The sequence below is a fragment of the Gigantopelta aegis genome, chromosome 14 (genome assembly GCF_016097555.1).
Source record: "Gigantopelta aegis isolate Gae_Host chromosome 14, Gae_host_genome, whole genome shotgun sequence".
In the NCBI taxonomy this organism is placed as follows: Eukaryota; Metazoa; Mollusca; class Gastropoda; order Neomphalida; family Peltospiridae; genus Gigantopelta; species Gigantopelta aegis.
The window spans coordinates 25795971-25940149 of NC_054712.1; the positions used below are offsets into that span (position 1 = coordinate 25795971).

The 144179-nt window shown below is 37.2% G+C and overlaps 5 protein-coding genes across 9 annotated transcripts in view; 3 read left to right on the top strand and 2 right to left on the bottom strand.

Annotated features, from left to right (window-relative positions):
- The first annotated feature begins 3790 nt into the window (after positions 1-3790).
- Positions 3791-31198, top strand: LOC121388945. Of its 2 annotated transcripts, none has more exons than XM_041520491.1 (3): positions 3791-4273; positions 24758-25508; positions 28931-31198. In XM_041520491.1, the coding sequence occupies exons 1-3, from the start codon at positions 4006-4008 to the stop codon at positions 29157-29159; spliced, it is 1248 nt and encodes a 415-aa protein (XP_041376425.1). In that variant the 5' UTR covers positions 3791-4005; the 3' UTR covers positions 29160-31198. The 2 variants fall into 2 exon arrangements, with proteins under 2 accessions (XP_041376425.1, XP_041376426.1); XM_041520492.1 differs by having other exon boundaries at positions 3870-4273; positions 24758-25344; positions 28931-29073.
- Positions 31199-31881: 683 nt separating this feature from the next.
- Positions 31882-35293, top strand: LOC121389156. Its single transcript, XM_041520765.1, has 2 exons — positions 31882-31981; positions 34959-35293. Exons 1-2 carry the CDS (start codon positions 31882-31884, stop codon positions 35291-35293), a joined length of 435 nt encoding a protein of 144 aa, XP_041376699.1.
- A 9440-nt stretch (positions 35294-44733) lies between these two features.
- Positions 44734-61857, top strand: LOC121388988 (NADH dehydrogenase (ubiquinone) complex I, assembly factor 6-like). Of its 3 annotated transcripts, none has more exons than XM_041520570.1 (10): positions 44734-44851; positions 46913-47012; positions 50236-50316; positions 51184-51225; positions 52279-52335; positions 55647-55749; positions 58514-58647; positions 60290-60391; positions 61101-61157; positions 61728-61857. In XM_041520570.1, exons 1-10 carry the CDS (start codon positions 44823-44825, stop codon positions 61854-61856), a joined length of 834 nt encoding a protein of 277 aa, XP_041376504.1. In that variant the 5' UTR covers positions 44734-44822; the 3' UTR covers position 61857. The 3 variants fall into 3 exon arrangements, with proteins under 3 accessions (XP_041376504.1, XP_041376503.1, XP_041376502.1); XM_041520569.1 differs by having other exon boundaries at positions 44775-45051; XM_041520568.1 differs by having other exon boundaries at positions 44775-44994.
- A 25025-nt stretch (positions 61858-86882) lies between these two features.
- Positions 86883-87989, bottom strand: LOC121389158. The gene has a single exon (XM_041520766.1). It carries the CDS (start codon positions 87987-87989, stop codon positions 86883-86885), a length of 1107 nt encoding a protein of 368 aa, XP_041376700.1.
- A 15582-nt stretch (positions 87990-103571) lies between these two features.
- LOC121388863 (nudC domain-containing protein 1-like) overlaps positions 103572-144179 on the bottom strand; it is a 41642-nt gene continuing 1034 nt past the window's right edge. The window contains exons 2-10 of one of the 2 annotated variants that reach the window (XR_005960015.1): positions 133439-133593; positions 131691-131879; positions 129608-129800; positions 123617-123799; positions 119127-119346; positions 112237-112378; positions 108347-108472; positions 105268-106877; positions 103572-105188 (exon numbers count right to left, since the gene is read on the bottom strand). Coding sequence is in view for 1 of the 2 variants with exons in the window: in XM_041520383.1 (XP_041376317.1) it covers positions 106416-106877; positions 108347-108472; positions 112237-112378; positions 119127-119346; positions 123617-123799; positions 129608-129800; positions 131691-131879; positions 133439-133593 (1670 nt within the window). In the remaining variant the exon portion in view is untranslated. Of the gene's footprint in view, positions 106878-108346; positions 108473-112236; positions 112379-119126; positions 119347-123616; positions 123800-129607; positions 129801-131690; positions 131880-133438; positions 133594-144179 lie in introns of both variants that reach the window. The other variant, XM_041520383.1, reaches the window with a different exon arrangement.

Consider the following 144179-nt stretch of genomic DNA (forward strand, 5'->3'; position numbering starts at 1 on the left):
ATTGTTTAAAGCCGCACACCAGAGGTTCCATCCAGCGAAAATAAATTATAATTTGGTTAATCTACAAACCTGTAACACACTTAGATCACGTTTTTATCAAATGGAGTGAAAAAGCAGGTTTTATATCGATAAATACCATGGGAATCCCCATGTCCCAATTGCTTGAAATAATTTTGAAAGTTAGTATTCTGATGTCACCGGTAGATGTCGCTCGAAGCACAACAATGCCTACGTCACGACAAATTTCACAGACTTGGGGTGCGTTCGTTTCACCTCTCCTGGACATGTTCCAACTTCTGTCCTGGTTGTATCCCCTCACCAGATATCGTAAGACTTAGAAAAATTATTGGTTTTAAGGGTTTGTAACGTTTTGTATTGAGACACTTACTTGTCTGAACTTTATTGTTACTGAAAATGTTCACGAACTGTGAAGAAAAATCTCACAAATGACCAACAACAAATCGGATGTTGATTGCGCGAACCGTGCACGAGAAAACAAACCGAACCAAAATGATAACGGTCACGTGATATACCAACGTCTGTGACATTAAAAATAGATTGGACCTCGCTTGCTTAACGGTTTTTTCTCGACAACACGTTTTGTGAAAAAATGCAAAAAATGCATTTCGTGGTTTTACAAACATCAGGATTACCAAAAAGCACTTCAGGTGAATGGAAATGTGTATTCTAAATAATAAAATGTAAGTAAAGTGCAATTTTATTTGTGAAAAATGGGTTTTAATAGCGAAAAACAACGCCGTAATGGTTAACAAATAAACGTAACTAGGGTGTGTCCCTTTAAAAAGCTGACTTGTCACTATTTCTATGGAACATGCTCGCCAACTGCACACATTAACTGTGATATAGATTTAACCGTGGTTCATGAGTAAAGATAAAGATATGACGACTAAAAACTTGTTTCGTGATGGATTTGTATTTTCAATCTGTTTTAGAAACTTCTGAAAAAGGTTACTTCAACATATTTAATTATAGTTAAAATTGAAGAAATTGTAATAAATTTATAAATTTGACACGCATTTTACTCCGTAGCTGGACCATTATTATATAAAACGATCGGTAAGAAATGTTCAAAATAACAACAGGAATATTTATTTGTTTATAAAATTACCTTTCTTTTGATATATGTGATCATTAAAAACTAGTTTTCTTCGTGATGAAGCTTTGGCATGTGGGCGATCTGTATGTACTTTTAACTTCTCAACAGACTCAATAAGTTTGTCAACAACAGTTTTCCTTCGTTTCGGCGTCGGACCAGTGTTGTGTTTTAAAATTTTGGAATTTAATAATTTTATGTACACATCTGTCACATATTCTGTAACTGTCAGTAGGTTTAAAGCCTAATGTGTCTGTTATATTTTGTATTATATCATTCTCGCGTATTCTCTTCGATGCATTTGTTGTTGTATGTAGTTGTCTATTCACTGAAGCATAGAATGAGCAATTATATTCCATGGCCATGTTTTGATCATGTGACTGAAAAAAGTTCCGTCCAAAATGGTGACGCATTGTGTCCGAGTTTATATTTCGTAGAAATGTACGAGGAATTCCGATTGTCTCTCTCTATATATATATATAAGTTGAATAGCGGTAGTGTTTTTGCCAGAAAGAAATTTTTGGGTATGGCGCTATGGAATTGAATGCAACCACAGTATGGGGGGCCTCCCCCAGAAAGAAAATGGATTAAGTTTAGGGTTAGGGTTAAGAAAATCACACATTAATGATACGAGTAATTCATTTTGTCAGAGGTTAACTTTAAAAATCAAATTTGCTAAAAAATCTGGGTACATGGCGCCATACCCGTTTTACCCTCTGGCAGAAAGCCTGAGCAGGGAAACCTATGCATCGCAGAATATTAAAAGTTTAAACAAAACCGGTTTTAATATGATGTGAATGTATCGATGGTAAAATGTTCAGTGCGATATAATGTTCTAACTTACTTGTAAAATGGCGTATGATACATGTAATGTCAAAAAATGCTATACCAATGAGAACCTAATCGACATCTTTTACACACACTAAAAACCTTTCCACAGCCCATATAGTATTTTTTCCCCGGGTGAATTTCAGTTCCTTAATTTTTCGAGTGTTATACATTTGTGCCTGCAACATATCGAAATATTATTTTCCCCAAATAGAAAAAAAATAAAAATAATAATGAATAAATAATTCCCTAACTAGACAGTCCAATATTGAATAATCCATTGGGTTAGGTCGATCGGGAGTGCTTTGTCATACCTATAGCCATTGAATCTTCAGGTATGCCTCCCCCAGATCCATTTCTGGCTATTATTTTCCCTCTATTTAACCTCTATAAGAGGGACGTTACGTTTTTTTTTTTTTAAATTGTTTGTTGGTTTTTGTGTGTGTGTTTGTGCTTGTTTTAATCACCCGATATGTAATGTAATGAAGCTTCCTAAATTTAAGGTTTATGTTGTAAGTGAGCCAAGCAAGTGTTATATTGATAGTAGTTGGTTATGACCGAATCCCAGTGAGAGAACTTACTACGAGCAAGACTTATATTATTACTTATCCACTTGCTGGAATGTCAAAGAAGTCAGTACTAAAACAATGCGTAATAGTCGTGTGCACCACAGAGCCAAAATAACTAATTCTTCTTCACAAGAAGCCATGAAAGTCTGGTCTCTACATCCTACGACGATCGTAAAATCTATAAGGTAGTTTGAAAATACCGTTAAATTCAAATTAATTCATAAAAATGGAGGGGAGGGGAAAGAAATAGAAGCGATAATTCACTGGACGAAATTTAAAGTTTGTTTTATTTAACGACACCATCAGAGCACATTGGTATATTAATCATCGGGTATTGGATGTCAAACATTTGGTACATTTTTATTCATAGGAAACCAAACACATTTTTTTCATTAGCAGCAAGAGATTTATTATGTGCACTTTCCTACGGACAAGGCAGCACACACCACGGTCTTTGATATACCAGTTGTTGTGCATTCCGTAGGAAGGTGCCAAAAAGTGTAGGGGGGGGGGGGCACATACACACACACACACACATACATATATATATACACACACATACATGTATAAATATATACCCCTCCCCCGCGTCCTACGCCAGTGCTGGTTGGGACGGGTGAAAAACAATTGGAGAAGGGGTCCTCTGATGTGGTTCGATTCTAGACCTATTTTATACTGATATAATATTATGTTCAAAAGCCATTGAACATATGACATAAATATAAAATAGGCAAATCATTAAAAAATAAATATAAAACATGAAATAAAGCTTTACAGAGACAGAAATATTCGATCTAGTTCGATCCTAAAAGATAAATACATCAGGCGAGCGCTCTGTCGACTGAGCTAGATCCCGAACCAGTCGTTAACGAAGTGAAGGGTCAGTACAACAGCTTGTTCTGAATGTGCACGTAAAACCCTATGACATGACATGACAAGGGTCAGTGAGCAAACTTGTGAAACTAAGACATGTGAAAACTGGTGAATCACCTAGCTGTTCTCCTGTGCGTGCTGCCCTACATTTGCAATTAAAATATGTTCAGTTATAAAATGCTTTAACTCATTTTAGACTCGGATCCGACTACCTGTATATGTTTAAATTTAGACACAACAAAAGATGCACTACATGGCTACAGGCTTTTTTTTTTTTTTTTAAATGTGCACCTTTCCACAAACAAAATATTTAGACCACAATTTTTAAATTCAATCATGGTATTCAGTGGTTGGAACGGGACAACCGCACGGCTTTAACCGTGGGATCTGTTTTGCAACCTATGTGATGGCATGTATCTTTTTAATAAACTGCGTCGGAAATGAGTAAATTGGGGAAAACGGTCCATGTATATAATTTCATGAGTAACAAATTGTGAGAACACCGGAAGACTTTCATAAGTCAATCACCACTTTTTAAGACTAGTGACGCCACCAGCTCGTTGTTTTAAAAGATTGTATTTTTCGATAATATTCAGATGTAAAACATCATCGTCGTTGACAATGTCGCGATATATGTGTGGAACGACGTCCAAGCTCATGACGTGTCTTTCACGACCACAGTCGATAAGCAACACTAGAGGTTTCGTGGCCTGCTTAACGGACATTTGTTATGTAGACCGAACGGGTGGTCGGAAAAATTCGATTGAAGATGGAATTGGTTCTACTAAACACAGACCCGCGACATATGCTTCTCCAGCTGACGCCGGACGGATGCTACAGACACTGTTTACAAGTGTACGTGATGTATTTCTCCAACAGAAAGGTCAAGGTAATGTTTCTTTTTCTTTGTTAGCCTACATCCGAATTAGTGCAACTTTGTCAGTTTTCTCCAAAGCTTATACCGGTAATTTATCAATCTGTTAATCATTAAAATAACTTAATATTTTTTTTCAAATGTAGTAAGTTTAATAGTATGTCCTGTATGGATGCCACCGACATCCCTTCCCTCAAGATCAAAAGATTTTTTTTTTTTTTTTTATATTATTATTTATTATTATTATTATTTTAAAACAAAAACCATACATAAAAACCCCAATAATTAACTTGGAAAAACAAGTGGCACAATGATCAATTATCCATTCCTTCCCCACAAAAACCCCAAAAACAAAAACAAAAATAAACCAACAAAATACAAAATAAAAGCAACAACAAAAACGAACAACCAAACATGCTACAAAGAGGGGTGGGGTAGGGTAAAACGGGTATGGCGCCATACCCATATTTAATTTAATTTTTTCAAGTTAACTTTTTGACAAAATTAATAACTTATCATTCCCTGTATGGTTTTCTTAACCCTAGCCCTAAACGTAACCCAATTTCTTTGGGAGCCCCCCCCCCCTCCCCCTCCCCCATCCCCCTCCCCCATCCCATACCCCAAGTCGACTGTGGTTGCATTCAATTTCATAGCGCCAAACTCAAACATTTCTTTCTGGCAGAAAGACTGATATATTATTATTATTATTATTATTATTATTTGGGGAAAACAAAAAGCGAAACAATCACAGCATTTATTACTTGGCGAGTTAGGCCAGAGGATAGTTTTGAAATGGGTTGCAATGGAAGATCCTAGTTAATCTGTGGGGTACATTTAAGGACAGATGTACTTGGGTGTGTTCTTTATGAAGGTGAAGGGCGGGGAGTAGCTCACTAGTAGAGCACGTGCCCGAGGTGCGATGGGTTGAAGGATTTACTGTCCTCGATGGATTAAGTTTTCCTCCCGTCCCAACCAGTGTTCCATGACTGGTACATCCAAGGCCGTGGTCAGTGTTGTCCATGGTGAAATGCAAATAAAAGATACCTTTAAGGGGGTGTTTCAACTTTTTAGAAGTAATCCATACACGTTTACACCAAGTAGCCGTACTTCAAAATTTTGGTGTGGTGTCGTTCAATTTTTCTTTGAAGGTGTTTTTTTGTGTGGTGTTTTTTTGTTTGTTTGTTTAATAGTTTTATTATAATTATTATTATCATTATTATTATTTTATTAATAACGCTCTCTCTCTCTCTCTCTCTCTCTCTCTCTCTCTCTCTCTCTCTCTCTCTCTCTCTCTGTGCGTGTGCGCGCGTTCGTGCACTGTTTCTGATCCTTTTCCAAATTAAATGATAAATGATGTGAACGTAACAATATGATTCTGGGTGGATCCCCGCTCCCCAAACACATAACTTCCAGTGGCACTGCGAGTTCAATTCTTTCTTCAGAGACTTGACACACTGACCTTAGTTGATATAATACGTATTACCGACTAATGCACAATCTAATGCAGTTGTTATTCTGACCCGGTGAACATAGCAATGCAGTACCACACAAACCTTAAGAGAGGGGTATACCTGACCGTCTTCACGCATTGGTCTTAAGACGTGCACTGGTTATTTGCATTAAAAGAAAAGAATGCTTGTTTAACAGAACTTGCGCAAATTGTTAATCATTGACGGTTGGGTGTCAAACACCTGTAGGTTAACGTAGTCTTTACTGAGTCTGCTGGTCCCCGTTCCACGAAGCGATCTAAGATAACCTTAAGTGCATGTCCACCTTATACACTTATGAAGATCTTAGCGCTAAGATCGCTTCGTGGAATGGGGCCCTGGAGTACAAACCCATTGCTGCTACGTAGGTTGACCCTACTCTTACAGTTTAAATATATATATGCATAGCACCGAATGTGTTAAACACGCCCGCCATGGGAACACTGTTTGATTTTTGACTATCTAAGACAGGATACGGGGCAGCCCTCCTTTGCTTTTAAACATCCCCCTCCCTCGATCAAAGTTGTGTTGTTTATCCCGTTGCCTTTATATATTCATAGATATTCATATATATATATATATATATATATATATATATATATATATATATATATATATGGGCAATTCCACGGTTACTCGCGTTACATTTTTACCATACTAATTCTTTTGATTTGCTCAGGATTAATAATTATACATTCAACACTTGTTTTCTTTATTACATTTTATTAGTTAAATAATCAATGTATATTATTAAAAAAAAGAAAAAGGATATATATTAATTAGTTTTCATACTGTGAATGCGTAAACATCGATTACTCGCGTTACAAAAAAAGGACATGACAAAAAATGAACCCACAGAGAAAATAAGTGAGCTGTCATTCTGTTGAAATGGTTTGTGTTATGAAAATAAAAATATAAAATGACGCAGCATTTTAAAAAAATGTTTGAAAATATCACTCGGAATTAGTTTAAACAATATTTATTATCCCCACTTTTGTGGTTTTCAAATCGGCTAACAGGTGTATGCCTATGATATTAAAGTCTTTCTAAATACAAATGTTTCATTATACGGCGAAGATGACAAATATAATTGATATGTAAATTAAATTAATGAATATTCATGGCCAGGCATAGAGCTATGATACGAAAGGGTAGACGATATAGTTACGCCAAACGTATATACTTAATTAAATATTAATCAATTATTGATCGGTTGGTGCAGACTAACGATCAGTCGGTCACAAAATCCCATCCGATTTCCAACACTAGGGTAAACTGACTTCTTTTAATAAGACACTTCAGTGTTCTGCCATTTTAAGGTATTTTCGACGAACAAATCTTTATTACTAAACAAATATATTTTAATTCTTATTTAGAATATCAGTGTCTCTATCCAGGCCCTGTGATCCGGGTGGGTGAGGACGAAAATGTACGGTTTGTTTATCCTACTAATATAAATGAAGTTTCAAGTTCTTTATTGCGTTAAGTTTACAGCTTAATGACATAAAAACAGTATTGAACATATAAATTAATATATACCTGTACATGTATATACAATAGTGCAGTGCAATGGTGGAGAGTTACTTAAACATGTACACAGGTAAAACTATGATTTATACCCCCACCACCCCTCCACTAGAGGTTGTGAACCACTCACTAGAAATTCTTCCCCTCCAGATAACCTTCCTACGAAGCTTGGTACCTGTTATGTGATTCTGGTCATTCTGGTGTTTGTAGTAGCTGAAAATGTTCCATTAGTAGCAATAGATCTTCTGTATGCACCATCCCACAGACAGGGTAGCACATACCACTGCCTTTGAGGCCAGTCAGTCGTGGTGCACTGGCTGTCAACGAGTGACTACAACCACAATCTTCACCCATAGTCATGAAGTCGACTGTGTTACTGGCAGTTAGTCCCATACTACTGACAGTCAATCCATATCGCATCTTTGTATTTTATACAAACACTACGAAGCTACCAGTAGGTTTTCTGCCAGAATGTACGGAGGGTAAAATTACGTACCCTAAAATCTGGCACATTAATTGATACATTTTATGATTTTTATAGAGATTGTAGAGCAGCTATTTGGTTTGTCAATTTACATGAAATGCAGTCCAATTTCAAAAGAATTCAAAGCCATAACCACCTTGTAGGAGCACTTATGATCTGGGTTCCCCCCCTCCCCCATTACGTACCCTTAAATTATTTTCTGACAGAAAACCTGGCATGCAATTAGGTACATTTTCAAAAGATTTCAAACCCATAACCACCTTGGTCCAACTAGAGGCACTTTTGGTCTGTTTTGTTTTTATTACGTACCCTTAAATTATTTTCTGGCAGAAAGCCTAACTAGTAGTGAATTAATATTTTTGTTTCCAGTACAAAGTGTACCCTTCTTTCTTTCTCTCAGTATATGTAATATGTAATTTTAGTTATTTAAAATGCCCTAGAAGTTACAATGGCAGCACAACTCAGGACTTGTCTCTTTTACCAGCCACCTGCATTTAACAAATCTGACGCACCATGGGATAGTCGCTCGACTAAACATGAATGTACTGTTACCGCGAACACACGGCACAGATATGAATATATTAAATTGGCTCTTACCAGCGGGTACAGAATAGGTCAGTGTCCTCATGTTTATTATGGCTTGTTTGAAATCGTCATCGGGCCCGAAGACGGAGGTGGGGTGGGTGGGTCTTGAGGAGCATTGGGGGGCATGATCGACAGTTGTCATGAGCGTCGTGAGTAGCTTCGTAGGAGCTGTGAATCTCTAGCGACTAACGTACATATTTCGTATAAGATGTTAAAATGGCTGCGAAAAACGGTCTACTAAAGTTTACATCGGAATGGTTTAAGACCAAAAGCAGTGAAACATTAACTTAGATGAAGTCTCTGGAGCCGCCTGTCAAGGGTATTTTAACAATGCAAAATTAAAAGATTCATACAATAAAATTAACTTTTTTTTTTACTTTTAACAATTAGAATTATAGTTAAATACTCCCGCGGATTTCCAGTGATGTTTAATTCTCCACATGTATCAGTATTTAAAATTTAATAAAATATGCCTCCCCATCCCCTTAAAAAACCCTAACAAAACCCCTAACTCACATAGACCTTTATCACAGCTCTATTTTCCCCTTATCGTTTCATTAAAAAAAGACAATCGTAAAACTACTAATCAGTGTTACATGTCTCCACAAATTATTTATGTATTTATTTACTTATTTATTTATTTATTTATCTTATTTTATTTATTATTTTATTTTCACTATCATTTATATCAGATACATACAACTTCACTTGATATAATATCTGATATTTATGAAGTTTTAAAACATATACTCTTCAAAAAAAGAAACGCAAAAGGGTACAAATGGTTTATAACTCCGATTTTATGTTTCCTACCGGTTCATGCTTTGTGAATATAAGGTCATTGCATGTCCCAAACACATTCCCACGGTTACATTCGATAAAACGCAGCTACTGTACAATAAAGTTCCAAAATGTGAATATTCGCAAAAACGCAGCCACGTGCAAACCATGTCACCACTGCACGTGCGTTGTCTGCACGTGCAACATGAACACCGACAGTATAAAAGTGCAGGGTGTTCGCTTGCCTGGCCTCTGTATCTGGCCGACAGTTGACAATCCAGGACATGCCACGTCTCAGTGAACCGCAGAGAAACAATGCCATCGGCCGACTAGACGCAGGCGAATCCAGAACGGCCGTTGCCAGGGCATTCCATGCGTCCCCAAGCACCATCTCCAGACTGTGGGACCGTTACCAGCAACATGGATCAACACGTGACCTCCCTAGATCCGGTCGACCACGGGTCACTACCCCCGGGCAGGACCGCTACATCCGGGTACGCCACCTTCGGGAACGATTGACTACTGCCACCTCCACAGCCGCAGCAATACCAGGTTTGCGCAGGATATCCGACCAGACCGTACGGAACCGCCTACGTGAGGTAGGAATTCGTGCCAGACGTCCAGTTCGAGGTGTCATCTTAACACCACAACACCGTCGACTCCGACTGCAGTGGTGCCAGATTCATCGACAATGGCCTCAACTGCGATGGAGACAGGTGTGGTTCAGTGACGAGTCCCGATTTCTGCTCCGACGTCATGATGGAAGATGTCGCGTGTATAGGCGTCGTGGTGAACGTTATGCGGCAAACTGCGTGCAGGAAGTGGACAGATTCGGCGGGGGTAGTGGCATGGTGTGGGCAGCCATCTCACACACTGGCAGAACTAACCTGGTCCACGTGCAGGGCAACCTGAATGCACAGGGCTACATTGACCAGATCCTCCGGCCACACATCGTTCCAGTTATGGCCAACGCCAACGCAGTGTTCCAACATGACAACGCCAGACCTCACACAGCACGTCTCACAACGGCTTTCCTACAGAACAACAACATTAATGTCCTTCCTTGGCCATCGATATCACCGGATTTGAACCCAATTGAGCATCTATGGGACGAGTTGGACCGACGCCTCCGACAGCGACAACCACAGCCCCAGACCCTGCCCGAGCTGGCAGCAGCCTTGCAGGCCGAGTGGGCCACCATCCCCCGGGACGTCATCCGTACTCTGGTTGCTTCAATGGGCAGGCGGTGCCAGGCAGTTGTCAACACACGCGGAGGCCACACCCGGTATTGACTCCAGATGACCTTGACCTTGGTGGTGTGTCCTATCACTTACTCACAATGGACTAGAGTGAATTGTGAACAATCCTGCAACATTTGGTAATTATCGGACTCACCATTCAATAATTAAATCAATTCTCCAAATGTTACGACAATGTGGTTTTGCGTTTCTTCTTTTGAAGAGTATATATGAGCTCTCACGCAAAAACTTACAACCACGCATATGACGTCAGAAACCGAGTAAACGCGGATCAATGTTTGACATCACATGTAAACGCGGAAGTAAAGGTTGACATGCTGTTTGCGTTGTTTGTTTTGAAGAATTTAGAAGATGACATCTTCTTCTTTACATGAAGATCAGTTTGAAGTAAACATATATCTGTATGTACAATAGTGTTTGGTTACTATTTTGTATTTTGTACCTGAGAACATTGGTCGAGATCGTTAGCGATACCATCAGCACTTTGATACACATTTACAAGTAGGCCTATAGTCCGGTGACTTAGCAAAAAAATCGTGATACGCTGGTCCAAAGCACCAAATTTGGTATACTTGACAGTTAGGCTATACAAAAACATAATTCGATGAGGTGCCCGACCTACGACCCACGGATTAGTATTTTTCAAGATGGCCGCCATCACCATTATCAGAAATAGGTTTTGTCACCATAACTTTTAAACTGCAGTACTTAAAGAAGTGGAACCAGTGTCTATATCTACTACTTGAATGGTGTTATTGGTTCCATAGTGATTAAAATCATATTTATCGATATTCCAAGATGGCCGCCACCGCCATTATAAAAAATCACCCTTTTCAACATAACTTTTAAATTATTAACCGTATAAATGTGGAACCAATGTCTATACCTATTATTTCAGGGTCAATCTGTGTGTTAATACTGATTTTAAATAGGCTGATATTATAGTTGATCATATTCCAAATGGCTGCCTCCGCCATTATTAAAAATTACCCGTTTCACTGTAACTTCAACACTATACTAAAAGTTTGACATACAAACAAAATATATACCTATTATTACATAATATGTGATAGTAATAGATTTACTGTGATTAAAATCATATTTGTCCATATTCCAAGATGGCCACCCATGGAATGAACAGTAAGACGCAAAATGTTCTTCAAATGTGAAGGATATAGGAAACTATTGTCTGAAACTTATAATTCAATGTCATTTCGTGAGATATTCATATTATTGGTTATTTGAATCAGCACTTATATTACTTCAGTCAGTACAAAGTCCTCTGCAGTGGCACAATGCGGTGCATTTGAGTCCTGCTGTTCTGCAAACACATTTCCTTTTACAAATAGGTTCTGCCTTGCATCCACACTTGATCAGCTGCTTGTAAATGTTTAATACTTCTAGTTGTGTGATCCAAATTGGCTCCCAATGGCTGTTCTTTTTAACCCAACCAAACCTCTCTGGACTAGGAAGGTTCTGCTCAGATTCCAAGCATCTTAACCAGATACTAGCCTGATACACACTTCGATTTATGTGTTCGGTCAAAGAAGCCTGAGTTGGTGGCATTTACAGTTCTTATGCGTGATGAACTATCATACAAAATGCATGTAAAGTTCTCTATGACTTCAAAGTGTCGAGAAATGATACTCATTGGATCAAATGGGTTCACATTAGGATAAGTGAATGCCTCTGTCACAGGTGGAAATGACATCCAAGCTTCCCAGCATCTTTTCTTGGCCTTTCCAAAACACTGAGAGGTCGTATCAGATCCAGTAAAGGCATGGAAGAATGGAAGAGCACAGCATCGGTGTTTTCCAAGCTCAGAGCAAATGGAATTGATATGAAAGTAGTGGAAGTTCTTGCTTTGCCAAATGTTACCCAAAATTGAATATCAGGGTGCAACTTTTGCCAGTTGGAAATAAATGCCAATAAGAATAACGACCACATCTGTGTCTACAGTGCTGACCATAATAATTCTTTCTCCGTTTTGTGCAGCATCTGCAACATGTAGACATATTCTGGTATCTGCCTCTTCCTGGTCAGATTCTGGCATCGGCTCACTGCTGCCCTTTGTCACAACTGAGTGACCAGAGGTAACACAGACTGCTTTGTCTGGTGGAAAATCAGTGGCGCCTATATCTTCAGTGAGTAGAGCAAACAATTCTTCTTTATTGGTTGAGTTATGTAGAAAAGCACCAAAGTCCTTTGGTAGCTTTGTCTGTGCAGAAACCTTCTTCTGGACACCCTTGCCTCTTTTTTCACGTGTGGCCTCCTTTAGACTGTCGGTCTTGTAGACATCCCATACAACATCAATACGCTTACAGTTATGAAGTTGACGATAGGCCCAGTGTCTGAAGATCCCCTTGCTGTACTGGCCAAATGTTGAAGCATCTCCAAATGAAAGTGAATGCACCACTGCTGGGCCGTCAGATACTTTGACATCAAAGCTAGACGGAGCTTTCGGCCTTTTGGAGTACAAAAGATCCAGTAGGTTGGAGTTGCAACTTGGTAATCGAAGTTTGCCATGGTCGCTTAGAGATGGAGGCCATGGGTGGTTTTCATGCATAGAGAACTCTTCCAAGTTTCCATCACACACTTGACAGGAAATGAACTACTGGCTGAAGAGGCTATAGTCACTCTTAATGTCTTCCATTTGTTGTTTGGTCTTTGCTTTTCTTTTAGCAGTGGGTTTCTTGAAGATCAGGATGTTATTTCTTTTAATTGGTTCGTGGATGGATTGATTTCTTTAAACCAAAACCTTCTTAACAAACTTTGTACTTTTCGTTTCCAAGGTTTTCCATGTTGTGGAAGGTGCTTACTACAGTCCACACAGTCATAACTATCAAGAGACATGACCACCTGTGATTTCTCGGTAAAAGGATTATCCAATAAAACCAGTAACACCATTCAAATAGTAGATATAGACAGTGGTTCCACTTCTTTAAGACCTTTAATTTCAAAGTTATGGTGAAAAGGGTTATTTCTGATAATGTTGATGGCGGCCATCTTGAAAAATACTGTTCCGGGGGTCGTAAGTCGGGCACCTCATCAAATAATGTTTTTGTATGACCTAACTGACAAGTATACCAAATTTGGTGCTTTGGACCAGCGTGTCACGATTTCATCAAAATTTGGAGCTAAGCCACTCCACTAGTAGGGAGAAGTCCTATATTTTGATACGGCCCCGTGCTTATAAACCTTAAAATCTAGACTTTAACGTCATGTATATGGAACTGATGAACCCGTTACGGGTGAAAGGCGCTTATTCCATTAAAACGTGAAATTCTATCTTTTTATATATTTATCCAATACATTTCATTCTAATAACTTTTATATATACTAGTATATATAGAACCCCTTGCCAAACAATGAGATGGCACCGGTTACACTCGAGAATAATACACGAACTTTTGTTGCGAAATATACGTTAACAAGTTGCATAAGTTATGGCATGCATGTAAAATGGCCTGGTCACAGAGCCACGACAAGAAACCGTTTGTTTTCAGTCGTACCAATGTATTTATAATAAATGATACATGACATACTTCTCACATCCCACAAACAGGATAGCATACACGACGTCCTTTGATGGATCATTGGTTGGGACGGGAAATAATCAAACGGGCCCACTGAGGAGAATCGAACTTTCAGCAAATGGAACCTCAGACAGACGTTCTTGTTACGTTATCCCGGTCATTTGGGGACAAGAACTTTTATATGTAAAATCCGATTTTTTTTTTCCATTTGAGCTGAACTCTCAATCCTGTGTGTAGGGATCGTTTTCTGCTGGGGTGGGGTGGTGGGGTGGGGTGGGGGAAGCACACAGAGAAGTTGTGGTCGCGGATCGACAAAGCAGACGACAGAAGTACTCAAGTAGGATAACTCTTACACGTCAGTGTGTGTTAAATGGAGGTTGGGGGGGGGGGGGGGGGGAGCAGCGATGTTTTTTATACACCCCCACCCCACTTTTTGGCACCTTCTTACGCCGTGCCCTGGACTCAATCACTGGCGTTGTTAGAGACTGGACCCAGACTGGACCCAGACTAGACATGCCTGGACGTTGAATGGATATGAGCATAACTAATTTGTTTGAAATTGGAATCATTAACCAGTGTTCTACGTTGCGACCAAAATGGTCGCCAATGCGACCAAAATGTTGGCGTGGCGACCGATTGAATTTATTATCGTCGCCATCTGGCGACTGACTCCAAAAACGTCCAAGTATTAAATTATTTGCCTAGCAGTGAAAACAAATGAAATTTGTTGACATCATTGTGCAGTCGGAACATTTCACTATTTACGAAGTTGTCCGATTGATCACTGTGAATTCCGTATTAATTGTCGGTACAATTCGGAACTCATCGTTGATTTTAGTAATTTGGCGAAAACAATCCATACTTACAATACATTCATAAATGATACAAAATGAGTAGTGTCGCACTGTGGCGAGTAACATTTTAAGCTTGGCTAGTAAATTTTGTTTGTCCACTAGCCAAAGAAGAGTAAATTATAAAACCGAGTGTAGAACACTGTTAATAACACGTGCTCTTATTAGGTACCACGGTAATTGGTGACACACGAGATCGCATGACAGTACGGTAACGTGTGTGGCGATTAAACGGCTTTTATTACAAACTGCTAAATACTGTAGGCCTATAGAGGAAAATATATCGTATTATTGTAACTCCAGTCATCTCATACATTGTAGGTTTATTTTCCAAAAACAACAACATGCGATCTCAACAAAACACCACATGCACAGACTACAAGTCGTTGCGTTTTTTCCACATGCAAAGGTGAAGGTCATTTGAAGAAGACGTGGTACAATTTTCGTTGTTGGCTACTGCTTAGGCCTAGTACCCAGAATTTGTTAATATACACGGGTGTAGCCTGTAGGAAGATATCAAAAAGTGGGGTGGGTGGGCACACAGACACACGTATAAAATTAATATATAAACCATCGATGCCACTTCCTATGCAAATGATGTAGATAGGCCTATCAACTGCTGAGCATGGGTAATAATTAAATAAATGGAATATTCAAGAATAACCACAAACATTAAACAGTTCACATTTATTTCAGTGTTTCAGTTAATTGGGAATACATTAATTTGAGTGATTTTAGCATGGGTCCGTTCAATAGGCTAATAAACATTAAAACTATAAGTCCGTCCCACAGGGAACGCCTTAGCCCGAGTACTCTGACTGTAAGAGAACTAGACGGACATTTGAACATAAACACGCTCTCATTATTTATGTCCAAATGTCCGTCTAGATCTATTACAGTCTGAGTACTCGGGCTAGGAACGCCTTTTTTATTACTATGAAATTTACTACAAGTTATTACTTTCTAAGCTGATTGATTTGTAAATTGCACACAAAATTAGTATTGTTTTGTTATTTCCAATACAAGTTGGACAAATCTGTGAAGTTTTTGTGCAGTCATCTACTGACTGGATAAATCTGTGAACTTTTTGTGCAAACATCTATTGACCAACTTGGACAAATTTGTGCAGTCATCCTCTGACAAAACTGGACAAAGCTGTGAAGTTTCTGTGCAGTCATCTACTGACTTTTATTGGTGAAAGGAATAGTTTGAACTTTTTTTGTTTTCCTGTCTTTTGAAAATGGCATGTGAAACTTAAAACTGACATTGACAGTGAGATTGTTTTTATTTCTCTCTGGCTGCAGAGTAAACTAAGATTTTTCAGACACTTGCCTTCATGTCTTTCATCTTGAGACTGAGTTTTTCTCTGGCAAACACATTTAAGGTAGGGTAACCTTTCTATGCACTAAAAAAAAAAAATAAGAAAAGAAATCCTACCTACCTACCCTACTTTTTTTGGCCATGTTACCTGAAACAAACTTTTTTTTTTTTTTTGCCTTATGACTGCGCATAATAAACCCTCATGAGTTTATAATAAAGATACCATCCTGAGTTTGTAGCTATATTATCAAACTGTCGGCTAGTCTAATCTTTCTTATGTTAAATAATCTTGCTTCGAATTTAAATAGCTGTATATGCAATACAGTTACATTTCTGACCATTCTCAGGTCGGTAGCAACCAAGAGGTCGGAGGGTTGGGGGGAGACTATAGCCCCACTTTTATAAACCCGGTTTAAAATATGGTCCCTCCACTACAGATTGTGCCCCCTCCCCTCCCCCAACTCCAGATATCGATCCTACGGGCCTGATTCTAATGTTTTATACCATAGCTCAACTTTCATATGTATCATTTAATTTTATTCCAAATACCGAACACAATTTTAAATAACTTGGTGAAAAGAAATCCCGACAAGAATCCTGAATGTATTTATCTGTATAATACTTTATAAATATTTAAATGGTTAAATACAATAAATATCTGCATACATACACGCGCGCACACATTAATATTATTTCAGCCTATATGCGATATTTATTGCGTACGAATCCGAACCGATGGTTTGTCGGACGTTAACAACAAAATATTTTTTATTTCGTGATTAGCAATAATTCAGAAATTCCTCCAATAAGTCTTGTTGGATGTCAACACAATTTTCGGGTTCCTTACTGATAGAATAATTAATCATAGAGATATTCACATTCCTATTCAGTGGCCTCCCATTATCTATGCCCCCCCCCCCCCCCCCCCCCCCCCCCCCCAACTTGTCCACAGGTCTATTTTTGCGAGATCTCGCGTGAGTTCGCGGTTTGCATCCTCGAGTTACCCCGCAACGGGCACATGCGCAGTGGAATGTGAAAGAGGTCTATTCCATAGCGCCATACCCAAAACTTTCTTTCTGGCAGAAACAGTTTTATTTAACGACGCACTCAACACATTTTATTAACGGTTATATGGTTAAGGCCATACAGACAAGTAGAGAGTAAAACGGCTACCGCCACTGTAACTCTTTTTGATTAACAGCAAAGGATCTTTTGTATTATAATTTAGCGAATTTGGTTAGAAAATCGTTCGCCAAAACAATTTCAGTTATCCAAATATAATGTAAACATTTTGTGCCCTGTCACACGCGCGCACGCACACAAACACACGCGCGCACACACATACATACACAACACACACACACACACACACACGTAATTTTAGTATTAGTAATAACAAACAAAAACAACCCAAAACAATCCCCCTAAAACCCCTCGAATATTCCTGCTAACTGGAGGCAGCCATCTTATGACTGTGGTTGATTTTGCTCACGTAAGCTTGCCCGAAAGTGACATAAAGACTAATATTGCGTTAACTACCACTGTCTGCTCGGATTAAAAAAGAAGTTTGTTTGTTTAACGACACCACTAGAACACATTGCTTAATTATTCATCGGCTATTGGATTCAAACAGATTAAACAAATGTGGTACACGCGGTGTGTTGTGAAGCTAATACATTATGATGGGTTCCGACTGGGAACAGGAAACGGAGAGTGAGAAAGTTCATTAAAGACGCAAAGCTTATTAGGAATATAACCATTCTAGTTTGAACTAGTTACACTACTGCTTAAAGGGACGGTCAACTCAAACAAGAACCTTATGTGTTGGAAAGATGCATACCCGGACCACCAACTCATACTGACACTTTAACAAATGAAAAACATGTAATTTTAGAGTTAATAAAAAAACATGATTATTCCTGCTAACTGGGGGCAGCCATTTTGTTTCATTTATGTGACGTCCGGTGGTATATCTTGGGGCGAAGTGACGTCAACTCCGTCCAACTCCTCACCGTGGTGCAGGGGTGTAACATTTTCTTTGAGAATGGCCAATACAGCACAAATTGAAATTTTTAGTAAAAGTCAGTATCTATCTGTGATATTTGTATTTTTGCACAGTTCTTTACACTGTTTTTATTTAAATCTTGAATTTTTTTGTTGATGTTGATCATCACCTTATTTGTTTGCATTACCATAGTTTGACACCGAATAGCCGATGTATTTTTGTGCTGGGGTGTCGTTAAACATTCATTCATTCATTCATTTTCTAGGGAAAAGAGGTTACGTTTAAAACAGGCACCTGCAGTATTCAACGAGTCGGAAGTTTGTTTTGCTTAACGACACCACTAGAGCACATTGATTTATTAATGATCGGCTACTGGATGTTATATATTTGGTAATTTTTGACAGTCTTATAGAGGAAAGCCATTGAGCTTTGCTACTATCAAAAAATATAGCGGGTTTCCTCTCCAAGTCTATATGTCATAATTATCAAATGTTTGACATCCAATAGTAGATGATTAATAAATCAATGTGCTCTAGTGGTATCGTTAAAGAAAAGAAACTTTAACTTTAGTTCAACAGGTTTAACGAAAATCGTTACTTTCATTCTCCAAAAGTAGTACATGTACAATGAAACCTGTCTAAACCGGATCACGCGATCGGACTAATATCTATCCGATGTAGACCAGATCCAGTGTTTAGAGGGTCGCCTTATTTTGGCACCATGAAGCTTAGACGGCTTTGGCAGGATTTCGGTTTGTTCAGGGTCCGTTTTAGACAGGTTTCACTGTGTATATACAAGGATAATATATATTGCGAAGTATTTCCGTGCGAGATCGGATTGGTATGCGTTTTGTTCCTGTCTGTTGTGTAAGCTAGTCATTCGTGCGATAATAGCGCAAGTAGTACGAGTTGTGATTCATACGCAGACAATACCCCTCTGCATTCGCCACTCCACGCCTCCGATTCAGAGTTTACTTGGTTCAAACCTACACACATCAGTTTATTTATTATCTCGCCCGAGAATAAACCTTGCGACAGACATGGAGTTTTGGGGGTGAACTGGTGCAGACCGATGAATGATCTGCATAATTTATGCAAGTCATAATTGATAACCCTGGAATAAAAAGCATAAAAATGTGTCAGTATTATCTTGACCTGTTATGGTATTCAGACAACCGATACCTAAAATGACAATAAATGACCTGTTATAGATAGAAATATGAGATTTATTTACAATTTTACTGCAAAACATATGTAATATGAAACAGACTATAACACCAAGTTTGATATTGAACACACCTGAGACCACCTCTCTGCTTAGCTTAATACTTGTGATTTCACCAGTCGGTGAAGGATCCAGGAAATCCATTTAGAAGGTGCTCCAATGACATGTAGTCCAAGGCCACAAACGTTGCCGAAGGGATTCCTCGAATTATCCAACGTAAAAAATGATTTGGTTTAAAAAAATATATAATATAACTTGTCGCAAAATTTAGTGGGGGTCGGGGGGGGGGGGGGGGGGGGGGGTCAGGTGAGGGCCAATGGGACCTCCCTTAGACCCGCCACAGTTACTTATATCTCCTCCAATTAAGGTTTAAGCAAGCTGACCGGAGGCATGTTTAGGAAGGTGAACGGTTGCAGTGGATCGCTAGACTGGTTTTTGCGCCTAAATTTAAATGGATTTATGTGATTGAAGACGATTGTACCATTCACATTGTTCGCAAGTGCTGGGTCTCTTGAACACGTCACGGGGCATATGCCTCAGCTACCGGGCTTTGTCTGACTTTGCACCTGTTCACTGTGCTCTGCACACATTTTGAATTAAAAAGAGAATTAAGCTACAAATCAAGTTCGTTCCAAACTTAACCACTATACTATGAATGCTTATTATCCACCGCTGATTACCCCCCCCCCCCCCCCCCCCCGTTCCCATTGGCGTAGACGTGACATAGACCAGTGGTAAAACGCTCGCCCGATGTGCGGTCGGTCTAGTATCGACCCCCGTCAGTGAGCCCATTGGGCTATTTTTCGTTCTAACCAGTGCTCCACAACCTGTGTAACAAAGGCCGTAGCATGCACTATCCTGTCTATGGGATGCTGCATATAAAAGACCCCTTGCTGCTAATCGGAAAGAGTAGCTCATTACGTGGCGTTGGTAGATTTCCTCTCTCATTTTCTGTGGTTCATAACCATATGTTTGACGCCATATTACCCTAATTAAAATGTGTTTAGTGCGTCGTTATAAAGCCTGTCATGGATAGAACTCTCTAGCGAAGTCCGAGGTTGTGCCCACGACAGGTATGCTTAAACAGGTCTTTGATGGCAGCATACCACAAATTACCCACACCCACATCGTTATAAAAAATTCCTTCATTCATTCCCGTAGGTGTAACTTAAGGAAGCCATCTCCCCAATCGCACCTCTGTTTTCCCCACCTTAATATATTTGCTTGACGCCCCATAACACATCTCACAGACTGAGACAGTGTTGTGCCCTCACCCAATATAAAATCCTGGCTATTTTTATTTTTTATTTTTTTATTTTTTTGCCCACCCCAGCATTTCTTAACCAAACCACTAGTTCAAAAACCCTGATGAAATGCTCTCTTGGACTAAACAAATAAAGCAAGACTTGTCAACATGAATTGAAACCAGCTGGTTGTGAAAGCGAACAAAACTAGTTGTACTAGTTTCAACCACAGCTGTTCGAGATTGTCAGAAAAAATATAAATACACGGAAATAAAATGAGCTCAAAATAGTACAATTGAGTGTCATATTAATGCAGATTGGTCTCTGAGTGTCTAACACTAAAACTTTCAAAAGCCTCCAGCTATAGGAAATGTTATTACTGACTACAGAAAGACAGATTTTATTTTGTTAAATGTCTAAACCACATAATCGTGTGATTAATTGAGTCCATAATACGTAGGACAGTGAGACTTTGCGACTTTAATCTGTAAACCTAGACGGGTGATTTTTGTCGACAGACGCATGTCATCTTCACACGAGACGTACTTTATTACTTCCCCTTTTCCCATTTCATCCTGATCAATATCACGTCAAAAATCCATTTATTTTATTCTCGTAATTTGTTTTCAGTCGTGTACAAGTAGGTCGTAGATTGATAAATGCAAAAGGTAATTGGACAGAATGAGGACATACGGTAGTTGAAAAAAGGGAACGGACGTACTTTACACAATATTGATTAAATGAGGTTTAACTTCATAAAGCAGCTTAGCCGATATTTAGCAACACACGTCTGTTTACATGAAGCTTTGCAGATATCTTGTAAACGACAGTATAGTTACAGTGGGTTAGAGTAAAACGTCACTGGTGTAGGCATGTGCCCCCCACTTTTCAGATATATTGCTTTATATTTGCCTTATAATAGTGTAGAAGTGTGTAAATATAAAAGTGTGTCCCCCAATTTTTGGCACCTTCCTACGCCACTGTGTGTATATGTATGTATGTATGTATGTATGTATGTATATATGTATATATATGTTGAAGCTCATTTGGTAAAATAGTTGCATTAGGTCTAATGACCCTTGAGCACATACTATATACATTCCGGTATATATGCTAACGAAAAAAAAGTTCCTGTGCATCATTAAAATCTCAGTAATACTTATATTTTAAAATAAATCAAAAACTTTTGTTTGCAATACATGAATCTATTAAACGTACCGTACGGTGAACCAGTCATGACGTCTTAACCTAAAATGTAGTCTACACCATCCTTGGCCCGTCATCGATGACATAACAGGGCAAGTTTAAAACTTTGTATTGTGTAATGACACCACTAGAACACATTGATTTATTAATCATCGGCTATTGGATGTCAAACATTTGGTAATTCCGACATATAATCTTAGAGAAGAAACCTGTTACATTTTTTTTTATAAGTAGTAAGTGATCTTTTATATGTAACATTCCACAGACAGGATAGCACATACAACGGCCTTTAATATACCAGTTGTGGTGCACTGGCTGGAACGAGAACTAGCCCATTGGGCCCACCAACAGGGATCGACCCTAAACCGACGGCGCTTCAGACAAGCGCTTTACCACTGGGCTACATTCTGCCCGATCAGGACAACCTATTGTAACAGTGGCGCACGAATGTTGTGATCATGTACCCAATTGCGTACAGTTCTTCCAGTAACCGGTCTTATTTCAGGGATGTTTCGGGAGTTGTCGTTATCAAATGATTCCGTAGGTGTACTAGCTTGGTGATAGTTTGAAGTTTATTTTGTTTAACGACACCACTAGAGCACATTAATTAATTAATAATCGACTATTGGATGTCAAACATTTGGTAATTCTGACAGATAGTCTTAGAGAGGAAACCCACTATGATTTTTTCCATTAGTAGCAAGGGATCTTTTATATGCACTTTCCCACAGACAGGAAAGCACATACCACGGTCTTTGACCAGTTGAAATGCACTGATTGGAACGAGAAAACCCCCAGTTAGTTGAATGGATCAACCGAGGTGGTTCAATCCTGCGAAGCACTTCGGGCGAGACAGATTGATAGATATAATACATTTTATTCATTGGAACACTAACAGCCACCACAACAACACGTGCTTGTCTTTTGTTAAATGGTATTTAAAAATGTATAGGTCACAGGAGGTCAGTCGTCTGATTGGTTGTAATGAAACTGACGTACATAGACTAGTCGGCATACTGTGACATTATCTCATCCTGCAACTCTTCCGTGTAACTGACAAAGCGCTATTAACCAGCAGTTCAAGAACGCCGAATGTGAGCTGCAATATCCGATTATAGTGATAGTATGAACAATCGATAACCGTCACAGTTTTGATATTTGTATTTTATCAAACAGAATCAGGGTATGTTATGTACAAATATCTCTGGTTATGAATACAGTGGTACATTATTTTCATTTATGAAAACGTGAACGAATGACGTTAATAGAAATAGTTGTATGAACATGATTTTGAAAAGGCTTTAATGTACCACCCCTACAGCCCATAGTGTCGCATTAAACCATATATACTGTAAATACTTTATATTCGCGGGAACTTAATTTTCGCGCTATACGCGCAAAGACATTTAGCGTGAATTTTAGAATCCTGTAGTAGACGATTGAACATTATGAAGAAGGAAGGAAAGAAATGTTTTAACGACGCACACAACACATTTTATATACGGTTATATGACGTCAGAAACAGATATTGAGAGAGGAAACCCGCTGTCGCCACTTCATGGGCAACTCTTTTCGATTAGCAGATTATATGCACCATCCCACAGACATACCACGGCCTTTGTTACACTAGTTGTGGAGCACTGGCTGAAACGAGAAATAGCCCAATGGGTCCACCGACGGGGGTCGATCCTAGACCGACCGCGTATCAAGCGAACGCTTTACCACTGGGCTATGTCTCACCCCATTATGAAGAATGTCTGTTCAAAGTATGAATACTAGTAACTTGAAGTATCCCGTGCAACACAATTATACAGTTTCTGTACTCCATAGATCAGCAGTCCTGTACCTCTCTGTAAATCGCAGATGTACACCGCACCTTTAAATCATGTACATGTATCATAGCTAAAAATAAAATAAATGTACGTTGAATTTAAGTAATGGTGTATATAGGGAATATATAGGTTACTGTCTTAAGATATCGGCTTTATCCTGCTACGGTTAGAATGGCGAATGCAGCATCCATCTTCCTGTAAAAGGAAAATCCTTTGACGTTCCTGGAAATTTTAACATTTTAGTACTATCCAAAAACTCCCTGGTCTTGCTCTTTGATGAAATTGGGTGCGGGATGTAGCGCAGTGGTAAAACACTCGCTTGATGAGCGTTCAGTCTATGATTGATCCCCATCGGTGGGCTCATTGGATTAATTGTAGTTAAAACCAGTGCATCACGTCAGGTTTACCGTATATCAAAAGTCTTGATATGTACTATCCTGTCTGTGGGATGGTGCATACAAAAGAACCCTTGCTACTAATGAAAATATGTTTGACATCCATTAGCCGGTGATTAATAAATCAAACAAACTTTAACTTTTGATTAAATTCTTTCAAGAATCCCCCAAAAGTGTTCCTTACTGAGCTCTCTCTATTATTAAGAGCCTGCTTAGTTTTCTGGATTTATTTTGCTTACGGTGATTTTAATTTCAGTTCTGTTTCGCAAATACACGCAAATACACAAAACAAAATATATGAATGATGATCATAAAACTTACATTATAAACCCATTTTTGGACTACACATGAGTATGGTATAGTATCAAAATAGCAGTCAAAGCGACAAGCTGAATGTCTTTTGTTTTCCTTTATAAGACATGTTGAAAATGTTAACCGTGGTGTGTAGTTCCTTTTTCACTTTTATCACACACACACACACACACACACACACACACACACACACACACACACACACACACACACACACACACACACACATGAACCCCAAACCTCCCCCCCCCCCAAAAAAAAAGAAAAAAAAAAGAAGAAAAACAAAAAGAGAAATGTTTTATAATAATTATTTTTACATGGCCGTAACAATGAATTACATATAGGCAATTAATTTTCAACTATAATATATTTGAAAACAATGACATCCAGTATCTAAATTATTTCTTTTTTATGTTTTAAACTTGTGGGTTTTGTTTTGTGTTTTTTAACAGGTATTGCGAGATGGAATTTGGTGCCGATCCGGGGCATTGCGACCCAGCCACGGGATCACGAAATAGGATCTGGTCCGTCTCCCCAAGGTGTGCAGGGCGAGGACTGCGCCGTGTTCCTGTCATGGATCGAGAAGTGTCGCAAGTACGGCTTGGAGAACTGCGAGGACCAGCTGCAGGGCCTCCAGTCTGGGCGGAAGACTCTGAAGCAGGTGCTGGAGGAGCAAGAGAATCTGATCGTTGAGATCACCAAGAAGTACAAGGAAGCGGTGGCGCACCACACTGACGCCGAGGGACACTACATCAAGGGCGTCGACGAAGACGACTACATGCTCGACTTCCACTCGCCGTGCACGCAGGGCATCCAGGGCAGCGACTGCGACCAGTTCAAGCTGTGGCTGGAGAAGTGCCACGAGTTCGGCCTGATGGAATGCATCGACGAGCTGCAGGGCATCCAGAGTGGGAAGAAGTCGCTGCAGGACATGTTCGCCGAGCATGACATGCTCCTCCGGAAGGTCTTCAAGGAGCACGGGCAGAAGAGGGATTTCTCCACTTCGGCTCGATCCCGGAGGTCGTCGCAAGACCCAAAGGTGCGTACCAAGCACACTGATGATACTCACAACACACAAGACACTCAGCTCACTCAAACACAGAAGTTGAAACGAGCTGTTAAAGAGTACGGAGCGACGGTCATTGTTTTTCATGTTGGTTTGTCGCTGGCGTCGTTAGGAGGGTTCTATTTGGCCGTCTCAAGGTATTACTAGCTCGTCGTTTCAACGCCTGTACACGTTCTGGTGGTGTGTTTTGTTTTTTTTTGTTGTTTTTTGGGTTGTTGCAATATTGATTCTTCAGCGTCTTATGGTTCGCTATTGCATGTTACGTTCGTGTTTTTGTTGTATATGTCCAACTTGCCCAACTTGTATTCTGGTTATGCAGTTACTTTATATTTGCTCAGGGGCTTCCATCTGAATTTAACTGGTGACAACATTTGGGTGATGTACTCTGTTCCTGTTAAATTCTGCTGTCGATGCTAATCGGTGCAGTAGGTTCTAACTTCATCAATATAGATTTTGAATGCATCACAATCCAAGTTGCAATTCATTAATTGCTGAATACTAAATATTTCATTGTCTTTAAACGTAGTTTTTGACAGTCTTAAGTAAAGTTAATTAAACATTCATTTTTGATGCAATAGGTTCGAATTCAGCAAGTATACAATGTTTTTTATTCTGCCAATAGGGACGTCAACATGATTTTCTTTATAGATATTTATGTATAAAACACTGAATATTGGGGCCCCATTGTGGAGTGAGGTGTTCGCACCTCTTGGATCCGAGTCTGGTGATCTTATTGATGGAATCGGAACTGACTGAACTTCGCCTTGTGAGTGATTGTATATATGTTACATAAATCCTTCACTTTCTGGGTCACAGGTTTAGATACTGGGTATGATATAGGTGGACTTGGCAGTTGGTTGTTTAGTCAGGATTTATATATTATGTCTTAAGATTTATTCGTTGTTTATATTAAAGGGACACACCCTAGTTACGTTTATTTGTTAACCATTACGGCGTTGTTTTTCGCTATTAAACCCCATTTTTCACAAATAAAATTGCACTTTACTTACATTTTATTATTTAGAATACACATTTCCATTCACCTGAAGTGCTTTTTGGTAATCCTGATGTTTGTAAAACCACGAAATGCATTTTTTGCATTTTTTCACAAAACGTGTTGTCGAGAAAAAACCGTTAAGCAAGCGAGGTCCAATCTATTTTTAATGTCACAGACGTTGGTATATCACGTGACCGTTATCATTTTGGTTCGGTTTGTTTTCTCGTGCACGGTTCGCGCAATCAACATCCGATTTGTTGTTGTTCATTTGTGAGATTTTTCTTCACAGTTCGTGAACATTTTCAGTAACAATAAAGTTCAGACAAGTAAGTGTCTCAATACAAAACGTTACAAACCCTTAAAACCAATAATTTTGCTAAGTCTTACAATATCTGGAGAGGGGATACAATCAGGACAGAACAGTTGGAACATGTCCAGGAGAGGTGAAACGAACGCACCCCAAGTCTGTGAAATTTGTCGTGACGTAGGCATTGTTGTGCTTCTACCGGTGACATCAGAATACTAACTTTCAAAATTATTTCAAGCAATTGGAACATGGGGATTCCCATGGTATTTATCGATATAAAACCTGCTTTTTCACTCCATTTGATAAAAACGTGATCTAAGTGTGTTACAGGTTTGTAGATTAACCAAATTATAATTTATTTTCGCTGGATGGAACTAGGGTGTGCGGCTTTAAGGATTTGCCAGGACATTGTTGCGTTATGATTTATAAATACAATAGTTATGTTATCCGTGTGTTAGGTGACATTGTTGCGTTATGATTTATAAATACAATAGTTATGTTATCCGTGTGTTAGGTTTGGTTGCAGATTTATATAGTCCATAATTTCATTGAATTTAATACATGATCGAAAATTAGTACTACTACTTGCTAAATGAGATGTATTAGATTTGGTTGCTGATTAATATACTGAAAAAAAAAGTGTTTCTTATTTTGTCTGAATATAGCGATTGGATTTTACAATATTCGATCCATAATTCTATTGCGTTCAGTGCACGATTTATATAGACCTGTTGATTTATGGAGGATTTGTAAATACATTATTTAAATGACACGGCGTGCCATAAATCCCAGCGTGTTTGTAGCCGCTCTTGGCAGGGTCAGTGTCCAGTGAATGTGTTACAATAAATAATAGCAAGTGGTGCAATTCTTACTGGAGGTCTGATAATAAGGTTAGCACGTTTTAGAGTCCCATGATATGAAGTGCTGATGTAGATTAGTGTAAGGTGTGTCGGCCGCCCACGTTTAATCAATACTGGGGACGATACTTGCTAATGAGGGCACTTTGTAGAACAACCACCTGTTTATAAAACGTACTTCTGAACATAAGTACACGTATTGATCTCAATAAAAAGGACACCTCATGAAGGTCAATTTGTAAAGATATTATTGACCTTTGTAGACCGATATGGTCGTACTTGATTCGTTGCACTAAATTCCAAGGATCCAGCTGTCCAAATGTTATTTACCAAGATCAAATGTTAAATTAAAACGACTAGTAATCGAAGACATATTATGTTGAAACTTGATTTTGAACAACCCAAGGTAACCATTAACCCACAAAAAAAAAGCAAAAAAAAAAGCAAAAAAACAAATCCCTGTTTTTTTTTTATGCAAATACACTTGCTCTACAGTTATACAACACGTTAAACTTAGCATGTTCTTAAATACAGTAACTTCTGTCGTGTATGTAATAGGACAACAGTAAGAAGTTAAGAATTACCATTTTAAAAACCCAACCAAATATTACATGTTAATATGAGTCATAATTAAAATATATATATATATATATATATATATATATATATATAACTGTATAGTGTAACTTCTGCTATTATACTGCAACTATTTTTTTTCTGTTTCTGTGTTTTTGGTACTGTCACTGTAGTATGTTTCCTGTACATTATTGCTGTATTTGCATGGCACGGCGTACACTATTCATGCAATTGTACAGCAACTAAATAGAGCTTTACTGCTATTATTACTATTGCTCCTACTATTACTATTGCTCTTACTATTATATAACTACTCATCTACTACTACTACTACTACTACTGCTGCTGCTTCTGCTGCTAAAACAACAACTACTACTACAACTACTATATAATTACTCGCCCACCACAACCACTACTACTACTAAGTCATATACTACTACTACTGCTAATGTTACTACAACTACTACTAGAACAACAGCTGCTGCTGCTACTACCAGTAGTAGTAGTAACACCACCACAACTACTGCTACCATCACCACTACTACTACCACTACTACAACCACTATCACCACCACCACTACTACTACTACTAAGTTACTACTACTGCAATTGTTGCTCTGCTCCTAATATCATTACTAGTTACACTGTTATTAGTTTTACGACTACTACTTTCACCACCACCACCACTACTACTACTACTCCTACTACTACTATAATAATAACAGCAACAACAACAACAACTACTACTACTACTAATGCTACATCTATGTTGCATTCTTATCTTATTATTTATCATGTTTTCTTCTTTTCTCTATCTTTCAGTGGGCTTGATGTTGTTGGGGCGATGCAGAAACTGGGCGTAGCCGAATCGTTTCTGCAGTCCAGTTTAGCAGCCGGTGCCGGGACCTTCGTAGTGGCCTATGCAGTTCACAAAGTTTTTGCTCCTGTCCGAATTGGCATCACACTGACGGCTACCCCTTTCATTGTTAGATATCTTCGCAAAGTCGGATTTTTGAAAGTGCCTAAAAATGTGCGTGACTCTTCAGTTTAGCGGCTCAGTATGAGTAACCATAAAAATGTATATATATATATATATATATATATATATATATATATATATATATATATATACACCAGTATGTTCCTTTAATGGCAGTCTTATCTTACTATCCTCTCTCCCGTGTTTTTTCGTTAGTACGAGTAAGGTGGGATGTTTCTCAGTAGTAGAGCACTTTGTCTGTGATGCGATGAGTCAGATGACTGAATGCTCTTTGTGGACGCCAGATATTTTCTTTCTTGTAACTAGTGCTCTACGACTGGTGCATTCAAGTCCATGGTAAGTGCTGTAATTATGGGGTGGGGGTGCATATAAAAAGATCCCTTGCTGCTATTTTGTTGGGAGTGGCCTGTATGAGTGCAACAGGGTTTTTTGTCGCTAACTCTCTTATATTATGTCATAATAAGTGTGTTAAACATCAAATTATAGTTGTAGTTCAAAATGCTTGAGATGTAAAAAAATTGTTTTATTTCATTTCATTTCTAATATCTGCAACTAGCCAACGCCATTTTGTGTCGAGATGGGCCTTCTGTGACCGAAGGCTTACGGTAGATTTGTGCGTGAAGTCGTTTGATTAGTTGAAAGGAAGGTCGTCTAGACACAAAATTACGTTGGATTTGCTCAGGTCCACTAATAAAAATATGGCAGAGCAGACAGTAAGATCTGATCTGAAACCTATTTATTCAATGCTAGGTTTTCGTCTGTTAACCTTTTTTCATGGGACATGACGCCCAGACAGTTGAATGAGTGTGTGGGTGTGGGTGGTAGTGCGCGCAGAGAACGGTGGAAGTAAACAAAACACAATTTAATTTCTTCTATGTTGTTGCCAATGTTGGTATTTTCTTTTGTTAGGACATCTTCATAGCTTGTACTAACGCCAGGCGTACTTAAAAAAAAGTATGTTACTTTAGCATGTTGAAAGTATTGTTTTTATTCACGACGAAGGTCTTTAATTAATAAAAAAAAAAATGTGTGTGAGAAGACAATGGTGGAGGTATATATTTAAAAACAAAAAGAAAAGTATTTTCGTGATATTGACATTTTCTTTGTCAGGACAGATCTTCGGATCTTGTCTACAACAGGCGTGCTTGGAAAGTTAGATAACACAAGCACGTTAAATGTACCGTATGTGTAGTTTTATTCATGATGTGCGCGTGTGTGTGTGTGTGTAGGGGGGGGATATGTTCGGGTTTTCGTTTTTGGTGGGTGGGTAAGAACACGTACCTAGCCGAATTTTTTTTAAATTATTATTTTAATGTTTATAAATTCATGACTGGCAACAACGTTTTAAGGTAAATGTGTTTGTAATTTATTTGTCAATAACCACTCAACTTGTATTTTGTATGGGTGGGGTTTTTTTTTTTGGGGGGGGGGGGGTTCTTTTTTTTTTTTTTTTTTTTTTTTTGGGGGGGGGGGGGGGTTAGAGGGCGTCTGGGTTGGAGGGATAAAAACGAGTAACATGAAACCACAAAAATTCGTTCACTATCGTGTTTAAAAAATCCAGATCCCTATAGGGTTCACCGAGTATTTCCCATTGCCCCAATATTTTAGATTAGAAATTTAAAGAAACCCGAACCCAGCCTTGAAGTCACTGACCCTAGTTCCCTTTTTCGATTTAAATAAAATGTGTATCTACTACAAACACCAAGACGACCAAAAAACCATAATTGATAATATAAGTAAGAAGTTCTAAGCAACGGTTAAAAAAATAACTAAATAAAATAAATTAAAAAACAACACCCCCCCCCCCCCCCAAAAAAAAACAACCCCCAAAACCCCAAAAGCAGAAATTATATTGCACTAGGGACGGTTTCTTTAAACACAGGCCTACACTCGTAAACACTGTTAAATTCTTACGCTAGGCATTCTGGGAAAGGTTGTTTTACCTGACAACAAAATGATTGTACGGCATCATTAGGTAGATCATGTGTTATTTTTAAAATTACTTAATTGTAGATGTGGTGGGGTGTTTTGAAAATGTACAGTACATGTATGTGAATTATTCTTCAGTAAAATAAAATTTTACAACCCTTTGACAGTTTTCTCTTTCATAATCAATATTCTTGTTTTTTCTATAATTTTCTCCTCCCTCCCTCTCTCCCCCCCCCCCCCCCCCCCCTCTTTCTCTCATTTTATTTCTTGATCTATCCCCAGTTTGCACATGTTCCCGTTCTGGTTCATTAGTCGTGGTATGTGCTGTGCTGTCCTGTCCTGTTCTGTTATTTGCTCATATTGATTTGGTGGAGGGGCAGCCAACAGTGATGTATTGTTGACCTTAATATTAATCTAGCGTGGGGTTCGATGGAGGGAGAGTGAATGGGTAATACGAAGGGGACGAGGGTTTCTTGTCTGAGTTAATGTATTTTAACTTATTTATTACTAGATATTTGATATTCACAATTATTATGGTATTAAACGTTTTTTCATTTCATGTCAAATTTGTCTCTAATGAATAATGTTTTTATTACCACGAGCTTTAAGGGCCGGTTACAATTGTCACCTTTATCACGAACCTTACACACTGTATGCGGGGTGGGGTGGGGGGGGGGGGGGGGGGTGTTAATATAATGTACGCTTTTATTTTTAAAATAATAATAATAATAATAATAATAATAATAAATTGATATAAAAGTAATTTTTTAATTTTCACTTTTAGGTAAGAGGAGTGGCTACTAAAAGCGATTAGACCTATAATTTATAGTTCGCTCGTGAACGTATGCCAAATGATCTCTCGGGGAATATAGCAGAGGTCGTTTCCCTGGTGGATTTCGTGTCGTCACTGTCCTTAAAGTTAATGGTGTGTAACACATTCATGTGTACTTCTTTTGTGACGTATTTGGTCTCTGACGTGTTCTGCTGTGATATAATTATTATGTATTATGTGTTGTGTTAAAGCTATACTAGTCGCAAGAAGTTAAGGGCTACATTAATCCTGCATCTGGAGCGAGGTCGCCCATTCGCTCTGTTTGTGGTACAGAAACTCTGTTGCAGCCGATGGATGACGGAATTGCTCACTTGAAGGTGTCTCGCTACTTGTCTCATGATTATGACATCATACCAGGGCTTAGCCACAGTCCAGAACTATCAGTTTTCGTCTTGGTGCCATAGTTATCCAAAACCAGATTGTAAAGAAATGTATACCCTGCCCATCATATAACACTCTGAGACAAGAAACCATGCGACGTCCCTTCTACGGACAGCAGACTTCCTGATGAGCACAGGACTAGAAGTCTGAGGTCTCACTACACAGATCACTTCCGGGTGAGAGTTCACTGATCACGGTCCACTATAGTTCCCAATTGTGACACATGTTATGGTTCACATATTCACTTCTAGGAAATGGTGAAGAATTAAAACAATATGTATGTTTAATGGCAAGCCTTCTGGCTGTATTTTGCCCATGTTATTTTGTAATATTGTGCATCGACCTTTTGGGACATGGATGTATAGCGTAAGAGACGGCCGGGGTGAATCGGGTAATGAACCACCTTTTCGGACCGGTAGTATAGCCAGATGCGGTTATATAGCAAAAAACAGACGGAAATGTTCTCAATTTTGGAGTGAAAATAAATGCTTATATAATGTATGTTCGCAATGGTGTATGTTGTTAGTGCCAACGAGAACCCGTTCTATTGGCAATCTTCGTTTGAAGTTGGGCAATTTAACATGGATTTCAATGGCAGCTGACATCTGTGTAGTGAGACCTGAGCATGGCTTTGGAATTGCAGAAGAAGAATACCCTCCCAACCCTAATAAGACATGAAAAGGAATTTTATGTGCACCATGTTTTTTGTTTTTTCAGGAAGGTGCATTGTTTGACCAAAAAAAACACAAAAAAAGTTAAACAATTTTAGATTTTGTTTGTACATTTACCACACGCTTTCTACCGGAAACCAAACAAGTTGTAAGTAGAAGGCTGGTGTACATACAAGTTGCAATGATTTAACCACGTCTGTAACCTACTTTTTATTATCTGTCGCTACCTCTAATTGTTTTTTGAAAAAAAGTAAGATCAAATTTGATACTGGCTCTTACGTTGTGATTAGTATACATGGTTCCCTTGTAAGGTATCCCTGTCTAATATTCTTTCTTTTGTCGTATGAAAATTGAAATCTATTTCTGAGATTAGAATCACTTACAAATTCACCTGGCATTTAACAACATACATTTTCACTTTCTTAACCTGAAAATGTGTTAATGCACATGTTCGTAATCAGTTCGCAATATATACGCATCGTGAACATTCACCTGGATGTGACCATTCACGAAAACGTAAAAAAACAACCCCACCCCAACAACAAACAAGCAAACATACGCTATCATCTAAAATAAAACCCTGAAAAATAACAACAACCAAACACAGTGTGATAAATGTATTAAAAAAAACCCTACACCCTAACGAACAACCACCAAACAAATAGAGAACACAAACATCACCAAAAGTCTGGTGTGCACCAGCAGGATTTAGCGAATGTATTTCATAATTAATTCTGACAAAAAAAAGTGAGGAAAGAAAAAGCTAGTTTGAAAACCGCATGACTTGTAGATATACCGCCATATTAACGGTTCGGTAAGACGGTTATATGATATTTGAACTTGGCTACAGATGCTCTGAACAAATTCGACAAATTGTTTACATGTCTAATTTTCTGGGTCCAGATTAAACCCTGATATAGTACAAGAACACACTGGGAGTACAGAAATTAATGCTTTAAGCAAGACCGTACAAGCTTCAACGAAAAGTACTGTTCGGAGTTTTCGAAAAATAGTACTTTTAAGATGAATTTCATTGTACCTTTTGTAATTTTATTCTTAAAAAAAAAAAAAAAACCCAGAAGAAAAACATTATTACATCATTGTACAGCGCTTACGTTTTGGCGATACTCTCCAATGGTTTGTAAGAATGTACGTGTCAAGATATGTTTTGAATACCTCGTGTACATTTACTAAGAATTGGCTACAAGTGATATCTGATTGAATATGAATATAATTAAATACCATTGTGTTTGTATTCGTGTTTACAATGTTGAACGCAATATCTTGTAGGTTCTTAACTTGGGAGTTGTTTTTAACTATTTATTTACTCCGTACAAATACTATCTAATTGTGCTGGGGTGTCGTTAAACATTCAGCCATTCCATATAAATATAAATAATTAGTTAATGATATACGCCACTGTTTTTATTCTATAGATTATATATGCTTAATAAAATTAATTGAATATTTGATTATAAAATATGCATATTAAATACCTTTGTGTTTGTATTTGTGTATACAATGTTGAACGTAATATCTTGTAGATTCTTAACTTGAGAGTTGTTTTTACTTTATTTGTTTATTACGTACAAATATCCAATAGCCGATGTATTGTTGCGCTGAGGTGTCGTTAAACATCCATCCATTCCGTATAAATATAAATACTTAATGATATAAGCCACTGTTTTTATTCTATTGATTATATATGTTTAATAAAATCAATTGAAACCCATTTAGTACATTGTTGAGGTGTTTTCGGATCGACTGTCCATGCGATATGTTTATTACTAACATAACCTTTTTGAAGACTAACATTACATATAAAGTATTTTATTTCCCACACTGTCTCACTCTATGTCGCTCCATGTGTCTGTCTCGTTCTCCCCCCTCCGTGTGTGTGTGTGTGTGTGTGTGTGTGTGTGTGTGTATCCGTGTGTGCGTGTGTTATTTTTTTAGTGGATAAGTGAAAACGTTTCTCATGAAACCCATCCACCCAAATACACACGCACACAATTTTCCTGTAATTCCTTTTCACAGATGTCAAAAGGATTCTGAATATCTTCTGGCCTAACATCATAACCAACGAAGAACTCCATAAACAAACCTCCACACAGTCATTGGTATCGGAGATCAAGTGCCGAAGATGGCGCTGGATTAGCCATGTTATCAGAATGCCTCAAACAGCCCTACCAAGAATGGCACTCCGATGGTCCCCTCCTGGAAAAAGGAAACGAGGAAGACCGAAAGAAACATGGAGGAGGACAGTAGAGAAGGAAATTCGAGAGGGCAGTCTGAGCTGGGGGCTGCTGAAGAAGCTGGCAAAAGACGAGCAGCAGTGGCGATCTCTGGTTACAGCCTTATGTGCTTCTTAGCACGAAGGGGATTAAGTAAGTAAGATGTCAAAAGATGCCAGTTGCTGGGATATATATATATGTGTGTGTATATGGGGCGATTACTTGACAAAAGTAATCGATTATATATATATACTAAAAGGCAGACGTTATTGTGACATGGATTGTTTGGAGTAATAAATTTGTGAATGGATTTATAGATGTAAACCAGAGAAAATGTGTATGAAACAGCCCGAAGAAATGTAACCAAGCAGTTGTTGCAGCGAGTAAATGCTTTGTGCAAAACACTTGGAATATTCAAGAGAAATCCTGTCCAGTGTTCACCATAAAAGGCCAGACATTCAGTGGCAAATCATTGCCACTCTGTGCAGCCTTCAGAAGTCCAGAAGTAAGAAAAACACCATTAGTGAACTGTTTGATGCAATTTCGGCATGCCACGCCTCAGTGAAAATGACAGCTGACGAGTCATAGGGATGCTTGAATCTGGGACCTCGCAGCGTGACGTCGCACGTCAATTCAACGTCCACAGAAACACCATATGATACTTATGGCAACGATATCAACAAAACAACCAGGTCAGGTACCGTCCCCGTAGCGGCCGACCACCCGTGACAACACCTCGCCAAGACACATGGATCCGAACCACGCATCTGAGAAATGGCATTCCTAGGAACTTTCTCCAGCGTTTAGTGGCCTCAATGAGACGACAATGCCAGGCCTGTATCAATGCTCAAGGTGGACACACTCGTTACTGACTGTGTGGACTTCGCTCTGGACCCCCTCTAGTGATGTGGCTCATTTGCATATGGCAGGTGCACCCTTTTCATGGACTATTGCTCGTTCCCATATCTTCGGACATATCTCTTTCCATGTTATAACGTTTCATACACGGCAGTAAAAACTTATCATCAATTATCTTTGTATTTTGTGTGTCACAATAACTTTGACATTTAGTATATATATATATATATTGGTTTATATATACATGTACATGTGTATATATTAATTCCTCTTTTCTACAGGGGGAATGCACAATCGTCTTATGTGGGAGGGCCAGTGACCCATACATACACCCTGCCAACCCAACTCCACCCCGTATTATAGGTCCAGCGCCAGCCTGGATAAAGGCCACTAGACAAACTTGATACTGTTCTGTAAACAAGATAAAAGTACACGTACACTGCTTGTAGTATTATCATTGTGTCTGTGACCGGAAATATTAATTGATACACGTGTTGGCTACTCGCGTCCTTCAAATGACCTTATTTACTGACACGTACACCTAAGGGCCGTTCAAAAAGGTATACCGGGTGAGGGCTATCAAATACCCGTATCATTTTAATAAATGATTACACTTTTTTTTTATTACAGCAGAAATGTGAGTTTGACGGGGTTGGGAGGTTATCAGTCTGATAACCACACTCTCCACACGTCAGAGAATTTACTTTAAAAAAATGTTTTGTGAATCAATATTTTGGTTATAATACTTTCTCTAAATAATGGAACAGTGAGTCAAGATGAAGTGTTCTGATAATAAACATAAAACTACTTCACGAAGGATGATATTTCTTCTACAACAACCCCAATCCCTACGACTTAAAACATTTTCCAGCACAAAGATTATATCTTTAAGGGCAGATTCTGCTGACACGTATATTTTTTTTGTTTTGTTTCTTTTTATTATTGTTTTGTTTGTTTTAACTATTTCTCGGTGCAACCAGTGCATCACGACTAGTGTATCAAAGGCCGCGGTACGTACTATCCAGTCTTTGAGATGGTGTACATAAAAGATCCCTTTCTACTATATATCAAAATTACAAAATGTTTGACATCCAGTAGCCGATGATTAATAAATCATTGTGCTCTAGTGGTGTCGTTAAACAAACAAAATTTAACTTTTTGTTTGTTTTGAGTTATGAGTGCTTGAGCAAGTTAAATGTTTTGTTTCTATACATGCGTTAGGTTTCTTTAACCTTCGTGTTATTGTATGCTACAGGCTTATACTGCGGAAATCATTGAATCTTTTAAAACGTTCAAGGCAAATCCTTCTGCACCGCCCCCACCTGTAAAATAACACCCCTTTCACCTTTACACTACCGTCATTATGCGTCATATCCCTGCTACCGTGTCACCTTGATAGCAAAGTCAATTGAAAATATTCTGTTCAAGTGTTTATAACCGATCCATAAATTCACGAAAAAGTCCACTCAATAGACGTTAGAGATTAAGTGTGGTTTCCTTGATAAAATTGACAGAAAAGTCCAGTCTTTTGAGTTAGGCATTATCAGGCATTATCATTTTATTTTTTCCAAGTAATTTATTTGGCGGTTACTTCGTACATTTGTCTAGCCGTGTCACCGTATGTACATTATATATAAAGGCAGGAAATTATGCAGTTGGGGAGGGTCTAGACTGGGGGGGGGGGGGGGGGGGGGGGGGGACCCAGACACCGCGAGAGCGAAACAACACCAGGTGGGAGTGTTTTTTCAAATATTAACAGTCTTCAGGAACAGTGAATGTAAGTGTACATTGGGGGTGGGGTGTGTGTGTGTGTGTGTGTGTGTGTGTGTGTGTGTGTGTGTGTGTGTGTGTGTGATCGAGTGACTGAGATGTCCTGCAAAGCAAGTTCCTAGTAAAATGTCATCATAACAGCTGCTGGTAAATGCAACACTTTTAAATGCATTTTTCACGTGTATACACTCTTCAAAAAAAGTAGGGGAACTCTAATAAGAATTTACAATTGCCAAAATTGTAAGGTATATTAGCTGTGGGGAATGGTTATATGATAATAGTGAATTAATTGGACAAACATTACAACCGGTAGTTCAGTATTACAGTAGGTTTTATGACCACCAAAGATCTTAAAGGACGACTGGGGTCAGAAGTGAAATTTGAAAGTTGACGTTTTTTTTATCAGTAAATCGTAAATTCAAACAGCGAAAATGACTAAAAACAAAACAATAACAAATGTATGATCAACAGAATGAAAAAGATTGACAGAAATAATGTTACACAGTGATTAATGGACCTTCCTGGAAATTGTCAAAATCGAGAGTGACACCCCACTCACGTGTACGGGGCAACTGCGTGATGCATGTGCAAACTATGGAATGTGTTTCGGTGTGTTGATAAACAGACCTGAACGTTCTTTACTAGGATGTCTGTGGTCTAATAGTTGATATTAAAGGGACATTCCTGAGTTTGCTGCATTGTAAGATGTTTCCGACTATTACAATATTTCTACGATTAAACTTACATATTAAATATATTTTCTTGTTTAGAAAGAAAGAAATGTTTTATTTAACGACGCACTCAACACATTTTATTTACGGTTACATGGCGTCAGACATATGGTTAAGGACCACACAGATTTTGAGAGGAAACCCGCTGTCGCCACTACATGGGCTACTCTTTCCGATTAGCAGCAAGGGATCTTTATTTGCGCTTCCCACAGGCAGGATAGCACAAACCATGGCCTTTGTTGAACCAGTTATGGATCACTGTGTGTCGGTGCCAGTGGTTTACACCTACCCATTGAGCCTTGCGGAGCACTCACTCAGGGTTTGGAGTCGGTATCTGGATTAAAAATCCCATGCCTCGACTGGGATCCGAACCCAGTACCTACCAGCCTGTAGACCAATGGCCTAACCACGACGCCACCGAGTCCGGTTTTCTTGTTTAGAATATCAGTGTTTGTGTATTCAATGTGTTTTTGGTCATCTTAATATTTGTAAGAAGCCCAGACTGGATTTTGTCTTCAAATAATTTCGTACGTACGAAAAAAAAATATTTACGAAATAAAATGAAATTTAACCTCATACAAATATTAGAACAATCAGAAACACGTTTAATATACAGCCACTAATATGTTATGCATAAAAAATATATTTGATATGTAATTACAATCGTTAAAAAGTCTCTGTTAGTCGATAACATCTTAAAAATTGCAGCAAACTCAGGAATGTCCCTTTAATATTTCAGGTTCCCCTACTGTTTTTTGAAGAGTATATATATATAAACACGACAGGTCATATACAAATTGTTGGATCAAATAAAATGATTACTTACAAGTAGCTGTACAAGCCAATCAAGTAATTCGTTACAATTACAATCGCAAACATGTATATTAGTTTTTAAAAAATCGATTATTCATTATTTTAAAGTGATTGTAGGACTTTACATTTAAAACTGGCTGAACTAGTATGACTCTCTTTATAACGAGTTTACGTCAGTTCTAGAAGGGTTTGGAAAATTCTAAAAAAGAAAAAAAAGAAGAAAACAAAATAGAAGAAGATATCCTAAAATTCAATAGAAAAATGGCAAATCACAAATTCTAAAAATTACAACATCAATATTCACAACTTTCAAAATCACTCCCATATCACTGTGATTGAATCTAGAGGAGTTGTTTATCACTCTCGTGATAAGTCTGTTCTCCCAGAAGGTGAGCCTATCATGCACATGAGTGGCAAGCGCCAAACGACCAGCTTGTTCCTGTGGTATTATGCTCCAAAGACAAAGAAAACCAAACATTCGAAAATGGATTATTTCATTGGGTTTGGTGATAGTTATTTCATATATTTTATTGTTCTTAACTATTAAATCAAAATGTGTTTTTAAATGATTTTATTTTGTCTACTATTTGGGGTTTTTAGTAGTGTATCATAATCAGCTAGTTGGGATCGATCCCAATCGGCTATTTCTCGCTCCAGCCAGTGCACCACGACTGGTAGATCAAAGACCGTGATATGTGCTATCCTGTTTATGGGATGGTGCATATAAAAGATCCGTGGCTGCTAATTGAAAAGAGTAGCCCATGAAGTGGCCACAGCGGGTTTTCTCCCTCAATATCTGTGTGGTCCTTAACCATATGTCCGACACCATATAACTGTAAATAAAAAGTGTTGAATGCGTCGTTATGTAAAACATTTCATTAATCAGCTAGAGGCCTCTAAAACTGAAGATGACCATGCGAGCCTATCTGTAACATCTATCAAGCCACAAACTATTATGGTCAAGTTTAGGTTTATATTTTAAAATATTTAAAATTATTTTTGGAGAAGATTTTTAGTAGTAGTTGTAGTAGTAGTAGTATAGTAGTAGTAGCTCATTAAAATAAACCTCGAACATAACGTCGCGTTATGCCAGATTTATTTTAATGAACTGCAGCAGCAGCAGCAGCAGTAACAGTAGCAGTTAGTCCAGGTGTAGGTGGAGGGGGTGTCACCTGAAAGGGGAATTTATGGGACTACTATTTTTGTTTAGCTGACACCTTCCTGTAGTATGATCTGCCTGTTGATAGCACCAACTCTGGGGCAAAATACTAGTTTGACCCCGTTCTTTGATGTTACCTGGCCTATTTTACGACTTTAGTTTTCGCTATCGATGTGAAGGTTTATAGGCATTTACTCCATCTCCAAATAAGTTATATTAATAACCTTGGTACCATTGGATAGCTGGATCCAATAGCTTTCCAACGAATATAAACATTGAATCAACAATGCATGGCGTATATACGAATACACTCGAAAAGAAACCCTACCCTTCAATTGTTTGGCATTTTTTTTTTGAAAACATCACATTTCGAATGATATAATTATAAAAGTTTGGTGTCTTTTTCAATAATTTTATGTTTATTACCAAGGCAATTATGTTAGCAATAAAATGCATATACATGTATAGTGTGGAAATATCTTTGATTTTAGAACGCCATTTACATTTTTAAAAAAACCTAAAGTATACCTCTAATCTCAGAATTTGGTTATTTGGACACTCTGTGAAGTATGTAGCCATATATTTTCATTAAAACCAAAGCAAAGATTTGCTAAAGTGGTCTCAGATACACTGCAGATATATAGCTATCAAAACCAGGGGAGGTTACACAATTTCAGATTAGAGGGGTGGGTGGCGGGGGGCGGGGTGGTGGTTATAGATAATTATTGGGGTGGGGGGGGGCTAAACTACAAAAAAAACCTCATTAACATTTACGTTTTAGAGGTGAGTCCCCATATACCACCCCAAAAAGGTGTCACAAAGGGACTAACACAGAGAGGTCCTAACACTGTTCTGTTTCAGCCACATGAAAAAAATATGTATAATTTTAGCTGCAAATGTTTCAGTGGAAAAACTTGGCATTTGTAACTCAGTTCATTTTTCGTTAAATCACTCATGGCTCAGTATGATTTAGATGTATTCATCATCATCCGAGTAGTCGATTATATCATCTTGTGATTCTTCTGTATCTAGTGCAGCACAATCAGATTCCTCACCTTCACAACAGAGAAATGACATTATGTCATCCGGGAAAGGAGTTTTTGTCTACTGAATAGACATGTCGTCTGTCCAACCATACAACGTTGGGTTTGAAGCATCGAAATCTGCAACAGACGATAATCTCCATATGCGGCACACATAGTTGGCTCTCTGGATGTGTAAGGTTAAGCTCTCCTTGCAGGGTGGTAACAGAGACAGGTCAACTATTCGTCCGTCTTTGTTGTATTTTCCCCAGAATATTTGGTGTCGTGATGTATTGACACTCTCGATGCGCTTTCTATCATATAACTTGCAAACATAGTCTTCCAATATGCCCAATATTCTGTCATCCAAATTCCAGTCACTTCCAAGCTCAGCAAAAGATTCAATGTACTTGGTATCCTTTTGTAGGAGTGTGAAGCACATCTTCTTTCCTTTTCGAAAAAAGGCAGATACATAATCATTTCCTGTGAATGAGTGTAGTCCAATCAAAGCCTTCTTGACAGGAACAGACAGTTAACAGCTGGATATATTATATATCTTTCTGCTGTTGCCATGGCCATTATCCAGGTATATGCCATATTTAGCATCATGAGACAGTGCCAGTAGAATAATTGGTATGTCAGTGTCTCCAGATGGTGATCGGATAATTCGGAATGTTTTCAAATTATTTTTAAATCACTGGCAGGATTCTGCAAGTAAGGTTTTGATTGGTGGACATGAGCTCCAACTGGCTGGTGTTAGATCCACATGTAATAGTGGAGCTAATTTTAATTAGATTGATATCTGCATGGCCAATTATTCAAACGTCTATGGAATTTGCGTAATAGCTCTCAACGTTGCCATCAAGTCACTGGTATAAGCAGAGACAGATTCCTTTGCTGGCAGTTTGGCTGGGTCCAAAACCTGGCAGTTCTCACTGAAGATATCTTGTAGCTTACTTTTCATTGTTGTACTTCTTGTTCCATCTGGATGTGTCAAACACAGAGAAACAGGACCAAGACAGTAGAATAAAACTTAGTCGATGTCCACCAGAGCGTTGCACTTAATTGATTAAACTTAACACGTCAAGGTCAGTGCTGAAAGGATTGATAAATTCGTTGACCAGGACATTCAGTATTGCTTGCACCCACTGTTCCAATTTGTTAATTTCAGATGGCCTGCATGTCTTTTGGGGATTCTCTGATGAACTTTGAAGGACAGTTATTTTCAACAGAGCATCTTTAAAATTGGCAAGGTGTGGACGATTTAACATCGATTTCTTATAGGCCCCTTGGTTACTATTTTATTCTGCCTGGAACTTTTGCACTTTGATTGTAAGTTTGCTCCCCAGCTTGATCAATGGCTTGTCGATAAGGCTATTCAGTTTGTCATCAGGAGCACCTGTTGCAACCGAAATTGAAGAAAGTCTCACTAGTTTGATGGACTGAGGAAAATGACTAGATGAAACCTTTGCCAAAGATAGGTTAGAAGAAACCAAAACCAAGTTCTTCATGCCAATTGTAAAAGCACCTATTTGAACATTCAAGGATGCAAACAAAAGGGTGAAGCTATGTGTTAAAGGCAAAGTTAAAGAACTGACAATTGAAAGAGACATTCTGGGTAGACTTGTGGCGCTTTCAAATAAGCACAACGCTCCGGTGGACACAAACAAAGTTTTGTCCTACTGTCTTGGTCCTATTCCTCGGTGTTTGGCACACCCAGATGGAACAAGAAGAACAACAATAAAAACGTAAGCTACTAGCTATCTTCAGTGAGACCTGCCAAGTTTTGGACCCAGCCAAACTGCCAGCAAAAGAATCTGTCTCTGCTTATACAAATGTATCATTGACCTGATGGCAACAATGAGGGCTATTACGCAAATTCCCGAAATTTTTTAATAATTGTCCATGAAGATATCCAACCTTCTTCCTGTTGGATACAAGAGAATTGGCATTGTTGTTGATACATACAGAGGCAAGTCCATCAAGGAGACAGAAAGAAGTCACAGGGGATGTAGTGACCATTACATCATTAAAGGCCCAAAGACGAAAGTACCAAGAAACTTCAGTCATTTCCTTTCCATCGGCTCGAACAAGGAACGACTGATTGATCTGATCATGCAGGTTTGGGGAGATAATTGTTCTCGATTGGTGGATGATCAAACTATTTACTTCTCTAAGACTGACAACTGTTACCTGGTCACAAACGAAGCTGATTTAACGAGTTACAAATGCCAAGTTTTGCCACTGAAACATTTGCAGCTAAAATTATACATATTGTTTTCATGTGGCTGAAACAGAACAGTGTTAGGACCTCTCTGCGTTAATCCCTTTGTGACACCTTTTTGTGGTGGTATATGGGGACTCACCTCTAAAACCTAAATGTTACTGAGTCTTTTTGTAGTTTAGCCCCCCCCCCCCCAAATAATTATATCTAACCACCACCCCGCCCCCCTCCCCCCCCCCCCGCCACTCACGCCTCGAATCTGAAATTGTGTAACCTCCCCTTGTTTTGATAGCTATATATCTGCAGTGCATCTGAGACCACTTTAGCAAATCTTTGCTTTGGTTTTAATGAAAATATATGGCTACATACTTCACAGTGTCCAAATAACCCAATTCTAAGATGAGGGGTATACTTTGGTTTTTGATGTTAGCAGCATTCTAAATTCAAGGATATTTCCACACTATATATGCATTTTATTGCTAAAATACTGGCCTTGGTAATAAACATAAAATTATTGACAAAGACTCCAAACTTTTATAATTATATAATTCGAAATGTGATTTTTTCCATAAAAATGCAAAACAAATTGAGGGGTAGGGTTTCTTTTCGAGTGTATTCATATATACATCATGCATTGTTGATTAAATGTTTATATTCGTTAGAAAGCTATTGTATCCAGCTATCCAATGGTACCAAGGTTATTAATATAACTTATTTAGAGATGGAGTAAATGCCTATAAACCTTCACATCGATAGTGAAAACAAAAGTCGTAAAATAGGCCAGGTAACATCAAAGAAAGGGGTCAAACTAGTATTTTGCCCCAGAGTTGGTGCGATCAACAGGCAGATCATACTACAGGAAGGTGTCAGCTAAACAAAAATACTAGTCCCATAAATTCCCCTTTCCATCTACACCTGGACTAAGTAGCAGTAGCAGTAATATAAACTTCTTGCCTAACTGCAAGATTGCTAGATTGAAACTATTTATGTGAACCCCCAGTTGGAATGGAGGAAAATACTATAGTATAACCAAACTAGACTGTTCACGGAAAGCAGCACCGCCACCAGCTGAATATTATGTTATTGGTGTATGGAGTCATGTCTGTCACTTGGGCTCGAGTACGAACTTTTTATCAGTGTCAGAGACGTTCGTCGTCTGTTTTGTCCGCAAGAAAATCTAAACATAATGTGAAAAGACTTCTTAAATCCAACATGAGCACCAAATCACTCACCAATGCTGAATATTGTGTTAATTTAGTAAAGTAAGCGAAATATAACATGCTATATTTCCCTAGAAATTGGGCATGGCATCCCGGCAGGTACGGTAGACCAAACACTTTTGGGGCATTTTCACCATTTTCGGGGCACTTGTTTTTCATTAAAAATAAAAATAAAATTAATGAAAGTAAACATTAATGTAATTTATGTGCTTGCTTTAATAAATGAATGGCAAAAGATATAAAAGGCATATTTTATTAATTAATAATATACTCCTTCAGTCCTTGCTCACGATATCGCGGCATTTACATTTTTGCGGTTTAGCACGCGCAACGTCCCCTGGTGGCATGTTTATTATTAAAAATGTGATTACAGACAACACATTGTTTTGCCCGTTAACAAATTTGAAGAAATGTCAAACATTTAAGTAAGTATTCATAGTTTTACTGTTAGGTCATAAAATAACTGAGAGTGTGATTTTACTGACACCCTCATGCTTATAAATAGCCCCAGTACTTAACATACACGCATACAATTCTGCTCTGACAGCTATCCGACTGTCTGGTTGTTGACAACCAAAATGAGGCTATTTACGGTCACAGTGTTACTACATTTAGAATGCACGACCTCTAGAAAGGTATGGAAACATTTAAGGGCCATACCTATATTTATTGACAATTTAAACAAAACACATAACTTTTAATATGTTCTATTCTTGGTTTCAGTCGATAAATATTGATTATATAACTGTTGAATTTTACTAATATTATGAACAATTTAAAAAATGCCCACACTGTCTTGCAGAATAATAATTATTATTACCGACTTTTCCATTGGAAAATGTAAATATTTCACTACAATTGAAAAACGAAATGTTTTAAGTTGACTTTTCTTTGTTCTTGTGTTGAAGTTTGTTTACTAGACATTACTACAAATGTGTGTACAAAAAGAGCCATTTTTGACCCATTGCGGTCCACCGTATTGTAACGTTTGCGACTTACCGCGATATCGTGGTAACCTTCCTTGAATGGAAGTTATAGTGTACTTCCATCAACTGTTTTAATGTTAGAACTGCATTTATTTGTCAAAGCAATGTCATGGACATGATGCAGATGGTCAATTTTCACTGTTCCATAAATTAATAGGTGTGTAACACTGTATGCTGGAACACCCCCCATACACACCCACACACTGCAAATTTGCAAGTGGTAAAAAAGTAAAAGCGGAATGTTTCAGTGGTAGACCACTTACGTAATGAAATATGGCCAGCTACTTTTTGACTTGGTAAGATGATTCGGACGGTGTGGCTGCAAACAAACTTCATTCTGTCAAGCCAGTCCTGGGAGAGTGGCAGTCCTCCTACAGGTGGTGCAGGAAGGATGAAATAGTCTTTTGTCGTATAGACCATACGTGTTTGACGCATTTGTTTTTTTTTAAAAGAAGGACCCTCATCATTGACCATTGTCAGTGTACACAGACTGCCACATTTTGGTTGAGTGACACTGTGTTATATCCTGAAGCTGACAAGAAATTATATATTTGGCAACAGAATTGTTTTGGAATCTTTTAAATTTCACCTAGAATTAATTTTAAAGTTTTTAAGACACTTTGATTTCTGTACAAAATTTCAAAATATACTAACCTTAATTTATGTATTGTATTATACTTTCCTCCACACTGTGGTTTTATATAAATAATATTTTCATATACTTACCAAATGGTGACACCCAATAGCCGATGTGTATTTTTTTGCTGGGGTGTCGTTAAACATTCTTTCATTCATTCATTCATTCCTCATTGGAACAATTTTGGACAAGTGGAACATGTTTTTCCCCCATTCCAACCAGTGCCTAACAACTGATCTATCAAAGACTGATTAACATTTAATGTGAAATAATGTCAATGTCTTAAAATATGGTATTGTTTTGATAAATTTATTTTAAATATTTTATTTTATTTTAGGAAGAATGACCATGAGAATTTCCTGTGTTGTTTGCTTTTATCAGGAGCTGTCCAAAGAGCTGCATTTGCTCTGCGAGCCTTCAACATCGAGTTAGCCCAGGTGTGCTGTTAGGCTTTTTGTGTCTCTTCTTGCTAGAGTCTGATAACTACAATCTGCTGAATATTAGCAGAATTCCCCAAGGGAATCCCCAAGCTAAAAGTAAGGGTTGTTCCAGCTCAGTTGGTAGAGTGTTCGACTGAGGTGCTTTGTCTTAGAATTCAACCCACTTGATTATCTCATTCTCTGATTCTGTTTTTCCCCCAATGTCGCCAGTACTTCAAGACTGATATATCAAAAACTGTGGTATGTTCTGTCATGTCTGGGAAAATGAATGTAAACGATCCCTTGATGTCAATGGGAAAATTTTGCAGATTTCCTCAGAAGATTACATGTCATAATTCAAATATATTTGTCATCCAACAGTTGATTATTAATAAATCAACCTGCTCAAGTGGTGTCATTAACAAACCAAAATGTAACTTATTACTGGTAGTGCATAGTTCAGCACTTCTCTCCTAGGCATACATGGGTTATAGGGATGCTTGCGCAAGGCTTTTGGACTGAAATTAGTCTTAGAACCGAAGAAACAAAACGTACCTGATTTTTGTGGATGCATCACAATGTTCTGTAATAATATCCATCCCAGTAAGCCAGCAATAAGTATATATTATTTTTCAGTACAAAGTAAACCACCATTGTCAAAGTGTCGAAATAACTGTATTATGTTTTGTCCATAAATTAACCCACATACTGACATAATAATCAGAGTGTTTTCTTAGTTAATTGGTATTTTCTTTTCGTGGCCTGTACCTGTGGTTCCTGATTGGCAGGTGTATATTTAGATGGTTCCCAGTCAATGTGTCTAAAACACACTAAAACTATGTGCCTCTTTTCTTAAGATCACAGGGTATTTGTGATAACCACGTGGACACCCCTAAAATCGTAATGGACATTATCAGCTGTCCTGCTTTATTACTGTAAATAATTATGTAAAACCCTTGATTAAGTTTCCCATCTAAAATAACAAAACTGATCAATTACGTAGTTTCAAAGAAAAGAAAATTATCACTTGGGTATCGTGAGTGGTCCTTTTTGCTCCAACATACTCTACCAATAGGCCTAATAATATGCATTTTTTCTTAGTTTTTTTTAAGAGAGAAAAATACTATAACTCCATTTCGTTCTATTGATGCAAATTGAAATATATTTAGTTAAATAGTTTATTATACTATCAGTCATTTATGTTGTTTTACAAGTCAGGTTGATGAAAGCGAAGCCCCTTGTCGTAAATTAGAGCGTTTACACTGTTCATACAGGAGTTGGTCGGAGCTGATGTCACTTTGCCCCAAGCTATAGCACCGGACGCCACACAAACAAAATAAAGTGGCTGCCCCCAGTTAGCAGGAATAATAATGTTTTTTTAGTAACTGTAAAATTATGCGTTTTTTATTTGTTAAAGTGTCAGTATGTTTTGGTGGTCCGGGTATGCATCTTTCCAACACATAAGGCTCTTGTTTGAGTTGACTGTCCCTTTAAATAAAATTGCTTTAAAGGAAGGGACAATTAAGGCATTTGGCCTGGTATGCATATTCAACGATATATAATGCACATTACTGCTTAATATCAACAAGTATAATTGTATAGTTAATTAATAAAACAGTTAAATGTGACGGCTATTATATATAACGGATGCAGCCATTTTGTACCATCTCAGTGAGTACGCCCTCTGGCAAGCTGGTGGTTACGTAATACTTAACGCGTAATGTCAGGAATGAGCCTTAGAACTAGAGAAACACAATCTACCTGGTTTTTGCGGGATGATAAATAATCATACATTGCAATATTCTGTAATAATACACATCCCAGTAAGCCAGCAATAAGTATATCCAGCACTATATATATTATTAAGTGGCTACACAACAAGTCGAAATAATTAACAATGTTTTGTCCATGCATTAACCTACGTACTGAAATGATACACGGAGTGTTTTCTTAGTTAATTGGTCTATGCTGTTAGTTGCTTTTACCTGTGATTCCTGATTGGCAGGTGTGTATTTGATTGGTAACCAGACGAGCCGAGCCAATTAATTGATGCTGTCTAGACACAATAATACATACAGGTATTGTGGAATATTACCTGTCGCCCCTAAAATGGTAATGGACATGGTTTATTAGTGTAAATAGTTATGTAAAACTATTGATTAAGTAGACTTTTCCATCGAAAACCACAGAACTGACCAATTAAGTAGTCCCAAAGAAAAGAAAATTATCACTTGGGTATCGTGGGTTGTCGTTTTTGCTCCAACCTAGCATATCAATAGGCCTAATAGTGTACATTTTTCCTTTGGATTATTTAACAGAGAAAAATACTATAACCCCATTTTGTTCCGTTAATGCAACTTGAAATATATTTAGTTAAATAGTTTATTATATTATTACGTCATTTATGCTGTTTTACAAGTCAGGTTGATCAAAGAGAAGCGCCTTGTCGAAAATTACTGCTTTTGTTTACACTGTACATACAGGAGATGGTCAGGAGCTGACGTCACTTCGCCCCAAGCTATCCCACAGGACATCACAAAAACGAAACAAAATGGCTGCCCCCAGTTAGCAGGAATAATCATGGGTTTTTTTATTAACTCTAAAATTACGCGTTTTTCATTTGCTAAAGTGTCAGTATGTGTTGGTGGTCCGGGTATGCATCTTTCCAACACATAAGGCTCTTGTTTGAGTTGACCCTACCTTTAATGTTATGATGTGATGAATATGTAAACAAATTTCCACCCATATCTTCAAGTGATAAATTGTGTACCAATTTTTAAGTAAATGGTTCAGAGTTTCATTTTTTATATAGAACAAAAAAGGTAATCTTTCAAATTCATGCTTAGAAGTTATTTGGAAAATCTCCAAGTTTATGTGACAATATGGAAGAGTTCAATACCATTGGGCATGATGTCAAATTTAAATAGAACTTCACAGGCATTTTAAAGAAAAAAAATGGAGTTATAAGGGGCTTATTTATACAATAAAGAAAACAGTATAATAATTTTGTTTGGAGTAGTGGGCAGGGAGAAAGCAGCCCTATTAAGCTTTTGAATTGTAGATGTACTTAATATTAATTTCCTTCTTATTATCTAAACATTGAGGTCAGAAAAGGATTGCGTGGGGTGGTAGTGGCATAGCTGTCTAAGCCCACTCCATCTCTAACAGCAACAGCCTTGAATTACATACATGTACTATGAAAATTATTTCAATTTAAAATTTATAATGTTTTTTAAAACAGGTTAGAGATACAGTGACTGATGGAAACCGAGGATTGATGAAAATGCAGTTTTGGAAAGACGGCATTGAACAAATATACAGGGTAATGCTCACATACACAAATTGTACAAGGATGAATGCAGCATTTTTCATGGGAGGGAGGCAGTTAACGTGGGTATGAATAGCCTGTAGATTTCCCCACAATTTTAAATTTTAGTGCTACTCAAAAGCTATTCCTATCTGTGTGCTGTGATGAAGAGGTCAGAATAATCCCCAAATTTTCAAGACCCTGATAAATTTCAGAATGTTTTGGCAAGGTATCATATTCATGACTAATTAAAAACAGACACTTGCAAATTTTTATAAACTGAATTACATTTCTTTTTTCTTCTCTTCAGTTCTGATTTTCAAATATTATTTATTATTTACTGTGACCTAGAAAACTTGCAAGAATCACTGTTCTTTTTTATTTTCAGGACCATAATTTAAATTAAAGATATAAAAAGCTGCCTGTCAACTGCAACAAAATAAAATGTTTAGACAACACATGAATACCCAATAAATGTCGTTCTGTGCAAGATGTTAATTTATCAAATGTGTCAAAAATGGTCTATTAATATCAGTCACATTGTTTAGTGTTGGATTGTTTTTCTACGATATGTTAAGGTACCTGTTTGTAAACATGATCTTTTGCTGTCCCAAGCTAAATGGTTTTCACATTTACTGGGATTTCCTCTAGACATATTTTTATTAATTGGATTTAACCCTGAATTATATACTGCCTGCAGGGTTTGTACGGATCATGAATATCCACAAAAGTCATGGAATTTGCAGTGATTTTCCAGGCCTGGAAAGTCCGAGTTAATTGTTCATATTTAAAAAAAAATTTTTTTAGGAAACCACTAAACTTCATGTTTGGGGGAATTGTTTTCCTAGAGTTTACAAATGTTTTTGAAATTTTCTTTGGCAGAAAACACCACCACAGACCCCTGTTGCCATAGAACTTGCTGGGGTAAGATATAATGTATATAAATTTATGTCTAGCTTGTCTACTGAGGCCACCCAGGTAATCTACTGTAGATTGATCCTGCAAGCCATCACACCCCAGGAGAGCTCTTTATACGAATGATTTAGGGTTTTATTTGTAAAACATGCATTGTAAATCACTTTATTCCACTTTGCTTGGAAACTGAAAAAGTGATATAAATATATTGGGAGTTAATCTAGATATATGATGTGATGCTTTAATAGCAATGTTTTTCTGAATGTTACAGATAATGATGGGTGTTGCAGACATCATTCTGTTATATATCCATTAATTCATAGGGCAGGATGTAGCCCAGTGGTAAAGCACTCACTTGATGCCTGGTCAGTCTAGGATCGACTGGCCTCGGTGGCGTTGTGGCAGGCCATCGGTCTACAGGCTGGTAGGTACTGGGTTCGGATCCCAGTCGAGGCATGGGATTTTTAATCCAGATACGGACTCTAAACCCTGATTGAGTGCTCCGCAAGGCTCAATGGGTAGGTGTAAACCACTTGCACCGACCAGTGATCCATAACTGGTTCAACAACGGCCATGGTTGTGCTATCCTGCCTGTGGGAAGCGCAAATAAAAGATCCCTTGCTGCTAATCGGAAGAGTAGCCCATGCAGTGGCGACAACGGGTTTCTTCTCAAAATCTGTATGGTCCTTAACCATATGTCTGACGCCATATAACCGTAAATAAAATGTGTTGAGTGCGTCGTTAAATGAAACATTTCTTTGTCTAGGATCGATCTCCATCAGTGGGCCCCTTGGGCTATTTCATGTTCCAGACAGTGCACCACAGCTGGTATATCAAAGCCGTGGTATGTGCTATCATGTCTGTGGGATGGTACATATAAAAAATTCCTTGCAACTAAAAGAAAAATGTAGTGGGTTTTCTCTCTAAGACTATACATCAAATTACCAAATGTTTGACATCCAATAACCGATGATTAATAAATCCATGTTCTCTAGTGATGATGTTAAATCAATCAGAATTTTAGCTTTCATTCATTCTTTATATCCATCTTGTTTATTACAGGCTGTGCAATTCTTCAAACTGTCAAAGAGATGGTTGACTCGAATTATCACAGAACGAGTGAGTCCTGCTAAAATGTCAACTCTTATACACAAAACATAAACCATTTACAATTCATTTTGTGGGAATGCAGGGGGTCGTTAGGAACGCCCTTGGCAGTTATAGTCCATCCCACAGGGGACATGTTTTTTCATACTATGGCATTTACTACAATTTCTTTATTTGTGAGCCGAATGTTTTCTAAATTGTACATAAAAATAGTGGGGTTTTTTTTTTTTTTTTTTTCCAAAACACTTACGTCAAACCAAACTGAAATTATTTACAAAAAAACATTTTTGTAGGAGGATGGGGACGTACTATAGATATGTTTTGTTTTCCATTCCAAAACCATGGTATGTGCGGTCTTGTCTGGGGAAAATGCTACCAATTGGTACAAAGGTAATATGTTTCATCTCTCTTTAGATCTTGTGCCACAAATACCATAAGCTAAACCAAATAACTCCAAAATGTGTTAGGTATAAATATTAATTTCCTTCCATTCTCTAACCTTACATTGTTGCTATGGTACCGGCCTCTGTGGTGTTGTAGTTAAGCCATCAGACATAAGACTGGTAGGTACAGGATTCGCAGCCCAGTACCGGCTTTCACCCAGAGCGAATTTACACCCTCTTATCACTCACTAACCACTAACAACTAACCTACAGCCCAGATAGCTGAGGTGTGTGCCCAGGTCAGCATGCTTGAACCTTAATTGAATATAAGCATGAAAATAAGTTGAAATAAATGAATGTTGCTATGGTAACTAGGGATGGGATGGTTCATTTTTTTTAATTTTCGGTTTGGTTTTTGGTCCATGGTTCGATTTATATGCGATACTTTTCACAAGTAGTACAAGTACGCCAATTATCATACATACCTTTTTATAAATTATTTTAAGAGAAAGACATTTAATTCTTAATGGTCATTTGTAAAATAATTGTAAATATAAAATTATATTTTGACTAGAAAACAAAAATTGCATTTTTACCATGTCATGTTAGCGTGTTGGGTCTGGGATACTTGGGCCCAGGATTTGAGTTCAGAGGTTTGGCAAAATAATTTTGGGGTGAGAATGCTAGTGGGTCCGGGGATAGTCTTTCTGGTATTTTTTATTATTATTCACTTATCTTTAGATGCATTCTGGAGTACATAATATATGGGTGTCATGTACACATTATAGAAGTTTAAAAGAAAGATATATGCCAAGACATATTTCTGTAATGTTTATTATTATTTTGATAATGTCAAATCTTTGATGAGAAGTATACATTTTTTTTAAAGTATGGATTACTCAATATAAGCACAAATACATAATATATACCATAGACCTGCTGTTGTTTATTTAACTCAACACATTTTACATAAAAAGGTATCACTGATTAAAAAAAAGAACATAAGCAAGCACAAGTACATGCACATAATATATAATAGCAAATGATTTAAATAGTTATTGTCATTTTTTTGTTTTTCTCTTGTACTGAAAGTGAATATTTTTTTTGCAAAGATTTATTTAAAGAAATAAAGAGTGAAGTAGTTTGCGTATGTCATAGTTCTGGAATTGTGGACAATTTCGTCCCGATAATTAGTGATGTTGAATCGTTTTAAATTAATATGACGGAAATTGGGCGCCATTTTATAATTCTTGAAGTTGAGACATCTTTACCTTTTTCAATTTTGACAACTGGGACAAAACATACTTAAAATGTTTATTCTCTCAATGAATTAATCTCTGACGTAAGTCCCTTTTTTTTTTAATATATATTATTTTTTGTAATAAATAAAAAGTTATTGTCCCAGTGTCAGGGTTGGGAGCCCTGAATCACTGCTTTACATATATATCCATGTTCTAAGGTGGGTCCCTATTTTGGGAGGTTACAGTTTTTACGGTCCCGGCAAGAAATTTGTGGGTTCTGTGTAGGATCTGAACGGCATCTATCACCCATTCAAACATGTTTGATTTATGGGAATCGAATGCTGTGATTGGCCGAAATACTGTACGGGTCATTGGGATTATCAGCAAGGTGCGGATACGTACCATTTAAAAAAAAAATTGAAATGAGCCGCGGTTCACAAATTGAGAAACAGTGCACCGAACCGTGGGCCTAAAACCGTGGTTTTCGGTAAGATCGAATAATCGTCCCATCCCTAATGGTAACAAAATTAAGTAATTCTAATAATTAACAAATCATTTGTTTCCTTATATTTCTATGAAAACATGGGGTTTTTTTTCTCTTGTAGTGTGACCTAGGGAGGGTTCTAATACATTTAAGTTACATGTTGAAAATAGTTTGGGGTAGATGTGTTAAAGAAAAAAATCACTCTTGTTTACTGTTTTTGTCCTGTATGTTATATAGACCCTTTTGGTTTTACCCTCCTGTCCCGGAATTGGTCACTGGTGAAGTCGGAGGTTAAGTCTGGGATGGGTGTGCCTGAACCTTTATTGGATATGGGCACGTTAATAGAGTTCCCAGTTTTGGTCTTACAATACTCAGTGGGAATGAATTACATTTCTTTTGCATTAAAAATGTATTTTAAAAATAGTTGTGATTATGTAAAACAATTGTCCGATTTTTAATTACATAACTGCTGAATGGACCGCTAGATAAAAAGTTAAAATATAAACTTATCTTCTGTATGACATTTTAGTGTTTTCCCTAAAAATTTGGCAAGGCATGGTTGACTAAACACTTTGGGGGCATTTTTACCATTTTAAAGGCACTTTTTTTCAAAAAGACAAAAAATTAATTGAAATAAAAATAAATGTAATTAATGTGCTTGCTTTAATAAATGAATGACAAAATATATAAAAGCAGGGTTTCTGCTAGAGGGTAAAACGGGTATGGCGCCATACCCAAATTTGTTTGCAGATTTGTTTTGAAGTTAACCTTTTGACAAAATTAATTACTCTTATAATTACTGTATGATTTTCTTAACCCTAACCCTAAATTTAACCCATTTTCTTTCTGGAGGAGGCCCCCCCCCCCAATACCCCCTGTTGACTGTGGTTGCATTCAGTTCCATAGCACCATACCCAAATATTTCTTTCTGGCAGAAACACTGAAAAGTGATATTTTATTAATTAATAATGCATTTTATGAGTATTTTATAAAAGCAGTTTTATAATTTTTATTAAAAAAGGTTTTCTTAAATTTATAGCAGCATGGAGCTGTTTAAGGCACGATAACACTAAGACTATTGATGCATGGTGCCACACCATGCTAAACACACTAGGAAAAACTACATTCTTAGTCACTGACAATAGTAGCTATTAGTTCATTACAGTTGAGAGACAGCAGAGTATTATTATAGTGTTTTGATATGTTTTCTTGTAGGCCGATCACTTGCATGATAAACCATTCAGAGATCTCAAACATGTTGAAGAGTATGGTGAAAACACTAACAGTTCACTGAACTACCTTTTACTTCAGTGTCAAGGTTTGTGGATACTACCTGCTAATTACATACTTCACTGGTAAACACCAATTAAAACATGGGCATCAGGAACGAGGAGGTCAGACGAGCACTGGCTCCCCACACTGAAGATAATGCATTGACACCCCCTCAGTTGAAAGGCAAATTAATATAGCTGGTCCCTTCAGTTACTGGCATCCTGTATAAAAAAAACCCCAACAAAAACAATGTTGCAAAGAAAACAAAACCCTTGATATTTCATCTGTATATATATATATATATATATTACTAACTTCTCAAGAGTATAAGGGAAGCAGAAATATCACAGATATAAAAGGACAATTGTAATGAGTGTGCTTTGCACATTTTTATAAATGAAACCCATTTCTTTTCATGGGTGGATACCTGATGGTATGAGTCGCCTACCAGTTCAGTCAGAGTGGACTATAGGTTTTGTCCCTGTCTGTGTGTGCCGCATATGGTTTTACAAACGTTTGTAATACCTTAACATGATGAGTGTGACTTTGTGTTTAGCTTTATCAGGTAGCTCTAGTCACAGATCAAGTTTTATGGAGATTTGCCCATTTATGAGAGAGTTATGGCCATTTGTTTTGATCTGTTTTCCTCTCATACAATTTTGTTTTTATTTTTTGTTTCTTGAATGGAGTATCCATCTAAGATGAACTGGGTTGGAGAAAAACCCTTAGTGGACCCAGTGGGCCGATTTCATATGTCTAGGTTATCGGTGGGTTTTGGAAACCTAGGTTAAACCCTGGGTCATGTTTACTGTGCATTTCACATGTCTGGTTTTCAGTAATCCTAGTTTAACACTGGATTACAATTGTATTGCTTGTTTAAACCTGCCCTTGAGGTGGTTTTTCGCTGGATTTGCTCAATGTAATTTTTCTTCATGGATAATTTCGGCAGCAAAATTGTGTTTTACGTCAGTATTGCAGAGCCATGAAATGTGAACATATTTTAGAGATCATTTGAAGCCACTACAGAAGCGAATACAGGGTGGGGGGGAGGGTAGGGGGGTTTGAACCCCCTCCCCCTTTAGACAAGATGCCCTTTTGCCTTTTTTTTTAGCACGACTGTACAATTAGGTCCACCCCTTCACCATGTTCGAGGCAAATGAACAACAAAGCGCCTGAGATATATAGAGGATAATAAATGACAAATAATTTTAGTTGCCGCGAGTGACAAATGAAAAGTATTTCAATCGGAACATAAATTTGATAACAACTGGTACCGAGTTTGCTATTCTATTTATTACCCCAGCTATGTTTTCTCTAAATGCCTTTATTTTACGTACATGTAGGCTATAGAAACAATGTAAACCACTTTACACACTGTTCTGGGTATTGCTATAACTTTGCATTTTAATCACGTTCACAGATAATTTTCAAAAACAAAAAATATAAATAATGATTTGCGTTAAAATGACATTTTGTTATAAGTTTAACATTAAAACAGTTGTGAACACAAACTCTTCAAAGTACATGACGTCATTATGTGTGTTTACCAAATCGTGATGATGTTATATTTAGTACCGACTAAATCATTGGTTTGTAAGCGTCAAATCATCCAGTATTATTGTATGTCACACCACTGCAGAATATTTCTCATTGAGAAAATATGGAAAATATTTTCCCTGTTATGAGTGGTCACTGGAGTAATAAATATAGTTATTTACTAAATTAGTAAAAATAAACATTTTCTTCATTGTGTATGAACTGCACGAAAATGTACTAGCATTGGAAGTTGATCGGTTACCACCGGTATCAAAGCAATAAACGTCTATCATAGACTGCAGTCTTATAATGACATACTTTCGTGTTTGTCTCGTGTTAATAAAGGGGGAACAAGGCGATAAAGGCCGCAGTTTTGAAAAATTGACCAAACGTCTTGGTGCTCTCAGATGTACGCGTCCCATCTTTTTTTAATTTATATTATGTTACAATTAAAGGTAAATGCCAATAACAAAACATTTACATGGTGAAATGTTTTCAGGCCAGCTCATTTTGCCCAAATATGTCCATCATTTTTGACAGAATGTGAAGGTTTGCTCCACATTTTTTTTTGGGGGGGGGGAGGAGGATGTAGCTAATCCCCTATCTCGAATGCGAATGCTAATAATACACCGGTAACGAGTTTCAGCTACAAAGTGATGAAGTGTAAGCTATCTCTCGCTTGTGTCCCTTTCCAAATTTGCGGGTAACCCATGTAAAAAGTGTGGTTTTGTAAACATGGGCAAAACACACACACGTGAAATGCACTACATGGGTATGTCTTGGTCAAGTTTTTCAGCATTTTACATAAACCAGTGTTAAACCTAGGTTTTGATATAACCCGGTTTTTCGAAACCCAGACATATGAAATCGGCCCAGTGAGTTTTTCACCATTACAACCAGTCCCCTGGTATTTCAGGGACCATTATATGTGCTGTCATATATTATTTTTGTGACAGCAGAGTATTTCATGTTTTGTTTCTAAAACTCAAAACCAGGGGCCTGTTTCACAGCTTTTTTCGCATGTCTTTTTGCATTACACAGCAAGATTGCACAGTTGCAAGTGTTTAGTAAATTAGACCCCAGATTTACAATTTACATAAATTAAACACCTGATAGTCACTTATTAAACAATGTGTAAGGTGTTGCTAAGCAATAATTTTTGTTCATTAAAACTGTACTCTGGTACTTGTTTTGGAATCTTATACATTATGATAATAAAAAAGGAAGGAAAAATATTCAGCTCTGTTTCATGTTGATGCCATTTTAATTTTCAGGCATTCAAAACGTACATGCAGACCATGCTGGAAGCCATATTGGAAAGACTCAAGGGCTGGTAACTCTTTTAAGATCAACTCCATACCATGCCAGCAAGCAGCGTGTACATCTTCCAATAGAGTTATTGCTTAAGGTATGTTTTGTTTCCATGTATCCAGTGCACCACAACTGGTCAAAGGCCGTGGTATGTGCTTTCCTGTCTGTGGGAAAGTCCATATAAAAGATCCCTTACTGCATTTTAAGAAAATGTAGCACGTTTCCTCTGATGACTGTCAGAATGACCAAATGTTTGAAACTCAGTAGCTGATGATTAATTAATCAATGTGCTCTAGTGGTGTCATTAAACAAACCAAACATGTTTATTCATTTTTCTTGTGAAATGTAAACATTATACCTTAAATTCATTCCTTTAAAAAATTACATCCAAGTAATTTCATTTACTACTGTTTTATAAATATTATTGCAAAATCCTAAAAGTGTGACACACTGGTTAAAATGTTTGAATTTAAATTACGACTGCATGTTGACAAATAACTGGCTACTATTTTAATGCACATATGATGAATATTTTTTATTATGTTCTTTATATTTTTTTTACCAAGGTTTCTAGAAGAAACCAGTTTACTCCAAGTAGCAGCACTTTACAATTTTTATATTCTTTAGTTAATTATACAATACAATATATAATATATATGGCATCGATATATTTCTAGTTATTTATCACAGATATATGTAAAATATAAAAATACGACACTTCTAACTTTTAATGGTGCATTTTTAGATAAATATTTTAGCGAAAATAATAGTACATGTATTTAAATGCTGTGGACTAGTATCAAAGATTGTGTGTTTGTAGGTTAGGAGGCTCTTTTTATATGCCTATCTATGATGAGTCGTATTATGAAAGTTGTCCGTCCATACGTCCGTCCGTCTGTCAACTTTTTCTTATCCGGACCATATCTTGCATACAGATGCATACAGGAACATCAAACCTCACATGTAGGAACAACCTGAGATGGCGGTGTGTCACGTACTATTACTAGGTCACTTTCACCTACTTTTCACGGTCTACTACACATAACAGTAAATCCTTGTCGGACCATATCTTGCATACAGATGCATACAGAACCATCAACCTCACATGTAGGAACAACTTGGGATGGTGGTGTGTCACATATAATTACTAGGTCATAATTAGACTTGAATAATACTCTGGGCAGGACGTAGCCCAGTGGTAAAGCATTCGCTTCATGTGCAGTTGGTCTAGGATCGATCCCTGTTGGTGGACCTATTGGGATATTTCTCATTCCAGCCAGTGCTTCGCAACTGGTGTAACAAAGGTCGTGGTATGTACTATCCTGTCTGTGGGATGGTACATATAAAGATCCCTTGCTGCTAATAGAAAAGAGTAGCTCATGAAGTGGCGACAGTGGGTTTCCTCTCTCAATATCTATCTTGTCTTTAACCATATGTCTGATGCCATATAACTGTAAATAAAATGTGTTGAGTGTGTCATTAAATCAAACATTTCCTTCCTTTGAATCATACCCGTAACATATTCATTAATATCTATGGTTTTCTATCAAATTCCTGACAGGCGTATCATGTAGCTCACCGGTACTCTTATTTGTATTTAGAAATGTGGTGAGAGAAGTATCCTTTAAGTACATAGCCCTTTGTGTTGCCATTAATAAACAAGATATGGGGTTACTTGTGGTGATGTAATCACCTGATTTACTTGATAATTCATCTGATGCTTCTTGTTTCGTTTTCAGCACAAAGTTTCACAAGAGGACGTGATACGAAAACAGAATTTGACACAGTTACAAGATGTGGTGTATGATGTCGCCTGTACAGCCCAAAAACACCTGCAGACAGTGAGGAAACATTTCTTGTTTTATTTTAACTACGAGAAAGCACTTCTAGTCGTCTTCTTGAATGGTAAAGTACTTGCTTGATGAGTGGTTGGTCTAGGATTGATCCCCATCAGTTGGCCCAATGGGCTATTTCTTATTCTATCCAGTGCACCATGACTGGTATATCAAAGGCCATGGTATGTGCTATTATGTCTGTGGGATGGTGCATATAAAAGATACCTTATACTAATGGAAAATTTAATGGGTTTCCTCTGTAAGACTATATATCAAAATTACCAAATGTTTAATATCCAATAGCCGACGATTAATAAATAAATGTGCTCTAGTGATGTTGTTAAACAAAACAAACTTTTAACTTCTAGTCTTCTTTGACAAATATGTAAATAAGATTTTACTTTTTATTTAAGCATTTGCATTGCAGTAAGTTGCCTCAGCAAAACTGAACACTGAGGCAAAAGTAGTTAACTTAAGCTAAACTACACTTTGACTTGGCATGTATATTTTAAAAATGTATTCTAATATTTCTCAACTGAAGTTGCAAAAAAAAATGCTAACATTAATTGATTTTACTTACTCTTTTACATCAGCTTTGCATAATTCTGACGTCAGTTGCAAGGACTGTTTTGTTTGAAGATGTTTATCTTCTAAAATTTCTAACTAAGCATGGATACCAGTATTTGTTTTGAAAACTGTTCTTGATTTCTTTCAGGCAAGATCTTTGAAGAAAGACGTTCCAAAAGATGCTTACCTGGTCTTTTTAAGTACAGTATGTAATATAAGTTATTTAAAAAAACCCACCTATAACACTAGCATGATGTATTTTGAGGTTGATTGACAACAGTGAACATTGAGGCGTTCATTTTTTTAAAGTAGGAGACTGACTGAGTAAAGTAGGCAGCTATATTTACAGTCGGTGCAGTGAGGTGTATTATTGAAATTGCGTCACAAGTAATTGGTGAAAATTGCCACCCAATGTCTACTAATGAACACTGTATAATGAAAGCAATTTAGATTAAAGTTGGTACTTGTAATTTGCTATTATTAAAATAAACTAAATTAATTATAATGGTGTAAAATTTGTAATTTGTAAAGCAGGTTGTCAGTACTATTAAGTTAAACGAAATTGATTATAATGGTGTTTACGAATCATTTAATCATATTAATGATTTCTGATTATTAAATGATTGATGTTCAGTCCACAACCATCTGTAGAAACCTTTGATTCCAACAGGGGAAAGAACTCCAAGGTTTTACACCTCTGAAAAATTTAGATAAAAAAGAAAACATTTACCTGTAGTAATTGTTTTGATTTTCATGTTTTAATAACATGTTGCAGGTGATATGTGATTGGTATTTGAAGAAACTGGAGCAAGTTGGCTTTGACGTCTTTCATGTTAAGCTTCAACATAAAAACAGCATGCTGCCATACCATCTGTGGTTACAGAAAATTAAAAAAACATATTAGTCACGTGGGTTTGTTATTTTTCAAATTATGGATTTCAGTAATGCTGGTCTTTAAAAATTGCATGAAGGAAAATTTTATTTTTGTTAAGTTAAGTATGATTTAAATGGTCATAACTGGTTACACAAACTGAAATGGATTACTGTAAATGAAATTTGTGTTTATGTAAACCATAAATGACTTACCGGTTTGCTAATTTAAATTTTTTTGAGGCCTGATGATGTGTTAGGAGGATTCAACCATTGTAAATTTTTCAGTATGTTTGTTTTAAAAACCTATGTCTTAAGGTACAAATAGCCACAACAGACCGGTACATCTGCAGGATTTCATTCAGGGTGTGTCGAAAGTATAGGTTGGTAATTGTTGGATAAAATGGACCTTCAATAGCAAACAGTTTTATTTTCTTCTTTTTAAAAAATTTATTTATATTATTTAAAGATGTACCTAACAGTAATATGGTGCTTTTGCCAGTGATATACCCCATGGGGTGTACATATGCTCACACATACATATATACACCTCTGGGTAGACCAGCATCTATTTTAACTAGGGAGACAAGGTCTGGAATGTGAAATGTGGTACAAAAGAAGTTAAAAAGCAAGGTGATGTCATGACCAAAACAACAAAGAAAGAAAGATGGGCATCAGAAGTGATTTCCGGCCTCCAGATTGCACTTAAACGATCATTATTGATAGTATGTTGTAAAAATCTGTTGCCCATAAACGATCATCATTGGTAGTGTGTATAATGTAACATAACTGATAATGACCATGATCACTGTAAAACAGTTTCTGATAGGTTCCCATAATCAGAGGACATGGAATCGGGAAAAATGTTTTATTACACATTTTTATATCTTGTGGCCTGTATTAAATAAACCATCAAATGTTGGTTTTATTGCTGAAAAAAAATCTGTTTAAATCTATGGCTACAAACTAACACTCGCTTCCTTCACCAAACGATTAGAAATTGCTGTGGATGAGTACACCAAGTCTTTTAAAGATAATTAAATCTATGGCTACAAACTAACACTCGCTTCCTTCACCAAACGATTAGAAATTGCTGTGGATGAGTACACCAAGTCTTTTAAAGATAATTAAATCTATGGCTACAAACTAACACTCGCTTCCTTCACCAAACGATTAGAAATTGCTGTGGATGAGTAAACCAAGTCTTTTAAAGATAATTAAATCTATGGCTACAAACTAACACTCGCTTCCTTCACCAAACGATTAGAAATTGCTGTGGATGAGTACACCAAGTCTTTTAAAGATAATTAAATCTATGGCTACAAACTAACACTCGCTTCCTTCACCAAACGATTAGAAATTGCTGTGGATGAGTAAACCAAGTCTTTTAAAGATAATTAAATCTATGGCTACAAACTAACACTCGCTTCCTTCACCAAACGATTAGAAATTGCTGTGGATGAGTACACCAAGTCTTTTAAAGATAATTAAATCTATGGCTACAAACTAACACTCGCTTCCTTCACCAAACGATTAGAAATTGCTGTGGATGAGTACACCAAGTCTTTTAAAGATAATTAAATCTATGGCTACAAACTAACACTCGCTTCCTTCACCAAACGATTAGAAATTGCTGTGGATGAGTACACCAAGTCTTTTAAAGATAATTAAATCTATGGCTACAAACTAACACTCGCTTCCTTCACCAAACGATTAGAAATTGCTGTGGATGAGTAAACCAAGTCTTTTAAAGATAATTAAATCTATGGCTACAAACTAACACTCGCTTCCTTCACCAAACGATTAGAAATTGCTGTGGATGAGTACACCAAGTCTTTTAAAGATAATTAAATCTATGGCTACAAACTAACACTCGCTTCCTTCACCAAACGATTAGAAATTGCTGTGGATGAGTAAACCAAGTCTTTTAAAGATAATTAAATCTATGGCTACAAACTAACACTCGCTTCCTTCACCAAACGATTAGAAATTGCTGTGGATGAGTACACCAAGTCTTTTAAAGATAATTAAATCTATGGCTACAAACTAACACTCGCTTCCTTCACCAAACGATTAGAAATTGCTGTGGATGAGTAAACCAAGTCTTTTAAAGATAATTAAATCTATGGCTACAAACTAACACTCGCTTCCTTCACCAAACGATTAGAAATTGCTGTGGATGAGTACACCAAGTCTTTTAAAGATAATTAAATCTATGGCTACAAACTAACACTCGCTTCCTTCACCAAACGATTAGAAATTGCTGTGGATGAGTAAACCAAGTCTTTTAAAGATAATTAAATCTATGGTTACAAACTAACACTGGCTTCCTTCACCAAACGACTAGAAATTGCTGTGGATGAGTACACCAAGTCTTTTAAAGATAATTAAATCTATGGCTACAAACTAACACTGGCTTCCTTCACCAAACGATTAGAAATTGCTGTGGATGAGTACACCAAGTCTTTTAAAGATAATTAAATGCTTTTTTATTTAATGCATGACACATTTTTATTTATGGTTAAGGACCACATTGATAATTAGAAAAAACCTGCTGCCATCACACAATGGGATAATCTTTTCGATTAGCAGCAAGGTATCCACATCGATGAGCCAATTGGGCTATTTCTTGTTCCGGCCAATGCACTATGACTGGTATATCAAAGGCCATGGTATGCACTATCCTGTCTGTGGAATGGTGCATATAAAAGATCCCTTGCTATTAATGGGAAAAATGTAGCGGGTTTCCTCTGAGACTATATGTCCAATTGACCAAATATTTTACATCCAATAGCTGATAATTTATAAATCAATATGCTGTAGTATTGTGAAACAAAACAAACTTTAAGGCGCACACACACTAAAGAGAGTGATGAAATCGCCTTACTTCGTATATGGATTATGACTATTTAAAACTCCCCAGCTTCAAGGAACAGAAACTAAACGGTCGGTGAAAGAGCAGACTCGATCTAGTAGATAGGTGGCTTAGTACAATTACCAATACTTTGTGGATAAAAGGACGAAATTGGCCTTGGAGTTTTCTTTATAAAATATGGTTAGGAGCTGTCCTGGATTATTTCCAATATTTATGTAAAACACCTAAATCCAAGATGGAAGCCAAATTATATAAGAAGAGTTCACTGCTATAACTCCTCTCAAACTAGTTCAAGGAGAGTAATTTATTTAGCTTCCCTTAGCAATTGACTTTTACGCACGCAAACACGTATATATTTTACTACAAAAGGATTAAATATCGATACTCAGTATGGTAATAACTTAAATGGCTCTCCATAATTTAAGTTAGTGGAACAATTAATCACTCCCCTTGTATTTTTCAGGGTGAGGTTTGTAAAAGGTAACTTGAAACGTTTTATGAATTAGAAGGCCACGTTTGTTGCAAAATATAGATTTTTCATGTCGCAGACTCTGAATATGAACAATAAATTCAACCAATACCATTATTAATAGCGCAAGTACGTCTTGTGAATAACTGAATCATAAAACGACTTCAGAATATTACAATTTTTTACACACCCGTTGGTGAGAACACCATGCGTTATTTTTGGTTACACATAGTAGGGTCCTGGTAGGTATGTTTTTGAAAAAAAAAAAAACTAAACTTTTCAGGCCCTGGAGTCGAGCCTTTACGTTTACCAAAAGCATTGAATGGTTCCTGGAGTTTAAATGGTACATTATAAGCACTGTCCTCTTTCAGGGATTTAGCTTCCTGGGGGCCTGGACTGCTTTTTTCTATACTAAAAGGCAAAAGCTATTGTGACATGGATTATTTGGAGTAATAAATTTGTTGATGGATTTATGGATGTAAACCAGAGAAAATGTGCATGAAACAGCTCGAAGAAATGCATGCTTTGTGCAAGAAACATGGAATATTGGGGAGGGGGGGGGGGGGGGGATCCTGTCTAGTTTCACCATAAAAGGCCAGACATTCAGTCGGAAATCATTGCCACTCTGTGCAGCAAGTCCAGAAGTCAGAAAAACACCATTAGTGAACTGTTTGATGCAATTTGGTCATGCCACGTCTCAGTGGAAATGACGGATGTCGAGTCATAGGGATGCTTGAATCTGGGACCTCGCAGTGTGACGTCGCACGTCAATTCGACGTTCACAGAAACAACATATGGCACTTATGGCAACGGTATCAACAAAACAACCAGGCCAGAACCCGTCCCCGTAGCGGATAACAATCCCTCTCCAAGACACATGGATCTGAACCACGCCTCTGCAAAACAGGTTCCAGCCAGCAACCCTCATGGCCCGTACCATCCCTGGCAACAGAGGTGTATCAGCGAGGACAGTCCGACGACATCTACGTATCTAAGGTATCCGTGAAAGATGCCCAGCCCAATCATGACGCCAGAACATCGACGTCGACGTCTCCAGTGGTGCAGACAACACCTGCGATGGACAGCATGTGATTGGAGTGCCATGTATGCAAATGAGCTAAGTCACATGACCTGGGCGTGGCCTCTTCTGATTGGCTGACCTCAAAGCGTAGGGTGTGACGTCAAGGCGTGGGGACGCTAACCTTGACCTACTTCGAGTACATAGACCTAACTGGGTTAATGACTTGGACAGCTGTGGGATGGACGTGGGAACCTGACCTTTGTATCAGGAAGCACTGGATGTCGGCCAGATTTATGGGTGTGTCAGGGGTCTATACAAGAAACAGATTGTGCGGAAGTTGTTAGTGGCTATCAGATGGCAAGATAGTGTGGGTTTAATGGGTTTATTAGCTGTTGGGGGGTCTATACAGGAAACAGATGGTGCAGAAGTTGTTAATGGCTATCAGATGGCAAGATAGTGTGGGATTAATGGGTTTATTAGCTGTTGGGGGGGGGGGGGGGGAGGTGTCTATACAGGAAACGGATGGCGCGGAAGCCGTTAATGACCGATCAGGTGGTAAGATAGCGTAGGTTTAATCGTTTTGACATGTGTGCATAATAATAACCAGATGTGAGTCTTGGTAACGGGCAGTGGAAAATTCCACGGTATTTGAAACATGCACATAGACGGCGATGGCCATGAGTCATCACAGAACGTGTTCAAACACGTCTTGACATCGAGATAGCATGGGGACGCTACCTTGGGACCAATAAACCCCCCAGATTTAGAGAGCTTGCCATCGCCCAGCGACACTGCTAGAAAGAAGCCGTACACTTGATGATCTTGACGATATATAATATTACATATAAAATGGCATCGGGATATAACAGAAGCACTATACTACGGAAGGCACTGGAAACGAAACGAAGGGGGACATCGCCATTTATGTTCGTCAGTTCGACGAAAACCACGGAAAACCGTTTCCCACCAAGAAAGGCATTTCTCTGACAACGAAACGGTGGTTGGAACTAGCCACCTTCAAAGGGGACACATCACAACATCTCGGTGGGAACGTCTACGTCGAGACCATTTACAAAGGTGTGGATATTCGTCAGTGGTGGTATTGTGATCAAGAACTGAAACCCTCCCATCGCGGCGTTCGACTGACTGCCGAACAGTGGAAAGAGCTCAAGAAATGCTTTGACACTATCTACGACTTCGTACCAAAGCTCAGAGACGTCATACCGTGTCACCAAGATCATCAGAATCTGATGGGTGCCATAGAGTGTTCGGAATGCAATCCGATATATTTGACGTGTTCAGACATGCTCGGTGACGTCAGGGGGGAAACCCAGGACGCGTTCAAATATGCTCAGACATTGTGTATATAAACCTTAGATTTAGAACTGGTCGTCATTCGTCAGTCGAAAGTGCTAGAGTGAAGACGTGCGCTCCAGAGATGGCATCGGGATATTCTAGAATGGACAGCAGCAGTTTTATCAGCGGTGACGACGTCTTGGTATGCAAATGTTCTAAAAGACTCGCAATCAAATGCAAAAGAGTGGCTACCAAACTAGAAGAAAATGAAATGGATGAAGAACCCACGGATACCCGTGAATTCGTTGAAATCGTGGATGAAGAATCCATGACGGATGCTGCTCGAGAATATAAAATGGACATGGCTCCCTACGATGATGTCTACGACGCCGATGATGAATGGGATGGTCTTCCCAAAATGAGAGCATTCTACAAACGACTCGACACATTTGGTCAGCCCCTGCACATGCTGTAACCTCACCGTGGTGCAGGGGTGTAACATTCTCTTTGAGAATGGCCAATACAGCACGACTCCTCTTTTGGGGCACCTTGTTGGCTGTGAGGTGCATCCCGTAATGGATGATGATGGGATCCTGGTGGTTGAGTTAGAGGCATATCTGTGGGTATGTTTTCTGGCAACACACCACTTTGGCCTGGAGTTCAGCCAGACGGGTGGTCAGGGAGGCCAAGCTCGAGAGCATGCAACATTTGTTTTGTTTATATTAGCCAATAACAAACATTGTATGTTGCTCTTGGGGCGGTGTCTAGGGTCAATCAGGTGCTTGATTATTTTATTGCATGAATATATTAACCATGTATCCCTGACATGGGTGTCTGGCGGTCATCCGCAGCTCCATGTCCCCATGTTGGACTTTGTGGTGGGTTGGGAGCATGGTTGATGAATCATATCCATTACATTATGGCTTCAAACCATTCTCAAATTCTTGATGGGACCCTGAAAAGGGTCCACACCGAGGTTTCAGATTCTTCATCATCAGATGAAGAATCTATGACATTGATTACAAAGAAATCTAAAGTGATTTCTTCAAAAACCTGGCCAAGGTTTGTCATCGGGTCTTCTGATAATGATTCCTTGCAGAAATTGTCGCCTTTAGCCGGCGAGCCAAAAGTGTTAAGAAATTAAGGAGTGGCTCATTGTTGGTCGAATGCTCAACAGAGAGTCATTCCAGAAATCTTCTTAAATCAAAACAACTATGTAACATTTCCATCAAAGTTGGTCCTCACGCCAGCCTTAATTCCTCTAAAGGAGTAGTTCGGTCTAAGGATTTGGAAGGAGTCTGTGAGGATGAGATTTGCAAAAATATCTCCTTACAAGGTGTCACATTAGTCAAGTGGATTAAGGTCTGTCGGAACAATGAACTGGTTTTGACGAACACCTTAATCCTCACATTCAATATGCCAACTCTTCTAGGTTCTGTCAAAGGTTATTTGAATATACTTGTCGTGCCGTATATTTACAACCCTTTACGATGTTTCAAATGTCAAAGATTTGTACATGGACAAAATACATGCTGTAACAGATTGACATGTGCTCGTTGTGGTCAATTTGACCATGACAGCAAGGCATGTCAAAATGATATGGCATGTACCAATTGTAAAGGGAAACACTTTACGTACTACCGAGAGTGCCCAAGATGGAAAGTGGAAAAAGAGGGACAGCATGTGAAAGTTGAAAAACAACTCTTTCGCAGAGGCTAGAAAGGTTGTGGAAGCATCAACACCCCCAGCAGCTGGTAAATCGTATGCTGCTGTTGTGAAGGTATCTACAACCAGTATAGCCATTCAGAATGACCTTACATGGCCTAATGGCGAGGATAAATTTAAGAAGATTTCTGACATTGAAAAAGTTAAAAAGCAAAATACAAAAGCTGTTAATAAACAAGTTTCCAAATCATCTTAGGTGTCTGGATTTTACAAATTCATCAAGAGGCTCATCTTCTGTGGAGCCAGGTCCCAGTAAGCCTCCGCCACGAAAAGACTTAAAAAACAATAAGGATTCTTCTTCAGGATGATTGAAGAAATACGAAAAACAGTTGGTTCCGACCACCAATCCGTTTGAAGCTTTGGCTGATGTGGATGATCAAATGAATATAGTGCCAGATGATTGTCCACATTCACAAAGATCCCGTAAGCCAAAGATAACTCCTGTACTTCCCCCTACTGACTAATTCAGTTATTAGGCCCAATTTTGATGAATTAAGTCTTTTAATTCAAAAATATAATCCTCTTGCAGTGTGTCTTCAGGAAACTTTCTTGAAGGACACTGATCATATTACCATGAGAGGATTTAACCTCTATCATAAATTTCAAGAAACTGAAAATAGAGCATCTGGGGTTGTTTCCATTCTTGTTAATGAAAACATTCCTCAGAGTATAGTAACATTAAATACCAATTTACAAGCTGTAAAAGTCACGGCTCATAAAACTATTACTCTATGTTGAGTTTGTTTACCTCCTCAAAACCATTTTAATTTTAATCCAAGGGATCTTCAATATCTTATTAACCAGCTCCCAACTCCCGTTATTATTATGGAAGATTTTAATGGTCACCACATTTTGTGGGGATGTGAGGATGCAAATATTACAGGTAAACAATTGGAAAACTTAATTCTCAAAAATTACTTTTATTTAATGATAAAAGTCATACATATTTTCATTCTGCAAGTGTTTTTTTTCACTTCTATAGACTTGACCCTTTGTAGTTTTTCACTTTTTCTTGGATTTCTTCTGGAAAGTTGGTTAATACCCTTGTGGTAGTGATCACTTTCCCATTATTTTGGAGAATGATGAACCTCCATCGCTTGAAAGGGTTCAAAGGTGGAAGTTGGCGAAGGCAAATTGGGGTAAGTTTTAGCATCTCTGCAGCACTCGACTGCAACCATTTGCCATTACTGAATGAATGAATGTTTAACGACACCCCAGCATCAAAAATACATCGGCTATTGGGTGTCAAACTGTGGTAATGGAAAAACAATGTGACGATCAACATCAATATAAAAATTCAAGTGTCAAATAAAACAGCCTAAAGAACTGTGCAAAAATACAATTATCAGAGATGGATAATAAAATTTACAATAAAAATCAGTATCACGTAAAGACAGTAAAATAAGTTCATGGTCCAAATATATCTTTTCGAGTTTCTTTAAGATGTTTACACTCCACCAAAATGTGGCGCACCGTCAGAGTACACTGACAGTGCTCACACTGAGGTGGAGGATCTTTCTTTAAGATAAATCGATGGGTCAAATATGTATGACCAATGTGAGCACAACACAAGACTATTTCATCTTCCTGCACTATCTATAGGAGGACTGCCACTCCCAAGACTGGCTTGATAGAATGAAGCTTGTTCACAATCGCACCGTCCCAATCATGTTGCCAAGTCGAAAAGATAAATTAATTGATATTATGTTTAAAATCAGTATACGGCACACCAACCCTGGCATGAGGCAAATCCAAAGTAGACTTGGCAGATGAATCTGTCTTTTCATTACCGCTGATGCCAACATGGCTGGGCACCCAACACAATACAATAACTTTATTGGCAATGGATAAAAAGACTGATTATTTTGGGAGAGCTTGGCTTCCGTCAACGTTTTTTGTTTTTTTCGTTTTTTGTTTTGTTGTCTGTGTCTGCAAACCATGTCGTATGCCTTTTCAATGTCCACAAATACTCCCGCCACCGTGTGCCCATTCCTAAACACTTGTTTAATTTCGGACTGAAGGCGCACAAGATGATCAGTAGTACAGTGGTGTTTCCTAAAACCACTCTGGTAGACGGCCAATAAACTGTTTATCTCCAGAAAGTGGATACGGCGATTGTTTACCATGCACTCCATGGTCTTGTAGACGCTAGATGTTAAAGATATTGGTCAATAATTTGTTGGGATGGATGAGTCCTTATCCGCCTTCGGAAGTCCAAAGACTTCAGCATGTTTCCATGCACGGGGAAGGTACCCCTCCACTCAAACCAAATTAAAAAACTCCAGGAATAGTTCAAGGGTCTTGGTTGGCATATTTTTGAAAAAGATATAACTAAAATTATCTGGGCCAGGAGCAGAGCCTTTGCGTTTCCCAAAAGCCTTGATAATTTCCTGGATTTTAAAAGATGCATTATAAGGATTGTCAGATCTCTGAGTTTTGGTTTCTCGGGGAATCGGACTAGCTTTTTCTACTTTTAATTTTTCTTATTTAATTTTTTTTAGAATAATTTGATGTAGCTAAATTTTTCTCAAAAATAGCTCCTAGTACATTTACTTTTTGTTTATCTGTTCTAAAGATTTTACTATTTTTAAGAATGCCAATACTAGATGTAGATTTCCCTTGAACTCTTTTGATCTTCGACCATACTTTGATGTTAGAATTCTTTTTTAGTGAGCTGCAAAACTGAAACCATGAGGCTGACTTAGCTTTAGAAATGCTAATTTTTAATTTATATTTACTGTCTTTAAATTTTTGTATATTTTCTTTAGTATTAAATTTCTTTAAAAGTTTTATGTTTTTGTTCCTAGTCTTTTTTTTTAGCTCAGTTAGTTCCTCGGTCCACCAAGGGACCGAGCTAAATCTTCCTTTGCCTCCAAAGACTGGGACAGTTTTATTAGCAATATTAATAGTTGCATCAACCAAATTATTATTAAAAACATCTATGTCATGATTCCTAATCCGCTCATGATCCAATGAGGCACACAGCCGCTCAAATTCAACCCAATTAGCTCTATCAAAATTCCACTTGCGTTTATAATTACTTTTATTGTCCTCGAGGTTCGAAGTATTAAAAGTAGTTTTAGCTGGGAGGTGGTCACTACCCAAGTCATCCAGGACGCACCACTCGCATCTAGACGCTATACTACTTGATACTAGCGCCACATCCAAGCAGGACCAAGTATTGAAGGAGTCAGAATAAAAAGTATAACTACCATCATTAAGACAGGCTAAGTTTAATTTATCCATTAAATTTTCAATAATACGGCCTGTCCTATTACTAGTATTAGTAACCTTTGAACCCCAAAGTATATTTTTACTGTTTAAATCACCTACAATAATTAATTTTTATGTATGGTTACCAATAATAGTAAAAAAAATCATCACTATTAATATGTCGACTAGTTGCTGCTTTCCTAGAAGTATTAGGATGAATATAAAAATTAAACATATTTACAGTTTTACACCACCAGAGTTAGTATGAATAGACACCCCCAATGACTCAATACAGGTGTGGCCACCAATGGCTGCTATCCGAGAGTGGGCTAGTCCCTTCCTAACAAAGGTAGCTATGCCTCCCTTAGAATTATTGCTATTCATAGAAAAGAGTCCTGTAAATCCAGCAATTTTGAATTCTGTAAATAATTTATTTTTATTTTCCTTATCTGTGTAGTTTGGAAGCATGGACTCTTGAATAGCAATAACGTCAATATTTGTATTTCAGTCCAAATGTTTTTTTTTAGCTCCGGTCCGTTGGCTCTAAGGCCTCTGGCATTCTACTGGAATATTACCAACCCTTTTAGTTTATTACTAGCTGTTTTATTAGTAACTATATTAAATTTATTATTCTTAATATTAGTATTACTATTATTATTAATATTATCTTAAATAACTTTATTAGTGTGTAAATCCATAATGGGTGATTAGGCAACTCTAATTAGATATAGCTATAAAGTTAATCCACGCTAGTGTTGGCTCTATCATCAAGGCAGATCAAATGTTTAGCTCTATACCACACAATACTGCGCATTTCGATGACATTTGAGTCAACTTTGATCGCCAAGTTATGGCTAAGAACCTCACAGGCAGTGACTATCTCATCTACAGTAAATTTTTCAAACGGGACCTTTTCTATGGCTCTGGTCAAAAGAAAGCCTGAAATCACCCTAACTAATCGAGTGCTGTTATTTGACGATCCGAATTCAATTGATTGGTCCCTGAAGTTGCACTGGTGTATCATAAGTGGTCGAATAAACACAGTTTTTATTAAATAACGAATGGGTACCACTTACACAGTGTGCCGTGCACCCTTTAAACATGAGAACCCATTCAGAAGTTGTATATATGAGGTAAAAACCTCAATACAAGACCGAACTATAGTGGTGAAAACATTAATATTTGTGTTCTGACATTCATATCAACATCCCGTCCAAATACAAGATTAACATGTAAACAAAAATGCATGTATCGTATGTATTCACTCTGTGGGCGAATCATAGGCACATTTATTTTATTCCTTGGCCCAAATATATGGTAAAAAATTGAAAGCAATTTTGAGAGGCCGAATTCTCCCAGAATGATTTAGACATAAGTGTTCCATTAAACACAGTTTAAAAAAAATTAAATAACGAATGGGCACCTCTCACAGAGTGTGCCGTGCACCCTTTAAACATGAGAACCTATTCGGAAGTCAGTATATATGAGGTAAAAACCTCAATACAAGACCGCACTATGGTGGTGAAAACATTGATATTTGTGTTCTGACATCCATATCCAACAACCCGTCCAAATACAAGATGTACATGTAAACACAAATACATGTAGGCCTATAGTATGTATTCACTGCGTGGGCGAATCACAGGCATGTGTTTATGATTAAATAACAAATAGGTACCAGTCACACTGTGTGCCATGAACCCTTTAGACATGAGAACCCATTCGGAAATGTAAACACAAACGCATGTATTCACTGTGTGGACGGATCATAGACATGCGTTTATGATTAAATAACAAATAGGTACCAGTCACACTGTGTGCCATGAACCCTTTAGACATAAGAACCCATTCGGAAATGTAAACACAAATGTATGCATCGTATGTATTCATTACATGGGCGAATCATAGGCACATTTATTTTAGTCCTTGGCCCAAATATCTAATGAAAAATTTGGAAACAATGTTTTGGGGCTGAATTCTCCCAAAATTTGTTTTACGAATGGTGCGTCAGAGTTGGTCGAATAAACACATGTTTCTATGATTAAATAACGAAAGGGTACCACTCACACAGTGCGCCATGAACCCTTTAGACACGAGAACCCATTTTAAAATCAATATATTTATGAGGTAAAAACCTCAATACAAGACCGCACTATAGTGGTGAAAACGTTGATATTTGTGTTCTGATATCCATATCCAACAACCCGTCCAAATACAAGATGTACATGTAATCAAAAACGCATGTATGGTATGTATTCACTGCGTGGGCGAATCATAGGCACATTTATTTTAAGTCTTGGCCCAAATATCTGGTTAAAAATTTTGAAACAATGTTTTGGGACAGAATTCTCCAAATGTGTTGCTGACGAATGAATGAATGAATGAATGAATGTTTAACGACACCCCAGCACGAAAAATGCATCGGCTATTGGGTGTCAAACTATGGTAATGGGGAAAACAATGTGATGATCAACATCAATATAAAAATTCAACAGTTAAATTAAAACACAGTGTAAAGGACTGTGTAAAAATACAAATATCACCGATATATAATATTAAAATTTAGAATAAAACTCAGTATCAAGTAAAAACTGCAATAAAAGTTCTGGATGGAATCGAAATGATTCCATCCCATTTCTTTGTCCAAATATATCTTTTCGGGTTGCTCTTAAATGCTTACACTCCACCAAAATGTGTCGCACAGTCAGAAGACACTGACAGTGCTCACACTGAGGTGGAGGATCTTTCTTTAAGATAAATGAATGACCGATGCGGGCACGACACATGACTATTTCATCCTTCCTTCAATGGCTTGATAGCGTGAAGCTTGTTCGCAACCTCATCATCCCAATCACGTTGCCAAGTCGAAAAGATAAATTGGTTGATACAATATTTAAAATCAGTATAAGGTACACCAACCCTGGCATGAGGCAAATCCAAAGCAGACTTGGCAGCAAAATCTGCCTTTTCATTACCCCTAATGCCAACATGGCTGGGTACCCAACAAAATACAATGTTTTATTGGCAATAGATAAAAAGACACACTTTCGTATCACCATCCCAATTAAGGGATGGTCCAGCTTCATATTTCGTAAAGATTGAAGACACGAAAGTGAGTCTGTAAAAATAATAAATTTGGATGCACTAGAATCCTTTAGTTCTTCCAAGGCTTTAATGACTGCCCAAACTTCAGCACTAAGAGTCGATGCTGAGTCAGGCAGTCTCATGGAAAGTATTGTGTCTGATGGAAAAACTGTAGCACAAGCCACAGAATTTCCATCCCGTGATCCGTCTGTATGCACAGGAATGTAATCACGGTACTTGTCTTGAATTTCCATGAAAAACTGTTTATATACAACAGCATCTGTACGATCTTTCTTCAGATGCACCAGATCAAACACAATTTTAGGTGGTGTAATACACCAGGGTGGTAAAACAAAATATGAAGCAGTTTCCAAAGTGTCGGTTAAATCAATGTTGGAAAGCAACAAAAAGCGCTTAATGCGAAAACCAAATGTACGAATAGCATTTAGCCTTACATCAAACAACTTCATATATTTGTTATCAAACACCGCATCACGTGTTGGATGTTTTGGTAAAGATTTAATCTTGGCAGCATACTGCAGAGAAAGCTTGGCACGTCTAGCACCCAAACAAGGTTCGTGTGCATCAACGTACAGGCTCTCTACAGGAGATGTTCTAAACGCACCAAGACAAAGCCTAAGTCCCTGATTGTGTATAGGATCTAGCATCTGCAAGTACGACTTGCATGCCGACCCATACACAATGCATCCATAATCAAGTTTAGACCTCACAAGAGATCTATACAGACGGAGGATAACCTTGCGGTCTTCTCCCCATTCCGTATTACCAATAACTTTTAAAATATTAAGAACTTTTAAGCACGTCTTTTTAACATATTTAAGTTGGGGCACAAAAGATAATTTCCTGTCAAATATAACCCCCAGAAATTTGGTCTCCTCCACAACTGGAATAGGATTTTTGTCCAAAAACAACTGTGGATCTAAGTGGAGACCTCTTTACTGGCAGATATGCATACAAACTGTTTTTGCCTTTGAGAATCTAAAGCCATTGTCAGTTGCCCATTGATGAAGTTTATTCAAACAAAGCTGCAACTTACGTTCAATGATATTCATATTGGACGATCTATAGCAAATCTCAAAATCATCGACATATAACGAGCAATCCACACCAGGTGTTAAACACTGGGTGATGCTTTTAATTTTCACAGAAAATAGAGTTACATGATACTACCTTGAGGTACACCCATCTCCTGTGGGTGAATGTCGGACAAAGTCGACCCCACCCGGACTTTAAAAGATCTATCTCTTAAAAATTGAGATATAAAAACAGGAAGTCGACCTCTTAGGTCCATGCCATGGAGGTCGTTTAAAATCCCATACTTCCACGTGGTATCGTAAGCTTTCTCCAAATCAAAAAACACTGACACCAAGTGCTGATTATGGATGAAAGCTTCCCTACATAACGTTTCAAATCTAACAAGATGATCAACCGTGCTATGTCTAGATCTGAACCCACATTGCATGTTAGTAAGCAATTTGTGAGATTCAAGATACCAGACAAGTCGCCGATTGATCATGAGTTCCATGGTTTTACAAATGCAACTTGTCAAAGCGATAGGGCGATAACTAGTAGGATTAGTTGGATCCTTACCAAGCTTGGGAATAGGAATGATAATTGCTTTCCTCCAATCAGAAGGAAAGTCTCCAGAAATATTCAAAAGAACCATCAAACATGATTCAGGTAAATGCTTTAATAACTGATAATGAATTTCATCTGGCCCTACTGAAGTATCATGGGCTCTACGAAGAGCAGCCTGCAATTCCTCCATAGAGAAACGCCTGTTGTACACTTCAGCATTTTCAGATGAAAAATTAATGGACTGCTTTTCAGCTTTAGTTCTAACAGATGTAAAAGCATCTGTACTGAAAGCAGAAGATGAGTTATGAGAAAAGTTGTCTGCCAATGCATTGGCAATGTCACGATGAGACGTGACATCTGTGTCATTGACAGACAAATGATGAACTGTATTACTGGATTCTTTACCTTTAATTTTACGGATCCTATTCCATACAGATTTCACTGATGTTTGTGAATTCAACTTGGAGACAAAAGTTTTCCAAGATGATTTCTTACACTGTCTAATCTCTCTTCGAGCCTTAGCCCTAGCAATACGAAATGCATCCAGGTTATCCCCAGTAGGTTCACGTTTGAACCTCTCCAGTAACCTGTTTTGCTCTTTGGTTTATTGAAACGCTTTGGCACTGCCGAAGTCTTAGGAATAGTTTCATCTGCAATGTCCTTCAAGATGGAAGTGAACAAAGACATGGGATCATCAGCATCAGTAATGGCAAACTGTTGCAGACGAGTGCTACATAGATGCTGAAACTGATCCCAATTTGCCTTCGCCAACTTCCACCTTTGAACCCTTTCAACGATGGAGGTCCACCATTCTCCAAAATATTGGGAAAGTGGTTACTACACAAGGGTCTGAACCAAATTTCCAGGAGAAATCAAGGAAAAGTGAAGGACTACTAAGGGTTAAATCTATAGAAGTGAAAGAACCACTAGCAGAATGAAAGTATGTATGACTTTTATCATTAAATAAAAGTAAGTCATTTTTGAGAATTAAATCTTCCAATTGTTTTCCTCTAATATTTACACCCTCGCATCCCCACAAAGTGTGGTGACCATTAAAATCTCCCATAACAATGAAGGGAGTAGGGAGCTGGTCAAGAAGACCTTGAAGATCCCTAGCATCAAAATTAAAATGATTACGAGGTGGCAAGTAAACTGAACACAGAGTAATAGTTTTATGAGCTGTAACCTTTACAGCCAGAGCTTGTAAATTGGTAGTCAATGTTACTAAACTCTGAGGAATGTTTTCATTAATAAGAATGGAAACACCCCCAGATGCTCTAGTTTCAGTTTCTTGAAATTTATGATAGAGGTTAAATCCTCTCATGGTAATATGATCAGTGTCCTTCAAGAACGTTTCTTGAAGACACACTGCAAGAGGATTGTGTTTTTGGATTAAAAGACTTAATTCATCAAAATTGGGCCTAAGCCCACGGCAGTTCCACTGTATGACTGAATTAGTCATCAGGGGGAAGGAAGTACAGGAGTTCTCTTTAACTTTTCCTTCGGATGTGGTTTCGATTTTGGTGAAGGTATACTGGTTTGAGTATAATCATCCATATCCATAGCATCCACATGCAGAGGATCAAATGGATTGCTTACTGGGACTGAGTGTTGCTCAATAATTTTTAAGCGCCCAGAAGAATGGTCTTTATTAAGATATTTGGTGTCTTTTACTGGCTGAGGGTTGCTAGGACCTGAATTTCCAGCATTGATACCTCTTGGCGGGTTCTTTGAACCCAAAGACACCTGGGTTGTTTGAGTCATTTGTTGTTGATGAGAAGCTTTTTTTGCTTGACGTTGAGCCTTGTCAATGTCAGAAACCTTCTTAAATTTATCTTCCGAATTTAGCCATGTCAGATCTGTCTGAACTGAAATATTGTTTGTAGATACCTTGACGGCAGAGGTATAAGATTTACCTATTGCCATAGGAGTCAGTTTCTCTACAACTTGTCTGGCCTCAGTAAAAGACAGATGCTTTTCCACTTTTATCTGCTGAACTTGCTTTTCAAACTTCCACCTTGGGCACTCTCGCGAGTACGCAAAGTGTTTTCTCTTACAGTTGGTGCATATCATGTCATTCTGACATGCCTTGCTGTAATGGTCAAATTGACCACAACGGGACAGGTCAGTCTGCCACGACATGCATTTTGTCCGTGTCCAAACTTCTGACATTTGAAACACCGCATGGGGTTTGGAATGTATGGCATAACAGATACATTCAAATAACCAGCCTTAACTGATGAAGGAAGCAAAGGTTCATTAAATGTAAGAATCAAAGTATTCGTCGAAACAAGTTCATTATTTCGTTGAACCTTTATTCTATTGACAGAAACAACACCTTGTGAGGAGAGATTTTCACAAATCTCATCCTCAGGTACTCCCTCCAGGTCCTTTGATCGTATGACTCCTTTAGACGAGTTGAGTGAAGTGTGTGGTGTGACATGTATTGGAATGTTACACAAAACTGTAGATTTTAGAAGGTTTCTGGAATGACTTTGAGTAGCACATTCTACTAATAAAGACCCATTCCGCATTTTCTTAACATTTGTGGGCTCTCCAGCCAAGCCTTCCAGCCCCTTTTGTATGACAAATGGAGACAGTTTGCGCAAGGCCTCATCATCAGACGATCCAATGACAAGGAACCTTGGCCATGTCTGCAATACATTTACCTTTGGGTTTTTTAATATGAATATACTTGGGCTCTTCGTCTGATGACGAAGAGTCCGAAACCTCGGTGTGCACCCTTTTCAGGGTGCCATCAACATTTTTGGATTTGTTTTTACCCATATTAAGGTCATAGCAATTCATCAACCATGCCCCCACCCACCACGGAGTCCAACAAGGGAACATGGTGCTGCGGATAACCAGCAGACACCCATGCCAGGGATACATGATTGATATACTTGGGCAATAAACAAACAATAAATCACCCAACTGACCCTAGCCACCACCCCCAAGAGCAACAAATACAGGTTACAGTACTTGCAGGGGTGTTGCTAACGAACGATGGGACATAAGTGGTCGAATACAGACAGTTTGTATTAAATAACGAATGAGTACCACTCACACAGTGTGCCGTGAACACTTTAGACATGAGAACCCATTCGGAAATCAGTAGATAAATTTGAAAACAATGTTTGGGGCCGAATTCTTCCAGAATGATTTTTTTTTTTTTTTTTTTAACGAATGGTGCTTCAGTGAGGCGGCATAGTTTGAATATTCATAACAGTTGTGCATTTTGTGATAAAAGCACCAAATTTGGTACACTTGTAGACAATTATATTTAGAACAAATCTGGATATTGAGCCAAAATGGCCGCCATAAGATTTCTGTTATTTTACATACCTGCTTAAATAGTAATAATTTTAACATGGTTTTGCATTTGAAATCACTCATAAAGTTCAATATCTCTTTAGGAATGATAAATAATGTAATGTACAGATGAAAACCCATTAAGATGACTAATATATATGTGTATGTAGTGTAGATGAGGATAAAATCCTCGGCAACAGTGACTATAAATGGGTAACACCGAACATATACTTGCCTTGAGAATATTTTAGAGGGTTATAATGATGCAATTGTTGATTTAAATCCGTATTTTATTCTGAATAGTATCAAGAGTGGTTTCAAAGAAAATATGTGTGGTGTTTGTGACATTACAGGCTATACTAGATTGAGATTGGCATCAATGTCACAATACCATAATCGTGATAATCTACTATATTTTACAGACATGCCATAACGTACTGAATGCCTATCAACAACACCGTGCTATATCTATCTATCTATCTATCTATCTATCTATCTATATATATATATATATATATATATATATATATATATATATATATATATATATATATATATATATATATATATATATATATTGGCCATGGCAGAACTCCCTACAAAACACCCAGCTATAGCCAGGGAATTCAATGCAGGAAGGTTCACAGTACAGAAGACGAAGAAGGTGTTCTCATCACTCTCAATCGACCAGACGCATAAGCAAAATAATGCTAGTATCAAAGGGGATGGTGGGGCAATCGGCCTTACTGACAACCCCAGCGCCCTGCGGCTTTGGATGGTTGCTGGACCAGACGTTGCCAGGGTGATAGAAGAATTTGAAGAAGGGCAACATCATTGTGGAAGACAAGTAGATACACGTCACCATGATCAGACACAAAGTGTGCAGTCTGCATTTGCCAAAGATGTACATTCTCTTGTCAGCGTTATAGAAGATATCGGTAACACATTTAATGAAGAAAGGACAGAACTGATTGTTCTTGACACAAAGGAAATTGCATGCCCTGATGCAACTGAAACTGTCCGCAATGCAAAGAGGATCAGCCAAGAGCAGTTTCAAGCATTCACCACAGACTGTCTAATTGAAAGGACTGAACCAATTTATGATACCCTTCATCGAAATAAGCTCAATGTGTTTGATTCTTCAGCTGTTAGAACTGTTGACAAAGAAAAGCAACAGTTGTCGTCCCTCAAGAATGACATGCAACTCTTCTCCCGAATGTACATTGGTTGCCAAACAAGAGATGGAAACCTTCAAAAATTCTTTTGACATGAAAATCAAGCATGCCCACCATCCCTCTCTGATAATGGAGGAATTCGAATCTGCACAAAGAGTGATTTTGTCATCTGCTTGGAAGATATTTCTTATGCTGCACCAACGGCTCCCTCGTCAACCTGCATTGTTCTTGATGGAGCCGTCATCGTACAACTGCTTAGTTCAGCTACAGCCAAAACATTTGACGACTATGCTAAACACATTTTCATCCTGTATATCCGCACAGGGTTTGAAACTGTATCACGCCTGGCAGTGCGAGGACAAAACGTGGGAAAGGGATATGAAGACGTGTGGCCGCCGCCGCAGCAATACCGGGAAACTGGCAGAACTTCCTGAGAGTGGACAGCAACAAGACAGAGTTGTTCACATTTCTATCAGACACTCTACTCCAGTGGTTCGATTTGTTGGACAAACCGCTTGTTATCACCGATGGAGATGACGTTTTCAACAAGCCCCCCCCCCCCCCCCCCCCCACCAGACCTGAAATTGCTCACCCCATGCACTCATGAAGAGGCGGACAGTCGCATGATGTTACGTGCATACCATGCAGCCTAATATGACCACCACAAGTTACTCATCTGTACTGTTGATACTGACGTCGTGGTGCTAGCCGTATCAGTAGTCCAAAAGCTGGGGTGTTTCACACACACACACACACACACACACACACACTAGTTACCACCTTCGCGTTTGACCTAATTCAGTCAACACCAGCACACGCGCACACACACACACACACACACAAAAGTTTGTATTTAATTATGACATACTGGCCCCATAAGGGGTATGAGATTGTATATATAAAAGATCCCTTGCTACTTATGGAAAAAATGTAGCGGGTTTCCTCTCTAAAACTGTCAAAATTATGTTTTTCATCCAATAACCGATGATTCATAAATCAGTGTCCTCTAGTGATGTCGCTAAACACAAACACACTTTGACGGTCGGTGTGCATACCATAAGAAATTTATTCTGGGGTCATGACCTACCTTAACCTTGATTACGTCACGGCCTTGTGCCGTGACCTCGTCCTACTGGCCCTGACCTACTTAGACTGGCCTTGACCTTGATGACGTAACGGACTACTGTGCCGTATGCAACGTCCTACTGACCCGGCCCCGACCTACTTAGACTGACCTTGACCTACTTAGACTTGCCTACTGTGCCGTGTGCAACGTCCTACTGACCCGACCCTGACCTACTTAGACAGGCCCCCAACCTATTTAGACAGGCCCCCAACCTACTTAGTCTAGTCCTGACCTATTTAGCCCGGCCCCCGATCCGTCGTACTTAGCAATGCCCGTGCTATCCTGTCTGTGGGAAGTGTAGGATCCCTTGCTACTAATGGGAAACTGTAGCGGTTTTTCTCTCTAAAACTGTCCAAAATATGTTTGACATCCAATCGTTAAACAAAACCACGTCTAAGGACTCTGCCCGACGCGAGGTAGTGTATTTATTTTTAGCGCACTGAATGACGAATGGTTATCATCGTTTGCATCCGTGAAGCGGTGGTATTCTATTTTATTGTCGATGACTTCGGAACTAGAAGTTACATTCTTAAAGACGTGAAATAAGAAATGATTTAAATAGGTGTAAAACAGAATTCTCGTTCTACGCTATCTGGTTTCCCGCTATCTGATAGCGCATTTACAAGAATATTATTAACTTACCTATTTCGTCACTTCATTCCGCGCTTCGCCGCTCGCACATATAATGGTTTAAATGACAGGTTTTGTTAACATGTTTGAAGTAGTCAGCTGCGAACGACTTCGCGTCCAGCGCTGAGGGTACGTCGTTCGTATCTCATGTGGGGAAATTATATTTTTTCTATTATTTTTAAAACAAAATAATAATTTATAGTTTGTTTTATTTTAATTATTTATTTGTTACTTACTTATTTATTTGTTACTTACTTATTTATTTGTTGATTTATTTATTATGTTACGATATTTTTTTCAAGCAGCCTCTAATAACCCTGTGGGGACGGGACGTAACTCAGTGTTTCCTTGAAGTGGGTCGGGATATATCCAGCCAATGCTCCACAACTGGACAACGGTATGTACCATCCTGTCTGTGGGATGGTGTAGGATCCCTTGCTGCTAAAGAAAAAAAGAGTAGCCCATGAAGTGGCGACAGCGGGTTTCCTCAATCAATATCTGTGTGGTCCGTATGTCCGTATAACCATAAATAAAATATGTTGAGTAAATAAAACATTTCCTTCCTCGTAAAATAAAGATTAATTGAATAGAAATATTTTATTTTGTTTTAGCCATGGAGAAAGAAAGAAATATTTGTCTCGAAGAAAGGAATGTTTGTTAAGAAGAAAGGCATATGTGTTAAGGAGAAGAAAGGAATATTTGTTAAGGAGAAGAAAGGAATGTGTGTGTGTGTGTGTGTGAGTGTGTGTGTGTGTGAAAAACCTCAGCCCATTGCTTTGAAGAAAGAACGCGTGACTGCAACTCAACGCTCCAACCTAACCTATGATCGTTTAACTGCATTTTAAACACAAGTATTTTTCTAGAGTATAGACAACCAGTGTATTATGTCTGGTATATCAAAGGTCGTGGTATGTTCTGTCTTGTACACACAGCTCTTGCTACTATAAAGTAGCGGTAGAAATTCAATCACAAATCTAGTCATAGAGTAAAAAACACAAAAAACATTTCATTTATTTCTAAATTACAAATCACTGACACATATATAAAATAGACACACACTGGGTTACATCGAGAGGCGTTAAGGGCGACATGTGAATAATATGAGTGTTCATTTCTCTTCATCATCGTCCTCCTCATCAATATCATCATCGTCGGTATCGTCGTCGTTTTGTTCATCCAAATATTCGCCGATCCATGAACGATACTGATTTAATTTAGAACGAATCTGTGGTCTCACACCTTTGTCTGGATTTACAAACTGTACAATTTTTCTGGTGTCAAAGTAATGCATATAGGTCAGAAAGCGAGAGTACGTGTCTTTAAATAACTTCCATTGCAATGTCTTCATGTTTCTTTCAATGGCATCTTGGGACATGTTTTTTTCTTCGTAGCGTTTCCTCTTGCTTTCGATATAGTCATGATTGATGTCGAATTCACGTTCCACCATGAAACGAATGCCTTCGTTTTCAAGGTCGGGCGACGGCTCTTCTTCTTTTTCATTTCCCTCTTCGCACGTTTTAAATGGCAAATGTCGCTGCAAGTCGCTTCCGTCTTTAAAGACCAGACCACACGTATCGAAAGACTGCATTCTCTTGCCTTTTTTCAGATAGGGTTCCACCTCATCTTCTTCTTCGTCGTCACTTTCGTAGGCGGGTATGCCTGGTAGTTTTCTTTTGAATGCGTTTCTTTGCATGATTTGCATGTAGAGCTCTTTCTTCGTCGGTGGCTGCAACTCTTCTGAGACATTCGCCGTTACGTTCGTGCTTTTATACCATTCGGACGGCCCCGTCTGTAAACCATTAGGCCGAAGACGCCAATGTTCGGGCGTGGTCGGTTTCAAGTCCACCAAGAGATATCCGTAGGGCCTGTGGGTAGCTTACTCAAACCGCTGCATGAACTGACGAGTATTTCCAGGATACATCTGCTGTGCCAAGGTTAGGACTTGCTGCTTGTCGATGGGGTTGTTAAACAGTGCCAGGTAATGACAGTTTCTTCTCTGTGTCGGGTCCTTGCTGTGATACAAGTTCTGGTTGATGGCAATCACAGAGAGGTTTCTGTGGTGACTTCCTTCCGTGAACAGGTCGGTGATGCGAGGGTCTTTTCCAGCTGTAGACATCAGGTCGACCAACACGATGAGATTTCTGACTCTCGAATCCAAATAACGATCCTTTTCTAAATTCTCGGGTATACCTTGAACAAATTTCACTCGAGGAACCATTTTATCATATCACAGAGGGGTTGCCATCGTTTGTAGAGCCAAATGAAGCGTTGAGGAGGCGGGTGGATTTTACTATCCCTTAGCAGTTTGTACAACAAAAATGTCTTTCCACACGACGTGGGTCCCGACACGATCATGGTGAACGGATGTAACAATCTTAGGGGATGCTGCTGCTGCTGCTGCTGCTGCTGCTGCTGCTGTGGTGGTGGTGGTGGTGCTGCTGCTGCTGCTGCTGCTGCTGCTGCTGGGAAGGCTTATTGTCAGATTCCAAGAGTCCATTTTTATTTCGTACGTGCCGAGTTAGGTAGTGGGTCAGAACATATTTTTTTCGCAAATATGACACTGATTCATATTGTTGACTGTTGAAGTGTTCGACGTGATCTGGCGATGTTGAAACTGCCATGCCCCCTCAGAAATGCCAAGCCTTCTCAGAAATGCTTGTGCCGTTTTTGCCCAGTCTGCTCTTGTCGTTTCTGTTCCACGACACTCTGTTCTCGTTTCCGTTTCAGATCGGCCTTGGCTTGTTCCACTATTTGCTGCGTTGGGGAGACCATGAGAACATTGGGTGCCGGGGGTTTGTTCTGTTCTTCTTTTTCTTTTTTCCATGTGGGGTCGTAGAGTTGTAGACACCGATCCACACTGTACATGATCTGACTTTGCCCACGACGTTGAATTTCGAAGTGGGGTTGAAGTTTGCCTTGTGCCTGCAGTTTGTAGAAACGGGTCCATTTGTCCACGTCGGGAACGTACAGCTTGTACTGGTCTGACATGTTGCTCCTCTGAAGGTTCTATCTCAAATGATGATGGTTTTTGACAGACATCCTATTTATAGAGATCCTGCATATCTCCAGCTATCCGTGACCACTGACCATACGGTTTTTGCTTTCATCTGATCCAGGTGACTGTCTTGTTTCAATATACGTTTTCTAGTTCTATTCATCCCGGAAGGTGATACGAGCATATTTATCATGTTAGACTGTAAAAATCGACGTTTCTGTCCTGCTCCGACGTGAATACGTCCGTCCAGCAACCCTTGAACTATCTCCACCAAGGCCAACATTTGTTCTTCATTCATATCATTCAGTAATCCCAGAGTCATATGGTAATCGTGAATATTCGTCACCAGTTTTAAATAATTGTAATGTTTTAGAACGTATTCAGCCATGTTTCAAAACCAAAATGGCTGCATACCGTTTCCAATTTGGCCACACGTTTACCAAAAAATGTCCAGGTATCACCCGAATGACTTCTTGACAGAGGTTGTGTCTCTACAATTTCTTCCATGATAATGAAAAGTCAAACATGTGCTGAGGTCTTTTATACTGTCTGATATCGAACAACGTCTTCTTCTTGAATCCACGAATTGTACTTCTTAGGCCAGTGAAGCCATTTGACCAACACTTCTTTCTGTTTGTTACGAGTTCTCCTTTTCACAATGTCTTGGATACGGTACAGTTGATCAGGATTCTCAGTCACCTTTTGAAGTTCAGCTGCATAGAATGTCCCTTCGATGGCATCACCACCCCAGTCCTTTAATTTGTACAAGTCTTTACCTTGAGACCAGTACCTTTTCTCAATGGTAAATATTTCGCCAGACCATTTCTCTTGGTATTCCCGATCAAAGGTGCCCCGAAGATGACTCACTCGTACTTTATCACCTATGTTAAATGTAAACTTCTTTTTGTGGATTGCCTTTTTAGGTTTGATCAGGTACTGAGACAGACGGACCTCTCCTTCATTCGTTTGGTTGACACTGGCTGGTGTTTGACCTAACATTCGATGTTTGGTGTGGTTATAACTATAGACGACTTTCTCTAGAACATCCATGTACTTGTAAGTAAAGTTTTTTAACATGTAGCGATGGAGACGCATTTTGATGGTTTTAATGACCCGTTCGGCATAACTTGCTTTGGTTTCATTTAGAGCAAACAGCTGTGTTATGCCCTGCGACTTCAACAATGCTTTGACCTTATGGTTCTTGTATTCTGACCCTGAATCGGACTGAAACAGTTTGGGTTTTCTGGACTCTAATTTCCAGAATTCTGTCAAAGTCTCTACCACGTCGTTCCCCGTTTTCGACTTGAGTGGTAGCACCCACAAGTACCTGGAGAACAGGTCAATGATCACCATGAGGTATCTCACCCCGTCATTGTATTTAGCCAAACTGACCATATCCATTAGATCGGATTGCCAGCGACTGTCTAACCCTTCCACAACATAGGTATTATGTGGAAACTTTCGCCTCACTTGATGTGTCATGGTATAGGTCTCTTGACCTTTCAACCATGATTTAATACGTGTCAGAGGAATTTTAAATTTACCCTCTGCTTTAACAGCTTGATACAGTTTACTAGGACCTGCATAACTCCCAGGATGTTTTACATCGTAGTAAATAGACTCTAGGTACCTTTCCCACCGAGACATGGTTCTCAGCTGACATACGTGTCACAAAGTCATGCTATTTATAAATAACGGAAGGATACAACTCAAAATTTTATTACTAAACAACAAAAATGTAGTACATAAAATATATGACAAAACATACAGTTATGTCAAAAACATTCAAGTGTCTCACGCGTGTTTGAAACTGTTAATGTCTGAACACGTTATTCACATAGGGACATCTCGGGGACAGTCTGTAATGTTCCATCACTGGGTCGTCCATTCTCTGCCATCGGTAGGCGCGTAGTCCACAACAGTAACAGACGACGGCATCGTGATCCCCTGTGTAGAAGAAACCGGCCTTGGCGAGCTCCATTGGTTTCTGACGTAACTGTATGGGCCACCACCCAAATGTCTGCATCCGCGTGTAGACGTGGCGCATTTCGGGACGATGGCAGAACAGGTAACGTCTCGAACAGCAGTCTTCATCATCCCAGGCAGCGTCTGTTTTATATTCTCGAGCGGCATCTGTTTGATCCATGGCTTCTTTGATTTCACCATCTTCATCCATATTGTCACAGGCAGCATCCGTTTGATCCATGAAATGTTCTTCTGGTTTGGTAGCCACTCTTTTGATCGTATGTCTTTCTGAACATTTGCAGACCAAGATGTCGTCCTCGTCGCTACTGCTACTAACACTGCTCGAATATCCCGATGCCATCTTCTTCGTTCCAGATAGAGTGCAACAAGACACAAGAATGTCAGAATCATAAAACACGTCTGTTCTCTAGCACAGTCACAAAGCAAATGAAGTGTAAACCATAAATCCATTCTTTTATACCTTCGAGTTCATCCAAAACAAAACTCGTCCACTGGTGACACTCGTTAGGGTTGCAGAAGTTACACTGAAGAAATCCCATCTGGTTTTGATGGTCGTCTTGCATGGCGCAGGGCACAATCGAGTTCAGCTCTGGTACAAAGTCACACATGACTGTGAAACAGCCTTTCAGTTTCTCCCATTGTTGTAGAGAAAGGAATATTCCCTTCTTGGTTTCACGGATTTAGTTTCATCACACCACCACCACTGACGCAGGTCCACCCCAGCAAAGTTCTTGTCGACGCTGACTTGGACGTTGGCACCAAGGTGTCTGAACAATTTTTCGTCTTTCCCCTGGTTTAATGCTGAAATTGTTTCGTCAATTTGGCTTTTACATCCACACAGTTCGATCCACTGTTTAAGACTAAGGACAATACCTCGCTTGGTGGGGAAAGTTTTCCCCTTGTCACTGTCAAATTTCCTTATGTGAATAGCAGTGTCCCCTTTCCATAACTTGGCCACCACGTAGACGTTAGTTCCAAGTTCTAGACGACATCTCGCTTCATCACTTGTGGAACAGGCCATCTCTGGGTTGAACGTAGATCTGATCGTTTTCGGCGAGCGAATGACAATTAAACCTTATCTAGCTTTTTTATACTCTTTCGTGCCAGTCTAAGTAGGTCAGGGGCCGGTGTAAGTAGGTCAGGGTCGGGTCAGTAGGACGTTGCACACGGCACAGTAGTCCGTGACGTCATCAAGGTCAAGGCCAGTCTAAGTAGGTCAGGGCCAGTAGGACGAGGTCACGGCACAAGGCCGTGACGTCATCAAGGTCAAGGTCACGCAAAGTAGGTCATGGGGCTATACAGGCGTCATGGGGCTATACAGGCCTTGGTACTACTATCATCTCAATTTCTTCAGGCACTAAAAACAAAGTATGAAAAACACATTTTCATACCTCCTAAAACAAATGGATATTAAATTGCCATAAAAGTCAAACTTGATCTGTAGTAGTACATGATAAAGCTATACACATTTCAGCTCAATATATTGAGGCTTTGCAAAAATAAGTCCGGAAAAACTAATTTTAGTTTCGCCAAAATTCAAGCGCTATATCTGTATCAAAAATAGGTAAATCGTCTTGAAAGTCAAACTTCATGTGTAAAGCTATGGAAAAAATTCAGCTAAATATGTTGAGGCATTGCAAAAAAACAACACAAAAAAACCCCACCCCACACCCAAAGAGTCCGAACAACAAATGTTCGCATCTCCTAAGTTCAAGGGCAAAAACTCTGTCAAAAATGGGTATATCGTTATGAAAGTCAAACTTGATCTGTAATAGTATATGATAAAGCTATATAGAAACTTTCAGCTCAGTATCTTGAAGCATTGTAAAAACAAAGTCCGGAAAACACATTTCCGTATCTCCTAAATGCAAGGACCGCATGTCTGTCAAAAATAGGGAAATTGTCAAGAAAGTCAAACTTGATCTGTAATGGTACACTATAAGTATAAGGCTATACGCAAAACTTCAGCTCAGTACCTTAAGGTATTGGGTGAAAAAAAGTCCGAAACGAATTTCCGTATCCCCTATGTTCAAGGGGACTAATATTGAATGTGGATTATATTAATTGAATAGCACTTAAAGTATTATCAATCCAAAGTTCTTTTAAGAGACAATTAATGTATTCGTGCGGGGAGGGGGGGGGGGGGGGGGGGGGGGGCTATCTGGCAGTGGCTCCTCTTCTTCCCCCGACTGGAGCTCTTTTTTATCAATTCATTTTTATCATTAATAAATATTATATTTTAGATGTTATGTTACAGCATGCTCCTTTAATATTGTTTACTGTGTTTATTATGCATGTTTTTAATTTATTTGGTTTCCTATTAAATGTAACTATTCAGGAAAGATGTTTATTTTAAAAGGGGGGGGGGGGGGGAGAAACATATTTAATAATAATAATAAGATAAATATTGTATGGTTACCGGAAACGGAGCGGACAACAGTTGGGAGGATGGCGAGGTGTATGTGGGGAGGCTGGCAATAGGGGGCGTTAGGCGTAGGCGGTTTTGGTCGTAGGATAGCTAGGATCGACTAGCCTCCCCCTCCCACCCCTCCCCATCCTCCACACTGAAGTCTTCAATGGGACCGTCTTTATCCCCCCCCCCAATTAAATTTAACGATTCAATAGTTATGATTTTTTTTTTTGATTTTTTTTAGAAGGGAAAAATTTATATTTAATAATATTAATAAAATAAATATTGAGGGGTTACCGGAAACGGAGCAGACAACGGTTGGGAGGGTGGTGGGCTGTGTGTGGGAGACTGGCAATAAGAGGGCATCTTGCCTCCCTCTCTCCCCTCGCATCCTCCACACTGAAGTCTTCGATGGGACCGTCTTTACCCCTATATAAATAATTTTAAAATCTTTTTGTGGTTCAAGGCCAAAGTCTCTCCGCTTAATTCTTCTGGGGCTAAAAATATAAATTTAAATTTAAATATTAAGATATTTTTTGGACCGCCCGTCGCAAACTGGCGTTTAGGAATTAGTTGCCATATTCATAAATTTTGGACACGCCTTCTGAATGCAGCCATTTCATTTTAGTATAAAGTCAAAATTGTCCCTATTAATTACATACCTTCTGTCCGATGCTTAGCCACTGCCCTTGCCAGAGACTGGATGTGGGATGGACGTGCCTGAACCTCTTTTGAATATAGGCACGTTAATAAAGTAACAGTAACAGTAATGCATTCAGTATTTAAATATAGTTGTGGAGAGTGCAATTATATGTATAATAATAACTAGGGGAGTGCAGATAATTCAAGAGGAGTGCGTAGTATACGTATAATAATATTACTGGGGTAGTGCAAATTATACGTATAAGGATGTCTGGGCAGTGCATATTCTTGGGGAGTGCTGATTAAATGCTACAGGTATTATACTATTAAAGGTGCTATGTATTAAAAGCGCTATATCCAAGTTGCATGACAGCTATTGAAAATATTTTTTTAAATTAACTTTTGCTTTAAAATTTAAAGACTACACCTTCAACTACATGCCCATAAATGATTCTAACAAAATAATTGTATCTACTAAAGTTGTGTCGGAAATAGAATAAAAATGATTTTCATCGATTATTTCTTTCATATTAAACTAACAGGTAAATATTTTATAAATATCTATTTAATGATACTCTACCTAATTTAGCATTTACTTGTTTGAGCTCTCATTGATGTACAAATTGGTGTTTACTCTTGCAATTAAAAGAAAGATGTCATTAAACAGGTGATATATAACTATAACACATTTTGATCAACATGTGTCAATTTCATTTACTCTTAAACAAACTTTTAATTTAAAACTGCAAGTAAACTGAATATTTTGAATTGCAGCATAAATTATTAATTATTATCAGCATATTTAGTGAATATAAATTCAATATAAGTACATTAGAAATTTACACAATCTTGCAACCACTTAAAGGTGCTATATCATTGTTATATGTGAGCATCTGTTTGTGATGAAAATTCTCCAATAAAAATTTATTTTCTACTAGTAGATAAAATGATCTTGTTACAATCATTTAAATTTTAAAGCAAAATTTAATTTAAAAAAATTATTTGCAATAGCTGTCATATTATGCAACTTGAAGATAGCTCCTTTAATAAATAGCACCTTTAATACATAGCACCTTTAATACATAGCTCCTTTAATAAATAGCACCTTTAATACATAGCACCTTTAATACATAGCTCCTTTAATACATAGCACCTTTAATACATAGCTCCTTTAATACATAGCACCTTTAATACATAGCACCTTTAATACCAGTATAATAGATCACACACTCGGATGGTTCTTGACAGTATTGCTCAAAATGTACTTCCCCTGCATGTGCTGTAACCTCACCGTGGTGCAGGGGTGTAACATTCTCTTTGAGAATGGCCAATATAGCACAAAATTGAAGTTTTGAGTAAGATTCAGTATCCGTAAGATTCTGTGATATTTGTGTTTTTGCAGTTCTTTACACTGTTTTTGTTTGTCTTGAATTTTTATATTGATGTTGATCATCACTTTATTTATTTGCATTACCATAATTTGACACCCAATAGCCGATGTATTTTTCGTGCTGGGGTGTCGTTAAACATTCATTCATTCATTCAAAATGTACTTAGAAATGTTTACAAATATTTTGTTTTGGAAAGGGATAGGGGTAAACTGTCATCAGAGACGGTCCCTCACATATTGCAATAGAAGTCGATTAAAATGTGTTATAGTCTGTTCCAATAAAGTGCACAAATCACCTGTTTACTGGCATCTTTCTTTTAATTTCAAGAGTAAACACCACCTCGTACATCATTGAGAGCACAAACAAGTAAATGCTAAATTAGGTAGAATATCATTAAATATATATTTACAAAATATTTATTTGTCAGTTTAATATGAATGAAATAATCGACAAAAATAAGTTTTATTCTATTTCTGACACTACTTTAATTATAATATCATTTGCAATTAAAATTACATATTAAATACATTTTCCTTTTTAAAATTCTAACGTCTCCATATTCAATGTGTTTCGGTCATGTGCTAATTTTTAAAGCAGTCTTTTTATATAAAACAAATTAATTTTACTTCGTATTAATATATATTTTTTGTACATTGGAAAGTAAAATCTACTTTGGGCAACTACAAAGAGTATAACAACAAACATTGATATTCTAAACAAGAATATTTCTTAAATATGTAATTTTAGTAATGAAAAAGGTCCTGTATGTCGTATACGTTACAATGGCCTAAACTCAGGATGGTCTCTTTAAATAATAGAGAGAAACGTTGAACAAACGGCCGGAATCAGCCATATTTATTTTATATGGTAACAGGGATAAACTTGTTCTAACATTTGTAAGACATGTTGAATTTTATTCTAAAAATTATAAAATTTAATATATTTACCTACAATATTTATATTTGGCACAGCTCCTTTAACTGATTTAACTTTACTTTTGCACTTTTATACTGATGACGTTTATTCATAAAGTGCTTCTTGATCATATGCATACCCTTTGTTTGATACTTTCCATAAACATTTATTCATTCTTTCATTCATGGTGTTGGGAGATGTATGAGAGCTTGCAAAAACATTTTTAAATGTAAACACAGTCGTAGATTATAAATACTATAATAATGTTTATGGAATAAAACAGTACATATAATTTGCTGTAAAATATGTGTAGACCGTGGGTCCACTATAAACCCCCCCCCCCCCCCCCCCCCCTCCCCTGGGATTTTTCAAGATGAGTATATCTTTGAAGCCTATCCATAGACATACTCAAATCAGCTTGTCTGCAGGCAATCTGTTGGTGGGTGTGCCTGTAGGGCACGTTTGAGTGTAGGCACCCTATTTATTTTTAACAGTGCAAATTTCTGATCAAGGTGAATGTTCCACATAATTTTCAAAAAATATTTGAAAATAATTCTGGACTATATCACTGCTTTTACTTTAAAGCTGGGTTACTGGTGAATGTATTCCACCAAAAAATAATACATTTTTGGCATTTGACTAAGCATAGTGAGTCAATGAATTTGAAATGTCCTGAGTATTACAAACATAGTATATGAAAAAACTGCATGGCAATGTTCAAGTTAACATCCAGACATATTTTGAACAGGTTTAAGACCAAATTATGAATGCTATTCATGCTAAATTACATGTTCATAACAACAAACCACAAAGCAATGCAATATATGTGGTATGGATATAGTACCGGGGGTATACTCACCAGCAAAAGTTACACAGTTCCCGATATACGTAATTCTCTATGTACATGTGTATATATACATACCGTACCTAAAACATTCTAATCCTTTTATTATTGTATTGTATTTAATATCTGAAGGCAGCATTACTTAAATATGGTGCAGTACATGCTGTATAAACCATTTACATGGATATTTTGAATATTTTTATATTACACACAAGTCTTACAAACATAAAAAGTGAATTTACATACCATTCTAGGCAAGTCTGCATTACATATACAAATTATCTGTCTCACAACAGTTCATCTTACAATAGCTAGGTTTTTTGTTGCTTTTTGTAATATTTTAGAATTGCAGTTCTATTTATATTATGCTTAACTTATGTTTTGGTGTATATATTATCATCAGGCAAATATCTAGCACTATAATAATCTAACTTTCATTCCCAATTCTCAGTCATTTTATGTGACCCAAATATGATATACTGTATGTGAAGTTTACAATTTTCTATTTCTACATCCTTCCTTTTATTCTATTAAGTAGATGTTAATAACAATTACAAAACAATATAATATGATGTATGAATAATTATATACTTCTCAAAATAAGTTACTAGTAAGCAATGCCAGAAATGTATTAATTTCTATGTATACACATATACTGAACAAAATGGAAAACTTGACACATATTATTTGTCTTCTGATAACCTCACAACGATATGTATGTTCATTAATGCAGACATTTGTCGATGGGAGGGATGTGATAAAGAGCAAAACACAATATGTCATCACGATGTTTAATTGTGAAACATGTTATGGCTTGAAATGTTGAAGGGGGGGGTGTGTGTGTGTGTGTCCAAATCAACGTTCAGATGATTTCAGATGAATGCATTATGCAGTGTCAGTATCGCGTGTGACCTCCCTGGGCTTGGATAACTGCCTGACACAGTCTTCTCATGGATCTCAGCAATCGTGTGAAACACTGAACCGGAAGTCGCCTCTATTCAGCCACCAGTGCCTGTCCCAATGCCTGCAGTGTCCGAGGTGCGTTAACGCGGTTTCTGACACGTCTTCCGAGTTCATCCCAGACATGTTCAGTTGGATTCATGTCGGGTGATCGGGCTGGCCAAGCCATGAGTGAGATACCGGCATTTTGAAGAAAGTTCCGTGTTAATGCCGCTGTGTGGGGGGTTGCGTTATCATGTTGAAAGGTCAACCCAGGCCCATGGTTATTAATGAATGGCACCAGCACCGGCCTAAGCACTTGGTCACAGTAGACATGGGCGGTCGTGTTCCCCTGGATGATGACAAGCCTTGACCTTCCATTGCTGGTGAATGCTCCCCACACCATCACGCTTCCTCTGCCAAAACGGTCTCTCTGACACAGCACTGAGCATGACGTTCACCACGTCTTCGCCACGCCCTGATTCTGCCATCGGCGAAACGCATTATGAATCGGGATTCGTCGCTAAAGACCACTGTGTTCCATTGTCTCTGAGTGAATCTGACATGGCATCTCGTCCACATAAGTCGCTGTTGACGATGTAAACGGGTAAGAATGGGACCGAAAGTATGGCCTTTGGGCTCTCAGTCCAGCGGTGCGCAGGCGGTTCCTGATGGTCTGTGCAGTTACCCTCCCTCCCAGGAGTAACCTGCTGGTCGAGGACCTGGTCGGGGGCGATCTGCAACTGACCCAGTTTGATGAAGACGGGTCCTCAGGTTATTTATTGTTTGTTTGCTGCAACCAAACGCACATGCAACGACCGTCACGGACTGCCCTCCGTCTAGACGCCCTATGGCGCGATTTCATTCTTCATTTGACAGTCTCGGCATTTCCAATAGCAACAAATTCAGTAGCGAAAATGTGTTTTTCTAAGTGATGTGATGACAGGCTACAAGTTTCAATCGATTTGGGACGCGAAATGCAATTCGTGCCAATTTTGCACGTGCAAAACATGATTTCCATCAATTTGACCCGGCACATACGCTCATGTTTCGCAAGCAATCTGATCAGCTTGTTGACAAGCTAGTATCAAGGTAGTAACGATTTGCTCGCTAAAATTTAATGAATGGCGGAGTTCCTTTTTATAAATGTATTTTCAAACTGTAAAGTTTTCCATTTTGTTCAGTTAAATACTTAGGATTGCCTGAAGCTTTTATTATTAAAAAAACAAACTGACCCGGCTTTTTTCTATAGCATATTGAGGCTTCATTATTCAAATATGGTTAAGTATATGTTCACAAATTTATGAAGATGTCCCTCTGTTCTTAGTACCAACCAATTATAAGTACCTTTCCTCGGCATGCGTGTTAAAACATTTACAATTCATCTATCTCACAGAAGCTTGTACTATTTTTAAAAACATATTTGTATTTAAATTGTGCTTAATTTATGCTTAGGTTTATATAATTAACATTAGATATAGTCATCAGGCATATCTAGTACTTGACTTTCTTTCCTATTTCAGTCTTATCATCTGACTCAAATATAATGTCTATTATGTTCACAATACCTGTAATTTCTTATTTTGTCCTCTGGGCCTTTGCTCTTTTTCCTCCCTCAGTATGTCAACAGCTCTTGTTATCAGATCACAAACCATCCAATTCAGCTTCAGTATTTCTTTGGACATTTCTCAGCCATTTCTATGTGGTTGAGGAATACCCTGGACTTCGTGATATGACTAATACCATATGAGACCATGGCAATTTGCTCTCTTCCAATTTGCTCTATTGGTACAGCATATTTTCAGGGAATATCTACTGGATGGAAGGTTTGCAACTAATCCACAGTAGCATAATAACAGCATTCGTGGTTTGGCACTAAATTTCTCATGTGAAAGGGATTCTACCAAGCCACACTTGATCTAAGGAATCCCTACAAAAGTCTTAAGAGACTAGAAGACATTACATTTAAATGAAAAAAAGAAAACTCTGCCCTCAGCTTCTTGGGAAGAGGGTTCTATTTGTGAGACAAAGTACAATGTCTGAGGGTGTTGTAAAGTGCACAAGAAAATGCAGAAACAAAGATTATACTTCAATGTCTGTACATTACTGCCAGTTCACCATCCCAGATACGGTCATTTGTATACACTCAATTTGGCAACAAGAGGCATCTTATAGATGTGCACAGCATCATTAAGGATGCAGGGAAGACACCAACTAGCAATTCCAGCTGTGCTTGCCATTACTGGCTATGATACCAACAGTGCTTTTATGCAGAATGGAAAACTGGAGGTTTTGAACATTCTCAAGCAACACCAAGACTTCCTTGAAATGTTGTTAGCTCATGGAAGTTCAGCAAAAATTAATGTTCATATATTTAAGAAGCAGATCATTTCATATACCTTCTCTATGGGAGTGCAGGTGCGAATAACATACAAAAACATCATGACTTGAAAAATATCTGGAAATGTTTGTTGCCAAACCAAGGATGATAATATTGAACTACAGTAGAGTATAAATCAGCCTTCTCCACTCTACATGTATGTATTCACTGAGAATGCACATAAAGAGAACAAATTGCCAAGTTGTCATTTGGTATCAGTCATGCCACGCATACCAGGCTATTCCCCAACCAAATGGTCATATGGCTGAGAAATTTTAGAAGGCACACTAGAGATGAAATAGTGATATGATACCATGAGAGCTGATGGACATACTGATAGGGGAACCAGAGCAGAGCCTGGAGAAGGAGAATACCAAAAATTGTGAACATGACAAACATACTTTAATTGCATGAAAATGCAAAGGAATATGAAAGGAAGTCAAAACTTTCCTAGACAATATTTGATGTAGAAACTAATTATTTGCACCTGAACATACGTTAAGCACAATGTAAATATAAAGGCAAATCTAAAAATATTACAAACACAGACTAGTATAAGATGAACTTCTGTGAGATAGAATGCAAATAGAATGTAATGCAAAAGAAATTATGGTAGGTACACAAAACTGATGCTTTAAATTTTTAACACTGGTGTTTAGTAAAGAGGGACATATTCATAATATTGATGCACATACATGTATACTCAACGAAATTAATTAAGGGCTAGTAAACTTTCTTATGTTATAATATAATTCTTTGTTACTGTTATATTATTTTAGCATGTTTTGGTCATATATATATGGCTTCTATACATTGTTTCAGTAAACTTTTACTGGTTATACACGCAAAAAACACTGGGATTTCACATACTTTAAAATACTGAAATGAGCATTAGGCAAGTATTTGTTACACATTTGTTCAGAATGTTTTTTGTCATTGTGTTCCCTCAAAATTGTTATTTAAGTCATTAAGTTTAAGAACATGCCACAATGCTGACAACTTTCAACAGAAGAAGTTGTATTTTCCCCCATATTTATAGGAAAATGCTAAAATATCTATTGGACCTTAATTAATTTTATTGAGTATAGTATAGGCAGATATACTGAACCGTATTTGAATAATGCTGCTTCAATATATTAAATACAGTGCAATTTTTAATAGTAAAAGGTTCAAGCAGCCCAAAATATGTGTAAATATAGAAAATAATGCATTTCAGGCACTGCTTAACTTTTGCCGATGAGTATATCATTATTCATACCACATATTGCATTGTTATTTGGTTTGTTACTATTAACATCTAGTATAGGATGAATATCATTCATTATGGCCTTATATCTGTTAAAAATTTATATGGATGACAACTTTATCACTATATTTAATTTTTCAATATAGTGTTTTTGGGACACAAAATGTGCAACGGTACCCACATTCAAATGGCGATATTTTTTTAATCCACCAACATTTTTGCTGCAGACAAGCAGATATTAAATTCATATATAATGAGGTATCTAAAAATACTGGTCTCCAAAAATCCCGGGGTGGGGGGGGGGGGGGGGGGGGGGGTGGTGGTGAAGGGTTTCGGTATCTGGCCCATGGACTAGTGTTACTTATGTCACTGGAATTCATGAAATCAACCATTTCTGCATGAAAAATCAAAACAAGCATTACTTAAATATATTTGTGGTTTCAATGATGTTTTCATATAGTTTCCTGTTCACGATGTTATGTGTGCGGAAGGAACACCAAGTGCATATACAGGGGAAGGTTTCGGGAGTATTTTTTGAGGGAGCATGACTAGACCCCCCCCCCCATAAACTTCGTTCACAACAGTCTAGACCCCCACCCCACCCCTGCTAAAATTCATGTACACGTGTTTGAAAACATTGTTAAAACAAAATCAAAAAGCAATCAGACTATACAATTACTTGTCTTATAGGTAGCACTAAACCAAATAACTTCTGGCTGGGTCAAAGATTGAGGTGCACCAAACTTTTGATAGAGAAGTTAACCTGTGATTGGTGATAAATGTGAGTGTGTTGGTTGTAAAAAAAAATGTTTCATCTGGATAAAAAATTTATACAATTTTGTTTCATCTAGTACCATTGTTTCAAGTAGCCTTGTGCTTGAAACATGTATGGGGTACATGTTAAAAAAAAAAAAAAAGTACTTAAATTTTGTGCGAAACTAGGGGGGTTATAAAACATCTGGTTATACTGAAAATTAGCCTGAAAGGTGCTATTTTCTTCAGTTAATATTTTAAGGTAGGGGTTGTAGTACTGATATTTATGGGTCATAGTTTGGCTGATATATTGCATGTAGTGTTTTTAAACACAAATGTTAACATGGTCGCCTATGGGATTTTATTTGGTAAAGTACAACCTATAACAGGCGTTATAGGCCCTTTCCTTAATAGGGCGCTTTACTTGCAGCAAAAATTTAAACTAGACTTGTGACGTCAGAGGGGGACGTGTGAACCAAATACATATCTATATGCGACCAGAAAGAATGTTTTTCATACTACGTAAAAATAGTTTATTTGACGCACATACATGTACTCATGTTTAACATAGCAGCATTCAGAAATAATAATAATAATAATAATAATAATAATAATAATCTTTATTTTTAGAGAGTAAACACATTCAGTAATGACTGGTCTCCCATGAGGCCCTCTCTAATCTATACATATTATACATACATATATTCAAAGAAACAACATCAACATACATGTAATATGTATAGCATGAGGAACAGTAGCACATATTATGAATATTTAAATAATATTTAAATCAATTTGTTAAGAAACTTGAGTCGGTGAATACATCATAATTATTTTAACAAACACATCAAAATCAACAACAAAGTATATCTTAAAATTTATTATTATTTAAATAGTGCTTAAAATAACTGAATTTGAATGAGGCGAGGAACTGAGAATACTTTATCTTTGAAGGTAATGTGTTCCACAATTTAGCTCCCCTGCATGAAAAACTATGGCAATAAAATTCTGTTCTTGGTTTTAATTCATAAAGATGACTACCGGTATGTTGAGTTGACCTCAGATTTAAGGAGTGAATTTCTGAAGTTGTTTGAAACATTGTTTCTAGATATGATGGAGATAGTTTGTTGAGGGCTTTGTAGACAAACTGGCAGGTTCTAAAGTCAATTCTCTCTTTGATTTTAAGCCATTTGAGAGAGCTGATTATTTCTGCAGGGGACGTTTCTTTGCTTTTTTCAGTAATAAGTCTTGCAGCTTGATTTTGGATTTTTTAAAGTTTTCTATAGAATGTTTTGAACAGGTTCCCCAAATTGTGGAGCAATAGTCTAAGTGAGGTAATATGTAAGAGCTGTAGAATATTAAACTCGTCTTTTGGTCAAGATGTTTTCTGTTTTGTTGAAAAATGTATAACAAATAAGAAGATTTTTTAATAGTTGCATTTATGTGGTTAGCCCATGTCAATTTTGGGTCAATGTGTACACCAAGAAGTTTTTCAGAAGTGGAACATTGCACTGGTATGTGATCTACATATACAGTCAATGCTGTTGTGGTTTCTGCAATCCAGATACATTTTTTAAAAGAACCAATAAGCATGATTTTTAGTTTTATTTAAGTTAAGAGACATCTTAATATGGTTGCACCAAAGACTCACCTCATTCAAATCTAACTGGACATGTTTTTCTAACAGAGATATGCCCAGATATGGAGATTACATCATCAGCAAACATGCTTTGCATAGAGTGGCAGATCATTGATATATAATGCAAACAAAGTGGGGCCATGTACTGATCCCTGTGAAAAAAGAAAGATTTTTTTTTTTTATTTAACGGTTATATGGCGTCAGACATATGGTTAAGGACCACACAGATTTTGAGAGGAAACCCGCTGTCGCCACTTCATGGGCTACTCTTCCGATTGGCAGCAAGGGATCTTTTATTTGCGCTCCCCACAGGCAGGATAGCACAAACCATGGCCTTTGTTGAACCAGTTATGGATCACTGGTAGGTGCAAGTGGTTTACACCTACCCATTGAGCCTTGCGGAGCACTCACTCAGGGTGTGGAGTCGGTATCTGGATTAAAAATCCCATGCCTCGACTGGGATCCGAACCCAGTACCTACCAGCCTATTGACCGATGGCCTAACCACGACACCACCGAGGCCAGTGATGATCCCTGTGGGATGCCATATGAGAGATTATGAGGATTAGATCGGGCTTTGCCAAGAACAACAGTTTGTTTTCTACCTGAGAGATATGATTCAAACCATTTTAGAGATTTAGAATCAATGTGATAGATGCTTAGTTTCTTTATGAGAAATGAATGATATACAGCAATAGCAATAGGAAACATTTAGTAAAGTCGTCACCTGGCGTCTGTGCGATTAAGTGTAATTTCTTTATATATATACAGCATCTTAGTATGCGAGTACTATTTTTGAATTAATCCTGTAATTTTCTTGGGTATTACTACCTTTTAATTGAGATGCATTTAAAGTTATGTTTTGTTTTATTGTTACATTGTTTACTTTATTGTGTGTGGAATAATTTTATTGTTTAATAGATCATAAAGATTAGTGTGGATTTGTTTGTGGGGTACTTTGTTGTTTTTATTTTATTATTAATTTTTTAAAAATGTATTATTATTTTATTTTTTATTATTATTATTAATTTTTTTTTGGGGGGGGGGGGGGGTCATAATATGTATTTGGTTACCAAAATAAACTTTGCATGTGGCACTTTGCTGATGCAGAATGCTATGATCTTAAATTTAAACTTTCATTCAGCAAATATTTCTTTTAAAAATGTGACGGATATTTTTCATTTGCCAGCATGCGGTCGTTATGGATACTACATTGGATCAGTGCTTCTATTAAAAGCACATCAAATTTGAATGTTTGTTTACAACTTATAATGGATTCAAACACAATAATGATGTGTGAAAGTCAGTGGAAAAGAGCAATATTTTAGGGAATGTGGGTAGATAATTTGTTTAATTGAAAAATAAAACAATAAACTGTCAGATGCATTCGTAAGATAATAATACATTTTTTAAATTATTTACATAACTAGATTAAACAGTGCCGTTTAGATTTAATCCATTCATTTGTCAGTAGTATCTATGTGCTTAAAAACGTTACATTGTCAACACTATGATAATTATTATGTAACTATGATACAGAGTGAAAATTAATTTTAACTTGTTTAAAAACACTTGTAATAAGATTACTTATTATTGTGACGTGTCCATTTGTCAGTAAATGTATAAATGAAAGTATATTTTACTTTGAGCAGGGGCATGCCTTCTCTCCGTTGTTTGATTCAAGTATATGCATTTGGGGATCGCATTTTAAAAATATGACTGGTAGAACGTTTTAAAAGTAAACAATCAACTTTTTTATTTGTTTAAAGGGACATTCCTGAGTTTGCTGCAGTCTTTAAGATATTATCGACTAACAGAGACTTTTTAACGATTGTAATTACATATCAAATATATTATCTGCATAAAATATTAGTGGCTGTATATTAAACGTGTTTCTGATCATTCTAATATTTGTACTAGGTTAAATTTCATCTTATTTTCTAAAATATTGTTTTTTCGTACGTACGAAATTATTTGAAGACAAAATCCAGTTTGGGCTTCTTATAAATATTAAGACGACTAGAAACACATTGAATATACAGACACTGATACTCTAAACAAGAAAATATATTTAATATGCAAGTTTAATCGTATAACTATTTTATTAGTCGGAAACATCTTACAATGTAGCAAACTCAGGAATGTCCCTTTAAATGAATTGAAAACATCAGAATAAAAGTTTAAATAGTAAATTAATTTTAGTGAACAAAACTTCTTTAAAAGACACAAAGTTACACAGCATTAGAAACCATACTAATGTCAGTTTTACACAAAGTTAGACATCAATAATAAATATACTAAAGAAAGAATATGCTCTACTAACACCCAGCTGCCCTCAGTGTGGTCAAACCAAAGATGTCAGACATTTATTGGTTTTCCCAGGTTTTGAACATCCCAGGAAATTTCCAAAATCCATGGGCCTTTCGTTTTCTACAAAAGATATTTTACTTGTAACTTCATATATTTTCATTACTGGATGGTGTGTCCCTTCTACTACCCTCTTCCCTATCAACCAACTGCCGTATCTCACAATGAACACTCAGTGTTGAAGAAGTTCCTGTTTAGAAGTTTAACCCCCCTCCCCGAAAATCCTAGATCCACCCTGAATACATATATTTAACTCTTTGGTATCAATTTATTGTGAAAACCCCTATTTTCTCTCAAGTTTTGTTGAAAATGTTCATCTAACAAAGCCATTTTTCTCGATTGCATGATCGGGACCTATTGCAGTTCACGCAAAAAAAAGCATGAAATAGTGTGACTGTTTGCGTACCTGCTAAAATGCGTGGTCTTCATGCACTTGCGTACTTTTTGTGAATAAGGGCCCAGACTTCCGAGATAATATATGGTTTCCTCAGGGTTCATTTTGTTTATTTTTGTGTAAAACCGACATTAAGATTGTCAATAAAGTCGACAGATATATTTAAATGAAACTCTTCGTGGTTACAGCTTTGGACAGATATTTTGAAAAAAATTGTATTTTGTTTGGTTGTAAATTTGAACCGGCTTTGTCCATGTTAAATTCATACCAAGGTACACCTAATTACATGTGTAACCCACAGGTTCAAATTTTATTTGTTCAAAGCTAATGAAAACAAGTCAAGTAATTTCTTTTACATAATACAAAAACACTGTTACATATTAAAGTAAAACCATAATAATAAGCAATTGCTAATCCTTCCCATGCACCATCTTCTGATCCCCAAGTATTCCTTTTTCACCATGTAAATAATGTCACAAATCAAATCAACAAACAAAAAATGACTTGTGCGAGTGAAGGATAAACTAAAGAACTATTCTCCCAATATTCAGAGGACTGATGTATGAATACAGGGGACAATATTTCTAAATCTTAGTTAACCAGAAGTCCGTTCATATGATTTCACCTAAGAAGACTGATGTATGAATACAGGGGACAATATTTCTAAATCTTAGATAACCAGAAGTCCGTTCATATGATTTCACCTAAGAAGACTGATGTATGAATACAGGGGACAATATTTCTAAATCTTAGTTAACCAGAAGTCCGTTCATATGATTTCACCTAAGAGGACTGATGTATGAATACAGGGGACAATATTTCTAAATCTTAGATAACCAGAAGTCCGTTCATATGATTTCACCTAAGAAGACTGATGTATGAATACAGGGGACAATATTTCTAAATCTTAGATAACCAGAAGTCCGTTCATATGATTTCACCTAAGAGGACTGATGTATGAATACAGGGGACAATATTTCTAAATCTTAGTTAACCAGAAGACCGTTCATATGATTTTACCTAGATAACCAAATGTTCAGTTGTGTGAACTTTTGCTGCGTTCATTTGGTCCTTTTGAATTCACAAGTTCCAAATTGTGAACATGATTTCACCAAGTGGATTTATAGACAATCTGCACTGTTACTCCAATCCCTCACACCCCACCTCATAGTTTCACAAAAGATTTGTGTTTGTTCTGCCATTTTTTCCACGAGTTGTGAAATCCCACCCCAGTTCACAAGTTGTGTTCACGGGTTATTTCGCCAAATGAACGCTCTTCACAACTTATGAATTGGTAACTACGATATTCACGACTTCTAATGAACGCAGCATAAATTTAGGTAACTGGTGAGTTACAATTTTTCTACTGATGCAGGGCTCAATGCAGAAGTTTTCTTTCACTTGCCTGCTGGCTAGTAAATGAAATATATTCGTAGCCAAATTTCTTCATCCACTCGCCACAAATATGGTATTTAACCAGAATAAGCCCCGGGGGGGGGGGGGGGGGGGAAGAGATACAGCAGTTCATTAATAGCCAAGTGGGGGGGGGGGGGTATTCACGGCCAGGGTCCTCCATTCAAAGGACCCAGGAAGGAAAGGAAAAATGTGGCCATGTTTCATGGCTGGTTGTTATGGTACTTTGCCCTTACTCAGTCTATATAATAACCTGAGGAGTCTAAAAATAAATGGTTTATAACAATTTCATATGATCTAAGCCGGAGTTTACCGAAGTAACTACAGGAAATAAACATGTTTTGTTTCTTGATCCTACGTTGCATACTTAACACGGCATAACATTAAACTGATTAAAGGCATGTTCAGCTTGATTAAGTCTTCTAAACCTAATAATTGTTACTCGCCTGTTGGCTATTACTGTTGAAAAACCAGTTGCAAGTGAATAAAAGTTACTTGCTGTATTGAGCCCTGTGATGTGCTATGCATGAAGTGTCCAAAAATTAGTCTAGAACTACATAGGACACATGCACTTTTGGAATACATGAATAGTTTTGGGTACCCTTAAGTTTGCAGCTTTTAATTATAGAACTTAACGATTCACCATGTAACCAACTGACAGTATGTATAAATTTGATGTTGCATAACTGACACACAAACACAATGACAGTTTGTATGACGTGTCTTGGAATATGAACTCGATCTCCAAGCTTTGTTCACCCTGATGTTTCCTCTGTGGCAATAGCATACACTGTTTTGCCGGTTGCTACGAATATTTGCCTGTTTGTCACGTGCAGCCCCAGTATGTTATCAGTCGACTCCAGCGCCACCACTTGCTGCTTCGCGATGGCACTGACCTGCTGCCCGGTCTTTCTGTTTCTCAGCGGCGACAGCACGGGAGAGTTCTGTCTGTATATGTAGATGTGTCGCACACACTCGCAGATCACAGCGTACGAGAGGTTAGGGGCACACGATGAGAACTTTTTCTGCTGCTTTGATGCCTGGACGTAACCGAAAGCATTGAATGTCCCAGTGTGATGCAGTAAAGTTTCTCTGGACGATGATGGCTGTTCTGGTTGCCATAACAACCCGTCAACATCATGTCGGAGACAGAGTGCGGGTGGCTTTTCCGAATCTGTCTGTTTGCAGAACAGCCACTGATGACCTCCAAGATTTATCTACAAAACAAATTATAAGAATAAAACTGGTGAAAGTGAAGCCATCATCAGTGATAAAAGATTAAAACAACTTACCACGGCTTGAACTTCAGCATTTGTTACCTCCATCAATTTAAAAATATTTTTGCCATAAGACAGATGCTCATCTATGGCAATTTTAAACTTAGTAACTTTTGCAAAAAATAAAAACAAAAGCAGACATTATCCAATCAACCAACAGTAATAGTTTTTAGCCAGTGGCAAAAACAAAAAAAATAATCAGTAAAGCTCCTGACCTATGCCAATTCATCACAGCTACGACAATTACTGTCAGTATCTTCGTTAAGTTTGACTTGACAATTTTTTAATGTATTGTAATTTTCAGCTTACTTGTACAGTCGAACAGGTTGTTGGAACAACATACTTTCCAAATATTGTCAACTCCTTGTATAAGTCAACCTCTTAGTCTGACACTAAATATCAAGTACAAAATCATGGACCTCCTGTATAAACCGAAGTCATCTTGTCCAATTGTATGTCGACTTGTGCTTTTATTTTTCTTTCCTTTTTTTTTCTTTAAGTATTACAGACATGGTACTCATAATCTTAATGTCTTACATGCAGTGCAAAAATAAATCATAACACGAAAATGTAATAAGACATCACTGCATGCACACAAGTAATTAAATTATTCAGTGAACAGCAGAAAATAAACTCATTAAGGGATGTTCAATCCCTGTCTCCCCACTAAAACAAACAATACCCTGTGACTTGTGTTCACTGTCATATGGTATGGTCATGTGACAATTGTGGGAGTATTTATTATCATAAAATGCAAGTTATATTTTTTCTGTTGGTAAAATTAATAAAGAGTGTAATTTATTTCTGGAATTACTTTACAATTTGATGTGCCCTGCAAACTGAACAATGATATTACAATCATTTTTTGAAAAGCAAACACTGTTTTATAAATTAAATTTGCTATATGAAAGACTGGTCTTGTCAAACAAAGATGGCAACAGGATGAAACAACATGTTTTTTACCACTGAAACCACAATAAAACAAGTATTTGTTTTTTTATTATTCATCAAACTTGCAATGCATTCAAGATTCAAGTACATAATATTGCACGATGGGGTGTTTTACTTATACTGTGCACAAGTTATTGTTACATAAGCTGTGAAAGGCTTTAAGGGTCTGATCAAAATTTATAATTCGCGGTCAGGAGCATTTTTTTATCAGAATTTTATAAACAAATCTTGCCTCTGTGTATAACACATTTCTCTTCTTCAGGAAAGTATTTCTAGACTTCAAAACTTGGCTAATATATGTCAATATACGATATGCAATATCCAAAATAATTTTTCCAGTCTTCAAGTATTAATGTAGAGCCCTGCCATAGTTTAAAATGTTTTGAGATGTTAAACAAATATTTCTTTCTTTCTATAAGAAGCATCAAGATGACCGTGAAGACAACATGTAAATATACCGCGTGTGTGGCGGTGTGAGTTTCTCCATCAATTCTCATCAGTCTGCAGTCATCGTTGCTGTCATCACAATCTTCCAACTCCTGACAGTTGTATGGTTTTTCACCGCGGCTTTCCGGGTCAGGATTCTATAATTGAAAACACAAATTTTTTTGTAAAAGACAAAGCACTTATCAATGAACTGGATATAAGAGAGTTATTATTAAGATATTCTGTAAACAACAATGCTAAAGTTTTGTTTTGTTAGTCTTAGCCAAAGAAAACCTAATTTATTATGCAAATAACAGGGCCGTAGCTAGCAGGGGGGCAAGGGGGGCAGTTGCCCCCCCCCCGAAAAAATTCGGAAAGCATTATAGAAACTTAAAGAAAAGGAGTTTTAGACTATTAACTACTCAGTTGCCCCCCCAAACAAAAAATCCTAGCTATGGCCCTGAATAATCCACATACGTGAGGAAAATTGCACCATATTTGACATGGGACATAGCTCAGTGATAAAGCACTCACCTGAGGTATGCAGGGTTACAGAATTAGTCATGCATGATAGACTGGTTTTACTCCATCCCACCAGTTTTGGTGGTGCAGTGATTAAGCCATTGAACTACAGGCTGGTAGGTACAGGGTTGCAGCCCGGTACCGGCTCCATCCCAGAGAGAGTTTATAAGGGCTTGATTGGTAGGTGTAAAGCCACTACACCCTCTTCTCTCTCACTAAACACTAACCGACTAACCACTAACCCACTGTCCTCGACAGACAGCCCACATAGGTGAGGTGTGTGTGCCCAGGACAGTGTGCTTGAACCTTAATTGGATATAAGCATGAAAATAGGTTGAAATGAAATGAAATGAAATACTCCACCCTAATCTGTGCCCTACGACTGCTACATCAATGGCTTATTCACAAGAGTGGCCTGTGCGGCAGCAACACATTTCCTCTCTCTCTTTCTCGATCAAGTGTTGAGATAACCATATATTAAAGGAAACATGTTACGAGACCATATTATAGCTCATTTTAAAAGCAAAATGATATAAAAATAATACACAAATAAGTTTATAACAATAAAATATGCGTAGTTAACTTAAAATGAAGAAATTACGCTAATAAGTATCAAAGTACGATTTATGCATATTTATTCGTGAGCGTTCGGCAAAAAAGGGAAGTGACGTCAGAGCCACTGTACTCTTCCATTGTTGTTAACTGTTTATATATGGAGTAAGGGGTTTACGGTCTTTTCAGTCCAACAGTGCCGTACTGCGCGGCCTTTGGGTGTAAAAATAAACAGTTTAAACAATCGGGATTGTCTTTTTACGGTTTTCCAAAAGATTGTATCCGAAGACGTACGCGTGTATTTTATCGCAAAACAAAAGATTGGACCCCAACACCGCATAGTACTTTGGTGTCAGCCTATTTACAGCCCGGAGCCCAAACGTTACCCGGAGACAAAAACAGTACTCGGTTGCGAATGCCGAAGTGTACATTGTACATATTTGGCACAAAGATACACCTCAACATGATGTATTTATATATGTTTGGAAAAAAAAAAAAATTCATGTTAGGGCTGTAGGCCTACATAAAAAAATCTGTATTCAACGTCCGAAGAAGGAAACGTCAATAAGTAATTAAATATAGCATATACAAACATGGGATTTGGCATGAGGATACATCTCAGTACGATGTATTTAAATATGTTTTAAAAAAAACTGTGTAGAAAACTAAAATAATTTTAAATAATGTTTTTAATCTTCGGGCGGAGTACGTCACAAAAACATTCCTCATTGCCCGAAGCCCCAAAGCAACACGAAGTTCAATACAAAATAAACCACTATGTATGTATGTATGTATGCCCACAAATGACTGTCAGGTCAGATGTCGGGAATTAACGTGCTTATATCAATTTAATGTTCCAGCACGCTCGTTGCGAGCACGATTTCTGACTAGGGCCAGAAACTGTGCTCACAACGAGAGGTATAAACCACTACTGTCGGTGTCGAAATAACTATTATGTTTCATCCACGGGCTGACTTGAGAATCGGAGTGTTGTTTTAGTTAATTGGTCCTCTCTTTCCGTGGCCTGCACATGTGATTCCTGATTGGCAGGTGTATATTGCAGGGTATCGACCAGGTAAGTGATTACCACTGTCTAGACATACGTACAAAATACTTGCCAGTTTTTTAAGATCACAGGGTATTGTGGCGTAACCTGTCACGACTATAGTACAATGTTAATGGACATTATCAGCCGCCCTGCTTCATTACTGTAAATAATGCTGTAAAACCCTTGATTAAGTAGACTTTGCCATCAAAAATTACAAAACTGACCAATTACGTAGTACCAAAGAAAAGAAAATTATCACTTGGGTATCATGAGTAGTCGTTTTTACTCTAACGCACCCTACCAATAGGCTTAATAATATGCTGCTTTTTTTTTAAGAGAGAAAAATACTATAACCCCATTTCGTTCTACTGATGCAAATTGAAATATATTTAGTTAAAAAGTTGACTATACTCTCAAGTCATTTATGTTGTTTTACAAGTCAGGTTAATGAAAGTGAAGCACCTTGTCATAAATTAGAGCATTTGTTTACACTGTGCATACAGATTTCATTATGTACAGCCCGAACATGAAAAATGCGATATTTTCTATAAAAAAATAATAATAATAAAATATAAAAAAATGTTTGTCCTACATTTATATTTTTTTTTACATATTTAAATACATCATACCGAGGTGTATCTTTATGCTAAATATGAACAATATACACCTCAGCATTAGTATCCGGGTTTTGGTTTTGTCTCCGGGTTACTTTTGGGCTCTGGGCTGTAAATTGGTTGACCGGTCTGGTCTGGCACCATCGGTTTCTCCACCCTCCGACTCGCTATCTGTTTTTTCTTCAGTATCACTGTTGTAAGTAAATGTGTGTCTTTCTTCATTTACTAACAGCTCAAATTGATACGGCAAAACGTTTTGCGAACGAACACTCATTGTTTTGGTAAGCTGTGCAAGTCTTATATTCTTTATGAGTGGTACGGACTAATGCTTTTAAGTGTAAGGCTTCAGATCAAGCGACGCGTCTCTGACGTCACGGACCTCGTGATTGCCCTGCTCATTAAAGATCGGCAATTTCCACTAAGAGCTCGTATCTGGGTTTTTTTTTACGGAGATATTTTAAGTAATTATTATTATTATTATTATTTTTTAGGTGATTCAATTTATAATTAATTGTACATGGTTGGTGCCAAATATAGGTCATGTGACATGTTTCCTTTAAACACCAAACAGTCGTAGTTTAAAATGTGTTAAAGTGTCATTAACAATTATTCCTTTCCTGTCCATATTTTGAAAATTGTTATATTTTAACGAAAAGTGATAATTTCTTCCTGACATTTTCCCCTACATAGGAATCAATATATAAGATTATAAGATTCCATCATATGCGGTCATGTTGGATAGAAAAAATACACCCGAGGTGGTGGAAATTTTCACCACCGAAGGTGCACTTTTTCTATCCCACATGACCACATATGATGGAGTCTTTTTCTCTCATTTCATTCGGAAAATAAACCATTATTTTACATGAACAGACAAAGCTGACTGAACAAGTAACTTTTTTATTTGACCATTTTATCATAATAAACTACACTATCATATTTGTTGTGTTTGTTTCATGTGTTAAATAAAATTTAACACTACAAATTAACAAGATAGCTTTTATAATGAAGGTTTTAATAACACATTAATGACGTCATATATTACCAACAACGTCATGTTAAATGCAAGTGTGCGATATCCCATGTAAGATAGAAATTTCTTACATAACTTTCTTTCATGGGAAAGCTCTGTCCCATATAGGCTACCTGAGGATGAGAGAAAATGCTGTAACTGACAAACACCCACCCACTGATCTGACGTGAGGTGCGCCAGCCGCTCGTGGATCTGAGCCACCTGCTCCGTGTCCAAAACCATTTCTCCATGAGTGTCGCCCAGCACAACCTCCGGCCAGTTACCCGACACTTCTTTACTCAGTGTCAGCTCCACTCTAAAATGGAAAAAAATAAAAAATAATAATAGCTTGCTCATTTTTATAATAATCCACGGTATAATCTAGACCATTTTTTAAGGGTCCCTATTTGGTGAATTGGGAAAAAATTACGTTTCAAAAAGAAAAAAAGGGATTCTCAAGAATACCAATACATTGATCAATTTAGTGTTCCAGTTTTATATATCTTCATCATTTGTTTCTACCTGTCAAAGTTCTAAAGCATTAAAAACTATACAAAAACAATTTTTATTTATTTATTTTAACATTAAATCAGCATAAGTACATAAGTGTATGATCCATTAAAGACTTTTGTAGGGGATATCGCTGACATTATAATTTGTGATATTCTGCTAGGAGATGTCACTTCTTTTTGTTACGTCACTGTGTATGTTTTACTGGTAAACCTAACATTAGTTACGTCACTGTGTATGTTTCACTGGTAAACCTAACATTAGTTACGTCACTGTGTATGTTTCACTGGTAAACCTAACATTGTTACGTCACTGTGTATGTTTCACTGGTAAACCTAACATTGTTACGTCACTGTGTATGTTTCACTGGTAAACCTAACATTAGTTACGTCACTGTGTGTATGTTTCACTGGTAAACCTAACATTAGTTACGTCACTGTGTATGTTTCACTGGTAAACCTAACATTAGTTACGTCACTGCGTATGTTTCACTGGTAAACCTAACATTGTTACGTCACTGTGTATGTTTCACTGGTAAACCTAACATTAGTTACGTCACTGTGTATGTTTCACTGGTAAACCTAACATTAGTTACGTCACTGTGTATGTTTCACTGGTAAACCTAACATTGTTACGTCACTGTGTATGTTTCACTGGTAAACCTAACATTGTTACGTCACTGTGTATGTTTCACTGGTAAACCTAACATTAGTTACGTCACTGTGTATGTTTCACTGGTAAACCTAACATTAGTTACGTCACTGTGTATGTTTCACTGGTAAACCTAACATTGTTACGTCACTGTGTACGTTTCACTGGTAAACCTAACATTGTTACGTCACTGTGTATGTTTCACTGGTAAACCTAACATTAGTTACGTCACTGTGTGTATGTTTCACTGGTAAACCTAACATTAGTTACGTCACTGCGTATGTTTCACTGGTAAACCTAACATTAGTTACGTCACTGCGTATGTTTCACTGGTAAACCTAACATTGTTACGTCACTGTGTATGTTTCACTGGTAAACCTAACATTAGTTACGTCACTGTGTATGTTTCACTGGTAAACCTAACATTGTTACGTCACTGTGTATGTTTCACTGGTAAACCTAACATTAGTTACGTCACTGTGTATGTTTCACTGGTAAACCTAACATTAGTTACGTCACTGTGTATGTTTCACTGGTAAATCTAACATTGTTACGTCACTGTGTATGTTTCACTGGTAAACCTAACATTGTTACATCACTGTGTAACCTAACATTAGTTACGTCACTGTGTATGTTTCACTGGTAAACCTAACATTGTTACGTCACTGTGTATGTTTCACTGGTAAACCTAACATTGTTACGTCACTGTGTATGTTTCACTGGTAAACCTAACATTAGTTACGTCACTGTGTATGTTTCACTGGTAAACCTAACATTAGTTACGTCACTGTGTATGTTTCACTGGTAAACCTAACATTAGTTACGTCACTGTGTATGTTTCACTGGTAAACCTAACATTAGTTACGTCACTGTGTGTATGTTTCACTGGTAAACCTAACATTAGTTACGTCACTGTGCGTATGTTTCACTGGTAAACCTAACATTAGTTACGTCACTGCGTATGTTTCACTGGTAAACCTAACATTAGTTACGTCACTGCGTATGTTTCACTGGTAAACCTAACATTAGTTACGTCACTGCGTATGTTTCACTGGTAAACCTAACATTAGTTACGTCACTGTGTATGTTTCACTGGTAAATCTAACATTGTTACGTCACTGTGTATGTTTCACTGGTAAACCTAACATTGTTACATCACTGTGTAACCTAACATTAGTTACGTCACTGTGTATGTTTCACTGGTAAACCTAACATTGTTATGTCACTGTGTATGTTTCACTGGTAAACCTAACATAGTTACGTCACTGTGTATGTTTCACTGGTAAACCTAACATTAGTTACGTCACTGTGTATGTTTCACTGGTAAACCTAACATTAGTTACGTCACTGTGTATGTTTCACTGGTAAACCTAACATTAGTTACGTCACTGTGTATGTTTCACTGGTAAACCTAACATTAGTTACGTCACTGTGTATGTTTCACTGGTAAACCTAACATTGTTACGTCACTGTGTATGTTTCACTGGTAAACCTAACATTAGTTACGTCACTGTGTGTATGTTTCACTGGTAAACCTAACATTAGTTACGTCACTGTGTATGTTTCACTGGTAAACCTAACATTAGTTACGTCACTGTGTATGTTTCACTGGTAAACCTAACATTAGTTACGTCACTGCGTATGTTTCACTGGTAAACCTAACATTGTTACGTCACTGTGTATGTTTCACTGGTAAACCTAACATTAGTTACGTCACTGTGTATGTTTCACTGGTAAACCTAACATTAGTTACGTCACTGTGTATGTTTCACTGGTAAACCTAACATTAGTTATGTCACTGTGTATGTTTCACTGGTAAACCTAACATTGTTACGTCACTGTGTATGTTTCACTGGTAAACCTAACATTAGTTACGTCACTGTGTATGTTTCACTGGTAAACCTAACATAGTTACGTCACTGTGTATGTTTCACTGGTAAACCTAACATTAGTTACGTCACTGTGTATGTTTCACTGGTAAACCTAACATTAGTTACGTCACTGTGTATGTTTCACTGGTAAACCTAACATTAGTTACGTCACTGTGTATGTTTCACTGGTAAACCTAACATTGTTACGTCACTGTGTATGTTTCACTGGTAAACCTAACATTGTTACGTCACTGTGTATGTTTCACTGGTAAACCTAACATTAGTTACGTCACTGTGTGTATGTTTCACTGGTAAACCTAACATTAGTTACGTCACTGTGTATGTTTCACTGGTAAACGTAACATTAGTTACGTCACTGTGTATGTTTCACTGGTAAACCTAACATTAGTTACGTCACTGTGTATGTTTCACTGGTAAACCTAACATTGTTACGTCACTGTGTATGTTTCACTGGTAAACCTAACATTGTTACATCACTGTGTAACCTAACATTAGTTACGTCACTGTGTATGTTTCACTGGTAAACCTAACATTGTTATGTCACTGTGTATGTTTCACTGGTAAACCTAACATAGTTACGTCACTGTGTATGTTTCACTGGTAAACCTAACATTAGTTACATCACTGTGTATGTTTCACTGGTAAACCTAACATTAGTTACGTCACTGTGTATGTTTCACTGGTAAACCTAACATTAGTTACGTCACTGTGTATGTTTCACTGGTAAACCTAACATTAGTTACGTCACTGTGTATGTTTCACTGGTAAACCTAACATTAGTTACATCACTGTGTATGTTTCACTGGTAAACCTAACATTAGTTACATCACGCCACTGTCGTTCTGCTAGTTAACGAGTCTACCGTTGCAAAATATATAGTGACATTCTACCCACATTACTGATATTGTTTACAATTGTCGCAAATGAAAAGAATGATAATGGATGATAAAAAGAATACCCCCTCGTGTCTGGTGATATAATTTATCAGCACTTGTTGATAAAAGTATAAAAATCCTCGGCATCTGATAAATTATATGTGATAAATTATTATATCACAAGATACCCGGGGATAATCCTCCGTTTCTCAATGTCTCTTTCATTGGTATTCCTAATGTTTAGTACAGGTGTACTAAGTTTATTAAAGATGGAGTGTTTGGGGAAAAAGGAAATATGATGTTGCTTATACATGATTGTATGATATATTGTGCAAAGTGGTTATCTCATAAGGGATTAAATCTTCTTACACTTGTATGGTTGATGCAAGTTAAATCAGTGGTGTATCTAAAACATTGTTATTCTCAAACTTTTATCAAATGTCCCAGAGCTTGATGTCATTGTCATCATTATATCACTATTCAAAATGGTAATGTTATATATGACAATTGTAGTCCACTTTAAACATATTTTTCTTCCATCCCACACCCTGCTATTTTTTATTAGACAAAAACATTAATTTGATGGGTCCTACAATGAACCTATATTAATGAAAATAACCCTTTTTTCGGTTGACATTTATTTGCTAAGTGTTCATTCATAATCTGTGGGCATTTTTTTTAAAGTTTGTATTACCTGGTATTATTTATTTAGGCTTGCCAACCAGCTCTCCATGGACCGCAAATAAAATATTTAAAGACATTTACATTGGCCTTATATTATTGCATATTCTTTATGGGAGGGGGAGAGGGTTGTTAAAAATTGGGGTAAAAACAAATGTCTCATTCTGCATTTTGTTAATGTTGAATGGTCCTTTGTTGATCTGTGATACAACAGGCCGTAACAAAATATCTTGCACTTTTAATACCCCTCTCCCTTGTGTAACGTTTTATAACCGTGACACCACTCCCACTCCCATAACAATATTACATAATGCTTGTCAACATTCCCCGCCCTCATGTCCCTGTCAGTGTCATGATGATTACAAGATTTAATTTTTTTATTTTAATTTGTGGTCTTTAGTAATACATATCTGCTAAAACAAAATGGCCATGACTGATTGCATTTTACTTTATGAATTCAAATTAAGTTGACCACCTTTTCCTTCCCTCTAAATTATGTTCTCACGATTCCTCCTCTCCTCGAGTGCATGTGGTGTAATGCTTGAATGGCCCCATTATTCAATCGTAAATAAAAAAGAAGTAATATACCGCTGGTTGGTAAATGTTAATTTTTGATTGGATCAACTTTATTAAATCTCAATATCTATAACACTCAATCTAATAGTCGCCAAGCAGAACTATTAACCGTGTACAAACTCACACATGCTGTTCACCACATTATGTGAAATTTGGTAGGGTCAGTACTTTAGAGGTAGTGAGTTGCACATTTAAATTAAAGTTTTTTCACTTAATTGACAACTACTGTGGTAAAAAAATTTACAAAACATATGTACACACCTTTTTACAAAATAATATCATCTGCTTAAAATAGCACAGCAAATAGCAGATTGGACATGATGTGGTAGACCCCAAATGTGTTAATGGAAATGGATGAACTGAATCAAAAAGTTGTATTATTCTACCAAAAATTTATTTTATTGGACATTGTTGGCATATTACTACAATCTATGATACAACAGACTGTATCAAGACAGGATACACCTAATTTGCATATCCAGATCAGACTTATTTGTCATGTGATTCTTAATCAATCTGAAAACCTGAAACATAACATTTATGATATTATTTTTTTAAAGTATACAATTAACTAAATTTTGTAACCAAAGATTTAGCATAACCTCCTCACAAGCAGAATATTCTGCCGATAGTACATTGACACAATGTAGCCTATCCAGTCATGCATAACAACAACGGGTTGTGGAATCAACACCCAATTATAAAACAAAAAAATTGCTTACTAAGCTTGATATGCAGGGGGATTATGAGTTCCCAGTGACCATGCTAGAGCAACTTTGGGAATCTTAATTGAGAAACTGTTGGGTCATAATTGGGAAAAAGTTTGGTATTGGATTGGGAATATACTTTAGGGGAATGGATCCAGTGTAATCAGTGTATTTGAAAGTGATGAATGTTATCACAAAACTTTTGAAGTCCATGAGATGTCCTTTTAAATAGGGCCTCCACGAGTACTCGAGTACTCTGGCACGGGCCGAGTCTAGCAACATTCGAGTCCGTTCACAGGACTCGAGTACCCGTATACGGTGGAATACAACGAGCAACTACAATACAATGGACAATGTAGGACAATAATTTCAGCAGTAGATAATCAATGATATAAGTTACACAATCATTACTTGATCATGCACTAGTTTCTCTTTTTAAACTGGCCGTCCGTCCGTCACAGCACTTCTAAATGCAATACAATGGCATGATTTGGCATCCATGTTCAGCGCTGGAATTAAGATGCATAATGCTATTTTACTTTATTTCTTAATCTCATCATCATCTAGTGTAAGTGTTGGGTACTCGGGTCCGGGTCGCGGAGGCCCTACTTTTAAACAAAAACAATGTTTCATGCTTCAAACAATTATAACTTCATGTATATATTACTGGTTTGTACCAACCACATAAGGGGATAGTGTGCATGTAGCCTTGCAAAATACATCAAACAATGTGGTAATCTCCATTTTCGCCAGTTTTAATTTAACAAGTTCTGTAAACCACTCTTCAATGATTCCCACAGTGGTGTTCCCATTTTCAGTTGGATACTGGCTGCTATAGTCCGCAGTAAGCATAGTTTTATACACCTAATGTTTTTCTGTGCCCTCTTCATCTAGCTGGAGCAAACTATTATTTCTCACTACCTCCTTCCCCATTACATTAGGCTAGTATGTAATAAATTAAAATAATTTAATATCTTGAGTTATTTTATTTATCTTTGAAGACCATAACTGTGCTTTTAACCCCTTTCATTGAAATCAAAATAATGTTGTTTTTGGTGAACCATTCTTAATGAAATGTATTATGGGAAATGCAATCAAGCCAACCATCCAAACAGAAAGCACAGACAAAAATTAATAACAGAAATTAAGAAAAACCTATAAAGTGTAGTAACCTTTGACCCTGAATAGTCCAAGTGCTTGCCTCGACATCAACGCGGTCATGTACCTGACCCTTGAGCAAGGTCAGTCCATTCTTAACTCCAAACTCGATGTGATCGGCCTGCAGGTTGAGAAAGATGTCGGCCTTCACGACGCCGGCTGGAACCGTGAACTGGATGTTAATGTCCTCACTGTCCTGGCTCCACGTATACCGGGGGATGTCATCAGGAAACACTGGAGGTTATAATAATAATAATAGTAATAGCAGTAGTATAGTAGTAGTAGTAGTAGTAGTAGTAGTAGTAGTAGTAGTACTAGTAGTAGTAGTAGTAGTAGTAGTACAACTACTAATAATAATAGTAATAATAATAAGCAATATCAAAAACATTCTGAGAGTACTGCTAAAGCAATACATGTCCCAAACAGGCCCAACACATTTTTATATCACCAACGTTCAAGGGCCATAACTCTTTGAAACAAGGGGTAAAACTTGATCTCTAGGTTGCATAGTACCAAAGAAGAGAGTTCCGTGTCAGAGTTCGACGTGCACCGTCAAATATTTACGGAGTAAAAGCAGCTGTGGGTGTGGTTGGTAGTAATATGTGACATTGATTATTTGTGCAAATACTATTATCCATTGACAATAAATAAATACACTTTTATTTGTCATACAGTTGTTATGCAGTATATACCAGAGGTTGAAACTAATGCGGGGTACCCCCAAAAATGGAAGTGCAATTTTCAGCAAAAATGACGGTTGCTATTAAAAACATTAATTAAATCTCTTAAATGATACGTGATCCCCCATTTTCTTGCAGGTAGATTAGATGTGAGGTGCCACACTTTCTATTGCTGTACTTACTGGGTGTGTTGAAACGCTGCTTATATCAGTTTTATTAGTAAACGTTAACATTATCGGCAATAGGAATTGATTTGGTCTATTAGAACCTCTACAGTACACTCATGTCACTTTAGTCTGTGCATGTTAACTACATTACATTACGTCTTGAAACAAGTGTTGAAGTTTTTTTGTAAACAAACAAAACAACATTAATTTAATCCATAAAACAATTGTTAACACAACACAGCTTGATTATGTATAAAAATGATAGATAACAATTTGATTGAAAAAAAACTTTGAATTAATGCACTAGAAGTATACTTTTGCCAGTCTCAATCAATTTAGTTTTTTATCACCTGTCAACATGTGTCTGTCACCACTGTAATGATGAAACTTATATATATATATCAACTTACACAAATTTACATAGAAGCTTCAATAAATACATTTTTGTAATTTATGAATCCATAAATGAAATAAAAGTTTTATTTTATCTGTTAAAGGAAACATCCAAGCATACTTTGAATTTCCCTCCGCGTGACACAACACAACCAATATAGCTGCCCAGACTATAAAGCATACGGCATGGCCTATTTTTATCTATAGTCTGATTCATAAAAGTTATCAATGATTGTGCTATACGGCTAACAAACACAATTTGTGCTTATTTAAAGTTCAATAACAGACAACTTTTGCTTAATAATGATCATAAATTTTGACATTCGAAATTTTTGTGTTATCCAAAGCAAGGAGCATGGAACACCATTTATGTTTATCTTATTTGCATACTGTAAAATACTTTATTTTCGAGGGGTGTAATTTTCGCGCTAAAAAAAAATCGCTACGTTCGCAGAATTAATATTTTGTGCATCCTTGATTAAACTTTTTTTTTTTTTTTTACACCACTATTATTTATCAATAAATCTGGTTTCCACAGTTAATGCATAAGCAATATTAACCGTTGGTACCTAGTCATGGGCTTAATTAGTCATGAATAGTTTATCAATTAAGACTTGGTCCAAAAATAAAAACGATCAATTGATCGTGTCGGCATTTTACCAGATCAAATAATTACTGTTATAACAGGTAAAGAGTCTCTTGAGATTGGGTAAAGGACTGCTTGTAAGCATTATATTGTATAAAGAGGTGTTAGTCTTTGTAATTCAGTACCATCTTTGTTTTTGGGTTTTTTGGAAAATAGTCTAGCACCCTTTACTTTTGACAGTCTGTCTAAATTGCTCCAATCACCTTCAACTTTGGAGGAGCAGTCAATTTTTTTTGTTTGGCCTTAATTTTAACCGGACATGGTTATTCTCAACTTTGCTAAATTTTTCCAAATTCCGCCCACCTCAAACTTACCCCCCCCCCCCCCCCCCACACACACACACCTCCTGTCCTGGAATTGGTCACTGGCAAAGTCAGAGGCTAAGTCTGGGGTGGGCGTGCCTGAACCTCTGTGGATGTGGGCACGTAAATAGAGTTCCCAGTACCGTCTACACTGTCTTTACTTACGTGGTTAAAAAAGTCCCCGAAACCATGCGAAAGTAAAACTGAATATGAGGCAGAAACAATAGTTGCAGCAAATACGTCAGTTGACAAGCTGACATCAGAGGAAAATCCCAAAAAGAGAAAGCGTGGGGAATATCAAACGTATAATGAAACAGTGCGGGCAAAGATAGCAGTCTATGCCATTGAAAACGGAGTTATGAAGGTGACAAAGTTTTCAACAGATCTTAGCCAGAAACTGTCCGAGTCAACCGTAAGAAGTATGAAAAAGGCTTTTTTAAAAGAGCAGGCTCACACCGGTGATACTCCACGTCAGCTGGTAAAAGCACAACATGGTCAAAGGCCAAAGTTAGGAGAGAACGAAGAAGAGGTAAAACTTTGGATTATGAAAACACGATTGGCTGGTGGTGTTATTAATGTTAGAATGGTCTTGGCTGCAGCAGATGGGATTTTGAGGAAACGGCACAAATTGATGTTGAAAGAATTAGGAGGTAATGTGGAATTAACTGTTCTGTGGGCCAAATCGTTGCTGTGTCAGATACAGTTTGTTAAATGTAAGGGAAAAAAAGAAGTCAAACACCTCCCATGTGATTTTGAAGAAATAAAGGAGGTCTTTCTTAAACGGGTGAGCGATACAGTAAGCAAACATTCAATTCCTGACAAGCTGGTAATTAACTGGGACCAGACTGGAGTATCACTCATTCCTGGGGGTGATTAGACCATGGAAGTGAGAGGCGCTAAACAGGTGACAATATCGGGTGTTGACGACAAACGACAAATCACGGTTTTGTTAGTGATCATCAGAAGTGGAGACATGTTACCACCCCAAGTCATCTACGCTGGAAAAACAGTACATCGAAAACGTAAGTGACCCGTATGTGACCTCGTCCCGCAAACAACTGGGGCTGCTGCGTGATCAAAAAGCTTTGTGTCTTTTTGACGTTTTCAAAGCACACAGAACCAAGAAAGTCCGCAAATTATTGACCCCCTCCCCCCCAAAAAAAATATTGCCATTGTGTACATCCCTGCCGCCTGTACTGATCAACTTCAGCCATTGGATTTAACTGTGAACCAAATTTTTAAAGATGAACTGAAACAGTGTTTCCATGTGTGATATTCAAGTAAAGTGATGAAAAAAATTGATGAAAATGGCAAAGCGTCCGAGGACGAACACAGAGTTCACAGTGTGAATGTTGACATCAAAGCAGGTATTATGAAACCCATTCATGCCCAGTGGGTTATCGAAGTGTGTGAGATTGTCTCCAAGAAGAAAGATCTGATTCACAGTGGTTTTCGCAAAGCCGGCATTCTCAAAGATTGACTTTGACAATATTCAATGTTTATTCCATGTACGTATATCGTTCATCAATTACTGTATTACATGCATTGTTTTGTGTTTTTGTAAAAAATGTAAATATTTAAATTGATTTCTTTATGGTTTTTTCTTTTGTTTCTTTGATCATGAGTCATCCGTGTTCATTTGCCTGTTGCTGAATACTAGTAGTTGCAAGTCATTATCGGGTCATCTACAACAATTAAAATACAGGGGGGTGCCATTAAAAAAGCACTCATTACTCAAGTTTATAAAAACTATTTAATTTTTAAATTTCAGTAGTAATGTTTATTGTTCCATTGTACTGTGGAGGACAAACAAATATTAATAAAGAAAGATTTTAACTTTAAAATATAACACAAATACACAGTCTTGGGTGCCACCAGTGTACATGATAAAGTTATAGTAAAAATTTCCAGCTTAATATTTTGAGGCATTGCCAAAAAAAAATTCTGGAAAACTTTATATGGGACAAACATAAAGACAGACAGACAGACAGACAGAAGGATGGATACATAATAAAAACCTATAGTCCCCTATAGTTGAACTGGTAGGGCACTAATAACAGCAATTAAAACAGTGCAAATAGTAAATAAAACATAAATCATGCGTAAACATAAACATGTTAAATAATGTTACAAAAACATTGTGTTAAAACAGTGTAAAAAGTAAATAATTTATCAAACATAAATCTTGGGTTATAGTAAATATAATATTACAAAAATATTTGGTCCAATATGATAGAGCTTATTTATTAAAACAATAATTATTTGGCCAAATAAACAGACTACAGAATAAATGAACAAGTGAAATCACATAAATACCTTTCGCTATGACCTCCCACTCCCCGGCCGACTGTACGGGGTTTACAGAATCCGTGACAAGTGTGAATTTCTGTTCACTTAGTATCAACACCGCACTGCCGTCTTTCTCAACAACGGCATAGTCAAACGGCTTCACACCTTCCAGACGACGTGTCCGCTCAACAGTCCAAACCTTCTTGTCCACTGACAAGTAAAATACAATAACATAGTCCAGTCTTTCTTATACAGACAAATAAAATACAATAACATAGTCCAGTCTTTCTTATACAGACAAATAAAATACAATAACATAGTCCAGTCTTTCTTATACACTGACAAATAAAATACAATAACATAGTCCAGTCTTTCTTATACACTGACAAATAAAATACAATAACATAGTCCAGTCTTTCTTTACACTGACAAATAAAATACAATAACATAGTCCAGTCTTTCTTATACAGACAAATAAAATACAATAACACAGTCCAGTCTTTCTTATACACTGACAAATAAAATACAATAACATAGTCCAGTCTTTCTTTACACTGACAAATAAAATACAATAACATAGTCCAGTCTTTCTTATACAGACAAATAAAATACAATAACATAGTCCAGTCTTTCTTATACAGACAAATAAAATACAATAACATAGTCCAGTCTTTCTTATACAGACAAATAAAATACAATAACATAGTCCAGTCTTTCTTATACACTGACAAATAAAATACAATAACATAGTCCAGTCTTTCTTATACAGACAAATAAAATACAATAACATAGTCCAGTCTTTCTTATACACTGACAAATAAAATACAATAACATAGTCCAGTCTTTCTTATAAACTGACAAATAAAATACAATAACATAGTCCAGTCTTTCTTATCATTAGCGATATCATCTGTACTTTGATACACATTTACAAAAATAGGGAGAAGTCCAATATATCGATATGATATGCAAGTATCACATATTTTTATAATGTACATGATTATACACAACATAAAGTTCAGCAACTTTCCCAGAAGTTATACAATATCCATGAAGTTAGACCAAACATTAAATTAGGATCGTATCGGGTTGCATGTGTCTACCTCTTGGTTAGGACTACAATCAACACCTCTATTTCTATTCCTATTTCTATTTACAAACTAAATCAGGGTTCATACACTTAAAAAAAAATCCAGGACTTTTATAAGTACCATTTTGGTTAATTTTCCAAGACTTTTTTTTAACATTTTTCCTGGAGTCTGAATACATTACCCCTAGAAAGGATTTTTTTTAGCGGCACCCCAGTAAACTGTTTATTCAGTGGTTGTTATGTCTCAAACATAAGCTACACCTAATCTCAATGTTGGATCTTACAGCAAAACACTCCATGACCATAATACATATCTAACCATATTGTGGAAATGGTTTTGAGGCATTCAGTTATTTTTGGTCAAGATTCAGAATTATACAACTTTATATAGATGGGACTTTTTGATTGCACCAAAGTCAAGGCGATAAACATTGTGCCCAAAATATATATGCCCAAAACAAGCAAGCTAAATTGAGTATAAACAATGTTATATGGTAACCTCAAAAATATTTTTACCTCAATACCACTAAAATATTAAGCTTAATTTGACTGATATAACTTGAAATGCATTTCAGCAACATCTTTACCAGCTGTTAATAACGTTACTATATTAACAAGATCTAAGACTAAGAGTACTTAGAACAGACAAAAAACTAGTTGTGCCCAAATTAATAACATCTAAAACCCCGATAGAATAATAATCCATCAAAGTAGTTTTAAAAAAAGAGAAGACTTGTAATGCACTTAAAATAAACAATCAATAATAAACAATGTACTGGAGTGTCGCTATATAAAAATAAATAAATAAATAAAATTTTATATTTAATTTATATTATCCAAATTTAAAAAAAAAAAAAAAAAACTCACTCTTCTACCCAAAACTATGAAGAAAAAAAGAGAGTAATGTTTAAATACCTGTTTTATCCAGATCTATTATTTCCCAAAAATATATTTTAAAAAAATAATAATTAAAAAAATAATAAAACAAATAAGTCACAAAACATCTAAACATTAATTAATACGTTTATGGTATTCCGTTTATAGGTCAGTGCTTACAGAGTACATGTACATGTACTTTAAATCATTATTTATTTGTGGTTTTTAAAAAGTACCTAATGACAAAATTGCATAAATCATAAAACATGTTTTATTTTCAATAATAATGATTTTAAAGTCATCAGTGACATCGTGTTTGAAACACAAAATTTACCAGAATTATACCCGTTTCCGTGAGTAACTAAATGTCAATCACATTATTCATTGATAGCACAAAAAATAATCTCTTGAAGTGGTCTTTTTGTTACCACCAATTTATATCACAAACAATCAAAACTAACCCATCAAATGATTATTTATTTAGTTAATTGGTTGCTTCATTGACATGCCTTGACATGTGGATAACATTTTGCTGTGTATTGAGTCGTCTAAGACTTCATTGATAAGAATATATGTCAACTACAAGTTCTCAACTTTTGCATGAGTCTCGCTGCACAGAAGTATAGCAGACATAAGCCTTAGGAGTACTTGTTTTGTTGGAAAGCGCTGGTGACAGCTATCTACTAAATTATTTATCTTTGACAGTAGTTTCAAACTCACAAATGTCAGAAACTGCTGACATTTCAGTGTTCGAGATTAATATTTTGGGGCAGTATCCCAGTTAGATACTATCATTTCAAAATCTGGTATCCCACCCGAGAATTTAGTATTATATGGTATCCCGGTGGGATATTGGGTTCTTGAAGTCTGGTATCCAAAATTAAATTCTGGTATCCCCGGGATATCGGGATACTGTTAATCTCGAACACTGCATTTATGTCCACGCCTTCTTACTGTGTATACATTTTAACAGTTGACCAATGGCAGTCGACCTCTTATAATTATTGTTGCATGAAGGATATAGTTTGGAATCAGACATCAAATGCGATTATTTATAAGTATATTTTCCAAATAATTATTATTAAATGAAACAAAAAATATATATATAAAATAATAAAATTCCAGGACTTTCCAGAGGGTTAATTCATTTTTCCAGGAGTTTTAAGCACTTTCCAGGATGAAAATGAAATTTAAGCACTTTCCAGAATGTGTGCTGAATATATGATAAATAAACTTAAACTTATGTGAAAAATAAAATATGTTTATTATTTCCTACAAAAAACATCTGTAACAATACTACGTTTTTAGCTATTAATTTTACCCTTGTTTGCAAACAAATTTAGTTGTCCTCACACAAATTGCAGTACAGTAACAACAGAAAAGTAAAAAAAATAATCCATGTTACCTATTACAACAATTAACAGCATTATTTATTTACTTATGAATGGGAACTCCCCAACCCTTGCAAAAAAAAAAGAAAAAAAAAAAAAAAAAAAGAAGAAGAAAGAAAAAAGAAACCAGAACCTTTATTAGCATAAAGTGTACATGTTTTACAGTTTAAGTTTTACACACACACACACCAAATTAGTACATTTTCAATGTAGTATAGGTACTTTGTTAAATTTATCTATTTCATGATATTGTGTTCCTAAATTTATTTATTATTATTTGGATTTTTTTTGCAATTTATGTGATATTTTATAAATTAAATTAGTAATTTACACTTTTAAAGTTTTGCAATTGTAAATGGTGACATGCAACCTTTAAAACTGATAAAAGACTGGTTACTGTTTTGCATATTACGCTTGCACTGTACTACTATTAGTATTAGAGTAACAAATCTTTGGATTCCAGTGTAAAAAACAAAATAGCGGCAAAACTTTTTTTGTTTTGGTTTTTCAATATTTACACTTTATGATTTGAATAAAGTTATATCGGTAGGTATATTGATGTCATGGGTGGGTCAAAGATTAATGGTGGCCAACTATTTGTTAGTGAAATATTGCATGTGACAGCAAATCAAAAGAAGTGACCTGTAGATGTTTCTTTTGTTTTCACACGATCATAGCGTTGTAGTTTTTGTTTTTACCACTTGCCATCGGGATCACACAAAGTACCTTTTAGTGGGCCCAATCCAAAAAACACTGGCCTCGGGTATCGGGCCACCATATTCTAGAACCTCTGTGACTGCGAGGAACGGAGAACTGTGAACTAGTGTGTACCTGAAAGAACTGTGATTCAGGTGATGACAGTGAGGAAAGGAGAACTGTAACCTAGTGTTCAACTGATAGAAGTGTGACCTAGTGTTTACCTGATAGAAGTGTGATCCAGGTGATGACTGTGAGGAATTGAGAACTGTGACCTAGTGTTTACCCGATAGAACTGTGACCTAGTGTTTAGCTGATAGAAGTGTGATCCAGGTGATGACTGTGAGGAATTGAGAACTGTGACCTAGTGTTTACCCGATAGAAGTGTGATCCAGGTGATGACTGTGAGGAATTGAGAACTGTGACCTAGTGTTTACCCGATAGAACTGTGACCTAGTGTTTACCTGATAGAACTGTGACCTAGTGTTTACCCGATAGAACTGTGACCTAGTGTTTACCCGATAGAACTGTGACCTAGTGTTTACCCGATAGAACTGTGACCTAGTGTTTACCCGATAGAAGTGTGACCTAGTGTTTACCTGATAGAAGTGTGATCCAGGTGATGACTGTGAGGAATTGAGAACTGTGACCGTGTGTTTACCTGATAGAACTGTGACCTAGTGTTTACCCGATAGAACTGTGACCTAGTGTTCAACTGATAGAAGTGTGACCTAGTGTTTACCTGATAGAAGTGTGATCCAGGTGATGACTGTGAGGAATTGAGAACTGTGACCGTGTGTTTACCTGATAGAACTGTGACCTAGTGTTTACCCGATAGAACTGTGACCTAGTGTTTACCCGATAGAAGTGTGATCCAGGTGATGACTGTGAGGAATTGAGAACTGTGACCTAGTGTTTACCCGATAGAACTGTGACCTAGTGTTTACCTGATAGAACTGTGACCTAGTGTTTACCCGATAGAACTGTGACCTAGTGTTTACCCGATAGAACTGTGACCTAGTGTTTACCCGATAGAACTGTGACCTAGTGTTTACCCGATAGAACTGTGACCTAGTGTTTACCCGATAGAACTGTGACCTAGTGTTTACCCGATAGAAGTGTGACCTAGTGTTTAGCTGATAGAAGTGTGATCCAGGTGATGACTGTGAGGAATTGAGAACTGTGACCTAGTGTTTACCCGATAGAACTGTGACCTAGTGTTTACCTGATAGAACTGTGACCTAGTGTTTACCCGATAGAAGTGTGATCCAGGTGATGACTGTGAGGAATTGAGAACTGTGACCTAGTGTTTACCCGATAGAACTGTGACCTAGTGTTTACCTGATAGAAGTGTGACCTAGTGTTTACCTGATAGAAGTGTGATCCAGGTGATGACTGTGAGGAATTGAGAACTGTGACCGTGTGTTTACCTGATAGAACTGTGACCGTGTGTTTACCCGATAGAACTGTGACCTAGTGTTTACCCGTAAGAAGTGTGATCCAGGTGATGACTGTGAGGAATTGAGAACTGTGACCTAGTGTTTACCCGATAGAACTGTGACCTAGTGTTTACCTGATAGAACTGTGACCTAGTGTTTACCTGATAGAACTGTGACCTAGTGTTTACCTGATAGAACTGTGACCTAGTGTTTACCCGATAGAACTGTGACCTAGTGTTTACCCGATAGAACTGTGACCTAGTGTTTACCCGATAGAACTGTGACCTAGTGTTTACCCGATAGAACTGTGACCTAGTGTTTACCCGATAGAAGTGTGACCTAGTGTTTAGCTGATAGAAGTGTGATCCAGGTGATGACTGTGAGGAATTGAGAACTGTGACCTAGTGTTTACCTGATAGAACTGTGACCTAGTGTTTACCTGATAGAAGTGTGATCCAGGTGATAACTGAGGAATTGAGAACTGTGACCTTGTGTTTACCTGATAGAGCTGTGACCTAGTGTTTACCTGACAGAAGTGTGATCCAGGTGATGACTGTGAGGAATGGAGAGCTGTATTTCTCCTTGTGTTCCTCGTCTCGCTCCTCGATGTGGACCAGCAGACACTCGATCCGGTGGTTTTCGTCCGTTCTGTGCTGTACTGCAGACACCACCTCGAACAGCTTTGAGCCAGACACCACGTCACTGCTGCTAAACACTGCCTGCACAATAAACAAAACAAAATGATTCAGTTATGAAAGTATCGGATTATTAATCAAACTGGAAACCCAAGTGCTAATAATATTATTAAACTGGTCTGGAGTATATTTTTTATTATATTGAGGGTTTAAAAGGCAATATTCTATTTCACTTGCTAGTTTAAAAATATGCACTGCTTTTTGCAGACCACTCAGGGATTTATCCAGGCAGTGTGATACTGAACATTGGCCCCTTCCCAAAAGCAAATGACACTAAAAATTCCCAGTTTGATATGTTATTTAAATATTTTTGTAATTATGTACGCTCTAATAAATTAACTTAATAATGGTGCAATGCGTCATCCAATGGCTTAAAAATCATCCCCAATTGTGAAAAACTGCACTAATTTCCTTATATCATCAGACATGGGTCCCTGATGAAAAATCCTGAATAAATCTGTGCCACTATTTCGACCCCAGTAATTAAAACAAGGTGCATATACTTTAAAACGATACCAACCAAATTCCACAACTTTCCATGACATTTTATTACATTTTCAAGATTTTTATTTTTTAATCATCCGCACAATCTAATCTTTCTATGACTTTTTTTTTCTTGCAATCATCAGCAAAATCTAATAATATTAATATTACACTGTAATGCAAATTGTTGATCTCTTCTTAAAATCTCTTTTTAAAATAAAAATATTAATTATCAACCAATTTTTTTATTTCTATGACCCAAGTACAAATTGCATGACTTTGCAGGCCTGGAAAAAGACATTCACTGATATTATTTTGCTTTTCAGAATCCCCACGACTATACTAACCGTATAAAAATACTGACATACCTTCCAGACTAATACTAACCGTATAAAAATACTGACATACCTCCCAGACTAATACTAACCGTATAAAAATACTGACATACCTCCCAGACTAATACTAACCGTATAAAAATACTGACATAGCTCCCAGACTAATACTAACCGTATAAAAATACTGACATAGCTTCCAGACTAATACTAACCGTATAAAAATACTGACATAGCTTCCAGACTAATACTAACCGTATAAAAATACTGACATAGCTTCCAGACTAATACTAACCGTATAAAAATACTGACATAGCTCCCAGACTGATACTAACCGTATAAAAATACTGACGTAGCTCCCAGACCAATACTAACCGTATAAAAATACTGACATACCTTCCAGACTAATACTAACCGTATAAAAATACTGACATAGCTTCCAGACTAATACTAACCGTATAAAAATACTGACATACCTCCCAGACTAATACTAACCGTATAAAAATACTGACATAGCTCCCAGACTAATACTAACCGTATAAAAATACTGACATAGCTTCCAGACTAATACTAACTGTATAAAAATACTGACATAGCTCCCAGACTAATACTAACCATATAAAAATACTGACGTAGCTCCCAGACTAATACTAACCGTATAAAAATACTGACGTAGCTCCCAGACCAATACTAACCGTATAAAAATACTGACATAGCTCCCAGACTAATACTAACCGTATAAAAATACTGACATACCTATAGCTCCCAGACTAATACTAACCATATAAAAATACTGACGTAGCTCCCAGACTAATACTAACCGTATAAAAATACTGACGTAGCTCCCAGACCAATACTAACCGTATAAAAATACTGACATACCTTCCAGACTAATACTAACCGTATACAAATACTGACCGTATAAAAATACTAACATAGCTTCCAGACCAACACTAACCGTATAAAAATACTGACATAGCTCCCAGACTAATACTAACCGTATAAAAATACTGACGTAGCTCCCAGACCAATACTAACCGTATAAAAATACTGACATAGCTCCCAGACCAATACTAACCGTATAAAAATACTGACATACCTTCCAGACATAAGCATGCTCCACGCGGTTGTCCGTGTCCAAGACAGAAAAGTTGCCCGCCCCATCTGCTAACACAGCCGTGTGACGGCCCGCAAAACACAGTGAAGAATTGTACCGTCCTGGTACTAAATGCTGATTGGCACGGTCAGGAATTTGAAAAATACGGTCACCAATCTCAAGTTTTGACTGCTGTAAGCAAAACAATAAATAATAGTTTAAGCATTAGATAACTAGTGCTGTAATGCACATTATAAGTTCAGTACAATGTAGCTAGCAGTTAAAGTTAAGTTTGTTTTGTTTAATGACACCACTAGAGCACATGAGCACATTGATTAATGAATCATCAACTATTGGAGGTCAAACCTATGATAATTCTGACATGTAGTCACCAGAGGAAACCCGCTCATTTTTCCTAATGCAGCAAGGCATCATTTATATGCTCTTTCCCCACAGACAAGAAAGCACATACCATAGCCTTTGACCAGTTGTGGTGCACTGGTTGGAACGAGAGAAAAACAATATGCTGAATGGATCGGATCCACTAACTCAGCTAAATCCTGCCCCCTTAAGAGAAGAAATGCACTGCCACCACATAAACTATGCACATGTATGTCCATAATGCATGTAGGATGGGACATAGCAGTCATACCAGTCTATAAAATACTACTTCTCTATGCATCAAAAGTGCATAACAGATCCCTTGCTGCTTTGTTGGTAGGAGTAACATGTGGCAGACAAGGGTTTCCACTTTCTCTAGAATAAACCATTTGTCAACGTTATTTTAGCGTAACACACTAAATAGCTTTAATTTGCTGAGGTATCATTAAACAAATATTCCTTTCCAGAGCTTCTACAATTTGTATAAAATTCACTAGCCATGGGATCAGTAATTTAAAACATTTACTAGCCATGATTAAAAATCCACTGGCCCTACTTTACTTTAAAGCAAATACAACTTTACGAACAGTAATAATCAGATGTCACCTAAAGAGGGAGATAGAGCTTAAAAACACTAAGATTGGGGGATGGGGGCAGGATATTCATATTTACAAAATAGACTTAAATGCATCTGACAACTTGTTGAAGTTTGTTTTCACTAGCCACCAGGAATGGTAATAGTAGTTATTTACTAGCCCAACACTGAATATCACTAGCCACAGGAGTAGGGCTACCATAATCTAGAAGCCCTGCTTTCTGTTTGAATAAACTCTCTACCACAGAACCAGGGCTCACCCTGTGAATTGCCAAATTAGCCCCAAAATTGTGATAATTGTTAGTATATGAAATGGCTTCAACATTTAGTCTTTGGCTAATCAAATTGTCCTTAAGTTAACCACATTTTAATACTTTTCAAGGAAATACTCTACAATGTACATGTATATATACTATATATATGTGAAAATTGGCTACGTAACCAAACTTTGTTCTGGACAACGTAAATCCTGCCAAACTAAATTCTGCTTCTTTATTAAAAGTCAAAATGCTGATAAGAGCAGGCCCTTAGACTTCACAGAAATAATTGTTTCCGGTACCGTGTCAGTAAAATCACGGAACCAAAATTTTGTTTTCCATGATTATTATATCGAGTCTGACTATTCAATGAAAATAATATAAACAGTTTCTGATGAGTTCCCAGCCATGATCACAAAGCGCAGAACCGAAAAAGTGTTTCCCATGAAATTTGAAATCCTATGGCATATAAAGTTGAAATGATCTCATTACGGACAGACAAGCAGGTTATAACTCACCCCTGACAGCTGGACTCTCCTGACATCCCATTCTGTGTCAATAAAGTAAATGGTGTCTGGAGACCACGGGTCAGAGATCAGATGGTTGTGACTTCCAAACAACTTGGCGTGGTGGTAGGAATACTGGTCATCTGTGAGCTTTACCACATCTAAACCTATTGAAACATAAATGACAATATTAAATGGCTACAGAACTTGACAAATAGTTATTTTTTAAATACATCAAAGTAAAGGCAGAATTAAACAGTATTTACACTACTTTAAGCAAAAATTTACAGATTGCGTAACTTATTAAAACATATTTTGTGAACATTCCTTTTCAGCTAATCGTCTCTATTTTAAACTGTTTCTAGTTGTACATTGTAGCAGCAAACATTTTAAACTGTTTCTAGTTGTACATTGTAGCAGCAAACATTTTAAACTGTTTCTAGTTGTACATTGTAGCAGCAAACATTTTAAAAGTTTAAAGTTTGTTTTCTTTAACGACACCACAAGAGAACATTAATATTAATCATCAGCAATTGGATGTCAAACATTTGGTAATTTTGAAATAGTTTTAGAGAGGAAACATGCAACAATTTCCTATTAGTAGCGAGCAATCTTTTATATGCACCATCCCAGACAGGATAGCACATACCACACCTTTTGATATACCAGTCGTGGTGCACTGGCTGGAACGAGAAATAGACCAACAAGTCCACCAATGGGGTTTGATCCAGCAAACATTTAAATACATTAAAGGGGTCCTGGAGTCTACAGGGCTTTATATAAAATCGGTTAACAGCTTTACAAAGTATTAGGGAAAATTATATATAAATTTCAAAAAACTAAAATTATATTTAAAAAGAGCTCAACCGTGTACGAAAGTAAAAAAACAGAATTCTTCTTTTTGTAACATTACAAATGTCGTGCATGATGTCACAATCGAACCAGCCATGTAGGGAAAACTCGTAATGGCCGCATAATGGAAGCTCTTTTCACCGATTATGTCAATTGTTATTATGTTTTGTTCACGAGAAATCGTGTTTCTGAATGAATGAATGTTTAACGACTCCCCAGCACGAAAAATACATCGGCTGTTGGGTGTTAAACTATGGTAATACAAACAAATAAAGTGATGATCAACATCAATATAAAAATTCAAGATTTAAACAATGAATGAATGAATGTTTAACGACACCCCAGCACGAAAAATACATCGGCTATTGGGTGACAAACTATGGTAATGCAAACAAATAAAGTGATGATCAACATTAATATAAAAATTCAAGATTTAAACAAAAACACAGTGTAAAGAACTGTGCAAAATCACAAATATCAGATACATGTAGATATTGACTTTTACTCAAAACTTCAATGTTGTGCTGTATTGGCCATTCTCAAAGAGAATGTTACACCCCTGCACCATGGTGAGGTTACAGCACGCGCAGAGGAATCGTGTTTCTATGAATGGAAAATTGTTCTTTGTGCATCTGTCGACTGCAGTAATGACTCAAGTAGGGTCAGAGGCATTGGGTATTACTCGATACACTCATACAGGTGAGAGAAAATTTACCAAACTTACGAAGTATACAGAACCTTCGGCAAAAGAACTATGTTGTCACAAAACACTCTGTTCTGTGCGGGATTCATTTTAGTATGAAGATGTTTGAGCGAGATTTGTTTGCAGAACTTACTAACAGTACTGTTAAAACAAGGCAATAATTGAATAAAGCACGATGCTGTTTCAGCGGTTTTTAACCATGTCGTGGCTGTAAAGCAGAATGCTGTTTGACTGATGCTTTGTTCAGAACAAAGAATTGCCAAGAAAGAGGTTTGTAACGGTTTTTTTAAATTATTATTTTATATATATATTTTTATATAATCATAATAGAAGGAAGGAAATGTTTTATTTAACAACGCACTCAACACATTTTATTTACGTTATATGGCGTCAGACATATGGTTAAGGGCCAAACAGATATTGAAGGAGGAAACCCACTGTCACCACTTTGTGGGCTACTCTTTTCGATTGGCTGCAAGGGATTTTTATATGCACCATCCCATAGACAGGATAGCACATACCACAGCCTTTGATGTACCAGTCGTGGTACACTGGCTGGAGCGAGAAATAGCCCAATGGGCCCACTGACGGGAATCGATCTCAAACCAACTGCATATCAAGCGAGCGCTTTACCACTGGGCTACATCTCGCCCCATTCATAATAGATACAGAATAAAACAGACGTGTTCTTATTGTGTATTATTACTGTGGTACAGGCATTGTTGATTACTGTAATTCATCTATATTGTCATAATTGTGGCACCTGAGCAAGTGTTAAAAAATGGCCTCTTTTTTCTTCTTTTTTTTTTGCCAATAATTCTTTAAAACATGTTTAAAATAATAATAATATTAATAATAAGTTTAAAATTAAAAGAAATTTAACTGTCATTTGTTTGTTTATTAACTAGAAATTGTATAGATATACATGTATACTTAGTATAATTTAAATTTTTGTTACTCTTTGCACAGGTTTGTAACCGATGCCATTGAATATATATATATCTACACGGGCTGGGGGAACATTTTGTTTTCAAACTCTCGATTATCAATATTTCTAGTCAATTGAAAATAATTCCATTATCTTTTGGGCGAGACTAGACTGCCAGTTCCCCCCCCCCCCCCCACCCAACTCAATTCCGTAAAGCCATACCCAGAAACTTCTTTCTAGCAAAAACTGTGTCTATCTATATCCAGTCAGACATTGTTACAACGACCGTCGCAAATTAGGAACAAATGTACATCTGACATCTGAAAACACTTCTTTACAACGGCATTACATAATCAGAGATGCCATAACACGTTGGCAGTATACACAGCCATTTGGCATCCTTGATCTCGTCGTGAGCAGACAGTGTCACATGATGTCCGAGTTACCGATGTCGGCTAAATCTGTAGACGAGTATTGCTTTTGAAAATAAATTAAAGGATTAACTTCGAACAATCAAGTCTACTAGTTTTATGACATTTTATAAATGAAGAAGGTACCAATCGTAGATGTCTTTAACCATGGAAAGATTAATACGAGTGAATGGGCCTTGATTAATAATAATAATATATTTAATAATGGTCTGTGGTCAATACCCGTCGGTATCTCGTTCCAGCCAGTGCACTATGAGTAGTATATCTAATACCGTAGTATGTGCTATCCTGTCTGTGGGGTGGTGCATATAAGATTCCTTGCTACTAATGGAAACATGTTACGGGTTTCTTCTCTAAGATTGTCAAAATTACAAAATGTTTCACACCCAACAGCCGATGATTAATATATCAATGTGCTCTAGTGGTGTCGTTAAACAAACAACTTTTTATAACGGTAATTTCGATAGAACGACAAAGTTACCCAGAGACGAACGTGGTCGTTGTAATGAGGTCCGACTGTATATCTATCTATATATATGTATTTATATTGGCTCCCAGGTTTTATGTCACTAATTAACTAATTTATGTTTGTTTCTATATAAATATTTGGCATCATTCCCAAAAATCTATCTGTAATTTTTATTTCCCATATCCACGCCTTGAACTTGGCAAATTTGAGGGCAAGGCCATTTAGTCTAGACCTATAAGCGTACTGGAGCAAAACCTCAAATTCGGGATAAAATTATAGATATTTGGGCAAAATGTGCTAACCTGAGAACTTTTGAGCATGTATTTCCATCATTCTACCCTCAAAATTAGTTTGCAATCCTATATAGCTGTTTGGTAGTAATTAATGCCAATATGAATAAATGTTGTAACATGCAAAATAAGGAGCAGCCTGTTTGGCCGTGAGACTAATTTTGAGGGAATTGTGACATAGGGGTTGCTAGTCAAGTCGTACCATGGTAATTTCATACCTAATATGGTTGTTTCGTACCATTGCAAAAAGTCATTTCGTACTCTAGTCATTTCGTACCATTGTTTGGTTTTTTGTGTGACTTACTTGCAAATTTGTAACCGTTAACAAAAAAGAAACAAGTCAAAATTTTGAAAAGAAGGCCTAATAAATAAAAATAAATATTTTCTTGGTCCATTATGTTATAACTGTTGTGACAGAAATAACGTCTTCTGAATTTCCAACTGGCAAAATAAAGAAAAAAAGAAAGAAATGTTTTATTTAACGACGTACTCAACACATTTTACTGTCAAATAAAGTTAAATAAAAAACATTGCAATCTTTGTGGGGAAAATGCAGTAGGCCTACAACCGCTTTTATGATCTGGTCGATTTGCTTGCTATATACTCAATGTTCCTGCCAGAAAGAAATTTTTGGGTATGGTTCTATGGCAGAAACCCTGATACTGGTACAAAAGGAATAGGGTATGTAATAACTAGGGTACGAAACCTTACATTTTGAACATACCAAAATAATATGCTGTAACGAATGCGCAAGATGGGCGACTCAAGACAACGTTAAATTGCCCTATGCTGTTTTCATACACCCTGCCGGTGGTATAAAATGACTTCTCAGATTTAGTGTGAAATGACCATGGTACCAAATGTCTGATTCATTATCTCAGATTGTCAATTATTTTACATTTTTGCTCTCACATTTGTTCGAGTCAAACATATACCTACATTGAAATACTTGTAAAATTTATTCCACCACAAATGAAAATAATTATAATAATGAAGCGTAATATTTATCAGAATGTTTCTTTATTTTTAACAAAACACTGGTGTCAAACATATCGAGCTGGCAGACTTTGTAGTTAGCTGAAGCAGATGAATGAATTTCAAACAATTTCGACCCTTGGTAGCAAAAAGAAATGTTGACAGTAAAGCCTGTGACCTACAGCAATTGCCAATGTTAACTTCGAGCCCTGATTTTGTATCATACAGGGCCCATTCCACGAAGCAAGCTTAGCACTAACATTACCGTAGGCGCATAGCTATCCTATGCACTTAAGTTGATCTTAGGGCTAAGATCGCTTCGTGGAATGGAGCCCTGGTCATTTCATATCCTAGTCAATTGGTACCAAGTTTATACCATTTTGTAAGCTCTATGATTTTGTGTCAGTTGTTTACCATTTTATACCATATTGTATATTTGGTCATTTCATGTATATTTTTGTATTTACCCAAATGCATAAGCTTTGTGATAATGTTAGGAGGCATTCTTTACTGAACAGTAACCTGAGGACAGTTTTGCGATTGGGCCAAGCTGACTAACCAATGAGGCGACATCATGATAAACCACCATAATCTCTGTGTATGTGTATACTTATTACTTATATATGTTTATATTATATTAAAATCAAATATTTAAATTTTAATATGGCAGTATTTGATTTGCAGGAAATCCAGAAACACAGGCAGACAGCAGACAGAAGTAAATGGAGAGAACAGATACAATCTGGTATTGACAAAAATGACCAAGCAGTGGGTTGCAAAACCAATTAAGGAAAAGAAAGATTATGGTTACCTCGACAACATGCTGGATATTGTCATAACTGATGGAGTGAACAATCTGACACTACCTTCAGTTGCAGTACCAGCTTTACCCAACAACATCGTTACCAAAGATATCCAGACAAAAATGAACAATTGACAAAGCACAATTCCAGAATGTGCAAACTGTTGTTAACCTGAAAGAATGTCACCATTAAACACTTGAAGATCATAGTCTATAGATATTTTAAAACTGGTGTAGTTTTGTTACCTGTATCATAAACATATGTGTGTAACACAATAACTGAACAAAGAACCTAAACACAACTAATTAAATTAAACTGCTTTATTTTTTTTTTTACACTTATACAAGTTTTTACCAAGGAAGGTTATGTTATAATTGTTATTTAGTGTCAATACTACATCCAGCTATCCATTTGGATCAGCCATCTGCTTCAGTAAACCCAACGTATACTCCACATGAGCAGGAAATTCATCTCGACTTTTCCACACAGCACATGATGGAATAACTCGCTATACATATCGCCCAAGTCTGTTTTGAATCCAGTAGGTAAACTGTTGATAGGCGTGATGCCTGAAAGTCCTGAAAAGAAATAGGAGTTTTGTTAGTGTCAAAAATTGTTAACATTACAACAGTGATGTGATACCTATTTTAAAATAAAAGCTGAAAATATCTTTTAAAAGCTGAAATATATATACAATATCTAAATAAAGGTCATTTTTTTAGCATTTCCGATCAAATCCAGTCTATTTTGTCAAAATTATTTTATGCAAAAAAGAAAAATAGTTGAACCAGTTATGGATCACTGGTTGGTGCAAGTGGTTTACACCTACCCATTGAGCCTTGCGGAGGCCATTAAATGATGGCAATGCACTATTATTACATTAATTTTATCCAAATGGACATGTATGTTAATCATCAAATTAGAAATGTTAGGCAACACTTGCTTTTCAAATTTTTTTATGGGGGCTATGTTCGTTAAGTACTGTAGAATTGTGTCTATAATTTGAATGATTTGATGTGAATATGCTGGGTGTTTGGGTTTCTTTTCATGTGTATGTGTTAAAATAGATACTAAATGTAAAATTAGCAATTTGTGGGATCCTTCCCAGTGAAAACAGCACATGAACATGTATCTGGGTATCCTAATAATTCAAATCTTTCCTAACTTCATATAATTTAAACCGATTGTACCATCAAAAGTTTATCGGTTGGTGCAAACCTTTAACCGACAATACCTGATGAAATTACAACTGATTTCCTACCCCCACAAACTTAACAAAAGGTAAGTGTAGAAGTGTAGATGTTTCACAACAAAGTAATAATTATATTAAAAATAATAACGTAAAACAGTGGATCAATATCTGTAAAAATATAAATGATTTTGGTAAATATTTAAAAAAAATTGTAAATATAACAATTGGATTCTTTTATTACTTTTAACAAACATTTTATTCTAGGTGGAATTTTAAATATTCCACCATTGCATACATTACATATGGGTGCAGTATCCCTATTCTAATATGTTACTGTAGTATGTTGTGTAAATGTACAGGACTCGCCCCTTCCTTTGCCAAATTAGCCTATTTCTATCATTTATATAAAGTGGCGACAATAATAATTTTAAAAATAATTTTCATGGAAATGCTAAACCAAAATTTGTTCACGTGTGAGCCCTAATTTAAAACAAGTAATTGCTAGTATTTATGAAAATTAAATTTCTTGTATTCGATACTACATTTACATTATGTTTTAATATCAAAAGCAGTACTTGCTTAAAGCTGCAGTCCCTGGAATATTTTTTATTATTTAAGCATTTAGAATAGATGATTCAGTTGTTTGGTACATAAAAGGTCCACCACATCGCTATAGTTTCGCATTGCTCGTTTATCTACATTATCTAGGTCAACTACAAACGCAATGGCCAGCTTTGTTTTTCTTCATTTAGTGGGACGCCAGTAGAACTGGGACTTTACGTCTCATATCTCCAAAACATATTTATATCCACAGAGGTATGGTACACCTTTCCAGGGGTTGGTGGGGGATTTGCCATGAAATTTTGATAGTGGCCAATGGTTGGCATACACGTTATATGTAAGGGGGTGTTAATAATTACGTAACGCTCTAGGGGTAGAGGAAGAGGGCGTTGTGTTCAATTTACATAACATTTTGAACACAATATGTTATTTTTATTCATTACTTAGACCTACAAAGGTGTTTTTTGGAAATGCGCGGTAAGTCTAGGATCGATCCCCATTGGCGGGTATATAAAAGGCCATGGTATGTGATATCCTGTCTGTGGGATGGTACATATAAACGATCCCTTGCTAAAAAAAACACATGTAGCGGGTGTGCAGAGATTTCACCGGGGTTGGGGTTGTAGACTGTGTTGAGCAAAGTTTATATGGGGCCATGCTCCCCCAGAAAATATATTTCAATTTGTTTTAAGCTTGGGCAGGTAAGAGTTTCGACCTCCAATACTCTACCCTGCACATTAGTATTTTCCCTAGCTTGTTTTAGCATGGTGCAGCCCTATACCTCACTAGTCTAGCACCATCTTGCCATAATCAGTGCCATGCTGCACCGAGATTAAGAAAGCCTTTTTCATTGTTTCGACCTCCAATACTCTCCCCTGCACATTAGTGTTTTCCTTAGCTTGTTTTAGCATGGTGCAACACCATGCCTCACTAGTCTAGCACCATCTTGCCATAATCAGTGCCATGCTGCACCAAGATTAAAAAAGCCTTTTTCATTAATTAATTCTCTCTGTTATATATTTTGCCATTCATTTATTAAAGCAAGAGCATTAATTACATTTATTTCAATTATTGTTTTTGTCTTTTAATGCAAAAAAAAAAAGTGTCCTGAAAATGGTCAAAATTGCCCCCCAAAATGTTGTCTACCATGCGTTGCCAAATTTCTCTAAGGAAAACACTACACATGCACCAGATTCCTCTCTAAGATTATATGTCAAAATTACCAAATGTTTGACATCCAATAGCAGATGATTATTAAATCAATATGCTCTAACAATGATGTCGTTAAACAAAAAAAAACTAACTTTACCCTTTCCAAACGAAAGAATATTTATTTGAATTTGTCGATTTTAAGACACGTAAAATTAAGAGGTGAAAACGTTCATTGTCTACTTTAGTATATTTTATTTTAAAAAATATATACATGATCAATGTGTTACTAGTATACAAACTAAACTTTGAAAGTTCTACTAACACTTTATAAAATATTAATTCTGAAATAGGAAGGTATGATTGTTGATAATATGTTGTCAAGATCAAACCGGTTTTAACGAAAGACTCTAGTATCGTATCCTCAACCAAACGTTCTTCCTACAGCGCAAGATTTCTAATTTCATTTTTTGAGATGAACCCTACAATTTGAAATCGGCAAACGCATGTGTTAATTGAAACTGACAACAAGCTGTTGTTTGTGCTTTGCCGAGCAATGGCGGCACAGGCGACGAATCGAGCATATACTTTTGATGATCTCCGTTTACAGCGAACACACACGAGTCTTTTAAAACTGCATTTGAGCTTGTATTTCATATTTGTACATGATGTTATAATATGGTAACCAGAGACTGTAACTTTAATCGAATTATAGTATACAAATTACAATAAAATTGTTATCGATGACCGAATGTAGGTCTAGAAGCTACATACCTATTTGGTAGTGGTTCTGTGTAATTATCGCATTGTCTGTCTGCTTTGGATGGAAGTGTTGTCCTGGTGACTTCTGAATACAAATAGAATCGGCCCAATCTGGAGATCACAATGTTCAAGAATGCACTGCAAGTTGTTACTTTGCATTTTGTCGCTGATTTAGTCGAGTTCCAAACAGCAGATACTTTCTTTTAGTGAGTTTTACCATGCCCATGCCATGGTCTGCAGTTGCCACACGAACACCAATCTTAGTTTCCCAAAAGCGCAATATTTTCAACATTTTCTTCCAGTTCATCACCTGAATATAATCCAGTGTCAAAGTCTGTTCCACTATCATGTCCTGAACGTTCAGGCTCAAACATAAACGGTTAGAAAGTCATTGATCAAAGCACTAATATAAACAAATCTATCAAAAAGTACATGGTTTCATGTGCGACATCGCAGCCAATGCACGTTTTTTTCGCGTAGTTATTTTATCCATGCACGTGAGAAACAATCTGTGTTAATATTGTCAATTATTCCTAAACTTGTGCACATATTAAACATTTTATTGCATCATTCTTCATTTTAGGCTCCACATTTGTTTAATTTTACATTAGAGCCAGTCTACAGCTTTCCTTTAAAGCTAAAAATCAGGGATGTGACAGGGGCTGGAACAAACAAGCCAACTGCGGCCGGGGTCCAGGGGCCACTCAAGGACCTTTGAAGGAAAATTGTTGTTTGCTATCCCTGGAACCGCCAAAAATTACATTCAATGCTAACAGATCTAAACTGGTTATAACTTATAATATAAGGCACACATCCAGGCATCGAAATAAGTCGAGAATGGTCGTTCAGGTTACCGGGAGGTTACCACATGTAAGAAAAGTTGAGAACGGTGTTTCGTTCTCGACAAAAAATTCAACAAACGGTAGTTTCATTTCCGAACATAAACCAGGCAATGCATTCCGGACTTCTGTGTTTCATTTTCTCATACTTTCTCGTGCAATTACAAGCAATTATAGTCATTCTGCATTTAACTTTTAAGCAGCATCCACTAGATGAATTTACTTTCGCGTATTGTTTTCTCCTACGAAATTGCACCGATGTTCTTGCACACTTGTGCAATTGCAAGCAATTTCAGCAATCAGTGTTTAAGCATTTCATTTCTCGTACCGATGTTCTAATTTTCATATAGATGTGGTTACCAGGCTATATTTTGTGGTAACCTGTAAATGGGTTACCAGACACAATGCTTATTTCGATGCCTGCACATCATGTGAAAACATGCAAATGAACCTTGTGTGGTCAACAGTATTGAACATCATGTTTTTGTTGTTTTTAGACAAAATGGCAAAGCACATTTATGCGTTTCCGCAGTTCTCACATCCCTGAAAAATGGACAAAGATATTATTTCTGGTCAAAATGACTCAGGCGAAGTAAGGTCGACAACAGTCACTTTTCGCACCCTTGTTTTGGCTTCGTACATAATAAATATAGCATATCTTTACCTAATTTCACTTGAAATCCATATTTCGTAAAAGGTACAATTTTTTAATCACAAGATTTTCTTGAAATACATTCAGGTGCATTAGTAATGTGCACACAAAAAAAATTCAATAGCAATTTTGCATTGAAATCTTTTC

Excerpts from the sequence above, each read along its gene's own strand:
- LOC121388945 (XM_041520491.1), top strand. The coding sequence starts at position 4,006 with ATGTCGCGATATATGTGTGGAACGACGTCCAAGCTCATGACGTGTCTT. Across the intron at positions 4,274-24,757 it reads TCTCCAACAGAAAGGTCAAG|GTATTGCGAGATGGAATTTG; the intron begins GTAATGTTTCTT and ends GTTTTTTAACAG. Across the intron at positions 25,509-28,930 it reads TTCTATTTGGCCGTCTCAAG|TGGGCTTGATGTTGTTGGGG; the intron begins GTATTACTAGCT and ends TCTATCTTTCAG.
- LOC121389156 (XM_041520765.1), top strand. The coding sequence starts at position 31,882 with ATGCCAAATGATCTCTCGGGGAATATAGCAGAGGTCGTTTCCCTGGTG. Across the intron at positions 31,982-34,958 it reads GGTGTGTAACACATTCATGT|ATGTCAAAAGGATTCTGAAT; the intron begins GTACTTCTTTTG and ends TCCTTTTCACAG.
- LOC121388988 (XM_041520568.1), top strand. The coding sequence starts at position 44,810 with ATGTTATTGGTGTATGGAGTCATGTCTGTCACTTGGGCTCGAGTACGA. Across the intron at positions 50,317-51,183 it reads GCATTGAACAAATATACAGG|AAAACACCACCACAGACCCC; the intron begins GTAATGCTCACA and ends TTTCTTTGGCAG. Across the intron at positions 61,158-61,727 it reads ACCTGGTCTTTTTAAGTACA|GTGATATGTGATTGGTATTT; the intron begins GTATGTAATATA and ends AACATGTTGCAG.
- LOC121389158 (XM_041520766.1), bottom strand. The coding sequence starts at position 87,989 with ATGTCTCGGTGGGAAAGGTACCTAGAGTCTATTTACTACGATGTAAAA.